General features: G+C 41.0%; 4 protein-coding genes and 3 long non-coding RNA genes across 9 annotated transcripts in view; 3 read left to right on the forward strand and 4 right to left on the reverse strand.

The window, feature by feature from the left end:
* Window positions 1-5053, reverse strand: part of LOC117805441 (thioredoxin reductase 1, cytoplasmic-like) — a 17948-nt gene extending 12895 nt beyond the window's left edge. Inside the window, 5 exon segments of the mRNA XM_034674173.1 lie at window positions 1081-1213; window positions 1386-1512; window positions 2562-2634; window positions 4070-4223; window positions 4947-5053. Of these exon segments, the coding sequence (XP_034530064.1) occupies window positions 1081-1213; window positions 1386-1512; window positions 2562-2634; window positions 4070-4159 (423 nt within the window). The 5' untranslated portion in view covers window positions 4160-4223; window positions 4947-5053.
* A 236-nt stretch (window positions 5054-5289) lies between these two features.
* Window positions 5290-11080, forward strand: nfyba (nuclear transcription factor Y, beta a). Of its 3 annotated transcripts, none has more exons than XM_034673558.1 (7): window positions 5290-5417; window positions 6950-7043; window positions 7136-7266; window positions 9277-9474; window positions 9844-9922; window positions 10007-10086; window positions 10545-11080. In XM_034673558.1, exons 2-7 carry the CDS (start codon window positions 6950-6952, stop codon window positions 10575-10577), a joined length of 615 nt encoding a protein of 204 aa, XP_034529449.1. In that variant the 5' UTR covers window positions 5290-5417; the 3' UTR covers window positions 10578-11080. The 3 variants fall into 3 exon arrangements, with proteins under 3 accessions (XP_034529449.1, XP_034529448.1, XP_034529450.1); XM_034673557.1 differs by lacking the exon at window positions 5290-5417 and adding an exon at window positions 5420-5477; XM_034673559.1 differs by lacking the exon at window positions 5290-5417 and adding an exon at window positions 5558-5717.
* Window positions 11081-24880: 13800 nt separating this feature from the next.
* On the forward strand, window positions 24881-52921 carry podxl (podocalyxin-like). The gene is made up of 8 exons (XM_034673396.1): window positions 24881-25322; window positions 44103-44771; window positions 45035-45246; window positions 45329-45352; window positions 47850-47982; window positions 48074-48117; window positions 49866-49985; window positions 50070-52921. Exons 1-8 carry the CDS (start codon window positions 25280-25282, stop codon window positions 50262-50264), a joined length of 1440 nt encoding a protein of 479 aa, XP_034529287.1. The 5' UTR covers window positions 24881-25279; the 3' UTR covers window positions 50265-52921.
* A 75-nt stretch (window positions 52922-52996) lies between these two features.
* Window positions 52997-92225, reverse strand: mkln1 (muskelin 1, intracellular mediator containing kelch motifs). Its single transcript, XM_034673395.1, has 18 exons — window positions 92115-92225; window positions 90089-90158; window positions 83998-84140; window positions 81828-81916; window positions 81628-81737; window positions 79337-79529; window positions 79129-79245; window positions 78877-78942; window positions 73415-73527; window positions 72772-72984; window positions 70845-71066; window positions 70608-70737; window positions 65129-65276; window positions 64417-64531; window positions 61050-61189; window positions 60283-60385; window positions 59946-60000; window positions 52997-58195 (listed from the first exon to the last, which is right to left on the reverse strand). Exons 1-18 carry the CDS (start codon window positions 92192-92194, stop codon window positions 58074-58076), a joined length of 2229 nt encoding a protein of 742 aa, XP_034529286.1. The 5' UTR covers window positions 92195-92225; the 3' UTR covers window positions 52997-58073.
* Window positions 91953-109519, forward strand: LOC117804937. The gene is made up of 4 exons (XR_004629300.1): window positions 91953-92118; window positions 94674-94744; window positions 108081-108392; window positions 108495-109519. It is a non-coding gene; the product is annotated as an uncharacterized LOC117804937 (long non-coding RNA).
* Window positions 100952-103498, reverse strand: LOC117804938. The gene is made up of 2 exons (XR_004629301.1): window positions 102703-103498; window positions 100952-101107 (listed from the first exon to the last, which is right to left on the reverse strand). It is a non-coding gene; the product is annotated as an uncharacterized LOC117804938 (long non-coding RNA).
* A 10146-nt stretch (window positions 109520-119665) lies between the features above and the next one.
* LOC117804939 lies at window positions 119666-120706 on the reverse strand. The gene is made up of 3 exons (XR_004629302.1): window positions 120512-120706; window positions 120112-120230; window positions 119666-119906 (listed from the first exon to the last, which is right to left on the reverse strand). It is a non-coding gene; the product is annotated as an uncharacterized LOC117804939 (long non-coding RNA).
* Window positions 120707-140258: the final 19552 nt, after the last annotated feature.

Here is a 140258-nt window from a genome sequence, read left to right on the forward strand (position 1 = left end):
AAGTCAAAGTCAAAGTCAAAGTCTTCTTTATTGTCAAAAACTGCAGTATGGACCTGACATACAGAGGATTGAAAAAAGCGTTTCTCTCTCAGACCCTAGCAACGACAACAACAGATAAACACAGAAAATACACACAAGACAAAGAAAATGGATAAAAAAAGACCTAGATAAGCTAAAGTTAAAAGAAGTAAGCTAATAAATATAATAAAATACGTTTAAAGCAGTGCAAAAACTTAACTGTAGTGCAATTTAAAATCAGCCTTATTTGTCTGGCAAAGTGAGTGTGTGCGTGTTCAGCCCTGAGGATGACAGACCTCAGTGTTGATTGGGGGGTTAGGTCTGTGAAGGGGGCACTATGGGAAAGGGGTGCAGAACAGGGAGAGAGTTCAGCATCCTGACTGCCTGGTGGAAAACTGTCTGGAGGAAAACTGTCCCTCAGTCTGCTGGTTCTGGCCTGGACACTGTGTAGTCTCCTTCTGATGGCAGCAGGCTGAAGAGGCTGTGAAACGGTAGGGAGGGGTCGCCTGCAATACACAGGGCTTTTCGGGTGAGGTGGGAAGAGTAAATGCCATTGAGGGAGGGGAGAGAGGCACCGACCATGTTCTCAGCTCATGATGCGCTGGAGGGTCATTTCGGCAGGACGCAGTGCATTCCAGGGGAATGTAAGGAGCAAAGGCAAAGGGATTATATAAAGTCTATTCATTAATTGTATGTGATCTGGAGAAAAAACATGCATTAAATAAATCAGACTGTCAGCTCTTATTCCCCTTAAAACCCTGCTGTGTCTGCATAAGTGCACTGCCAAAATAGAGTCTTTTTACTGCACTGCATGCCTGCATGAAAAACAGCTGCGTGACTTAATTGATTACTTTAGTATCCAGACACAACATTAATAATAATTATTGACATGTGATGTAGGCTGAAAATGTCACACTTAAGATAAGTTAGTCTGCATTAATTTATTATATATACATTCAATATTTGTGGACAGGAGGTTGGTAGCACGTGATCATATTTGAGGCCCATGAGAATCGACCTTGGAGTAGTGAGGATGTAAGACATGACTGTGTACATTTTTACCTCCACAGTGTGAGGCGCTACGATCTCACCGCGGTCGTTGAGGTAAAAGACTCCACCCCTTTTCAGCTCCCTCTTCAGCTCCTCGCTGCGAGTCTTCAGCTGCTCCCTCACGGCCTCCATCAGCTCCACCCAGCTGTGAGACGCTGCGGAGGCAGAGATCTGATGTTTGTGACTAATAAACCATAATCATGCTCACCATGATGCGGCGGTAATTCAGGGCGTCACTCTTACTTCAGCTTCAGCTCGTTTTGTGCGATTTAAACGATTTGAATCATTAACGGAGATGATAGAGATGATGTAATGACTTTTTAATTACCATGCTCTTAAACTTCCAGCCGAACTTTTCAGAGTCTCCAACAGCTTCTCCCAGGAGAGACGACTGCTGTAAGAGTTTCCTAATCTGGTCTGTGTTCAGACTGGAACCTCCGAGACCTGCAGGACAGAGAGGGAGAGAGAGGGAGGGGGGAGGACAGGTGAGGTTAGGAAATCATTTAGTAGAGAAAGGGAGAGGAAGGCAAAGAAAGGACAGGGAGAAAAGAAAAGGAAAAAAGAAAGAAAAAAGAAAAGGAGGGAAGGGAAAGAGGTAAAAGGAAAGTCTAAAAGAGGGAAAGAAGGAGCAGAAAAAAAGGGAGAGGAAAGATGGACAAGAAAAAAGGAAATGATGGACAGAGAGAAGGAAAGAAGGAAAAGAAAGAGGGAAAGGACAGAGGCGAGAGAAAAGGACAGAAGGAACAAAGGAAAGACGGAAAGGACAGAAGGAACAAAGGTAGGCGGAAAGGAAAGAAGGAAGAGGAACGAGGAAAGGAAAGAGGGAACAAAGTAAAGAGGGAGAGAAAAAAGTAAAGAAGGAGCAAGAGAAAGAGGGAAAGGACAGAAGGAGCAAGAGAAAGAGGGGAAAGGACAGAAGGGACAAAGAAAGAGGGAAAGAAGAAGAACAAGGGAAAGAGGGAAAGGACTGAAGGAAAGAAAAAGACAAAAGGAAAGAAGGAAAGGATAAAGTAAAAACAAAATAGGGGAGGAGGAAAACAGGGTAAGTTAGAGAAGAGATGGAAATGAAAGCAGAAAATGCTGAAAGTAAAGGAAAGAAGCAGAAACGAAAATAAACTAAATGAAAGGATGTATAGGAAAAGGATGAAGTTATTTTTTAGAAACAAGTCAATTTCAGAGACGAAGAACAGAGCAGATTAAAAGTACCAAGACAAGAGACACAAAACAAGAAGACATTTTAACATTTTAAAACAAGCCATCAGAAAACTGAGAGAAAGAATAAAACAGGTCGAACAGAAGCCAAAGAAAATAAGACAGGTTTAAAATATAACACAAAAGGGGAAGGTAGAGTAAGGAAATGTGGGGAAAAACAGGGACAAAGGAGACAGCAGAAAGAAATCAATCTGCTCAGCCTGCAACAAAGGAGAAGAGGAAGAGGAGAGATGATTTCTAATCGTCCAGCCAGCTCTTCAGACTGAGTATTAAACTCTCACCCCTCTCGGTGCCTCTCGGAGAGGGAGCGACGAGGTCAAGGATCAGCACCTTCTTCCTCAACCCAGCAGCTTCCTGAAGGAGCGAGAGGAGAGGAAAACAGAATAAATGAGAGAGCGACAGAGTCAGACAGCACAAAAGGAGGGAGATTAAATATTGAAACGGGTTAAGCATCTGTCCTCCTCAAGCATTAAATCTCAGCTCCTGCCCCTTCATCTGGTTTCCACTCCAACTCCAGAGCTGCTCGCAGATCAGCGTATTAGCATAAAGCCCATTAATATGATAACGATCTGAGCGGCGCTTTGGTGGAGTGTGCGTTTGTTGACCAGATTAGCAGTAATTATGAAAGGGGGTTGTTGGATTGTCCTCCGACACCTGGGAGAGAAGCAGGAGTCACAGCTGGAAGCACAAACAAGAACGTCATCCTTCATCCTGCTGAACTTCTGCACCCAACGTCCTCGTTTGTGGAAAGTTTGTGGTTAGAAGTCAAATCAACAAAATCATACAAAACCAAGACGGCAGACATCTTTGAGGAGTCATTTTCAGCATATTTGTGACAAAACAAACAGGATACCACTCAGAATTAATGATGATTAAAAATGGAATACTTAGCCATGCATTCATCCATTTTCATCCTCTTATTATGGGTTAGATTGCAGAAGCAGCAGACCAAGCAATGCAGTCAGTGTGGCTCTATGAGTTTCATACTGGCTTAAAGCCTGAGATACTGAATGTAGCTGCTCGCACAATGAAAAATTGTGCACATGTTGCAGCATCTCTCATGTTTCTGCACATTTACCTGCTGCAACTGATGCTTTCATTCTGATGTCTGACTTATATTTATTCAACTATTTTACTCCATTGATTTTATTTATTTATCTTTTTTTTTCATTCTTTTTTTAAAATCATTTTTACTATTTCCGTCCTTATTTCTTCTTTACTTTCCAAACACTAGGGCTGTGAAGGGCAATCATTTTTTTCTTAATTATTCATTTGGCAATTATTCTCCATGAATTGATTGTTTACGTCTATGAAATGTCACATGCTAAATTAAACCGCCTATCAGGATGACATATTCAACTAATCTGTGAATCGTCTAATTGTTTGAGCTCTAATGAACACGTGTGGCTCATGCTGAGTGAGCTGAAGCTGAACACTCCGCTGTCAGATTGAAAGTGTGTATTTTATGTTACTGGTTGTGATGTTTGCTGGTGTTACTTTGAGCCAGATGGAGATCTGATCAATCTAAATGTTGCACAGCATAAGCAGAGAATAAAGAAATCCCTGTATCCTGATTCTACATGAGTTTGTTTCTATTGTTTGAGGTCAGATTACATGTGAAGTGTTTAATAAAACATGGACTCGTGCATTTTTTAGATTCTGTGTTCTGACATGATTGTTGCTCTGTAGTTCAAAGCTTCAATCTAAGACTGAACAAAGGAAGCTAAAATATCTGCACTACTGCTAAACTCTGTGACTGAACATACTGTGGGGTAATACTTCAGCTGACCTTTGCCACTGCCAGGCCTCCTGACCCTCCTCCAATAACAAGCAGGTCGTAGTCAAAAGGTCCCGATGAGGGCCCTGCTGGTGGCTCCATGTTTCACTTCTACAGATCCAGTCACAGAGACGTGTACTCTGCTGTCAGTCCTGGAAGCACAAGCCTGCAAAATAAAAGCCACAAACACTTTCAGTGAGGAGGGACTTTGACCCCTGAGCTTCTGACTGCAGGATGACAGCACTGAATGACGTCAAGAGAACGACAGGAACAGGACTCAAACTTTAAGATACAGACTGTAAAATAAAGGTGATCATAGATGTTGTACAGGGGAATGCAATGCAATAAAACAACTACATGTTAATAAAAAACGTACATCTTGAAGCTGCAAAAAATGCATTATTTATCACCCTGAAAAACAGATATTCAGTTTTCAAATATGCAAGATCGTGTGTAACAAGCAGCAGAAGCAGTATAAAAAACATGTCCACACGTTTTGCATATGATACCTGACATTTGGAGAGCATTATCAGAAACGTTAGTGTTATGGTAAAAGGGTGACATCTTGTGGTGACACTGTAAATATCAAGCATATTTCAAACAGCTGCTGCCTTCAGAGGGTTTTGAAAACATGTTGGAAACACACTTACAATCATAACTAGAGAATTTAATAATATAAGTTCAATAAAATACATAACTTAAGTTGATTGCAAATAAATCCTGACTCTTGCAAACAGGACAGAGTGTGCAGGATAACACTGCCTGTCTAGTTTTGTGCTCAGGTTAAATGTTGGCACTTCATTGAAAAAAACACCTGAACACAACTCGCCTCTTTAACTTTAACCGGCTTCAGATTTATATAAGTTATTCGGTGTAATAGAAGCCTTACGGGGTTTATGTTTCCAAAGAAGGAACGAAATGAGGAGTTTTTTCCAAAGCAAACATTTGCAGGAAAATGTGGACTAGAAGAGATGCGTTCTCGTGATACCATTAATGTAGGAATTCTGATAATCAGTTACGGGTGCGAGTGTGTTCGAATAATGTGAATCTTTAATTTGACTGTATATTAGAAGAAATTCACTAAATGGATGAAAAATAAAAATATCTAACTATGTTTGATTTAGAACACAACCGGGGTATTTCATGCATAAGTCTTTTGTCATTATGATGAAACCGATTTATTTACAGCGAAGTTGTGATGTCTGAGCTTGTAAGTAGTCCCTGAACGCCTTGCAGCCCTCTATCGGTCCTTGGTGGTACGGCAGCCGCGGCTCCGCGCTGGGACTGGTCCTTTCGCAGCCATTTTCTGTCCAACCAAACAGCCGTCTCAGGAAGGTAACCAACCAGGGCTTCATTGCAGGTTTGTGCCTGGCTCCGGCCAATGATTGCTAACCGATTCCTCGTTAGCTCGAATGGAAATGTCCGTCTCTGTCTGATTTTTTATTTGTTGTCTGAGTGAATGAGGGCTGCTCATCAGGAAGTATCCAGCGGGTGAAACTTTAAAGATTGCTGTTTAACATTTCGGCCCCGGCCACGTCCTGCTTCTCTCGACACGACAAAGAACAGGCCGACGCTGTGTCTGTGGGCGCGAGTTACACCGGGTTGACAATGAAAATGTGTTCAAGGGACACTGTGTGCCTGAATAGTTTAACTCCAGCAGGTAAAACCCCGCTGGACAGCTTCTATTCATCACTAGTTTCATTTATACAAGCGGCGGGTTAACCTGAGCTAGCTAAGCAACTAACTGAGATCTGCACGTTAGCTCATGCTAGCTTAACACATCAGTGTGTTTGGCTTGTGGCTTCAGCAAACTGACCTCTCTAAGGGTTCACAGCTCCATAACTAACTATGTGCTCACTTATTATGTTAACCGAGCTAACACAACAAGCTAGCTCTCAATCGTGGTATCTTGAGACTGAAATTAGTCACATTTCTGCTCCAAAAACACGAATAATGTGAAGGAGAAAGGGTCACAGCTTGACTACTTTTGTTTTTAACCTCCTAAAATGTATGAAAACAAAGATCTAACGTCACATAATACAGTTAGTGCATTTTAAGATGGTAACCTAAATGTAAGTTGGCACAATAACGTGAACAGTCGGTGAGCTTATGAATAATGAGGTCAGCTGTGGTTGCCAGTTGGCTAAAAACAAAGCAAAACACGAGTGATGTGAGGATACACTCAACCCACGATTCGATTCGAGTCCTGATTTTTGGTTCACGATACGATACACTCAAGATTCTCTAACGATTTTCAAGAAAACTGGATTGAACTCAAAATTTAAATAACTGTTCTTTTATTTCAATTCTCTCTTCAATTCAGTCCTGGAGATGATGTGCACATGTGTGTCCTGGTTTTGTTTGTGCATCAACACATCCTTGTCCTGGAAGTTGGACTAAGCAGCTACTTAAATGTGGACAAAGTGCAAAACTGCATTACTTTAATCAAAGTATAGACACTCCTGGTCGAGTATTACTCCAATAAAAGGGAAAGTTGAGTTAAAGTATGCTTAAAAATATTATTATAATATAAAGTATTCAAATTACTCTTTAAAAGCACCTCACAACATTGTATTTTCATAATGCATGTAGCCAGGACTACACGGGTGCACATTCTGCTACCTTTTGTTCATTCAGAAAACAGCAGCCTTTGCATGAAGATCAAAAATATGTTCTGTAAGATGAGCATTTAGTACTCTAACACTTCACCCAAAGTAACACATCTTGGTCAGCATTTAAGTTCAGTAAAGAGCTTGTAGTGTAATTTCAAGGGATCCTCTGTGCCTTGATGAGTGTGTATGAACTCTTAAATTCAAGATGATTGGTGCGTTCAGGCTCTGCAGGAATGTTGTTCATACTTTGTCTGAATTTGCTACTGTGTTTGTGTTACAGATGGACGGAGACAGCTCAACCACCGACGCCTCCCAGCTGGGCATCACTGGAGAGTACATGGCCTCTGGTCACTACGTCCTCCAGTCTCAAGATGGTAAGGAGCCGCCGCCACCCGCCGCAGTGATGAGCATCACATGTTAGCCATCACAGCTGCAGGAAACTGATCATATGTGTGTTTGTTTTTAGACGATGCAGATGAGAGTCTGAACGACCACGATGACGGAGGTGTGAAGGAGAACTTCAGGGAGCAGGACATCTACCTTCCTATCGCTAACGTGGCTCGCATCATGAAGAACGCCGTTCCTCAGACTGGAAAGGTTAGAAAGAGAGAAGAGAGCGGGATTATTCAAAGATTAACTTTGTGTATTAAGTTTGTAGTCTTGTATTTTCAAGCTGTAGTCCCTTTTTAAGTTTATTTTAGAACATTTAGGAAACTTATGGCCCTTTTCTACCGGCCCGTCTTAGCCCTATGCTACTCGACTTGGCTTGACTCCACTCGGTTTGTGTTCCGTTTCCACGGGCGCGGTACCTTGTGTCAGATACCAGTTTTTCGTACCTGCTCTGCTCAAGTTCCAAGCGAGCTGAGCCGATACTATAAGATGACGTCAACGGACTGCCGGCCACTGATTGGTCAGAGAATGTTCTCACCGAAGAGTCATGAGCACAACGCCCAACCCGCCATTTTTAAAAAACGGCATCAGTACTCTTTTGCTCTTCTTTTGCTTTCCTCTCTCGCTCTGCCTGCAACAAAAAGGCCACAGACCGAGCAGCAAGTACACTATTGCCGTCATGTCCTCCGTTGTTTGTGATTGTTGTGTTTGTGTAGCGTTCAAAATGACGTGGACGCATTTTTTGCGCAGCTGTGTTATGACGACCCCGCCCACCGTGAGACGGTACTCAGGCTGGTGGAGAAGGAACCCAAACCGAGTAGAGTCGAGTCGAGTCAAGTAGGGCTGGAGCTGTATAGTGGAAAAGGGCCATTAGGAATCACTTCAGTCAGCAGCTTCGAAACAGGCTGTAGAGGTTGCATCATAGCTGTTGGTTAATGTACGCCACAGACTCGCTCAGATTTTTGGCATAGTTTTTAATAATAATAATAATAACAATAATAACTTTATTTATATATCACCTTTTAAAACAAATGTTTACAAAGTGCTTTGTCAAACAAAGCCTGGTTCGAATAACAAAGTAAACCTTTTGACGGACAGGGAGGAGGAATTTTAACAAAACCGAATACAACGTTAAGGGTTAGAAAGAATACACGTTAATGAAACAGAATGAAGTGGTGTGACAAGAGACCAGTAAATCATTGTTTCAGAGGTTTTTCAAGGATGAATAAAATAAATAAATAAAAATGGATGAGTAAATAAAAGCATTAAAAGGACAATGAAAGAGGTTTTCAGAATGAGAGGACGGCATCACATCGGGAAAATTAGAAAAGTGAAAAGGATTAATGAGGAACATTAAAATCATAAATTAAAAAAAATAATTAAAATAATAAACAATCAAATAGAATAATCAAATACAATTTAAAACAATTAATTAGTTGGATAATAACTAAAAATAATAATAAAATAGAAGTAAAAACCATTTGAAGGATGAAGTCACATAGAATCAAGTCTGTAAAAATGGGTTTTAAGAAGAGATTTAAAAGATGTCACGGACTCTGCGAGCCTTATCTCCTCAGGGAGGTCGTTCCAAAGTCGAGGAGCTCTGAAGGAGAAAGCTCGATGCCCATCACAGAAAAAAACATTTTCATGAGACAAAGAATGAGAGACATTTTTAAACCATAACAGCCAGAAAACACGTCATTTAAACCCACATTTCAAGGCGTTAGCTGGTCCACTGCTAGGCTGCTTGATGTCTATTTTATGTTAATGTGTCGGATCCTAATTAATCATTTAAGCAGAGTCACAACAACACAAACAATCCCACAGATCAAGGCAGCAGCAGCGTCTATGAGAGGTTTGAAAATATTTGCCTGCAGGGATTAAGTTTCAGCCTTTACAGCCTGTTGCGTCAGCCGCAGCTGCTGACTGATGCAACCAAGAGCAGAACTTTTTCTACCTCAGAGTCTCTTAGAGTCTAATATGTTTAAGAATGAAATAAACTAGAACTGAGGATTTAAAAATATCAAATTCCACTCAGATAATATCTGGACTTTCAAAAATTAACATAATTCTGAGAGTGAGTCTCACTGGCTGCTTGTAATTTAACAGCCAGTGTATTTTTTGAGGTGCTTACTCACATTAGCTCAGTTATCCTGCAGATTTTTATAAACACACACACTCATCTCTTAACAACATCATTCCTCTCTGCATTGACAGATTGCAAAAGACGCCAAGGAATGCGTGCAGGAGTGTGTGAGCGAGTTCATCAGCTTCATCACGTCGGAGGCAAGCGAGCGCTGCCACCAGGAGAAGAGGAAGACCATTAACGGGGAGGACATCCTGTTTGCCATGTCCACGCTGGGCTTCGACATGTACGTGGAGCCGCTGAAGCTTTACCTGCAGAAGTTCAGAGAGGTGAGACGCAAACATGACTCAGCATGTCAGCAGGTCTTAGTCTGGACATTTGGGACCAAGCTTTAACTTTAACTGTACTCCTTGAAAAATGCCACATTCCTCAATCATTTTCAACACAGTTATTTGTGCAAACCAAAAATCTTGATGTCACCATAACTTCAAGTGCATCCGTTGCATCCTGAGAGTGATCATCCACCCACTAAACATTTACTATCATGTACACTGAAAGTAGCGAGACAAATATTCCACCTTCTCATCACCAGGTGGGACAGATGGATCATTTTATCTGCAAACAAAAACAGCAGATTTCCAGATGTACCTTTTGTTAATAGCATGTGTGACATTTTCTTCTTCTCTGGTGTTCTTCAGGCCATGAAGGGAGAGAAGGGGATCCCTGGGGTGTCAGTGGGAGACGGCCTGGGAGAGGAACTCACAGACGATAGCTTCCGTACGTTTGAGAAGTTAAATGTGTTTTACGTGAAATATGTTTGAAGTTCAGGGACGTTAATTTAAATTGTTTTTCTTTAAACAGCAAATCCTTTGCCAGCTGGGATTATCACTGCAGACGGTCAGCAGCAGAACGTCATGGTGTACACCACCTCATATCAACAGGTAAACTGAACACTGTTAGCTTAGATTGTTTCTTTTATGGCCAGTTAAACCCTTAAAAAAAAAAAACTCATCATATTGTTGCCTTCAAAACCCTGATTCAGTCAGCCTCAGGAAGCTGCAATCCTTGGTGTCATATGTTTGTTGTTAGAGTCATTATAGTGCTCGGTTTAACATGATGAACATGCATCTGCAGCAGAAGTGACAGATCTTGCAACAGGAGATCATAGTTTGCTTAATCATGTTTGAAATAATCTAAAATGAATACTTTAAAAGCTTGGGCTTAATTTACAAATCTATCATACGTTTTAGGTTTGACAGATTTTAAGAATATTAAGCATTCGAAGATGCTTCAAAAAAGACACTAATGAAAATAAAACAAGGTTTAAAGGGTTAAATCTCTGACGCTGAGCTGTAGGAGGGAATAAGATCCTCACCTTCTTCGTGCCTCTGTTTTGCAGATCCCTACCGTACAGCAGATCCAGTTCTCATGACGAGGCCTGAACGCAGCAGCTCCTTACCAGGCCCACGCTCTGACACTCACATGACCTCTGACCCTGCTGCAGGGCAGAGGCCATCAGACAGAGGGGGAGGAGGGGAGAAAGAGGTGTCTGCAGAAACCCTCATGTACAGAGAAATCACTACCTGTTGAGTAGAAAGTGTAGTTCCTAGATGTGAGGTACCAAATGTTCCGGAGTGACTCCGGGCAGCTGGGAAATTGAGGCTTTATTTTAAAGGCTAGTGTTATTATTACATTATTTAGTGGTTGAAATCTTCCGTGCGTGCTGTTAATGTGTTTGCTTTTATGCATCTTCTTCCAGGGTGGGCGGGGTTGAGGGAAGTGTTGAAGCTTATTTTTGAACGTCTTCTCTGTTTGAACCGAGAGAAGCCATGTTGATATTTCTCATCAGATCATGCAGCTCTTTTTGTAAGTTCACTTATGTACCATGTGCTTTAATGTTATGGAAATCCTTTGAATAAAAATTCAAAAGAGACATTTGAAATGTCTGTTTGATTCATCACATTTAATTGATCCCAGTTTGGATGACTTCATTTTTGCCTAAACATGAAATTGAGTCTGCAGCTACTTTCAAAATCAAAGTCATTAAGGTGTATTTCAACCAAGAGTTCCGGGGTCTTTAGCCCCAGGCAGGCATCATATGAGCAACACAACAGTTAGCCTGTTGGCGAGAAGAGAGAATAGAGAATGTACTTTATTCATCTCCCAAGCAAGAGACTCAGCTGACGCTGTTTTAGATGGTGTTATATTTCTTCACAGATGGATTCACTGAATCAACACTTGAGAGGAGATAAGCGCGAGTAGCAAAGACGTTTCAACACGGCTTTATAATCCTTTTTAACTCAAAAGGCCGTGGCAGAGATCGGCCGGTGTTCTGGTTTAAACTGCAACCCTTTTAACTGCCGACTTTCAGCCGGATGCGTCCCTCACAAACACCTTTAGACGATCATTAAATATCTGATGAGGATATTTTGAAATCTTAATAACAAACTAAACTAGTTTGCTTTCCCAGGAACTCCCTCTATGTTTCAACAGCTGTGTAAACTCCACAAACGCTGACACGTTCAGCTGAAGGTCTCTAGTTTACAGGGTCACTTTTAAAACCGTAACACCGGGAGAGACTCATTCACGATGGGCTGAGAGAAAACTACTGTTACAAGCTGCTAAATCAAGAGAATCAAAGCTTCTTCTTTTGAAAAGTACACACACACACAAAAAAGATAGAACAAATATAAAGAAATGAAAGAAAGAGAAATCAAGTGAATCACAGATGTGTGTGATGTTATTGTGGACAGTGGGTGGATAAAAAACACGGCGGTTAATTTACCAATCAGACACGTTCAGCATTGCAGGCCCTGTCCCCTGAAAGTCCCGGGAATTTGAAAAGTACTACCCTCCTAGCAGGGGCTTTTAGGGGGGGAGATTATCTACCCCTGAACTAAATTTAGACCCTGGGTCCACCAATTGGAACACAGTTCCAGGGTCGAAAAACGCTGTTAAGGTGCCTTAAACCTGCATTTTCTCTCGTGACCAGCAGAGGGTGATACATTTGTTGTAAAATACATATATCTCAAGGTGTAATCAGGATAAGAAGGAACCAGATTTCCTATCCTGGATTGAACCAACCTGATTCAAACACAAGCCTCCTTCACATTCCCAGAGAGCCCACCACCAGCCTCTCTAATTTATTCAGATTACACTTGGTGTCCTGCCAAAGCTGCCAGCAGAGTATGAAACATGATGAGTGTTTGCTGCTGCACTCCTACATGTGTCCGCTCATCTCCTCAAACTGTCTGCCAACCCAAACATCTGAAACGTGACAGAAAAAACGGAAAGAAGATGATTAATAAAGCAGGCTTTGTTAGTCAGTTCAGACTGAGATCATCTGGACAAAAACCCTCCATGTATAGTCCCACTAAATGGCTTACACAGCACACTTTAACTTTGAGAAACACTGCCCCCCTGTGGCCAAAAATATACATCACATGTGCAGAAGGGAAATTCCCCAATGTGATTTAATGTTCAGTCAGTCTCAGCACTAGAAGCTGAAACAGACAACACCATGAACTCTCCGGATGTTTGCTATTTTAACACACAACATTATTATACCTATGGGATCCAGAGAGGGCGTCGGCATCCTGTTAATGACTAATGATTTATGACTCTACAGGAAGAACGACGAGGAAATCAGAGGAGGAAACTGCAAAGTTACATAATTATATGTTTTTGTTTGAGAAATAAAAATAAAGAGAGCCTGTAGAAGAAGAAGAACACGGCTGTATGTTCAGTCAGTGTGAGGGGGGGCGAAAGTAACAGCTTTAGATACTGAGAGGTTAATAACGATGCTCCTGGTGAGCTGATGTGACCTGAGATCTGAGACGTCAGATTTAAGTTGCTGCACTGAACTGCTTTCTCCTTTATGCTCTCCAGTAGCTATAACCTTTGGTCTCATGGATGCATCATGAATGTCATTTCTCAAACTCACTCTGTCTTTGGTTAAAGTGATTTAAATGCTTTCACTCCCTCATCTCTGCCTGAGCTACAGACTCACCCTAATCTGGATTATTTTATTAGTTTGGTAGATTTAAAAGGATTAAGATAGTTAGATCAGTGTATGCATCTTTTACTGATGCATATTGATTGATGTAATGTTTGCTTGTTGCTGTTATTGTTGGTTGTTCTTTCTTCCCAGCTGTCTTGACGAGGAATTCCTCATAAAAAATATCTTGTACCTAAATTGGAATATTCTTGTTAAAATAAAGGTTCGATGAAAAATAACTCCAGAGAAATATCATTATGTTAATTTGCAAGTTACTGTTTTGGCTATGCTCTAATACTTGTTCTTCCATAGTGTCATTAGGCAACAGAAAAGGATTGAATTCAATCCCCTTACATACGAGGTAAGTGCATTAAATCAAAATCTACAGCCTGTTCTACGGTGGCCCTAAAGGTCAACTGCACTAACATTTCTAGAAATGCAAAAACATTTCACAAAAAATAATAAAATAAATTAAAAATGAAAAATATTTAATGAAACCTTAACAAAAGATGAAAAGAAAAATTTAAAACATGAAATTATTTCTTGTTTTTTAAAAATTCCTTAAACACAAAAATGTTTAATAAAAATGTAAAAAAAAATCCATACAAAATAAAACAGTTAGCATTTTTAGATTATGTAAAATACATTTGTGTTTCATGAATTATTTATGAGTTGGACTAAATAATTTTGTGTTAAGTGAAATGTTTTTGCAATATTTAATCATATATTAACCATAGCCTTTAACTTTATTCTCATAAGATTAGGTCTTAATTCTTGAAATTCATGACTATTTGTCTCATAATTTTAGGGCTTTTTTTGTAATTACTTTATTCTCAAAATTAAAATTTCTTCTCATCCTTAATTTTCACTCTATCGTATATTTAATTGAATACCTTAGGAACATTTAAAATCTTCATCATTTTCATATCAACTCTTCATGGGGACAAACCTCTGCTCCAGATTTCCATCTCCTGACCCGGTCTGAGTTGGTCTCTGAGTCGGATGTGACTCGTGTCCTGTCTTGTCCTCCGTTCTGCTCCAGTTCAAACATCATTTTTGGGTCACAGGAAAAGGAACCATTCCCTCCCTCCCATTCTCTCCTCTTTATCGTGTTGAATCTCTGAATTTATTGTACTTAGTCATTGTTGATAAGTTAAATACCTCAATGTACATGTAATGTAAATGTAAAATGTCACATTTCCTGTAAGTGGCCCCACCTAAAGCCTGGAAGTGGTCTCCACCAGGCCGACGCCCACCTGGCTCATTTCCTCCTATAGAACCTCAGGGATCGCCCCTCGCCTTGTTCCCGGGAAGCTCCTGTTGGCGGTTTCCTGAAACGCCTTTGACTCTGTGAATAATACACTGTGGTGTCTGCCTGCCGGCTCGTACATCCCTCTGACAGACAGACGGACAGACACAGAGTCTCTGAAAGAAACAACATGGATCTGTTTGAGGAGCTGCTCCTAACAAAGACACCTCTGCCCTTTCCTTTTCCTCCTCCTCTCTACTGTTTCCCTGTATGTCTGCTCTTCCTCCACATCCTCCCACACTTCTGTCACATTTAAAGCTCTCTATAAATAACGGCAATCAGTCTTTTTAAGACCCAATGTTCAAGTTTAAGTTCTTTGTCTTTATTCCTAAAAAGGTAAACATCTGGGAGGAAAATTTAGGTGTACATGCTCAGACATGTTTCTCATGAACTTCTGAATCTTTCTTTCTGAAGGGCTTAAAAATGTGAAGTTTGTCCTGTGTGGCACTGGAGTTAACACTAAAATATTCAACTTACAGTTTAATATTTAAGCTCTGTTCAAGAGAAACTAAGATGTTGTTTCTGCAGAGAACCTCCTTTAGTATCTCCAGTAGAGTTTTTATACTCTGGGAAGCACAAAAAGTGATAGCACATCCTTCAACAACTGACTGAGCTCCCATTTTTCTCTGGTGATACACTCTGGGTGGGAGATGCATGCTGTAATGTTGTAATACAGGTTGGAAATGGGGTCTTCAGGGTCTAAAAAAAAATCATATTTTTCAATAGAAGTGTCTCCCTCTGCAGGTATCTTTGCTTTAAGGTGATCAGACGCTCACAGAAACAACCTGAGGCTCTTAAATTTTAACACATGCTTTTATTACCAGCCGCATCGACTACTGTAACTCCCTTTTTACTGGTTTGTCCATAAAATCTCTCAGAAAACTGCAGCTTGTTCAGAAAGCTGCAGCCAGAGTTTTAACATGAAAAAAGAAAACTGATCACATAACTCCTCTTTTAAAAACTCTGCACTGGTTATCTGTTTCTTTTAGAATTGATTTTAAAGTTATTTTACTTGTTTTTAAAGCTCTTAACAGCCTTGCTCCTCCATACATCACTGATCTCCTGTCATTTTATGTTCCAGCTCAATCACTGAGGTCCTCGAATGCCATCCATCCATCCATCCATCCATCCATCCATCCATCCATCCATCCATCCATCCATCCATCCATCCATCCATCCATCCATCCAATCCTTCCATCCATTTTCTTCCACTTATCCGGGGTTGAGTCGCGGAGGTAGCAGTCCAAGCACCTCCATAGCTTTTTATGCCCTAAGCTATGGAACTCTCTGCCTCTGGACATCAGAACGACAAGCTCTCTGGGTGTTTTTAAAAGTAAAATTAGGAGTTACCGTTTAATCTAGCTTTAATTTGGAAAAAATGATGTTTAGCCCTGGACTGCATTATTACTATAATCATTGCTTTAACATTTATTTATCTTATTCATCTTATTTATCTTATTTATCTTACTTATTTATTTATTTATCTATTTATTTATTATATTCATCTGATCATGTTAACTCTACCTTATTTTTAACTTTTCTTTCTACTCTTACTTATTTCATTAATTTGTTGTATTGATTTTATTTTATTTTTCAGTATTTTATTTATAATCATGCCTTTTAGAATTTTACCATTGCTGTTGTTTTCTGTCTCTCTGTTATTTAGTGAAGCACTTGGGGCTGCATGTTTATATGTATGAAAGGTGCTATATAAATATATGAAGTTGAGTTGAGTTAAAGTGGACATACTCTGACCACAGATAGACATAATTCCTCCACATGCATTGATACAGATGTCTCCTGGTGAAGATTTGTCTTCATGAAAACATCTCTGCAGCTGACAGGGACTGTGTCTGTTGTGGATCTGGATGACAGTTTGTGGTGTCAGTCAGAGATGCAGCCATATTAGCAGCACCTGGAGATAAACCTGCGCTCTATCTGACGGAGGGATAGAGGTGTCTGTCAGCTCGACCCCTGCTGTCACTGATTCCTCCGAGGCTCCTCCACCCGATAGCTTCCTCTCAGGCAGGAGACATCCTTCCATTCCTTTCTTAGGTTATCCTACGTCACCTCCTTCCTCCCTTTGACCTCTGACCTTTACAACACACACACACACACACACACACACACACACACACACACACACACACACACACACACACACACACACACACTGTACTTATGGCTCCAGATGCAGCTCCACTTGGTACCAGGCTTCTGATAACAAGGTGTGGAGTGTTCTGCGTCCTATCATTACTCTCATGTCATGATTCCTCCCCCCCCCCCACACACACACACACACACACACACACACACACACACACACACACAAACAAACACTTTGCAGAACAGAGGAGCAAACATTGAAAACACCTGAGGACAGATTTTTTTAAATTCTCACTGCAGCCGTCACCTCGTCCCTCAAGCTGATCAGAAATGTGCACATTTTAAAAGTCAGGCGCTTCAGAGAGAGACGTGGAGGTGTAAAGAAGCTCCCAAGCTGGAGAAATGGTGTTTATACGGATTCTGACAGGCGGAGATGTTTTGCACCAGAGTGCGCCACCAGAGTCTGCCCCGATCGGTCCGGAGCAAAGGTGATGGAGAAGGAATTTAAGGATGGAATTTATACAAATAACCGTCTGAAAGTGAAGGTCAAACGCAGGACTCACAGTCAGAGTAACCCTGACTCTCTAGGAAGAGCAGCTTCTGTTAGCCCGCCATAAATGCTCTATACTCTGAAGTGTAAACACATCAGATCTAAAAATGCACATGTTTACCCATAAGTGCTGCCATCCTCCTCCAGCATCAGCTAACGAGGCTTACACAAGAAGTGAAAGACAAAAGCTGCTTCTACCAAAAGTACCAGGGACTCTCCCGCTCAGGGGTTTGTTTTCCAGGAACTAAAAGGTTCCTCCTGCTCATTGTTGAGAACATTTTCCACCAAAGATCCGTGAAGATTGAGGAATTATTCTGCTGATGTGTGAAACAGCCGAGCCTGCTTACAGAGATAACACACTTTAACTCAGACAGTCAGTAAGTAAAGTTTATTTATAGAGCACCTTTCAAAAGCAGAGGTCACAAAGTGCAAAGTGTCCATAGCTCTCAAGTTCAGTCTCCTTCAGTTCTAAGTTCAGTGAAGGAAATGATCTGCCATCAAGCTGGATGGACAACTTACAGACATTATACGGTTTAAAAGACGAGTGGTGAAAGTTACTTACCAGCAAGTTACAGCGGCAAGGACAAACTTCCTTTAATAGGCAGAAACCTCCAGCAGGACCAGACTCATGTTAGACACACATCTGCTGAGACCGTGTTGGAGAGAGGGGTAGAGGGAGATGAAGAGAGAAAGAGATGATAGTGGTGAGATGGATAGTAGTAGTTGTAGCAGCTGGAGTCTGACACATCCACAGCAGCAGAGCCAGAGGAACCTACGAGACAAGGGAGATCAGGGACTCCAGAAAGGTCTATGGTTAGTAACTTTAATGGGACAGGAAGAGTTAATGGTGACATATCATGCAAAATCGACTTTTTAATGGTTCTCTACCTGAAATATGTGTCCCTGGCATGTCTACAAACCCCCTGAAAATGAAAAAAATCCATTCTGCCCATGTTCTGATTTCTCCACCTTTCTGTAAATGTGTGCTGAAACGAGCCGTTTCAGTTTTCCGTGTTTTTGTTACGTCACAACGACATCCGGTCTGTAACGAAAGTCAGAGCTCGGAGCTTGTTCAGCCCATAGACTGTATAAAATGCAACTCAACTCCTCCTCCGTTTTTCATTACCTGCACACATGTGTGCTAACAAGGAGCTTAGGAGGGAGGCATGCTAGTTGTGTCTTAAACACAAAGGTCAGTTTACTCTCCACGTCTGCAGATTTGAAGATCTAGTGGATGATTTTTATTTTTCATGGAAAATTGCTTGCACTAGTTAGCATAGCCACATAGCTACATGTTTGTAGCTGTGTACCAAGACACATGTCGACATACTGACAAATAAAACAACAAGAAACACAAAATCTGTGACCAATCGTTCAGAAAGGTCCTGCTGCAGGCGCCTCCATCAGGATCAGATTCTGGATCAGATTCAGAGGGTTGAAGTAACGCGGGTCTGTGAGCAGCCGTGTATATTCAGCCAACATGTAAACATTAGATCAACGTGCTGCTGGACAGCCGAGGCCACATCCACTTCCTGAGGGGGCGTGGTCAGAGAGCTCATTCTCATTTAAAGGCACAGACACAGAAAACAGCCTGTTCTGAGCAGGGCTGAAAAAGAGCGGTTTACAGGCATACCAAAATCTGATTTCAAAATGTTTTTTTGAGCAATAAACTTTAAAGACATGTTTTGGGGACCTCTTAGACCAATATATTTTGATAAAAAAGAGCGTAATATGTCACCTTTAAAGTAAGAGACAGAAACCTATAGCAGCATAGCTAACAGCTTAGTTGGGAGTCAAATGTTTGTTTACTGTTGCTTTAAAAGACCAGCAGACCTGTACTGTTAAAGTGTTTCTGCTGGTACTACTGTTCTTTACTACTATCTTTAAGTTTCTCAAGCTATTTAAAGTTCAGGCAGCAACAGCTAAAGTATGGTATACATTAATCCATCACAGCTAAAGGTCAAATATATAAAACCAGAGAAGTGTTTCATTCAAGCTCAGTCGATAAATCAGCTCTGAGTTGATAGAAAATATGCAGCACATCATGGGAGGATCAGACTCTTATCTCTGTGCGATTGGTACCACGTTTCAGGAGAATTTCAGAGAGCTGTGGTGATGGACGGGGGTAAGAAGCAGCGAGGAGCTCCGAGGTGGGAGGTTTGAGCCGAGGGAAGAGGGGGAGGAGGGGGAGATCTGAGATGTGGAGGAGTCTGTGTGAGGAGAAAAGGAGGAAGGTGGGTGTGGGGGTAGGACAGTGAGTGTTTGAAGGAGACCCAGGAGGTGCTGAGGAGGTTACTGGCGGGGAGTTTGGGGGGTACGAGGAAGAATGCACTCTCACATTCCTGGCATGCCCGTCTCATTGTAGCGGGCTAATGAGGCGAGGGGGGGAGCGTGGTCTGAGCCCGGTCCAGTGAAAGACCACAAACCCACAAGCAGAGCACCGGGCGGCACGGAGTGGCCGAGATCACGGACGAGGAGTCCTGAAACTTAAGTGAAGAGAGGGCCTCGGCTCTGTGCCAGGACTACACACACACCATGTGCATCATATGAAAACCACAAGTGTCACTTCTTCACTCAACAACTACATGCCCTCTGTAGAGTTTGATCACTTTAAGACCGGTCTGGACCCAAACTAGAGATTTTAAACATTCAGGGTTTGTGCATTTTGAAATTAAAGATGAGACAAAGAAAATTTTCATGCAGGAGCTGCAGAAATCCTGACCAAGACTTTTGAAAAACATGTGCAAATGTCACCCACACAACTTGCAGACGCTACCAACTTTCAGTGAAGTCTGAGATCAGCAGTTAAAGTGTCAAACTTCAAAGAGGAAGAACATCCGTCTTCCTCAGGAGTCCCAACCAGCAACAGCAGAGACTCAGTCACATTCAGGATGCTCGGTGACACATCCTTCCCCCTCCAGCTGTCATGTTCTCACTGATCTGAGCTCACTGAAGTGCTGATGTAGCTGCTCCCTGTCAGCGATGGATCCAGCTGGCCCTGCTGAAGGAGCAGCACCCCGGCCACATGGAGGTAATGGAGGGTGAAATGTGTGAGGAGCACCAGGATCGAACCGCTCTCTGAGCAGCAAAGCTAACACCACATTCCTCCAAACAGCTGCAGGAACCAGGGAGGCTGCTGCAGTCAAGCATGCAGGCACACTCAGACATTAATCTCTGCTAATCTGACGCTGAGTGGCAAAACACAAGTGACACAACTCCCCGTGCTCACGCCAAACACATTTTCCACAGGAGAGCATCCTGACACGCTGCTCTACATCACACTCTGTCTTATTTTTTAAGACTTCACAATAAAGCACCATGAAGGGGGCATGAGAAAAAAGGGAATTGACAAACATATTACAGACTTAAATAATCTTTATACTGGCTGAATCAAGTCTTGAAAGACAAAGGTCCTACAGTTACCTGCTTCAGTTCCGACAAAACCAAATATCCTGTCTGGTTTAAGTTTGCAGAAAGTCAACGTGATTACAAAATCTCTTTGCAGCCTTCATTGGCAGATTCTCAAAGCAAAGCTAGGTGATAAATCTGTTTATAATAACTTAAAAACAGGTACAGTATGCGGGTGAGTGATCAAAAACCACAAAAATACCAAAGCCAAACTGTGGGAGGGACAAACACAGACATTGTGTTGATTCTTGCGCCCCCTTTGGATAAAGTTGGGAGTGTTTATCTCTGATTAGGACAGCATTTCCCATAAGCATGTAAAGAATGAAAACAGATCTTATATTAATTCTACTTCTCATTGTTGAAGGCGACTTTCTACAGAGTGATGAGGTCATGTAGCATAACAACGACAACATTTTGTAACCTCTGATTTATTAGCGTTAGTTTAGGTATTGGTTTAACGTTACCGGTCACAGCCCCTGTGTCATGATGTGAGGTCTTGTGTCCAACATCAAGCAGCAACCTCCTTCCCCTAGAAATGAAGCCAATGCGGAGGTGCTGAAAACTGCAGTTCATCGAGCGTCCACTAGAGCCTGGCTGCAGAAACAAAGGAAACCACATACACACCCATTCAAAGAAGACAATCTTAATAAATAAACATGTTTACTGGCTGGTTCAAAAAACAGTTTTGCACATAGCACACACTGTATCGTGTGAATTCTTTTTATAACTCATTATTTTTGAAGATATTAAACTATGAGTTTTGCCCAAATAGGGGCGTGGCTGACTTGATTGACAGGTGGGAACACTGTAGCTGTTGGCGAGGATGCTAAAGGCCTGCCTTTTTACCTCACACTAGCTCCACAGAAGTTAGGTTGTGTTCAGCATTTCCAATATAGCACTCACATATGGGTGACGTCACGGCTATTCCGTCCATTAATTATACATACTATGGTACATATGCATAATGTTTAACTCGAGTCCTCGAAGAGCAGTGAAGCATTCACACGTTAGGCTCTGCTTTTAAAGGCAGCTGCAACAACTGCTTCTTAAAGTCTTTCGTTTCATACCAAGCAGCAACCATATGAGGCCAATGCGGAAGTGCTGAAAACTGCAGTTCATCGAGTGCCCACTTGAGGCTGGCTACGGAAGTACCGGAAACCACATACACACCAATTCAAAAAAGACAATCTTTACAGCAGAAATAAACATGTTAACAGCCTGGTTCAAAAGACGAGTGTAGTCTGGATAGCAAATTTCTCGATTGGCACACACTGTACAGGGGGTGAATTTTTCAATAACGCGGCAATTTCGAAGATATTAAGATTACAAGTTTTTCATTATGAGAGGCAAAGCTGACTTGATTGACAGGCGGGAACACTGTAGCTGTTGGCTAGGAGGCTCAAAGCCCGCCTCTTTACGTCACACTCGTTCGACAGCAGATTTGTTGAGTTCGACATTTCCAATATGGCTGCCGCCAACGATTTCATAACAGATGGGTTTACCCTCTATGGTTGACTTGCAAACGGTTTAGGTCTTGAGTCCTCAAAGAGTAGAGAAGCAGCCACACGTTAGGCTCACTTATTATCAATGATTCTAAAAAAAGAACCTGTAAGGAAGAAATCTCAAACTCACATTCAACAAATGACAACACAGACATGTAATGGAACCAGTACCCATGACCAAACACTAACACACACACAGTGAGTCAGACCCCCTCTGTATGTCCACACTCACACCATGACCATGTATGATTGTAATCCTCATGTACACACACAATTACACAACAATCCTCACATCAGTTCCAGTCCATCCTGCAGCTCTGCAGTCGGAGCGTGACTCCTCATGTCGTCGTCTCGTCTTTGAAGCTCCGTCTCTAAAGTTTTTATTAATGACTCCTGACTGTTCCAGTGGAAGGAAACACCCCGGAAAACCTCCACACCCCTGATTCTTATCGCTCCTGTTTTTTTTACCCTGACTTCCTCACAACAGCCGCTGGAGCTACAAACGCACAATAGCAGAAAGATGATAACACAATCTTAAGAAGAAACTGGACGTGCTGCTTGTTTCATTCTGCATTCAGAGAAGGATCTGTCAGTCAGGGGAGATTTGGAGCAGAGTGAATGGAGGCATGGAGTAAAAGTGGCCTGAAAGCCATTCCTGGGACATTTGTGAATATGTGTCGTCATGGCTACAAGCGTCTGAGTCAACCCCGTTGGTTCCTGCAGGGCGGCAATCCGGCCAAACTCACAGCTTTAATCCAAAAGCCAAACACAACGCCAGCTGGAGCGACGAGCGTTTATAGAGTTAATTAAAGCGTCATTGTGGGCTAATGGAAAGAGGAACGACTGAATATTCATCATTCAAAACTCAGAGAGAAACAAGAGACTCAAAGAGGAGGAGGAGTTCAATGTTCTGAGACACATGAAGGAATGTTGTTTAAAATAAAGCACATATCTTTGATTGTTCGGCCTCTCTGACCTCATGTGACTTATTTGATCATAACTCAGTTCAATGTTTCAAATTTCTTATTGTTCTGAATGTTTATGCAAAGTGATACGGGAATAGGTCATACAGGGAAAGAAGGAAAGAGGGAAAGAAAGATGGAAAAAGACAAAAAGAAGTAAAAACAAGAAATGAAAAAGGAAGAAAAACGTAAAGACAATAATAAACAAAATCAACATAGAAAGAAAGAAGTGAGAAACACTGATTAAAAAGGAAATGAAAGAACAAGAAGAAAAAAATCAGAATGAAGTTAAAAAAAGAAAAAAATTGAAAAAAGGAGACTAAAAATACATAAAGATAGAATGATAAAAATTAATAAGAAGGGACAACAGAAAAAGAAAAGGGAAGGAAAAACAAAGGGAACAAGCAAAGAAATAATTTGAGATGAGACAACAAAAAGAAATAAAGAAACCAACAAACAGGAAAGACAAAAAGAAAGGAAGGGAAAAACAAACAGAACAACAAAAAAGAAACAACAGAAAAGACTAAAGTAGCAAAGAAAGAGGATCAAGAATGAGAAGAAAAAGAAAATGGAAAAATGAAGACAAAAGAAAAAATAAAAGTGAAGAAAGAACAAACGTAACAAAGAAAGAATGAAAAAAAACTACAAAAGAAACAAACAAAGGAAAGAGAAAACAAAACAAAGAGAGAACAACAAAAGTACATGAAAAAAGGAAGAAAAAGATTATTTGAAGAAAAACAAAAGCAACAGAGAAGGAAAAAGTAGAAAGATAGAATGAAGAGGAAAAGAAAGGAAGAACGATGGAAAAAGCAAACATTTTTTTTAAAAAGAAAGAAAGAAAAAAGGCCAAAAATGAAAAACAAAGACAAAAGACAAATTTAAATGGAAGAAAGAACATAAGTAAGAAATCAAAAAGGAGAAGAAAAATAACACAATTACAAAAAAATAAAGAAATCAACCAACCCTTAAGTGTTATATTTCCACCCTAAAAAAAAATACAAATTTAAGAAGATGTGTCATTATCCGCTCTGAAACACCAAAACAATAACAACAAAGTGTGTCATTTTTTATCTTATAAGTTTCATTTCATACACTTTAGAGATTTTATGAAGCTCATGAGGATTATATTCCCCTAACTCTCATTTCTCCAAAACAGAAATCTCCAGGACTGACAGAAGAGGCCGACAACAAAAACTGCAGTTCCCTAAACGGCCACTTGAGGCTGCTTCTAAAAGTGATTCAATCTCCATAGAGCCCCATGTTAAACTTCACAGCTGAAATAAACATGTTTACAGCCTCAAACCAAAACGTTTCATATTGCTGAGATGCTACATAGCCCTTTAAAAAGCTACACTAGTTATCTGTAGGTGAGATAAAATGTGTGGAGATGAACGAAGCTAGCGTAGTAACACGGCTCGATGGTAAAACTGCGAACTCTGGTAAAAGTCTTTCCGATCTGAACATGCTAACGTGACTATGAAGACAGTCACAGCAGTTAAGCTCTAAGTTTAGTGTCCTCATATTTGTTACTGACGTTACAAGTTTCAGATCCAAAGCTCAGCATGCATGTTCTACATCCTCCTGCACGTCACCCTTAGACACATTAACATGAAGACTGGCGACTCTGCGAATCCAAACAGGCCTTTCCCGACTTCAAACGCCATCAGGGTCGATGTGACTTCACCCTGCGGCCTTGAGTCATGGATCATTTTAGAAAAAGAATCAAAATGAAAAACCAGAGGAGGGAACACATTGTCTCACAGCTTCCTTTGTTATTCAAAACGTCCCGGCAGCACAGAGTCCGCAGCTCTGGGATTGGACCGGACTGGGTCTGCCCCTGGTTCCTCATGATAAGGGAGGCAGGGGCAGACCGGGGGACTGGGCAGAGCTGCTTACTCACACACTCACTCTCTAGTGAACACTGAGGAGGAGAGAGAGGACAATACAGCAGCAAGAGAGAGAGAGAGAGAGAGAGAGAGAGAGAGAGGAGGGTAGAGAGACACTGAGCAACCACAGTACACCAAGGAGACCACAAAAGCAATCTTCCCCCCAAATCCCCAACTCCGCTGCACAGAGAGACAAACAAAAGCATTCTTGGCTTTCAGTTTAAAAGAGGAAAAAAAGCGAACAATACGCGGGGCGAGATCATTTACTTCAGATACAAACTCGAGCAGAAAGGCGTGACAGGACGGCGTCAAGCTCGCGCTCTGCATCCGTAAAAACGTCTCCAAAGCCGGAGTGAGGGATCTTTGCGCAGCGCTGCATGAAGGATAAAAACATCTGGGAGAAGAAGAAACAGGATGAGAGCGACTCAGAGGATCACATGGCTGCTGCTAACAACCAGTGAGTACAGTTCAATCCAAATTACGCGCAGAAGGACGCACCTGTGGGGCTGTTTGAGAGTTTTATTCCTGCTAGTTTGGCTCGTTTTCTCTGTGAGAGGTGTAGAAAGTGCCTCTATAAGTCATCATATGAAGTTGCTAGGAGGCTGCAGGGCTTTAATGGTGATGTGCAGAGAAAATGAAACAGTGTTCGTGTGCAGAGATGCAGCAACAGGTGCGCAAAGTGCAAAACTGGATGTTATCATAGCTGTGCTGCAAAAGTTCCAAAATTTTAACCGAATGCAGGAAAATAAGACTAAAAATAACTTCTAACTGGAAGGAACTTAACTCTGTAAAGATATAAACGTGCAGCTAGTAGGATGAAGCGTTTTAACTAATAAACAATGTAGGGGTTAGTTATGCTCTGGTGAAGATCCCTGACTCTACTTTAAGTTGCTTACTGTGAGTGCATCCTAAATCTGATCTAAGGGTCCTTCCTAAACTTTATCTTGAGGTCATTTTAAAATAAAAAGTCCTTTAAAAGTTAATTTAAGTGTTCCTCAACTGTGATGTATTTTTTTTAAAGCCAATGATGCATAAGTGTGAACTAAACATATTTCAAAGTAGTTAAAACATGAAAATATTTAATTATGAGGAGGATACAAGTTATGCATTTACAATTTAAATCAGTAAAAGTACAGTATAGTAATATCAGAGTATCTGAGTGATGCAGCTTTTAAAATAATGAACAGATCCAACTTAAATTACCCGACAAAGCCCTTCCTCTCATTTCCACTTAATGCAGCTGCACGATAAAAGTTCAGAGGTTTCATCTGAGAAAATATTGTCAGAATAAAAGTGTTTATTCTACAGGAAAATATCCCTGTAGCTGATGTATGTAATATTATAGGGTTACAGTTGTAATGCTGAGAATACATGTGAAAGTTAGTTTGTCATCCATGGGTGGAAAGATATTATTTGTCCTTTTCTATACACCTTAAATCTTAATCAAGAGTAAGAAGTAAGCTGTGGAGGCAAATGTGAAATATATCTGTCTACTTGAAGTTGAGAAGCTGGATTTAGAAAATATAATCTAAGTTAAATATGAGCAGCTCAAACTTTGCTAAAGTAAAATAGCTCCTCGAGTTTATGCAGTGTTTCCTCTGCTGTCATGACTCGACTTAAAGGACCCCAGCTGTGAGGTGTGATCGTGGTGTCCTGCTCCAAAGCTTCAGGCTCCAGAGCCGTGTTGTGAGGTTTAATCTAACGGTCAGATTCTGGTGAGCAGCTTGACCTCAGGTTTAAGACTCATGGAGAGAGAAGAGTGAAACTTCAATACGATTAAATAAATTAGAAATACTATTTCAACACTTAATAATTGTTTTCCTTTAGTTTGGTTACCTCGTGAGCTCTGGATACATCTTCAAAATTATTGTATTTTATGATTTTGTGTGTTTTGTACGATCCAGATCTACCATCGCCAGCGAGGAGAAAACAAACTTCATCTTCACAAACAATACAAAATAAAAACACTTAGATTATTCTGCAGAGTTGAAACAATTTCATTAACAGAAAACATTCTGCAATGGTTATCTCCTCTCAATCTAAAGGTCAAATCTGCAGGGGAAGCATTGGTTTGCATCGTCATAATGGTTGCAAACTCTGTCAAGCTAACAGATTAATTAATGTGAAGATGGGATCAAAAACATAGGAGCGACAGGTGTCAAGTTTTTGATCTTTGTCGTGTTTTGATGGTCTTCTGTTGTATGACGACTGCAGACACACAAACAACCGCTTCCCTTTGGCTTTACAGAGAGAACTCTGAAAACCTGGTCTCTTGAAGTCAGGGCACTGCAGGTCAGAAGTGAAGACTTAAAGGAGATTAAATTGGAAATACTGAAATAAAAAGCACACTCTTACAGTCTTTTCTCAACAGACTAAACATCTTATCATTCTGACCATCTTTGTTTTCACTGAATGTCACAGAAACATTTATTCTGGACTTTAAAATTTTGGTTTTGATACTTCTGCAGATTAACTCTGTTTGGCTGCATGTTTGTTTGATGTGCTGGGAACTTTAAAAAATATACGGAAACGTGCAAAAGTAGCAGAGAAAAACTGTGAACGCTGGAGTCTTGAAATCAGAATCTTAAGAGTTTCACTTTGCTTGACGATAGAAGTTCATGCGGACAGATTCAGATATACTTGTCTGACGCACAAACTTCTATAAAGGTTTTTGACGAGTTACAATCTTTTGCGTGTTAACTGCTGCACATTTGAGGGTTATGGACTCAGATTTTAAGGAAGAAAACATAAGAAGTTACAGTTTTACAGTAAACTCAAATTTTTCCACTTTGTTTGTGTGAATCTGCAGCTCTATGAAGGAAAGAAAAGATCTCTGGATGCTGCTTTCAGAGGAGAGACAGACTTGTCTCTTGCTGTTTGCTGCCCGTCCAAGCTTTTTTTGTTTCTTCTTTCTTTTTAGAAACCTAATTTGAGCTCTAATTAAGGAGAGCGAGGTCCTCCAGAGAGAACAGATGTCTTGTTTTTTAGAAACTTGAAGATGTTTTTAGTGACGAGGAAACAGTCGCTGCATTAAATCTGAACTGAAGTGTCAGAAATGATGATGTGTGAGGAACAGTAGGACTCAGAGCTGAGACATCTGCCCCTAAACCCCCCTTCCTCTAAACACACACACACACACAGACACACACAGACACACACACACACACACACACACACACACACACACACACACACACACACACACACACAGACTCACTCACACACAGGCTGAATAATGAAGTGCACCCTGACCCCCCCTCCCCGCCTGAGAAGCAGTGAAAGTGTTTTTCTTTAATTATGCACCTGCCGCTCTCTCACACACAGTCTGAGGATTCAGACGGAGGCTTTTCTTTCGTGAGCGTGTGAAAAAAATGGTGCGACACAGCCTCAGAGCCTCGGCGAGTCTGAGGGCTGTCAGCACTTCTCTCTCTTAAAGCAGCACGTGTTTGTGCTTGTGAACGTGCATCTGTTTCTGTTTGTTAAACAGCCTGTTATCAGCGGGTCTGTTGAAATCCAGAACATGTGCAGCAGGTTTCTGAAGCTTCAGGTGTGAACTTGATTTTGATTTGATACTTTTTGAGATCCTCTTATTGTGAAGTTCATGTTTCTTTATATTTATGTATCTTGTGGTAATCTAGAAGTCCAGATTATGCACATTGCAGTTTTTTCATTATAAAATAGAGATTTTTTTCTTCAATGACCAGGAGAAATATTTCAGTGATTAAATCTTCTTAAGTATTATAAAGGAATAGTTTTACATATTGAGCATCTTTACAGTGTTTCTGAGAGTTAGAGATGCTGCTCATCTCCTTGTTAACATATAATTTGTTGCATCTATGCAGAAAGATCGAGGTCGAGGCAGACAGCTGTCTAACATGAGTCTGGTCCTGCTGGAGGTTTCTGCCTGTTAAAAGGACGTTTGTCCTCGCCGCTGTAACTTGCTAAATACTGTTAGGTGCAATGCCCATGGTGGATAAAGGTGGGGTAAGTCTTATCCTGTCTTGGTGTTGGGTCTCTGTTCACAATTTGACATAGAGTACAGTTTAAACCTGCTCTGTTTGTAAAAGCTTCTTGAGATAATGTTTGTTGTGATTTGCTATACAAATAAAGATTGATTGATTGATTGAAAGAAATTTCTGTTGCAAATGCATCTGCTGTAAAAAATGTTTTAAGTATGAAACCGTCTGAAACTCAGAGTTAAGACCTCAGACTTTGCCTTTTTTTTAACCGTCTCAGCACAGAGCAGAAAGTTTTGTCATGGCTTTGAGTTTTCCAGATAGCCAGTCAATACTTCAGGTAGTTATTGAGCCTTAAATGCGGCTAAGGCTGGACATACTCTAGGGGATTTCAGGACAGATTTAGGGCCTGATTTGCCGCCTCAATGATTAGGAGCGTGGCCTGATTTGAAGATTGTCGTATCGGATAATTTGTCTGAATAATCCTCAAACGTGTGGCATCAATATGACTATTTCACTTCTCCGACTAAGTCGAATCCCATGGACCTGGATCACACAAACATGTTTGATGTTTATGATTCCAGGTTTGACTGCCTCTGACAACATAAACCCCAATAACTAATGAGAGAGAGACGCAGACTGTGAGGTGTCACCAACGGGTGTTGAGTACTTTTATAGCGAATGTAAATACAACCATACCCAGAGCAGCTTGTTTTTGCTGCAAACATCATCTTGCATTTTTTGAACTTTCTAGACTTCTCTCTCTGGCCTGATAGTTAAATGTTTATCCTGTTATCCTTCAGAGTTCCTGCTTTTTTTTGTCTGTCGAAACACTTTGTAAGCATTTGTTTTTAAAGGTGCTACGTAAATAAAGTTATTATAATTATTATTGTTGTTGTAGTTTGATCATGTCAGGGCTGTAGCTGAAATATAATGTCCAAACATTCATGCATGCCACAAGAATACACCCGAGGAGTGTGAGGGAATAAACAGGGTTGTAGTCACATCCATCGTGCACTTGTTTTGTCCCTGCAGGAGTGGTTTCACTCTGAGATTCTGCACCTTCTTCATGTCTTTCTGATGCCGTAGTTTGCTCTGAGTTTGAGTTGCTTGCCCGCTCTGCTCCTCTGAATTCACTCACAGTAACTCTGGGTCAGTTTATCAAGCTGATAACCAGCTCTATGTGGCTGCTAGGTGAGAACTCGTCTGTCCGGGTTAGTGAAGCCAGATAACTAAAGATACCCGGGTGTGTTGAACTCCAGGTTTTATTTTCTCACTGCTGAGCATCAGGACAGCGTGTTGTTAATCTGTGTTTGTTTCCTTCAGCTTCACTGTGACATGACCTAAGGTGATGACTTGCACTCATCCTGGTCTTTATTTGATCCTGTCGTTAGTCATGCACTTTCCTTTTACAAATCCATGGCGTGAGTATGTTCCAGATTAAACGGAAGGATATCTATAAATTTTAAACAAGCCGTTTCACTTTCCTCACCTCTGTCAGCTCACTGTCTGCTCCGGTATTTGATTGATGATAGATAAGAGGAAGTGTGAGCAATGCTTTTATTAGTGTTAAAGATAAAGTGTTTGAATCATCAAATGTTTGAAGCTGATGTCAGTAGTAAAATACATTTGTTGGATCACAGACTTCAGGAAGAAGAGCTCACATCAGTTATCAGTCCTCTGCAGGACTTCCTAACCCCCACGCTGACCATCTCTCCGCTGCGTTCGTGGGTTCATGACTTGTACGTTTCCTACAAGATAACAGTCGGCATGCCGGACAGCAGCGGCCCGGCTCGGCTCACCGGTCCACTGTCTGCCGAGAGAACGGAGAACAATAGATGGGAAAAAACTTTATCAACAGCAGAGCCGAGAGTCGGGTGTGGTGGCAGCAGACGGCCGTGAGTTCTCTCCTACTCTGCTTCAGGAGGCTGCGGATCAGACGGACGGAGAGAAACAGAATATTCCAGAGCACAAACAGAGTGTCCGGTTTGATCCACAGACAGTTATCTTTAGATATCACTGTTCTCAGGAGTAAAGGACTAAGATGAGAAGTCTGCATCTGCTTATGATTGAATTTCATGAAACATAAATCAGCTTGGAGTGACGTATCTGTGGAAATAGGCTCCATGTTTCGGTATCAAGAAGAAATAAAAGAAGGGAAGATATGACATGACGTGTTTTCTACTAAAGCCTGAGTCTTTTCTGAAACTTTCAAAAGCGTCTTTCGGTTTCCTCATAATACAAAGTGTTGCCTCTCTTCGTTCTGATGCCCATGCGTCCTCGAATGCACCATCATGGAGAAGGTTTAAATCTAAATGACCTCAAACTCAACCTTCTGTTTACAGTAGAGGAAGATAACTCAGGAAAAGGTTGAAGTCTGTGTCGATCTTTAGAGCTGTAATGAAACCAACCAATCACTGAGCTTACATTTGGTTTGTTTTGGAGAATCCATGGCGCCAATTCTGACGTAAAGTTGGCTCAGTAGTTTAAGATTGAGCACAGTTATCGCCTTATTTGAAGAAGATGTTGCAGAGACCTTCAAGTCAAAAATTCTGTTTTTGATCACGTCAGATATGGAGAAATAAATGAATCTGAATTTCCTGTGATTCCTCAGAGACCCTGAAGGTCTCACGTGTCCTTATTTGGGCATGAACGTATGGAAGATGCACAGGGTCGAGTTTTTGAAGCTGCCATGCGGGCTCATGTCTGCTTCAGGGAGTGAATCTGCTCTCTGTAAAAGTGAGCGTTTCATCTCTGTCTGACACTCTCCTTCACCTCCACTGTAACCCCGCACTCCCTCTTTTTACCCAGCATGCCACGCTGCACAGCCAGGTATCCATTAATCAAGACGGAGGCTGGTACCACCAAGGACCTCTCACTTCTCCTCCTCCTCCTCCTCCTCTTCTTCTAATGCCTCCTCGTTTAGTCCTCCCCTCCCTTCTTCACATCTCCTCCTCACTTTCTCAGCGCTCTTTCCAGCTGCATCATCACTTCGTGTGAACTCCCCTCTCTGCTCGGGATTTATGAAAACACCAAAGACTGCTCCTTCAGGTTCTGCGAGCAGAGAGTGTGAAATGAAACATGCCTACACATTTAGATCATGCAGTAACAATCACACGCTTACTTTACGTGGTATTTAGACACAATGTAGCTTAATTTTTAGTACAGAAGCAGGTTCGTATCATTATCTTGTTTCCATGTCGTCTTTTATTTGTAAATTTATGGAAAACTTCCACCGATGGTCTGCAAACTTTATCCTGCATGTTCTACAGGAGAGGACACATTGTTGGTGCTTTGCAATGTTGAGAAAAATCTGCAGCACCGTGTTTTTGGAGGCATTATTTAAGAGGTGTATTTTCCACAGAGTAAGACACTGTATGTCTACTTTGGGGGATTCATAACACAACTATGTGATAGACTGGAAACCATGGGTGCACCCCGCTTCTGGCCCAGTGATTGCTATGATAGGTTCCATCCTCCGGACCCCAAACTGGATAAGCAGTGAAGATAATGGATGCATGGATGGACAACACGGATACCTCCTCTGCACACTGACTGTGATGTAGTGAGACGTAAAACCAAAATCACCCAAATGGTAGTGTCTGTCAGAGGCACACAGTCCTGGAACAAACTACCAGCTCACATTAGGGAGCTTAAGAACTACGGTACCTTTAAAAAAACACTTAAACATTAAAAACAAACCAGTCATGAACACATGAATAATCTGTTTCCTCGATTTGATGCTCGGGCTTTGACCTCATCTTCCATCTTGTTTTTATAAAGTCACAAAAGCGTACGTTTTGTATGTAAACTTTGTTTGTAAGTCAGTTCGTGTAGGGTCCTGTTAACTGTCTTGTGACATCTTGTAATTTTAATTCTCATGGTCCATGTTTTATTTAAGTACCTGCCTTAGGACTACTGTGCTAATTCAGGCATATTTATATTGAGGCATACTGTTGAAATGTTGATTAATGTGCATTGTCATAATCAAATAAACTCAAATTAAATTAAATTAAATTACAAAGAGATGCATTATGTTATAATCAAGTAGCAGCCTCCAGTGTTGAAACATAAAGCCGATGCAGAAGTGCAAAAACTTCAGTCCACAAGCTGAGCACACATCACTCATTTCTCCAACTTGTCCGAATCAAGCTTTAAAAAAGGCGTACACCAGGCGCAGACACTCAAAAAACGGATAAATAGATGTGTCTGATTTTTAATAATTACTGAAGAGGATAAATAAAACTCCTTTGTCGACTTTGCATCACTTCTTGGTCAGGTTTTGAGTTATTACGCCAGCAAAAGTGCACTTCAGATCGTGCAACAAAGACCTTTTGAAAAGAGTCTCTTGGATCTGAAATTCAAATAGAAGTAACCCAGACCAAAACTACCTGATCGAACTAAGCTACACCTTTAAAAACATGCAATGGCCTGAGAGGCCGACAACGAACAACAACACACTTAGGCCACAGCTTAAAGATGCTACCTGTCGAGCTAAATGCAACAAGAACATGTTTTGCATTCACATTTCAACTTTGATTTAATCTATCACTGTACTAGCAAGAGATGTGTGTGTGTGTGTGTGTGTGGGTGTGTGTGTGTAGCAGGGGTGCAGAGCTCTAACATTGAACTTTTACTATTAGTGCTCCCCACAGCTAGCATAAACACACATACCAGACCGGTTTCCAAGGACAGGGAGTATGTTGTTTGAAGATAATGTGTGCAAGACTGTTACTCCTTATGTGTGTGTGTCTGTGTGTGTGTGTGTGTGTGTGTGTGTGTATGAGTGTGTGTGTGTGTGTGTGTGTGTGTGTGTGTATGTGTGTGTGTGTGTGTGTGTGTGTGTGTGTGGTCACTTCCATGTGGCCGTTAGATTTACGGCGTCTCAAACCCCTCTTCACTTTCTCCCCCTCCCTCCCTCGCTCCTCCCTTTCACTTGTCTCTCTTTTATTCCTGCAGAGTGTTCTTACATTCACAGCTCCTCTCCTCCCTCACAATGTAAAGACCCCTCCCTCCATCCCTCCCTCCCTTCCCCACAGAGATTTGAATAACCCGTCTCACCGGGACCAGGATGGGGGCAGCGGAGCCCCTAAAAGGCCCGGGCTGCAGCAGGGGTCTGCAGTGAGGGAGTAGCCCGTGCTTGCATGGCTGCACGTGGGGGCTGGAGGGGCTTTGTGTGGGCTGTCAGCAAGCTAACAGGGCCGCTTTGTCCTGCAGGGGCTTTCAGGCGACAGCTACATTTATTTATTTACTCTCTGTAGTGCATGTTCACGCTCAGATGCACATCTGACTGAGTTACAGTCACAGGGTCAGGCGAGCTGGACCGATATCTGACACACACTCAGAAACTAAGCCAAGAGTCCAGCTGACATGATGATGGTTAAAAATGTGCTTCATGCGTGCACGGAGAAGTAAAACATGTTTTAAATAAAGTGACAGGATGAGAGGTCAAAATAAAAACATAAAATATCACAGAAGTACTTTGAGTTTGAGCTACTGCCTCCGAGCAAAGCATACATTCTGAAAACGCAACCAGTGGGTGTTGACGGACAAGAGCGCAAGGAGCTGGACCGCAGCAGATGGGAGATGGACCAGACATGGATCTGGTGGAAGTCCTGTGTTAGAATTACCACAGACCTGAGGATGAAACTAGTTGAAACGTATGCGGCATGCTCCGGCATAAATAAATAGATATATTATTTGATCCCTGATGTCTTCCCTGTTTCATATCTTGAAAATGCACTGTTGTAAAAATTTGTCCCCTAAATAAGCCGCCTCTTAGTTTAAAGGGGAAGAACTCGATTGCCCTGTAGAGCGTGCTGACTTTGACCCCTCTTTAATTAGTCTGGAGTTAAAGAGGAGGCCTGACGCCTAAAATCATCGCCTGACGTCCCTCATGGTCGTGTGGCTAGATTGGAACAAATGATACCAATAGTATCTGTTGAGGCAGAGAGCAATAAAACTGTCTCCTTCGTCTTCAGTGTGTGTGTGCGCGAGGCCCTGTGTGTTTGCGTGTGTGTGTGTGTGTGTCTGTGTGTGTGTTCATGGGGACATTTATTTACAACATGGCAGCCAGGAAGGGAAGACAATTTACCCCGTCTCCACCCTCCAGCTGCCCCGTCATTCCCATTTAATGTGTGCGGGTGGTGGTTCTCACACTGGACAGGATGGGGGTGACGCCCTCTGGAAGCAAACAGTGGGACCTCCTGTAGGGAGGGCAGGGAGGCAGAGAGGACCCCCTGACCTCCTCCGGACCTCCACTTAGTGTGAGGGAAATCAGGCTAAACACCGTCACACTCTGCAGGACGACTTAAGAGCAGCTTCACGATAGATCAGGGCGGAGGACGGACAAATGTGAGGACACGTTTAACTCCTCGCACTAATGATATTTACTCAAGAGGGCTTCAGACTTTCTGCTCCCTTCAGGGGATGAGTCATGCATGAAGTCGTGGATTTAAATGCTAAATCAGCCTGAAACCAGAGTGTGAATACTTTATCACAACCACAGCTTCTTAACATTATACGGTGGTTGGACAGAGAAATCTTTACTGTACTCAGTTATTTGTGTTTCCACTGAAACTGTTGGAATACCAAGCGTACTTATCTGACCTTAAAGGGAGGAGCTAGACACATTTCAACCCGTTGATGGGTTGAAAGACTCGACACTTACTGTGTAACAGAGGTATTAAAGAACGACCATGAAGAGAGCCATGTTTAAATATCCCGTGGATTCCAAGAGAGTAATTTTAAATGGGTGATGTCCTCCATTGTTGCCCTTTTTTTTATTAGGTCTCATTTGACTTCTTCATCGAAGTTATTGGCAGGCTATGCTGTATTGCACTGCTACTATGTCACGATTTTACGTATAGCTGACATGCCTATTGCTATCTAATTCACACCAAGATCTGTTACTTACCAAGTAACGCAGGACTCTCTCCAGATCCATGTCCGGTCTGTCTCTGCTCAGCTGCAGTTTGGCTCTGTGCTCTCATGTCGATCACTAGTCACGACACCGAGGATTTCCTGCGGTAATTACAGAAACAATGCTTTTATACCTCCATTATGGGCTTCCCCTCATCCGTGTATCTCAAATGGCCTCTGAAAATGATCTGTTGACTCCAGGCCTGGCTCGGCTAATTTAATGGTTTGTTGTTGCAGTTAAATGAAATATAATCTGGCATCAATGTAGTATTAGGAAAATCAACCAGACATTTTAATGTGACTTCCTGTCTTGCTCGTTAGGTTCCAACTGAATCGATGCGCGTTGCTTGGGCATCCGGTAAAAGTCTTGCGTATCTGCTGTGGAGGACTCCGGATTGTCGGAGCCGAGACGTAGCAAAAACGCAACTGAGACAGAGCCAGAGGAAGCGCACATGTTAAATAGAGTTGAATCCTATCAGATCCTATGCTGTGGCGAAACAGAGACAGGCCGACCACGGATCTGGTGTAAGTCGTCAATTATGGCACTGTAGGTCGTGGAAACGTAAGCATGACCCGGGTTTACTGGACTGCTCGGTGGAAACACACCATACTCAAACTCAAACTATGATGCTTTTTAAAAACACACTCAAGGAGGTTAGTAGCATTAATATGACCAAACTTATGTGATATGAATAAACCTGTTTAAATCTCATCATGTAGCTGTAGTGCCACTGACATGACGTGTGTCTCCTCTGAACTTTGTTCACAAACTAAACATTTGTCTTCAAACGGACGTCGACAGGCAGACGCAGTCCCTGTGTAACCTACTGTATATTAATGTATGGCTACGTAAACCGAGTCCAGAACAATAGAAGCAGCTGGCACCGCACCAACATAGGTCGATTAAGTTGAGACTTTTGACAGAATTAGAATTCACACACAGGATTAAATCAACAGAGTGTTTCCTGTCTCTGAGGAGAGCCAAGAAACAGAGAGAAGAGCCAGGGAAAGGACAGCAGGTCGGTTCTCACACCCTCATCTGTCCTACCCCCTCACAGTCTACCGGAGTGGGACACACCCCAAGACAAACAGAATAACAACAACACAATATGACACGGACTACACTCTGAAACAGTAGTACAATTCAAACGCTCAGATCAGGGTCATACAGGGAGAGAAAGAGTCATACTCAGGAGAAAGTCACTGAACCTGCTCTGTAAGAGTTAGATTTGAAGCTGGGTTCCTACCTCTAATGGTTGGGGTCCAGTAGCCCCTCAGGCTGCTGTCACATATGTGCCCGCTAACTGTCATTAATTCCCCACTCTCTTTGACCAATCAGAAGCATTCTATTCTACTGTGTTCCATTCTGCCTTGATGTGTTCCATTCTTCTTTGATGTGTTCCGTTCTTCTTTGATGTGTTCCGTTCTTCTTTGATGTGTTCCATTCCTTTTTGATGTGTTCCATTCCTTTTTGATGTGTTCCATTCCTTTTTGATGTGTTCCATTCCTTTTTGATGTGTTCCATTCATTCTGTCCCTTTCCATTCCATTCTATTCTATCCCATACAATTCCAACGTTTTTACAACAGTGTCTACTGTACGCTGATTGATTTGACATGACGTGTGTGATCAGGTTTTCCCTGGTATTGCTTTTGCTGTTGAAATTGACTCACTGTTAATTTGAGGTTTCAACCAATCAGAATCAAGTACTCAACACATCTAGGTATTAAAACAGAGGACTATAATACAGGAAATAGCATAAAAAATATATTTTTAATTTAATAATATTAAAGAATTACGATATAATCAAAACCATCAATCAGACCCAGAATAGTCTTAAAAGAGGGTAAAATTGACTCATATCTATTTGCTGTTTAGTAACACTTAACTGTACAATAAAATGAATAATAAAATGAGGACTCTTAAGGTATAAGGTGTAATGGTGAATTTATCAACTTTATTACCTCAGTTTTGTTTGTCACTTTAATGAGTGGCTATCATTTACATTTGTGTTCATATTAATAAATAATAGCAGTGCTTCAGATGACAAATACAAGCTCTGAGCAGAGCTGAAGTCCAAGAACACGAAGGTTCTTCTCATGTCTTAAAATCAGACACTCCGAAAGAGCCACATAAGTCTCTGAGTAACTTTCTCTTTAGAACAAACTGGAACTGAAAAAATCTGTGTTTTAAACCAGCTGATGATGTTCATCCCATGTTAAGTTAGTTAAGTTAGTTTTTGTTAACTTTTAGCTCACATTCAGTACTAACAAGCTGTTAGCAGACACAGAATAACACTGGAAGTCATGTTGCTAACATCATATGAGTCTTGAGTCCAGTATTTCATCTCTTTAAAGCTCTACCTCGCCCCCCCTCCTTAAATCCAGACTCTTATGAAGCTAGTTTTAACAAGGCTGATGTTCCTCTTAGTTTGCAGCTTGTAAAGTCTCTGAAAGTAAACAAACCAGGGGAAAGGTGCGTGATGTGTTGAAGTGAGAGGGAGGTAGAACTGGTGATTTGACAGAGTACAGGTGCTGATGTGTGTGTGTGTGTGTGTGTGTGTGTGTGTGTGTGTGTGTGTGTGTGTGTGTGTGTGTGTGTGTGTGTGTGTGTGTGTGTGTGTGTGTGTGTGTGTGTGTGTGCGTGTGTGTTAGTGGAGGCAGTGTGGTGAGGAATGTGTGGGTGAGGTAAAAACAGCTCTGTACTGATAGCAGTGGATCAGCCGGTGCCGTCGCCCACTGAGAAACAGATACGTCAGTGACAGCGAGGTCAGCGGGGTTCACAGGGAAGATGACGCCACACCTGAGAGAGGGAGAGAGGAAGAGGGAGAGGGGGGACGGTTGATGAATTCAGAGCTCTAACAGGAGAGATTTGGTCACTGTGTCAGCCGGCAGCCGGGCATCATCTCGGGAACAATTTGTCTCAAAGCAAGCCTGAATTCCCCTCACATGATGTCACGCTGGAAATATTTAGGGTTACATCCATGACGGAAATATCCGCTAAACATTGTGCATGAATAGATATTTTCAAAGGAAGACTTTGTAGATGATTGTTGTCTTTCATGAGTGTCTCTCCTTATCTTTGGAAAATGGAACATTTGAATGATTGCTGTTGAGTTTATCTTTTGGATGGATCCTTTTTTCCTCTCCTGTGTTTGTGTTTATTTCTCTGCTGCTGTTTGTAACATCCTGCTGCTTAACATTTTTCCAGTTTGGAATTACTAAAGTACATGTATCATTCATCAATTTTTGCGTTGAATTTCGGCGCAGATTGTTGCAGAAACACTCTTGACATTCAATGCAGCTGCAATTCTCGACTCTTTAAGTTGTGCACAGCTGCATTTCTGTAGTTTGTATTTTTTGTTTGTTCTTTATTTAATTTAGACAAAAAAAAAAAAACATTTTAAAAGTTAATATGAACTGGGGCGCCGTTTTGGCCTGGTGGTTAAGTCATGTCATGGTTAAGTCAATTTCAACTCCCGTCACTCCTCACTCTCTCTCCTGGTTTCTTTCTCTTCCAACTGTCCTGTCCTCTCCGAATGAAGACATTAAGTTAAAAAAAATAAACACATTTGTAAAAATTCAAAAAGAGGCCCAGAGAGTGCCATCATTTCTGCTTTATATCAGTTTTTATTTTAGATATCATTTAGCATTTCTGCTCTAATGTATAATTGATTGTTGGGGCAGGGTGGTGCAGTGGTTTGCGTCATAGCAAAGAGGGTCGTGCTTCAAATCCTGGCTGGGGCCTTTCTGAATGTCCGGCTTCCTCCCACAGTCAAAGGAAGAGCTTGCTGGATTAACTGGTCACTAAACTACCTGTAGGTGTGAGTTTGTCTGTCTGAGTTGCTTCAAGCCAGTTTCCCTCTGAAGAATTGGATTCAATAAGGAGACAGTTATATGAATATGAATGAATACAGATTTTATGTTTTTTATGCTCCTCCATAAAGTTTGTTAAATCTACACACAGTCTCAGAGTGTGGACGCAGTCAGCAGGACGTGTTCACTCGTTCCGTCTCCTCCTCTGAACAGAGAACCTGACAGTCTGTCTCTCTTTGTCCCTGCAGGCTGTCAGCTGATAACAAATGTGATTATGTATGTGTGTGTGTGAAGTGTGTATCGTGTGTGTTACAGAGACAACACAGGCTTGGCTCCACCAGCCTCCACTTGACCACAGCACATTCTTATCTGATCTCTTCTGACTTTAATGCTGCATTTATGTGTTGTGTGAATTATGGACATTGTTTTGCAGGAAACGTTTGTTTACATGATGTTTAGTCGGAGAAGCAGATCTTTACATTCTCACTTAAATCAACCTCGCCAAGAGGGGGAACGTTTGGTGTCTGGAGATGTTATTGGGGAGGAGTTACCTCTCTTCATCGCCTGTTTAAGAACAGCTTAATGTGTAGTCTACAGTATGTGTGCACGTTAATTAGTTTGGGCTATTTCTGACTGGCTTAAACATTCTGTCTCACTGTCACATGGCTGCTAAGTTGCACTCATTATTTCTATGATTAATTCCTCCTTTAAATATTTAGTTGCATTTCCTTCCTTTCATTCTTTACATTTCACCGGGTGATAGTGCTGTCTTATGTCAAGTGAAGAGCAGTAAGTAGACAGTTGCTACGTTCTTTAATCTAATGCACAAATATTTCAGTAAAAAATGAATTAAAAAAAGTCCATAGTCCGAAAGAGAAAAGTTAAAATTAAATTAAAAATTAATAAATAAATAGGTACAAAATAAATAAATAAAATAAAATACATACATCAAAATAAAATAAACATAAAATAGTTGAGTAAATACATAAGAATGATACAAAATAATACTAATTAGAATTATAGAAAAGCAATAGAAATAATTACAATAAACTATAAATAAATGAAAGCTAGGGTTGGTAGTCACGGAAAATGAGCATGAATTTGAATGTAGCATTTCCTCAGGACTCCGTCTAACTCTTCCCTCCCTCCCCTCGAAGCTCCTCCAAAACGACACCTCCTCTCACACGCACGAGCGCCGCTGATTCCCGACCATATGATGGTGACTGATCCAAAAACAGTCCTCAGCACATCTTTGTGTTTTGAACTACGTCAACTCATGTCTCACTTAGTGTTAAGAAAATACCAAAACATTTTCATAGTGAAAGTTAAAAATACAAACAAACATGAAATGTACGTACAGGAGGCAGGCAGAACGGCAGGACAGAATTTGATTGGTTCCATAATTTGGCTCCTGATGGCAGGGATTGGTTGTTGTTTTCCCAGGTTTACTCCGGCTGTAGATGGTGTCTTTTTTCACTCTTTTTTAAGAACACATTATGTATTGATTACCATCGGGACATAACGATCATTTTAACCAGTAAAACAAAAGTGTGTCTAAACCTGACTACCAACCCCAGCTTTAAGTATATAATAATCATAATAGTAATGTTTATCTCAGATCAGTCCATTAGAAAGTCAACTGAAAAGAGATGAAGCAACAGGTGCCCACCTCATCTGGAATGCATCAGTTTTTTAATCATACTCTTGCAGTGATATTCTCCATATAGAACATGTCCTTCAAGCTATTCAAGACCCCCACTGTCTGACTGTGGAGGGCTGTGGCCTTAACAAGGAGACTGTCATGATCCAAAAGCAGGACCCTCACAAGAAATGCTATGATATCATATTTTGCGGACTGCGGACGGGACACTGTGGCAACTCACTGGGCACAGTAAAACGTATTGATATGATGGTGCTTGCATTCAGAGAGGGAGATTCTTGCTGTTGGCCATCATGAAATGTCCTGTGAAATCTGTATCTGCCTTTGTCTATGACACTTGGGCAAAATTTGGAGCTCACTGTCTTGAATGTGCTGGAATCAAACTTCCAATTAAGAGATGACGACTGTCGCTGAGCCACGGCTCATCAAGTTTTTAGGAGTTATGTGCAGAAGCGAATCCAGATAAAGCAAACTTAATATCTGCATTATGAGTAGAACAGGAAGAACTGTGATACAACATATTTACTGGATTTTAATTGTGTATCTCAAAGGAGTTTTAGTCCATTAGAAGAAACATGCTCAGCCACTAAAACATCTCGTACTCCTTTGAGGAAGTATAACATGATGTAAATGTCGTTAAAGTGACCGAGTGTACGTGTATGTGTCTCCACACATGCATGCTGGCTGTGTGTGGATGTCATGTAGGTGGGTGGAGGTCAGAAAGCGTGGGGGTGCGGGGGATGTGTGCCATTGTTTTCTGGACTCGGAGTCAGGCGAGGATTGTTGGAGGGGCACTCCGAACGGGCCGTGGTCACGGGTGTGGTGCTTCCAAGGTTATTGTGTGCAGCATCCTGTCCTGGAGACTAAAAATAGAGGAACAGAAGAAGAAGGGGCGCTGAGGCTGAGGCTGAGGCTGAGGCTCACAGCTGTCAGACCTGCAGGAAGTTCAGGAGCAGAGGTCGACGAGATCAGACTTCACAGAGCCACTTTGACTTCAGAGACTGTTACTCTCGGTCAGAGCTTATCAATAGATTTAGATCGACTACTGATCAACGTAGCCTCTTGGTTTTTTGAAGCAAAGCCAGTAAGGAAGTGACTGAAACCTGTATTATTTCTAATGAACACCAGGGGGCGACTAAGCTTGGACCACAGTTGGATTCTTTAGAAGTCTGTGCCCACTTTTCACTGGATTTATCCCCACTGAAGAAACATGTTAATGGGTTTATGAATTTAATCTCTAGTATGATCAGTCCTTACCGAAAAAACAAGGTGGTGACTTTAAAATGCTTAGCGTAAGACTTCAAAATAAAACAATAAATTACATCACTGAGGCTACTTGGCGCTGTGAAGTGCAGTCTAAGGTTTTAGCATCTTTCATGGCATGGCTTTTCTTCCAGGCTTCATGCTCTTCTGGATTTCCTTTGCAGGGTTTCCTTTGCTTTTGAAGCCAGCCTCTAATGGACAGTCAGGGAACTGCAGCTCTGTTAAACTCCTGCTCTGGCTTCACTCTCCAACACCGTAGGTTGCTGCTTGCTGTGAATCAGAAACAGACAAAGCTTTCATGATTTCTCTTCTTTGTGAACTGTCTGTTTGGAGTCCGTCATTTCAGCCATCACCAAAGTGCTGAAGTGACCCACCCTAAATCACACTCTGCTTCGTATCATTTATTTTTTGCCAAATGGGACCTTCATGCACAATATGAACATGAAGCTGTGTTGAAGAAGACTTGAAATCTTAAACTCTGGGAGAAAAGATTAATTGAGAAAAAAAATCAAGTCAAATCAAATTTATTTATAAAGCACATTTAAAAACACAGCAGAAGCTGACCAAAGTGCTGTACAATACATTAAAAAAAATGTTAAATCAATAAATGAAAAAAAATAAAAACACAATGTGAGACCAAACCAAACAATTATTTGAAAAAGAAGCATACAAACAAACAAGGAAAGCATGTCATTGGGAATTGAAAACTATTCAGGGCTCAAGGATTCAAATAGTAAAATATAAAATTGAGTTTTGAGGAGAGTCTTAAAAGAGTCAACAGAGGGGGCAGCCCTGATTGAGCAGGGGAGGCTGTTCAAAAGATGCGGGGGCCTTCACACCAAAATCGCAGTCGCCCTTCAGTTTATTATTATTATTATATTATATTTTGACCGGGGAACTGCCAGGAGACCCATGTTAGAAGACCTCAGAGGCCTGGAGGTTTTGTAGGGGCTCAGGAGGTCAGTTATGTAGTGAGGGGCCAGACCATTCAGAGCTTTAAAAACAAAAAGCACAACCTTAAAATCAATTCTTAAGCAAATTGGAAGCCAGTGGAGGGAAGCCAAAACGGGGCTGACGTGATCCCTCTTCCTGGAACCAGTCAGAAGCCTGGCTGCAGCGTTTTGGACCAACTGCAGGCAGGACAAGGCCGACTGACTGATTCCAGTATACAGAGAGTTACAATAATCAAGGCAGGATGAAACAAAAGCATGGATGACTATTTCAAGGTCGTTTCGAGAAAGAACTGGTTTTAACTTTGAGAAGTTTCTGAGCTGGAAGAAACTATTTTTCACCCCTGATTTTACCTGTGAATCAAAAGTCAGGGCTGAATCAAAAATGAATCCGAGGTTTTTTAACAGATGGTTTAATGAAGGTTGACAGATCACATAAGTCATTGTGAGTTAGTTTGGTGGCATGCTGAGGGCCAACAAGCAGGGCTTCAGTTTTACCGTGGTTAATCAAGTGCATCCAGTGAGGTCACCACCTGCTGCTTGTTAATTCCTTTCTTCTGAAACTAAAACTACGATTTCCTCTTTATAATCTATGGTAGTGATAAGTCAGAGGGTTATGTATCTCTGCCACTGTTCGTCCTTTTTTCTGATCCCTCTGTTTCTCCCTTCTCAGGCGTCCTGCTTCACATCATCTCTGCGCAAGATGACAGTCAGAGCGCTACGTCTGTGTCAAAGGACAACACCGTCACGGCTCCTCCGACTGTGGTGACAGCTTCTACAAACAAAGTAACACCTTTGTCAACTGAAGACACTAACGCTAAGGCAAGCACTACTGCTACTGTGACTGTAGCGCCCCCTGCTGCTGAAACCACTAAACCTACTCAGCCACCAACAACTGCAGCCCCCCCACCTACTCCAACAGTAACAGTTTCAAACAAGCCAACAGAAAACACAACACCCATCAAACCAGCAGCCACTGTCCCGGCCACCGTCCCAGCCACTGCATTAGCAGCTGCCACCACCCTCATCCCAGGAGCTTCTACTACCAAAACCAGTCCTGTTACTGCAAACCTCAGCACGTCCAAGAACCTGGCCCCGGCTGCAACCACCGCCAGTAGCAGCGGAGGTGTAGCAGTCTCCTCAAGTGCTCCCATAATACAGACGACAAATCCCTCTGGTGTGGTTCTGCCTGGGTCTGATGCACCTGCAACACAGCCAGGAGGTCCAGGTAACGTGGCGACAACAAAGAGCACAAACATCTCCACTGATCCTGCTGCGACAGTGCCACCACCCACCAGTCACAGCAGCATCAGCTCTGGGACAACGCAGGACGGCAAAGGAGGTAAGAGCTCTGCATGCAGATATAATATCCTGATACTGACACTGCTAGATCCTGTGAGTCTGGATCAGCAGTGGATCCTGTTTATGAGAATGTAAATACAGTGTTTTGGGTCCAGGGTTGACTTTGGTGAGCTTTATAATCAAGATGCTTCAGATACATTGATATAAACGTAGCTTTTAAATCGATGAAAGGTCATTTCTAATTGGCTGAGATGGCCGTGCATCACCATCTCCCTGCTCACTGTTGTTATTCTGCGGTTGAAGGAACGGACAGATTGACAGTGACAGCAACAACCCACCAGCCGACAGCATCGACAGCCCCGCAGCCTCCTGGGAACACGGTGACCATCATCAGCCCCTCCACCCTCACCGATGCAGGACTAACAACTGGAGGGACCTCAGGAGCTGGAGCTGAAACCACAGCCCCCCAGACCACCATCAACACCATCACAGTCGCTCAGCTGAAGACGTTCCGGGTGTGTTTTGCAGCTTTTTCTCTCACGAGTACACAAAAAGGATTCTCATGCATGTGACTGATTTATCTTCTTGTTCCTGCAGTACTCTCTGAACACCGGACAGGAGGTAAGATTTACTTTATTTTGACTTTTCTATCTTTAAATATGCGTCAGAGCATTTCTATTCCGGAGCAGTTCATGTGATAATAAACACAGTTCCTGCTCCGCTCTCCTCAAATCTCTGCTATTGTCCCGCTCATGGGAGGCAGACCCGCACCCTTCCACTCCTTTCTTCTCTGACATTTACTCCCAAACGTTCGGTCTAATTAAAGATGTCGAATTATTGTGCAACATCCTGCAGGGAGAACAAGAACAATACCACGTGTTGTTTTTAATAATCTCACTTCATGGTCTTGTAGGATGCAGTCGCCATGCTTGGTGTTACTTACAGCCTCTGGTAACCCAAATCAACAAAAACATTCTGCCTATGATATTTCAGACCAGATGTAATACTAAAAACTATGTAAAAATATTAGGACTCAACTTCGATCCATTTTTCAAATATGTTCAATTACGTTTTTAACACGTTTCACACTGGGTTTTAAGGGGGCGGGTCTAAACTGATATTTATGAAGTAATAAATATCTAACCAATCAGAAATGAAACACTGAGTCACGTGCACACATGTTCAACAAAACTACTCAGCTCCTGCTCAGACCGTCTCCTGACGTCTCAGCCAGCTCCCCTCAGTGTTGTCTAGCGTGTTTGCTAATCACGTCCTGCCTGTAATCTGTCTGTTTAGCTGTCTCTCTGCTCTTTGCACCGCTGTGCTTGTGTGTCCCTGTCTGCACATCCACCACTGAAGATGACAGCTGGTTGTCATTCTTCTGTTTCCCTAACTGCGGTGGAATTGGGGAACATTTGGGACACGGTTGAGTTGAACCGCTAAAGCAGTCCCACATATGCTCCGCTCATTTCCCCAGGACCGGTTCACTAACTTTCCCCAGGACCAGTTCACTAACTTTCCCCAGGACCGGTTCCCTAACTTTCCCCAGGACCGGTTCACTAACTTTTCCCCAACAGCTCAGTCTGACACCCGGAGCCGAGCTCCTCTGCGTGCACATACAACGCTTCAGCCTCCACTGCTCCGGGCGTCCCATGGTCCTGATGCCCCGAAGCAGCGGAGTGATAAAACTAATAAATGATTTAAGTCCTGATTCTGAAGTATTTTGTCACTCAGCACTCAGAGACCGTTTGAAATTAATAATTTTTAGATTCTGGAGTTTTTATGTCTTTAGATTCAGAGTCAGACGGCTCAAACATGCAGGCTGTGAACTCTCTCTTGACCTGTCAATCAAAGAGTTAGGCCACGCCCACACAATCCTGAGAAATGCTCTGACCTGTAAAATAAGCTATTTTTGAACAGAGTTTTTTTCAGAGTTGTGGATGTTAATTTTCAGATTTTTGTTGAAGCTTGATGACACATTTAATTTTGATATTCTATATGAATTTTAAATATTCCATTTGCGTTTCCAGAGGCTTTATTAAAGCTTCTGCTTGTGTGGATTTAATAGAAAGTAGGAAACAGTAAAAATGCGACTCTGCGGGGAGGAGTGTTCTGCTATCAGGGAGCGACGGTCGCTCTGTTCCCCTGGAATGAATTTTAACAACGTGTGTGACCCTTTGACTCTTTTTGTGTCAAACACTGTGACTATTAAACACTTAAAGTCCCATCAGTCTCTGCAGCATCAATCAACAGATGCTTGACTCACGCCTGACATAAGGGGCGTAGAAATGTCCGCCACTACTGTCCCGGTTTACGCTACACACTGCCTTTGTTTGCAGGTTTTTATGATGCACTAAATGCAGGAAAAGGTCTTAAAAACAGAGCATTGACTGAACAACTACAGAGCTATTCAGCAAGATAAATATGTACTATTTGTTATTTAAATATAAAATGTATTATAAGATGTTGGACAGTCGCATCAGGATTTGTGGAGAGTCTGATTTGCAGACCATCTGCTCACTATCCCTCAATATCGAGCTACCAACTAAAGACATAAACAAGTTGACAAAAAGTGTTGATTTCAAGATGATTTGATTTATTTATTTATGCACCTTAATAAAAGGAGTCCAGGGAAAAAGATTCTCATCAGCCTCATAAATCTGTAGTAGTTGCACATCTGATCGAGACAATGATGTAAAAGACTTTCTGTTTGAAATGTTAATAAACAAATTCTTCCCTAAAAAACAACCTCCTTACTTCCCTCCGCTGGTTTAGTCTCGGGGTGTTCCTCGCAGCCATCCAGACTCAACGGACAGGAAGTGGTGAAGCTCGCTGTAGAAAAAAAGATTCCAGTCACAGGGTGGAAAAAGTGTCTTAGTGAGATCCCTTCCTGCCTTTCACTAGTTTCCTTCGTTCCCACACCTCTTGTTCACTCACCCTCTCCGTCTCTGTCTGACTGCAGACACAGCTGCGCTCCTCACATCAGCTCACAGGAAGATCTGACCTCAGCCGTCACCTCTCACCTTTTTAAACTCTGACAAAGAAAAAGAAACAGAGATGGTCTGTGTTCAGGTTTGTGATGCACAGACTTTTACTCATCTGTTTCCTTTTACCTCAGAAAGACGAAGAGAAGGAGCTGGTGGAGGTGTGCAGGCGGCTGATGGTGAATCTGCAGGATGGAAACTGCACCCTGACGTGGAGGCATAACGGCGGGAAGGTTCAGTTTGACTGTGTGCAGATCAACGGGAAAGGTAAAGCAGGAAACTCAGATTTAAAGAAGTGTTATAGAAGTTGTATACGATAAACCACCCGCTCACTGATATAAATACATTTCTGTTGCAGTGAAAACCAGCCTGGCAAATCAGATTTATGAAGAAATCAACAAGGTGAGAATTAAAGGGATTAAACCTGAGCATTATTTGAAGGTCTGATTGATAAAAGGTACAAAAACAAGCTATAACTGCTGCAGTGTAATCCACTTCCTCATATACACACATCAGACTCAGATTGTATTTGAAATGCTCAACATTACAGACAGGATCCCTCAGAGATAAGACGTTTGGTAAACAGCAGGTTCTTTTTGTGAAAGTAGAAATAAATCTTGCTTTGTTATCTTCAAAGTTACCGGACTGCAGTGATAAAACAGTCATTTCACCTCCCCAGACTTGAGATATGATGCACAAATTTTGTTTGAGATCCGTGCTGACCCTTTAGAATATGAAAAAGTTAATCTCAGAGGTAACCCTGCGTCTTGTGTACAGAGGCTACATAACTCTAACCACTGCACTGTCCTGTCTCTATGATAAAATGCACAAATGCCACAAAATAAACATATACATTACCAGTCAAAAGTTTGGAAACACCTTCTCATTCAATGGTTTGTAGTTATTTTAGTTATTTGAAACACTGTAGATTAATACTGAAGACATCAAAACTATGAAAGAACATATATGGAATTATTGAATGAACAAAAAAGTGTTAAACAAATCAGAATATGTTTTATATTTTAGATTCTGTAAAGTAGCCCCCTTTTTCCTTCATGACAGCTTTGCACCCTCTTGGTATTCTCTCAGTCTGCTTCATGAAGTGGTCTCCTGGAATGGTTTCTAATTAACATGAGCCTTGTCAAGAGTTCATTTGTAGAATGACTTGCCTTCTTAATGTGATTGAGACCATCAGTTCCATCAGTGTTGTTCAGAGGTAGGGTTAGTACACAATGGATAGCCCTATTTGACTACTGTTGTAATCCAGATTATGGCAAAACCAGATTATTTCATAGTTTTGATGTCTTCAGTATTAATCTACAATGTTGAAAATAATAAAAATAAATTAAAACCATTGAATGAGAAGGTGTGTCCAAACTTTTGACTGGTAGTGTACATAAAGAAAACATGACTAAAGAAAGTCACATAATAACAATGTTTGAACTGGTTTCATCAGATGTGATATATTTGTTTGAAGCACAATATTTTATTTACCTGTTCAGTGTGATTTGTCTTTCACTGCAGGTAGAAGACTCTACCAAACAGATGGTATGCAATGTACAAGTGATGCGTAAGACAGAGTTTGATAGCCTTGACTGAATAAATGAGCCTTAAATGAGGAGCTCCCGACGGGTGTTGGTAGTTAAAAAATGTCTGAAACCGAACACATTTCTCATGACTGTCTTTACATTTTTATTAAAGACATACACGATGAGTTTATTTGACCTTATAATAAAAATATAAGCTTAACTCATGAGGATTCTTTCTGCGCTTCAAAAGGTGACAACCGGATGCAAGTAACCGGATTACAGTGTCACATTTTAAACCGGAACACCGGCTTGCTGTGTCATCATATGAACACAAAACGAAGTACAAGAAATACTCACTTTTAAATCTGAATCGTAACAAAGCAACTTGTGAAAACAATGATCTTGAAATGGACATACATAGATTCCACAGCATCAGCCGTTGCAGACTGTTTTACTGCTCCAGGATGGAGTGATCCAAAAATTATTTTTCACCAGTCAGACCTCAGGATATGAGAACAGATACACGGGCGGGTTTAGAAATGACACCAACAGAAGCAGCAGTACCTTGAAAGTCTTGCAGGGTCCCCTCTGTAAACCTCTTCTTGTGTTTCCTCCTTAAAGAAACCAACAGATCATAAAACCCTGATCGCCATCCTAGCGTCCTGTGGAGCTCTGCTGATCATGATCATCATCCTCGCCGTTTGCGCCTCACACCACCGCAAACCTTACAACGAGAACCAGGTAATCAAACCTCCTGACCGCCTGACAGTTTCTCTGTCACAATAAGAACACATTAAGAAGCCTCGTCCTTTTCTCTCTCTGCAGCAACACCTGACAGAAGAGCTGCACACGGTGGAGAACGGCTACCACGACAACCCCACGCTGGAGGTGATGGAGGTGCAGCCGGAGATGATGGAGAAGAAGATGGCGCTGAATGGGGAGTTCAACGACAGCTGGATTGTGCCCATCGACAACCTGCTGAAGGAGGACATGCCTGACGAGGAGGACACTCACCTGTAGAGTGGAGGAGAGAGAATCGAAGAGAGAGGGGAAGAGAGCTGGTGGATGTTCTTGTTCATGCAGCAGGAGACTTTTTGAACAAACAAGCCCACATGTTGAAGTCTTTTTTTAATGTATGAAGCTCCAATGAATCACACACTGACCGTGGAAGCTTCAGTACATTCTTAAACAGTTCACCAAACCGATTACATTCGTGCCTACACCGTTTTTATACGAATACCTTTTATATAAATGTTCTTCAGGTGAGACTTCCTGCAGAGAAACAGTCAAATAAGTTTTCATCGACGACCAAAATTGAAACGTCCCAAAACACAATCAGTGTGCCTTTCTTTAACCTGCTCTCATAAAGAGTTGATTTGTACACAAACACCTGTAAATAAAGTGTTTTTATCTTATTTCTATGAGCGATGAAGAGTCAGGTGAAGATGATAGAAGACGATCAGAGAGGTCACTGTGACGTCAGCTGCCTCAGACTTACTAACATAGATGAGAGGACCTCAGGATCCTGCAGAGCATCCTGGTGATTTTACAGTAGAGCATGTCGGAGCTATCAGGTGCTTCACCTGGTGAAACTGAGCATTAACTTTAATCACACTGAGGGACAAACCTGTGTAGAGAAAGAACAAGTGAAGGAGTTTAATCAATATGCAGTGTATTGAGTGGAGAATGTATGGAAAGCCTGAAGGGACAAAATACAAGTGTGTTTTCTTTCTAAATGTGACTTAATTCTTTTTTATTTTCATGCGGGGACAAAATGAACTGCAGAGCATTTACAGAAAAAAGATTCCTCGTTACATTTTATTTTGTTTTACTTTTGTCCCTGTTGGCTTTCCATACATACAGAACAACACTCAGTAGGATAAAAACAAAGAAAGTTAAAAACTAAATCCACCAATTTAAAATGTAATAATTCTTGTCTGTAAGTTTTTCTTCAATATTTATATCCGGAATAAAAATAATTATTCACACATGCTTCATAAATCAATATCAATATCTCAAACTAGACAATGTCACTACAATAAAAAGCAACCTCAGGGCCCAGCTGTTAGAGAGTAATCTGATCGGATTAAGGCGATCCGATTGAATCAAATCTTAAGAACAGATTGTTTTAATAAATAATTATGAAATTAGATAAGATCAGGTCACACAATATTGTTTTAATTCTGGTTCAAATCTCCAGTTTGTACAAAAGCCGAATTGAAGCTGGATTCTAGGAACAAAGAGGACTAAAAGTCATCACAAAAACTTTTTTTAAAACATGCTGATGCTTGAATTTCTTTTAATATTTTAAATTGGACATCAGGGCTGTAAAAACAAAGGAGTTTAAAAAATATTTCACCCAATAGCATCATTATCAAGCATCACATATTTGTTCTGAAGCAACTGTCTGGATCTTCAGTTTGTGTAGATTTGGCGCCCCCTGTGGACAAAGTATGCAGACTGTAGTCACATCTGAAACATTGGTGATCCATGAAGTCTGCATGTGATCAGGTTGATCAAATCCAATCTTTAAAAAACAGGAAAAAGGAGAGATCGATGATCTAATCCTGGGTAGCAAAAAAGTGGATTTCTAAATCCCTATCATTCTTATACGGCGCTCTTTAAGGATTAAAATCGAGACAGACGTGCTTTATTTGACCAACCTTTACTCTAAGAACGGAGCCAGGCGGTCTTGTGCCTGGATGAAAACAGCTGGATTTCTTTTTGATGAAACCGGTTGATCGAGACCTTTTATTTACAAATAAAATACATTTTAAAAAGGACATAAATGTTATCTCATGTTATCTTCTATCACGTCCAACCTGCTCTCAGTCAGGCAGCCTAATGAAATATCATATTTGAGAAACATCTCAGAAATTAAGTTAAATTTAGTCGTTTTTAATCCTTTAAGCTGTTCAACAAAGCGACAGTCTGACCTTACAGCAAAGAGAAACGTCAAACGAGAGGATGTGTCTCCTTTTAGTCTTAAAGGTATTTATTGGTGATGATTCTGATAAGTAAGCTACTAAAATCTTGTAGATTTTTCCTGTAATGACTGAGACACAACAGTGTTCTCTAAAGCAAATATCCATGCAATGAGTATGAGTCACATACGCAGAAATTTTCCTGTTTCAGATCATATTTCTTTTTTTATCCTCATAAATAAAAACTTCACAAAATCTCCCACGTCAGTCAAATAATAGTGCCTGAGAATAATACTAAGCTGGTTATGCTTGTTTTTGTACCAGTGAGTGAAGAACACACTGTATATATTTGTATCTGTTCACCGTTGTTGGAGCTGAAGGGATGGAGGAGAACCTGAGCACAGTTCTGTTTGTGGTTTTGGATTTGTTGAGTAATCCTCTTCCCTTTAACCCATTAAGAAGTTAATATATATTTACTTATCTACAAGTGAATCCATCAGCTTGGGCACTCCAATCCTGCTTTGTTGTTTTTTTAAACTGTTTGTGTTTATACTTTCACTTGTATTATTCTATAACTGTGCCGTTTTCACCAAAGTACGTTACCAGTATTTTATGTATTTATGGTTTGTTTGCTGCTGAAGGCGAACAACAGGGGTCTGACACACTGGAAGCTGTAAATTGTTGATCGCCTCGGCGGTCGTGTTGTTTTACCGGATCAGATTTGCAAATAAAGGAAGCTTTTTTTCCACTTTGGCTCCGCTTCTCTCTGAGATGTATGTAATACCGACACGTGGCCACTAGGGGGAGAAACATGACAAATACAAGGAATTAAGAAAACCTGAACAAAATACAATCTTTATTCATTATATACATTACATACAATGCAATACTACAAGGCTTTCTACACATTCACTGTATCCACAGAGTAGTGCTCACTGATCGGAGAGTACAGAGTCCCACCCGGGGGTCCAGAGAGGGGCCAGATAGAAAGAAAGAGTACAAAATAATAACACATCATCCAGTTTTGTGTGGAGATTTACCCTTGAGAGCAAAAAGAAAAGTAGTATTTGGCATTGTGTTGTTTTTTTCTTTACAAAGGTGCGTTCTTAAGTCTTTTAACAGTTTTCTTCTGGCACAAAACGAAACAAAAAGAGATGCTACGGCAAGCGTGAAGAGCCCTAAATGTCAAAATATCATAAATAATCCCTCAGTTAGATATAATATTTTCTCAGCTTAACGCAACAGTTTTTGCCCTGGGTCGAAGACGCATGGAGAGGAACATACAAGGACACAACGTATGTGCCAGCCTCGACTAAAGCCGCAACAAATCAAACAAAATAAATGTTAAAGATTCCTCTATCGGGGAACGTCTGCAGGTTTTCTTTACTCGAATGATTAAAGGAAGGACTGTCACATGCAGGTTATAGAAACACACTGAGATTATTACAGTGACGGCAGGTGCTGCAGCAGAGCACCAACGATCACGGTAAACGACCTTCTGAGGGGAGTCTGTCTGATTCTACATTAGTGCACTTCATGGAAAGGACTTAGCGGTGGCGTAGATGCAAACGTTATGAAATAAAACCCTGAAAACAAACATCTCTGACATTTAAAGGACCATGCTACCATCATTTTGTTTCTTTTAAGCCCATTTCCTACAAATCATGTGCCTTAAAGGGGACATTGTGCAGAATTTAGTGGCGTCTAGCTAATAAAAATCATAGACTGCATACGAGAAGAGCACCTAGCCTCTTAAGTTTCAATGCTGCAGGGCTTTAAACCTGCGTTCTGTCAAATGGCCAGCAGGGGGCGACTCCTTGGTTGCAAAAAGTAGTCTGATAGTTTGGATTTGAATGTAATTTTCCAAATGACTTGACGGCCCCTAGTTTTAGTTTTAAGTCCTCTTCGTGATGCTTTATAACTTTTGAAACTGTGGTCCCATTTGAAGCCAAGCAGACCATAAAAGAGGGGAGGAGTCATAACATGGTGTTACTACTGCAGCAATATGTCAATCCAGGAAGAGTGTCCAAAAATGGTAACTTCCAGGTGGAAAAACATGATAGGATGGCAAAAACGCCAAATTTCAGGCTTTAAAGCGAGAGGAAATGTTTGATTTGTTTATTTTTGGGCTTCTGTAGAAATCAGGGATGTGGGCGTGTAGTCGACATAACTATCAAATGTTGTTAGCACCAGAGCTACCAGTCAGTTAAACTGGTTATTAATATTTTTACTGTAGGCACAGAATTCAGGTAAATTGTCTTGGTTGAAGTGCAGCTCTAAAGCTCTACTACCTGGATGTAAACAAGCACAGGTGACAGATGTCGTCTCGTAGCATGGTGTGGTTTGTCAGTATGTTCATCTTTAAATGGAGTAAAGTTGTATGTCTGGTTAAACTGACATATAACTACTCCACCAGAGCAATAAGGAACCTGTAAAGGCATGAGGACGCTGACATGCAAGGAAGTACTAGCTCTGATAGTGGTAGACAGTCTGCAGACTCAGTGATCCTGTGTTTAGCTGTGTTTGTGGTGAATTTCAGTTTTCTGAGTGTTTTATCACCTTAAGATTATTCAGAATTTAAGTTTTTGTTAGAACGACTAGGAAAAGTGTTGCTTCAAAACAACCTTGGTAGAAACAGCAGAATCTATATGTGAGAACCGACCATCCTGTACGTACAAAAAGAGGATTCTCAGGTAACAAAAGAACATCAATTCTTATTTTTAGGTAATTTATGTTTGAAAAAGTGTCATTGCCCTTACTCAGTCTTACGTACTGGACCTTTGTATACGTAGTGTGATAGTTTGGGGAATACTCTCCCTCACTGATGGATCACAGGAACATGTTTCTCATGCCTGCACACTTAAAGGAGGTTTATCTCACTGGGAACTTTTTAGCACTGGCTCATAATGTTTTCCTTTCACCTTTCAGTAGCATGGTCCTTTAAGTACAAAATAAGTGCATGAATGTGAATCGCTGTCTAGGAAATGCAGATACAAAGGGATTCATTCGTTCACAAGTTCATGTCTGATGACCTGAGGTAAAGCTAGAAGACGAGATCTTTAAATTTGCTATTCATCTATGACTTCAGTGTTCTTTACGCTCAAAGGAAGAAACAGAACGGATCCTGTACATTAAACACAAACAGAGTCTGGTTAACAGTCGCAGAGACAGCCACGTAGTGTTCAGATGAGAAGTGTTTGATGATCAGGTTCGTGTTTAATAACTATTTGAGTGTTACAGAGTCATGGAAGACGAAAGGTGGGACCTCAGATGGTTCTGTAGCAGCAGAAGTGAACGTTTTAACTGAAGGTGTGAGACTAGTATCACCGGTTTGTAGGCAGAGAGCTGCAACAGCTGATCAGTTATCTATCAATCAACCAATCAATCAATTACCAGCTTTTATAAAAGCTTCATTCAGATTGAGTCCAAATAGAAGCTTCTTCAGTGTGATCATTTACTGGTTTCTTCACTTCTGATTGACTGTTAATGGAATAATTTGTTTTTTGACTTTTTTGCACACGTTTGATTTTTTTTTAACATTTTTGGGCATTTTCAAAAAAAAATTTTTAACATTTTGATGCCAAAAATGTTTAATTAATTGAAAAATATTTAACAAATGCATCAACTATTTAATCATAGTCAGTTGCAGCCCTCCTCCAGGGTTACTCTCATAGTCAGTCTGACTCTTGACCTGTTTTTGGAAGATAAAACGCTGTCAGTGATTCGTTCACTTGTCTTTTAACATTTTTTTGACATTATAATTTGCTTTTATATTAGTTTTTTTATTTTTAATTGATTTTACAACAACTTTACCAAATGTGTGTTTTTCTTTTCCTTTAATCTGGAAAGACAGTCTGCAGGGGACCAAAAGGTCTCGGGTATCTCGTCTTTGTTTTAACAACAGTTGAGAGTTGAGTGTGTTTATATCGACAAGAGCATTTCGCTTATATCAGGTTCTTTTAGTAGCCTGTTTGTGTTTATGCATGCAACAACTTACCACGATTTTCAGAAACAAGAATAACTCATCTAGGAGTGAGGTGGAAACAACAGACCTGCATGGTGGTGTTGTTTAATAATGCTGAGCCTGCAAGTGGTCTCATTTTTCTCAGATTTCTAAATTGCCGTAATTTGTTTTGCAAAAAATAAACATCAAAGGCGCCCGCAAAAATAAGACGCAGTGATCAGAAACCAGGATAGAAGTCTTTATCATGTTTACAGGGGTATGAATAACCAGGTTTCTGTGTGAGTGTAAACGGCACATCCTGGATATGATCAAAACCAGGATCAGGCTCATAAAGTCCAGATAAATTCACTCAATGTTTCGAAAGGGAGCTGATAAAGATCCAATCAGTGATTTTCGATGAGTGTTCAGGCAACAGAAACTTCTATGGAAGTCAAATAACAAAAACCTGGTGTGTGTCTGTTTAATGGATGTATATCAAAGCTACTGAAAGCTCTAGATTCTGATTGGCTGGCAGAAGCTGATTAAATTCTAGCAACTGGAAAGTGTGACTATACCACGTTTGCAGGTCTTCATGAAGGAGGTATTATTCAACACGTGAATTACACCACCATGAGGTGAGCTTAGGTAGAGGGATTATAATTCATGTTGGTGCAGCTAAAGAACAAATCAGTCTGCTGAACAATCACCGGATGTCATCTCAACCTGTCGAGATATTTCAGTTGTATTTCAGAGATAAGATCTGAGGTTGTTTGTTTTCGTTGCTGTAAAGGAAGTCGTGGAGGCGAGGCAGGTCTAATCTATAAATCCTCTCTGGGCACATTCGGGATAACTGGGGCAAAAAGGAACATTTCACCAACTAATTCATCACACGTCAGAGTATCATCGTGTTCACACATTAGAACAAAAAAAAGAAGCTCTTCTCACTCCCATCATCGTCAAACTTATTACTGGCACCGGCACTTCACTCACACACCGTGTTTTAATTTATTTCCAATAAGTTATAATAATAATTAAGTTATACTGTAGAGCCAGAGAGTTACGATATGTGGACCCTGACTTTTTTTTTTAAGAAGAGGGACGAGAGAGAAGCAGATCTGAGCACATCTGATCTGAGTCTGTTCACCCCAAAGAAGTCCTATATGTGTATTTACATTTTCTGTACACGTCTATTCATCACCGAGGGAAACAAATCAAACCCATGAAACCAAACTTCACCAGGCAAATTTACAGGGAGAGCAACCAAAATCAATAATTAGATATATATTAAACTTTATCTCATAGAATCTTTGCTCCATAATTACACCTTTGACTCTTTTTGGCTGACACATTCATGAGAAGTGCTGCAGGACGAAAGTTTTAAAAGCAGACGCTGAAGTTTCATCAGGTGAATCCAAACTGACCTGTCACAACAACTGGCCTCAGCAGACAGCGGCGTGTCTTCTGTTCTGCTCCGAGCGCCTGTGAGGGTCCAAAGCTCAAATCCAACATTTTTAAACTCTACAAAAAGACTGCAAACGAATGCAAATCTTTTTTTTTTGGCCTTAACTTTTCTACCGAGGGGGAAAACAAGAGATGATGAGAAACAGAAGCGATATTTGGCAGAGTTCAGAGGGGCTTTGCGTGCTCCAAGATATCTTCATTACCAAGAAGAAGAAAAAACAAAGGGATATCTTGGGAGAAGAGAAACACACACTTCAGGTTGTTGGTGATTCAGTCACATCCGAACACCGCAGTGTTGTTCGTGTGTGTGTTTACCTCAGCGTTGGGTAACAGCAGAAGCTTCCGCACGAGGAGTTATCCCACAAGCAGGGTTCAGGAATAGAAAAATTACTGGTCTCTGTGTCCTCTGTCCCATCAGGTGCAGGGATGGGCAGGAGTTCAGTCAGTCCAGCAGGTGAGGTGAGGTGGTGAGGGAGGGGTGGGCGTTGGAAGTAGTAGGGGCTAAAGCGTGATGAGGTCTACTAGATTTCCTTTAGGCGGAGTCATGCTGTCCGGGAAGAAGTTGACCAGTGTGTCAAAGAGCTGCGTCCGCTGAGCGTACGTCTGATCCACGTCTGAGAAACCTGAGAGGGGGAAGATTATACGAATCAGGCCAGTTACAAGTGGAGGGAAAGAACAAGTTATTGCACTAGACCACCGGACCAGTAGAGGGCAGTAAGACAGAGATGAAGGCCATACAACAAAGATGACGCTATAGAATGAGACAGACAGGCTCGCATCATCATTAGTGACTAGTGGTGCAACGTTTATGGAGCAGTTCGCATGTTGGCACTTTGCCAGCTGTAGGACCCTAGAATGCACGAAAACGGTGTGTTCCAAGTTTGCAGCTCAAAGAAAAGTGGACGGTGAAAATCAGCGATTGAAAGAAGAATGGAGTGAAACTTCTGAAGTTCCTCTGCTCCTTCACTTGTCATGCCATGAAATGCAGTGAATGAGGCAGGACTGGGCCAACAGATAGGGTGCTTTGCACAAGCACAAGCAGAACATTTTGAGTTGAAACTTGTTTTTGTTTAATGGGCAAAAGTTTACAGGTGTTTTACAAAATAAATGGAGGACAAAGTTATATTTGTCTTGTCTTGTTTTTTTTTATTGATTTTTTTTTTTGCTGATCCAAAAAATGATCCGATCCGTGACTCAAATCCGCGAAACGATCCGAACCGTGAGTCTTTTGATCTGTTGCACCCCTATTAGTGACACTACAGTTAGCCTTTTAGCATGAAGGAGATTACTCTTGTGCTGTTTTTGATTGTACTTTATTGCAAATGGATTCACACCGGTGTTCCAGTTTAAAGAGCAACCCTATCAACTGAAGACTCAGCCGGATGCATCCCTCATAAACGTCTGTAGATGATCATTAAATATCTGATGAGGATATTTTGACATTTGAATAAAAACTAAATTAGGATGCAATCCCAAAAGGACTCCCTCTGTGTGTCAACAGCTGTTGTAAACTCCACCAACACTGACACATTCAGCTGAAGGTCTCCAGTTTACAGGGTCACTCTTCAGACTGTAACACCGGGAGCTGAGCAGGGGCTTCTCAGGGGGATATGAAATACTCCCGAACTAAATTTAGGCCCTTGTTCCTGCGGTCGACAAGCACCTCATATGCATTTTTCGACCGCAGGAACTTTACCCCTGAACTATGCGCGTTTCGACTGGAGGACTCGGGGTCTAAATTTAGTTCAGAGCTAGATAATCTCCCCCCTAAAATGCCCCTGCTAGGAGGGTAATAATTTTCAAAGGTCCCGAGGCTTTCAGGGGGCAGGGCCTGCAAAGCTGAACGTGTCTGATCTGTGATTCACTTGATTTCTCTTTCTTGCATTAGTTTTTATTTGTTCTACCTTTTTTGTACGTGTGTGTACTTTTCAAAAGAAGAAGCTGTGATTCACTTGATTTAAGAGCTTGTAACAGTAGTCATCTCAGCCCACCACAAATGCGTCTCTCCCGGTGTTCTGGTTTTAAAAGTGACCCTGTAAACTGGAGACCTTCACCTGAACGTGTCAGTGTTTGTGGAGTTTACACAGCTGTTGAAACACAGAGGGAGTTCCTGGGAATGCAAACTAGTTTAGTTTGTTATTAAGATTTCAAAATATCCTCATCAGATATTTAAAGATCGTCTAAAGACGTTTATAAGGGATGCATCCGGCTGAAAGTCTCCAGTTAACAGGGTCGCTCTTTAAACTGGAACACCGGCCGATTAGTTTATGTGACTCACATACACAAACTCTGCATGCACAGCGCTCAGCTCCTTGTGCAGAGAGGGTCTGCAGAATCAAACAGTCTATATTTGAATGTACTGAGACTTCTTACCTAAGGGGATGAAGTCGGAGCTGGACTTGAAGAGAGCCGAAGGCAGAAGCTGGAACTGAAGCACAACATGAACATCAGAGACAGATCACAAAACATTTACAGATGAAGCATCCGTTGCAAATCTCTGCTTACAAACACGGCAGAAGACACTTCAAGAGGCTAGAAGGATGTTATAAACCACAGATCAGGATCTTGAGACTTGTTACATCTTGCATTGTTTTCTCTTTATCTGCTTTCTTGCTGCATCACTACACTTTGATTCATCTCCTCTGCCTTTCCTGCATGTTCTTAAATATTATCTCCTTTTCTTCCTTAATCTGAGATGATCAGTCAGTACCTCTTTGGTCTCATCAGGGTCCGTGTGGTCCACTGTCAGCGAGAGGTCGTTCTGCAGGTATTTGAGTGCACTCAGTGGCTCTGACTGGGCTTTCTCCTCAAACCTGCAAAATCAAAACACAAGGGTTATAATTCACACTGTGGGGGTGTAGTTACAACTCACAAACACTAGATGGCAGCCTCACAGCAGAGATGATCTCTGAGCGGAGCAGTCATGCTTCTTAGTGGGACACGGATGGAAGATTTCATGCTAAATTTAAAGTCTTTTCTGACATACGAACTACTTTCTCCTTTTTGCTACAACAAGATAAACATCCGATCACAATAAATACTTTTTAACGTGATCCTCCTGCTGCTCAGTTGCAGGATTTGTCCACACACATGCATGACGTGGTTAAACCAACAACCTGTCAGAGGAATCAAGATTTTCATCTCCTGATCTGTAAATTCAATTTAAATTTATTTGAATTGCGCCAACATTAAAGTGTGAAACTCCGTGGGATGGCTCACAAAGACACAACGGTGCATCTTTAAATCACTTGTATAAGATAAAGAGGACACTCTCATGTCACACCCTGTTTTAAATTACACTCCTCTGGCAGCTTTATTAAAACAGTGTTAAACTTTACACGGACGGTGACTGGTCGTTTCATATTATTCAGTCACAGCTGGAAAGCATCCTTCAGTTTGATAACATCAGTATCAGTTGTGTTCAGACTGGTCTATCAGTTAAACACACAGCACGTGTCACGCAGCGGAGAGGCAGACCTGTACTTCCTGATGAGGTATCTGCAGTGGCGGAGCAGGTACTCCTTGGAGGGCCGACACAGTTTGAGGGACCAAAAGTCGTCTAGACGCATCTTAGGAGAACAAGACTTCCCGGGGTTTCCACCAAACAGGTAATGCACCTGGAGACAAGAGAAACACACAACATATATTATTACATGAACTCTCCTACAGGCTTATGAAAACTGAATCCAGGGATTATATAACACTCAACTTAAAAAAAACAACATTATATAAGAGATAATGTAAAACAAGCAGGGCACTATAGATGGAATACATCCTGACAGGAAGATGCAGGCCGGCCTCAGGGTCTCGTCATTTCTCGTCTGTTTTAAACTATGCTGACATTTTCTTTCACATTTACTTTAAACATCTGTGAGCTCTGTGTGTCTTTAATCCTTCTTGTTTTCTTTTTATTCACCTTCATACTTTACAGTGTTTCCCAAAGAGTGATGCTGGGTGTGAGGCCGAGGGATAGGTCTACTTAAAAACATTACCCTATCCATCCATCCATCCATCCATCCATCCATCCATCCATCCATCCATCCATCCATCAATCCATCCATCCATCCATCCATTATCTTGACCGCTTATCCCGTTAGGGGTCACGGGGGGCTGGAGCCTATCCAAGCTGGCCCAACATTACCCTATTCTATCTATATTATGTTGTGTCCTTTACATATTTATTATCTTATCATGTATTTTAAACGTTAATTGTGCTGAATTGTATCTTAATTATATAACCACAACTGTTGATCAACATGTGGAGGACACTTGGTAATGATGCAGCGTATTTTCACAAGGATCTCAAAGTAAGACATCAGCATCAACCAGTTCATATTTAGCATGATCACTTCAATCAATGCATTAACAGGAGGGATGTACTGCAGCATCTCTCTCTTTGATCACCTGCAGAGCGTGCATCAGGTGCTGCAGAGTGCAACAAGAGATTGAGATGGCGATTTTATTCTGATAAAAAAATGAAAGCGGTAAACTTAAGCGGCTGAAAAAGCACTCTACAGACGATACCCGAGCAGGCCGTCAGAGTAAACAGGCTAGTATTAAACATAATTTACCTATATTTATTTGACTATTGATTTTTTAATATTTCCCTTTTCATTTATTATTTTAATGTTCTTAATCCATCCTTGTCTATTTCCTCTGATGAGGTATCGCCTTCTTCTTGAAACTTTTTTAACTTCCTTTATTGCTTTTTTAAAACCTCTATAACAAATAATTGTTGCTCTACTGTTTCATCACTTTATTCTGTTTAATTTGCGTAAACATTGTGTAACCTCCTTCCACTGAAGGAATGATAAATGGAAGAAGCTACCAAACAGGCCAGACAACAACAAAACTTTTTATTTTGAATTTAGTTTTTTGCATTATTAGAATTTTTACACTTCTCTCTGTCTGTTAAAGGTTTACTCTGTCATCCACCTGAATCCTGCAAAGTTTGTTTGGCAAAAGACTTTGTAAACTTTTGTTCTTAAAGGTGCTACATAAATAAAAGTTATTATTATATCATTATTATTATATTAAGAGAGGGTAAACTGCAAAATCTGCAGGACTGAGTGTTTAAGGAAGCTGTTTTAAAGGTGACATATCATGCAAAATTGACTTTTTAATGGTTCTCTACCTGAAATATGTTTCCCTGGCATGTCTACAAACCCCCCGAGAATGAAAAAAATCCATTCTGCCACTGTTCTGATTTCTTCACCTTTCTATAAATGTGTGTGAAACGAGCCGTTTCAGACTTCCGTGTTTTTGTTACGTAACAACAATATCCGGTCTGTCACGGAGTCAGAGCTCAGAGCTTGTTCAGCCCATAGACTGTATAAAACACAACTCAACCCCTCCTCTGTTTTTCATTCCCTGCACAAATGTGTGCTAACAAGGAGCTTAGGAAGGAGGCATGCTAGTTGTAGGCTGTATTTATAAATACAAAGGTCGGTTTTACTCCCCACATATGCAGATTTGAAGATCTAGTGGATGATTTTTATTTGTCATGGATAAGTGCTAGTGCTAATTAGCATCGCCACATAGCTACATGTTCATAGCTGTAGCTGTAGCTGTGTACCAAGACACACAGACAAATAAAACAACAAGAAACACAAAATCTGTGACCAATCCTTCAGAAAGGTCCCGCTGCCTTTCTGGTAGAGGTCGGTTTTACTCCCCACGTCTGCAGATTTGAAGATCTAGTGGATGATTTTTATTTATCATGGATAAGTGTTAGTGCTAGTTAGCATAGCCACATAGCTACATGTTCGTAGCTGTGTACCAAGACACACGTCGACATACTGATAAATAACACAACAAGAAACACTAAATCTATGACCAATCGTTCAGAAAGGTCCTGCTACAGGCGCCTCTCTGTCAGGATCAGATTCTGGATCAGATTCAGAGGGTTGAAGTAACGTGATCTCTGAGCAGCCGTGTATATTCAGCCAACATGTAAACATTAGATCAACGTGCCGGAGAGCCGAGGGCACATCCACTTCCTGAGGGGGCGTGGTCAGAGAGAAAACAGAGTGTTCTGAGGAGGACTGAAGAAAGGGGCTTTTCAGGCATGCCAAAATCTGATTTCAAAGTGTTTTTTTTGAGCATAAACTTTAAAGACATGTTTTGGGGACCTCTTAGACCAATATATATTGATGAAAAAAGCGTGATATGTCACCTTTAAAAGTGCTGCATGATGTCTGATCTCTAACTTACACTATTTTTTGTTTCTGATCAAGTTTTGCTGTGATAAAAGCAGCCAATATATATATATTTTAAACTGTGTCAAACATTTTGTGACAACATGTCCAAACAGAGGTTACAGAGGTTTGTGTTTGTTAATCTGAGCCTTGCAATAGTTCAAAATCAGATTATTTAAAGTAAAAGAAAGGTCAAATTTGCAGGATTACTTGCTCTAATTGCACGTATTGTTTTATCAGTTTGAGAGAATCATTAAAGAAACAGTTATATCTCATCAGAACTGAGATTATCAGATAGATTTCTAATCTTCCAATCAACTAGATTATAATCCTCTCCATAAATTTGACTCTTTCTTCTGTCGGCTCCGTTTACTCGTCAGGACTCTGAGTGAACCGTGCTTCATCTTCTGACGTTGTTTTTGCAGCTTTAAGGAGAAAACTAAAGCTCATGTGAAGCGTTGTTGTGACAGAAAACGAACGTGAGAAAGAAGATGAGCCAGATGTGTGAGTGATAATCTGATGCAGCATGAATTAAAATCCGACAAAGGTTGGAGCTTGTTGTTGAAGTGATTGTGAGTGTTACTATTTGAGTGTTTGTCATGAAATCTGTGTGATGGTGTGTGTGTGTGTGTGAGTGTGTGTGCTACCTTGTGCAGCTCGTCGTAGACCAGCTGGTGGGCAAAGCGTGGACACGGCTCCTCCTCCTGCAGAGCTTTACTCGGGTTCTCTTTCACCGCCTGATCGTTCTTGTACACACACGACCTGAGCACACAGAGAAGAGGAGGAAGAGTGAGGAAGAAGAAAATACTTAACACTTCCTGGAGCCTTTTAAAAAAATCTGTTCAACAAATGCAGTCTGTTATGCACACACACACACACACACACACACACACACACACACACACAGGCCAACACATGCACTGGCAGAGAGAAACATGCGCGCATCATCATAACGCTGCAAGTGTCTCGCTGACTGATTTCACTGGACACTGAGTACAAGAACAGCTACTGGAGTCAATGTACCGGAACAGGGAGGGCTGCAGCCTGTTCTTTCACAATCACTCATCGAAACATGACATGTGCACACGCATGCAGACACACACTCACACACTCACACACGCACTGGGAACATGCTGTTCCTTGGTGGAGGGCTGTGAGGTCAGGAAATGCCTTGAAATGTGACAAGTGTTGAGAAGTGTGTTTTATTTGTTGTGGTTTGTTGTGAGATGTTGTTTACGAGGGTTTCCTCCTTCTCTGTCTCTCTCTCTCTCCCACCCCCCCCCCCCCCTCTCTCTCTCTATCTCTCTATCTCTCTCTTTTTCGTCGCTGTGGGAGTTTGTTTGTTGTTCGTCGTCGTACCAGTTGTTGCGTGCGATGTCGTAGATCCAGAAGGAGTTGCGGACGTTCTCCTCTCGTTTGTCCTTGTCCTTGCTGAGGCCGGACAGGACGTGGATCTCGTTGAGTTCTGGGTCGATGGTGGCTCTCTGCGTGAAGCCTGTCATGGGAACTGAGGAGGCGAAAACAACAACAAAAAAACAAGAAAAACAGAGATTATTTCAGAAGTTCTACTCTGGAAGATATGTTGGCGGTGAGCAAAAACCTTCACCAGGGTAATAAAGACATAAACACATTTCTAACAACAACAAACTACTCTGTGATACAGAAACACTCTGCCATAGCAACAAGGCCCTGCAGGCTCACAGTGAGCAGAATGCAAGCTCAGCTTGATAGGACAGAAACAGCGACACACTGTTGTTCTTCAGCGGCCTGCTGCGGGTGGAGCACGGCACCCAAAATGATAGATTCCAATCCTCTCTGTGGGTCAGTGATCCGAGCGGCTCACAGCCTCTATCAGCAGACACATCAGATGTAAACATTATGTATGACGAGGCTGCACGCACAGCTCATACCACGGGATGCATGCATTACATAACCTCATCCTATCTCTAAAAATACAGCGCCCACAGTTCAGCTGATTCTTTATGTCACGTGTTGCATCATACAGAGCTGTAGGAGCAGAAGAGCAAGCACGGCATGCATCAAACTCACGATCACCTCCAGAGATCTGACACAACGTGCTCATCTCTGCTCCGTCTCTGCTTTTTAATGTAAATCTCTTTAGACAGCTGTGTTAAATACTTCATTCTCATTTGTCAGTATCCTAAAGCAGCATCACTGCTACTCTGCAGCTGTGATCACAAACTTTGAAGGACTCTTGATGTGTAATCTTGTCAATCCGCAGAAAGCAGGTTAATTTGACGTCTTAAAATAAGAAATAAGAAAAAGACGAACAAAAAGGGGAAAAATCTAGAAACGTCACCAAAACATCCTTTTTCCGCCTCCGCAATATTGCACCCCTCAGATCCTCTCTCCTCCTCTGCTGCCGAAACCCTTGTACACGCCTTCATAACCTGCACTACTGCAACAGCATCCTTTACGGCCTTCCCTCCACTGTCCTCCAACAACTGTAACATGTCCAGAACTCAGCTGACTGGTTACTCACCCACTCCCGCTCCAGAGCCCACATCACACCCATCCTTCAGCACCTCCACTGGCTCCCTATACAGTACTGAACAGCCCTCAGTAACCTCGCCCCCTCATACCCAACCGACATCCTCAAACGCCACTCCCCGTCTCGCTGCCTCAGATCATCAGATGACAATCTCCTGTCCCCTATCACCAAGTCCAAGCCGCGCACCTTGGGGGACAGAGCCTTTGCCATCGCTGCCCCGACTGGAACTCTCTCCCTCCACACATCCGCAACTCTGACTAAGTTCAATCATTCAAAAAGACCTTCCTGTTCAAAAAAGCCTCAACACTGTTCTATTTTATTTATTTATTTATTTATTTTCTGTAAAGCGACTTTGAGTACCATGAAAAGTGCTATACAAATTTGATTAATTATTATGATTATGATTATGATTATAATCATTATTATTGTTATCTACAAACCTGAGGATGACACGCAAAGAAAACATTTAGAACAAGGTTAAGACACCAAGGTGTTTGAGATTTACTCGTTCATTCATCAGTCCTCACAAACTGACGAGGCAGAAAAACTCAATCAGATGATATTCATTCACTTATTGAAATTTGAATAGTTAATGCCAATATCAATATCACAAAGAAACAAAATCTGTGGGACTTAGATCCAGATTTACTCATCATCAAAATGAACTGAAAATATTAATGTTGGCTATTTCAGGGTGATTGAAGTTCAGACATTACTGCGATCAACAGCAGCGAACAGTCCTCTCATATAGTAAATAATTAAGTTTACTTTAATGCTTTAATCTTCAAATGATCAGAGTTAAACTACAGACTTCTTCCTTTGCTTATTCTTGATATTTTTAATACTATCTCCTCTGAAAAAGGTATTAAATACGACTAAAGCACTTTGTAGACATCTCTCAACTTCCAGGAGGTGTTTGTTTTACAACCAGCATCAAAACTTTATGACCACAAATAAAGTTTAAACACGTTTACCTCCGAGCCAAATATAATTCAGTTTAAAAACGTCTACGGAGTTAATCTGATTTACCTCCGTTTAAAATCCAGACTTGACTTCTGCTCAACAGGTTCATGCAACATGCAGACTGAACTCTTGGCAGAACTGAGAGTAGCTTTGTTCTCTTTTAAAAACATTAAAGTGAGCGGAGCTGCCACGTCAGGCCTCATCGTGTAAAACATTGTTCTGCAGGAGATTCTCAGAAACACAAAACAGAACAAGACTCTAATTTATCCAACGAGCTGCACAGAACCAGAAACAGACGACGGCTGTGATTCATCAACAATACCCTTCAGATACTAACTGTGTTTTTAATTTGGAGGTAGACCAGAGAGCAGACTTTAAATGCTGCACTGTGCTGCGACTGCAGGAGAACAACAACAACAACATGTCATTAAAAACTATGACTCACTGTGATGGAGGGAAACGCTGCACAATTAATGTAAATGTCGATGTTATGGACACTTAAGCATCCACAATAAACATATCAGTTACACATCAATATACACAAGCAATGTGTACATTTTATCGATTTAATGGAGGCCTGAGTGTAAGGGTCGTTCTTTAGCTTCATCTTGATGTTGCTAAATGAAGCCATTACTTGGTAATAATGAAGCAGAGAAAAAATACAGCTTTGTAAATTTATTTTGGATTCAGGAGGGGCAAGTTGTAAACATAGGCGGCAGGCAGATACAGACACTTTGATTTAAAGCTAATACTCTCCAGTATTTGTTTACTTCTTGCACATAGAATCTCTGTGGTCAATTAAGATGATTCAAATCAGTGAGATGAAAAATAAACTGCAATACCATTTTCTTACAGCAGAGGGCGCACTCTGCATCTGAGTTCTCTTGTTACACCTGCAACTGCACTCCTACGGCCAAATTCCACTAGATCTGCGCCACAACACCACATCTGATAGGTTTCTATTCTAGTCAATGTGTTAACTTCCACTGGATCAGCTCCGTTGCATTCCGGCTGCGTCTCTAATTTGTTAGGTCGGAGCCCGATCAGATACACAAGACCCCCCTTTTTTGCCGGATGCTGGAGTACGACTCATCAAACTCAACAGAGCAGATGGAGCGGGACAGGAAGTCAGGCACCAAAACAAATTGAAAACATCCAGTTAATTTTCAGAATAAAACCCTCTGTGTTATCACCAGATTGTATTTCACTTAACTACAACAACAAACCGTCACGATGAGCGGAGCCAGTCCTGGAGTCAACAGGTCAGAGGTTTTCAGAGGACCAGAAAGACAACATGGATGAGGAGAGGAGGAGGAGAATCCTTGATTCAGTAACTAGCGAGGGAAAACCTCGGTCACATGACCCCAGCTGTCTGGCGGTCCTTCTCCGTGCTGCGTTCTGAGCCAGACTGCAGCGCATCAGAGATGGACTGGACATGTATCTGGTGGAAGTCCCGGGTAACCCTTTGCTGCTTTAGTTTATCTGATTTTATTTATTTATTGCCTGAATGCCTCATTGGTTTTATTGTTTTTTTATACGTTTTTCTTGGTTTTATGCAGCTCTATTCTTATAAGCATCGATCCATTGAATATTTATTACCTATCACGACATGAAATACTTGGCAACGAGACCTGTGGTCTGCATTTCGTTCTCTCATGTTCGCATGGTCAGAATGTCAAATAAAATATTCCTGAACAATCCAATTTACCACTATTTTAGATTCTTGAGCATAAAATATCTATATGGACAATCTTTTTGTCTCCTGTTCTGGGTTATGTGTCACTAGTATCGTCTACATACCTGCTCTGAAGGGAACAAAGAGTAAAAGCGAGATGTGACTGACGATGTTAGGACAACATAAGAGCGTAGGTCTCTTCTGGGGGCGGTGATATATCCAACATTTTATTGTTTTATAGTTTTCATTGACTCTTGTAACTTAAAGATACAGCTTTAGTACCTTTTGCAGCCTTAAAAAACAAATAAATAGGGCAGGGATTTAGCCTGATGGCTAAATTGCGCGCCCATGAAGCGGTTGGCTCTGGTTCAATTCCAGCCTGCAGCCCCTTTACTGCATTTCACTCCCCCACTCTCTCCCTGTTTCCAGCACTATCCATTGTCCTCCCCACTCTAACAAAAGGTGCAGAAAGCCCCCCAAAATATTAAAATAAATAAATAAATAAATAAATAACTATCATCATCTCAGGGATTAAAGTATATTAGGTGTAAGTGAAGAGGATAAATAAAAGCATTACAGATGACAGTTTTATGAAGCGATCTCTCCCCTGAAGCTCAAACATAAACTGGGTAATCAGCTGCACTGTACAGTGAGTTCAGTGAATCTGTATGTCATCATAATTGTGAACTTTTCACTTCCACATTATATATTTATCTCACATTGTGCTGACCTAATGGACAGAGAGACAGCAGACTGAGCCAGGGGTTAAAGGTCCGAACATGAGCACTAACAGCATGACAGGCTGCTGCAGAGCCGAGCCGCCGCAGCACTCATTGACATGTGACATTGATTATGAGACAGAGCGAACTGTTCGAGCTTCCTGCTTCCTTCCTGCCAAAACACATTCTGTTCTTTCTTTCTGCTCTGTTTCACTTTTTCAATTTTGAGTCTCTCTCTCTCTCTCTCTCTCTCTCTCTCCCTCTCTGTCTCTCTCTCTCTCTCTCCCTCTCTCTCCCTCTCTCTCTCTCCCTCCCTCTCTCCCTCTCTCTCCCTCTCTCTCTCCCTCTCTCTCTCCCTCTCTCTCTCTCTCTCTCTCTCTCTCTCCCTCTCTCTCTCTCTCTCTCTCTCTCCCTCTCTCTCTCCATCTCTATCTCTATTTCAATCTCTCTCTGATTCTGTCCTCCCCCTGGTGCTGGCAGGACAGAGGTGAACACTCATCAGACAGGGGTTTATTTACACTGCGTTCATGCAGTCAGTCAATCCGCGTGTCGGGCAGGAAGTGTGTGACGCCTGATGGAGCTTTTAAAGAAAAGGATCTGTCACATCTCCACTGACAGAAGTGGAGGCGCCAAAAAACACAAGGAGCCCATTAGAGGAGTGTCTGTCATGTTCGCAGGTTGTTTATAGAGTCTGATGGAGCCGCAGGTTGGAGTTAAGTAATACCCATGAGGCAACAGGGAGGCTCGACTCTAAACAGTTAGCTGCAGGCCTCAGGTGGTGGCAAATTAAATGAGAGGCACTGAAACTTGTTAATTCAAGACCAAGAGATGCATTTCAGTCTAACTGCAACACAACAACTTTAAGATTTGCAAATTTAGAGATACAAAGCATTTTAAAATGCACTTAGAAAAAACAACAACAAGCAAAAACACTAATATGAGGAGATCTGTTTAAGACGTGTATCTTACCCATGCCTGAGTCCTTCTTGGTGCCGTCAGAGATGATCTCCACGTGGTCTCCATCCACGTCGTAACTGAAGAAGTCGTTGAGGTACGTCTTTGACCTCTGACCCCCGAATACGTACAGACAGCGATTTCTCTGGAAAGACAGAAATAACTTGAACTCTCTACTCCCTCTTTCTCTTCAGCTGTCCAATTAATTAACACCCTGAAGACAATATAAACACATCAGCGGTGCTGACTCACAGTGTGGAAGAGCATGCAGTGCCCGATGCGGGACTGGACGTCCTCCGGCCCGGCATTACAAGAGTCCTCCCGTAAGAGGCTCCACGTCCCGGCCTGGCAGTGGAAGGCGTAAAGGCCGCTGAACTGAGGCTCTGACGTCCGACTCTCCTCCACGCTGCCGTTACACGTCAGGATACGACCGCCAAACGTGTAGATCATGTGCTTCTCTGAGTCCATGCACATCTGCAGGAAGAGCAAAGGGAGGAAGAGGACAAAGAGGATGAGGGGAAACAGGAAGTGTGAGGGTTCATGTAGACCTCACCGAGATACTGCATGCAAAATACTCTGGTTCTCTTTACCTAACATCTGTCTGCCTTTCTACGGCACAAAAAAAACGCCTGCCACACTTAATCTAGAAACCATTGCAAACAATACTATACTATGCCTTATACACTATAAGCACTGCAGTTCTCCCTTTTGGCTGAATGCCTATAAACTTCTTATGTAACTGTGACGCTGCAAAAGTCACAGCTGTAACTTTTGAGGAAATTAAAGACAGTTTTTTGTTGATGTTTAATCAGTATTGATGCAGAAAAAGAATGAAATGACCAAATCAATTTGAAATAATGTATATAACCCAATAAAGTTGAATTATGTGACTGAAATTTGCAGAAAAATCACTTTATCTGTGAAATATATGACATTTATATCCATCTGCAGCCAAAAACAAGAATAACCTACATTATTTCTGTTCCTGAACGCCGCATACGTACCTCTGTGCTCCTCTACTTCCTCTGCTTACGTAAAGCAGAGGAAGGCGGTCTAAGAAAGCTTTTTGCCTAACCAACAATCTAAAACTCTCTCTGGTTACTATCACAGCGGGCAGAAAAGGCTCTTTACTCATGGAAGTTATTAAATAGATGACATTTATATTCTGCTATTTAAAGTGGGTGTTTTTGTCTCCGTCTGCAGCCAAAAACAAGCACAGCCTGAACTTGTTACTGGGACTCGCAGCAGCGTTTGTACACCTGTGCTCCTCTGCTCACAGAGCGGTGCTGGCTGCAGATCTACTGCGAGGAGACGGAGCGCACATCAGTCTCTTGGAAAAGCTTTTTAATTCAATTAAATATAAAAATGCAGACACACTCTGGTTTCTATCACAGGAGACAGATTTCAGAAGCTGGACCGAAGACATTGTTGGGCTTAAGCTTCAGAAATGACTCAAGTAATTATTCCTGGTCAGCTGGTCATTTTCAAACTTTCTGTTTTTCTTTTTTTGTTTTGTATCAAAGTTTTCAAACACTTAAAGCTCCTGTGAGGAGTTTTTAACTGGTTATAAAAGAGACTGAATTAATAATCCTGTCTCACTATGACTTGAAAGAGCAAACAAGACCAAATTTAAGAAGAGAGACTACTTTTATAAAGTCGTCTTTAAAGTCTGAAACCACCGATTAGGGTCGGTGTCAGACCACGGGATTCACTGCATGAAGTTCAACAGCAAAGAGTCTCGATGAATGATGCGTGCTCCAGGATAACAACTTTTATTTCATCTTATTCATATGTACGAGACAAAATCAGCAGGGGCCGCTTTGTCCACAAGGTTCGCCAAAATCAACACAAACTGAAAGCTAGCTAGGTAGCTTTCCGTTTAATTAAATTAGAGCAAGTTAAGCTGAATATCCCTAAAATAAATAAACCAGGTTAATAAATTATGATTGAGCCAAACCTGTTTCTCAGGTTGAAGGAAGCAGTTTGTGGCAGTGGAGTTTTTTGTTTCTATCATTTCCATGTTCTTTGGATAAATTATGGTAGAAGAATGAGTTTAAGATGTGATTTGTTTATCCTGCAGTCACTGATCACTTAGTGTGGTTTTCAATATTCAGCTGGTTACAGTTTCCCTGCTGGTGTAAGATATTTAGCATAATAAACATGCACAGGTTGCAGCTACCTGGTGGTCGAACACCAGCTTGGGCCCTCCGTCAGCTGACGTGTCCTCGCTGAGTAGCGTCCAGGTGTTGGCGTCGATGTCGTAGCGGTAGAAGTCACTCTTCAGGGACTTGCTGTTCCTGACACTGGAGTCCAGGTATCGACCCAGCGTGTAGATCTGCCGCCGCTGAGAGTCGATGCACATCTTGTGACAAGAGCGAGCGCTCGGGCCGCTCTGAGGGGACAAACATTTGAGCCTTTTAATGTACAGATCATCCAAGTGAGAACAAGAACACACAAGTTTCTGGTTCACAACTTTACCTGAGAGTACTATAATTCTACACAGATGCCTGCAGGGTTTATGTTGCAGCAATTAACCCTGCTTTGCAGCTAAGTTCATGTACTGTACCAAAACTTTTATAGTTTTCCTGATTTTGTTTCTGTATTTAATTAAAGCTTTCCCTGACAAAAGTTATACTTTGTTCTGCTAAACATCTAGTATGCGGTCTGGTTTTGCTAGGTGAATAACATAACTATTTCATATTTAGAACACTGGACATAGAGGAAGTTTTGAAGCCTTTAAAAATAAGCATTTCTATAACTTGAACTCTTTCATGGATTCTAAAAAGGTTTCTGTATGACACAGCGTTTTCTGACCAGCTCACCTCTTTCTCTGTGTCTCTGGAGATGCAGGCCCACTGGTTTTCCTGAACACTGTATGCCCAGAAGTCAGCCAGGTCCTGTGTGCCATCCCAGCCCCCAAACAGGTACACGGTCTCTGTGAGGAACAGACAACAGTTAGCAAGAACTACAACAAACATTAAACTTCTTATCTGTGTCTTTAGAAAGCTCTGCAATCTCCACTTCTGGTGCAAACTCTGCAACACACTTCAGATATTACAAATACATGGATTAGCACAGCACTTTCAGTTAGCATCTAAAGTTCCAAAGGGTAAGCAGGACTCACAATGACCCTTCTTTCTGTCATTGACACAGAGGTACAGTACGTGCAGATCAAGTCTGCAGCTTTTGTTAATGTGTTTGCAACGAGAACTCAGAGATGCAGGTGCTGCAGAGATTTCAATAAATCATTAGAAGCATGTTTGCACAGGTTGCTTTAAAGCAAATAGGAATTCAGGGTGTCTGAAATCCAGGCACCAATTATCACCTCTTTTATTACACAAATTATTAAAACTGCAAGGACAAGAGCACCTAAAATAGCGGCAGCAGCACAGACGTGCTCGTTCTCCAAGGTTGTGTTTGGTTTTGTTTTATCTTTTTGTCAGCTCTGATCTCTGCAGCTCTAAGCAGGATGAATCAAAGGTACACCTTTGTAATAAAATACAGTCTCTCAAATATTAAACACTCTGTACTTGTTGCCTTTGCTTCGACATTTCTACCACCAACAATAAGAGAGTCTAATCTTCCTCCACGCCCTGCGCTGGTTCATGAAGCAGGCTGCCAAATCCTGTTGGGGTCAGATACAGGCTGCCAAAGCCTGGGCAGATGGGAGTTGTGGGAAGTTGTGATTGTATCAGAGTCTTGTGTAGGAGGAAAAAATTTGTGCCATTACTGCTACAATTCCAAAAACAAGAATACAGGCCAGAAAATGAGTTGTGTATTCAATGAGTCACGGCTAGAGACAAACAAAAGGTTTGTTTTGTGCTGATGATCAGGAAAAGTTGCCTTCCATTTTAGGGTTTAAAGTTTTTCGAGGCTTGTGTGAACATATGTGTGGCTGCTGGGAGGGACGAACACAACTGGCAAGAAAAACAGACTCCAGTGGAGCCGGAGTGCATCGTCTGGACTGGGATGGGACAGGAAGTGACTCTGGAGTAGACATAATCTCGAGATCAGGAGTTAAAGTGACAGAATCCTTCAGAGAATAAAACCTGCTTCATGTAGAGACTTCAGCTCTTCAGCTGAAAGCCTCATGATTACGATAATCACAGCATGTCTCTCCTCTGCCAACAAGTCAAGCTGCAGTTTATGTTACAAGACTGCGATGAAGGATATCTTTATAATATGAAAAGAGTCACACCACAGTCATTTACAGGAGGAGCACACTGCAGGAGAGCATCTTCCTCTGTGTGAGACTGTCAGCAGAGATTTTCCTCTCGCTGATAGAGGCTGGTGTTGTTCCCTCAAACAAATAAATTAATAAATAAAACAGATGTGTTATAACTACCTCCAGATGTTCCTGAAACTTGTGTCCTTGACAACGCCAAGAACACGAGGTCGAAGTGACCTGAACACTCAATCACACTCGGCTGAGTCCAAGTTGGAAAAAAAATTGGTGCCAATTTTTAACAGCTTCCCTTCAGCGGTTCTGGAGGGATTGAGCGTGAAAGAATGGGGTGGGAATAAAAGCTGAATAAAGTTGCTTTAACCTTTGACCTTTGTGAACAAAATATCTGTCCGCCTATTTTAACTCTAAGATTTCTGATTTCTCTTGCTGATCTTGTATTGCCGTTGCTGCCCTGCACCAAAACTGTTCTCAAACTTCCAGCCTCACCACCTCTCCAGTATTCAGCTGCAGACTCTGAGTGAGGGTTTAAGACTTTATCTCATCACCTCTCAACTTTCTGTGTAAAGTAAATCTGAGGGGGACGATGAGGTCAGAGCCAAAATACCAAATATAAATAATCTTCTTCTGCTGCTACTGCGATTAACATTTCAAACCATCACAAACATGAAGTCATTTCACTGAAATACAAACAGAGAGCAGGAGTTCTTGGGTTTGGGTCAGATAACTAATTTATCATATTAAAAGGATGCTATGAAAGGGCAAGCTGCCACCGTGATGTGTTTGATCATGCACACACACAGTTCAGCAAAGTATTCAAGGTAAAGTGAGATGATGTTCTCTTCTTTGAAGCACTTAAAATGTTCATGTGGCACCTCTTAACCTCATTTGAACACATTTACAAACCTCTCTTTCAGCACTGCAGAATATCTACAGCTGCAGGCTGCACACAGGTAACGGATAGGAAGCTACTGAGAGGTTTTGTTTACTATGACTGAATTGTTTTACGTTTTGTAAACTTAAAAGAAAGGTTAAAATAACATTGTCAAACAGAGCAGTCAATTCAAGGAAGAGATGAATATTTTGATCTTTTAACGGACTCTTGATATTGATAAACCGAGGCGTCCCAAGACAGTTCCAGTGACGTACAGAGAGTACCTGAAAAAACATGAATCAGCTCACTAGCGCTGATTTTCGAAATGTGGATATAGTTGCAGAGTTCTGGACCTCTGTGTTATCAAAGCTTGTTACAGCCTTTATTACGAAGACACATGGATGAAAACTCTGATTGAAACTGAATCTGAAGCAGATATCACAAGCAAAGAGTTTTTTGCTGTCTTGTTAGTATATATGTATGTAACTAACATTTTATCGTACTTTAAAGTCCATGCACAGTGTTTAAATCAAGCAGCAACCTCCAGTCTTAAAATAGGAAACCCATGCTGAAGTATTATAAACTGCAATTCATCAAGAATCTGCTTGAGGCTGGCTGCAGAAACACCGGAAACCACATACACACCCATTCAAAGAAGACAATCTTTACAGCAGAAATAAACATGTTTACAGCCTGGTAAAAAAAAAAAACGCTTGGGTCTACGTGGCTAATTTCTCTATCTGCACACACTGTGAGGGGGGGTGAGTTTTTCTAAGGTGACAGTTCAGAAGATATTAAGATTACGAGTTTTGCCCAAATAAGGACATGACTAGGGCTGTCAACAAATATTCTAAATTCGAATATATATTCTAATATTTAAAAAAAAACAGAGATTCGATTGTGAAAATTAATATTCGACTGTGGAAAAAAACACATCAGCTGCTGTTTTGCGAGTGGGTGCACTGCATGACGGGTCAGGGACAGATCACAGGAGTTGCACATGCACAGCGTGAAGCAGACTGCAGAGAGAAATCCTTCCGTCCCCGGATCCTCAGTGCGCTCTGAACGCGTCTTTTCCTTCGCTGGGAATATATTGAATAAAAAGAGATCGGCACTGGCCTCTTCACACTGACTGTCTTGTGTTTTTGGCAAATAACCTGTCCGGCCTAAGACCCTGCATTGACAGTGGACTAAAAGAGCCCAACAATCAGTGACACTGGGATAAATGCAGTTTTTCCTCTTTTTTTTATACAAGCGCCAAGAATGTAAGTGGACTACTTTTTCGTTTTTAACTTCAATTAATGTTAATAATATTTGCTTCAATCACTGAATGAAGCCTGCCTATATTAGGGACAAGAGTCGGGACCTTTAATTGTTCGCACAAGTCTTGTTCAGCACTCACTCAGCGCACTGCGCACAGACAGAGGGGAGGGGGGCGAGCGAGCGAGAGGTCTACGGTCTTAAAAGTGTTACGGTATAGACAATTAGGTCATTTACTTGTTTTGTAATGTGTAGGTATGTTTTAGGCATGTTATATCTTAAATAAAAACACATATACAAGTAGTTATCTTTTTGTATTAGTTTGTCCACCTGTTAATGACATAATGCGCAAATATAGATATTCGAATGGTTCGAACCTATGGTTTTTTTTAGAGCGAATATTCGAACGTCATTTGGAGCAATTTTGACAGCCCTAGACATGACTGACTTGACTGACAGGCGGGAACACATAGCTGTTGGCTAGGAGGCTCAAACCCCGCCTCTTTACCTCACACTAAGTTTGGTTGAATTCAGCATTTCCAATATGGCTCCCGCCGACAATCGGCTTCAAAACAGCGCTCAGGAACAGATGGGTGACGTCACGGATACTATGTCCATTACTTATACAGTCTATGGTTGTATCGTACTTAAAAGTCCATGCACAGCGCTTAAATAAACACAAAGAGCTAACATGGCTCATTGCTTTCAAAAGAGAATAACAGAATGAGTTCAATTCAATACATGTCCAAAATAGATGTCTCTGTAGCACTGAGCAGCTTATTAACCCTTCTTTCAAAACATGTATTCACGTTAATGTTCGATTCATAGGTCACATCGCCGGGCCAGAGAAATCCAGAAGAATCAACTCCCTGGGAATCAGGAGCCAGGCGTCCCGGGTCGCTGGTTGGCCTCGCGGTTTAAGCTCCCACCCTAAATACAGAGTCCTCGCCGCAGGTCACCTGTTCAACTGCCTGATACAACCCTTTACAGCATGTCTTCCCCCACTCTTAACTCCCTACATTTTCTGTTTCTTTTCATCTATCTGTGACACAGCGACCTCAGCTCTGACTTTGACCCTCAACCCTTTGCAGCATTTCTTCCCCTTTCTTTCTTCCTATTTATCAGACTCTATCCTCTTTCCTTTACAGTAAAGCAAAAGGAAAAACACAACCTTAAAGAAACGTTTTTTAGATGAGTTAGGATTAAACAGGACTTATTTCATGAAGTCGAAATACTTCAAAGTAAGAAGCAAAGATCAGAAAAGACTCAAAAGACAAACACAGATTCTCTGGCTGCTCCATAAATATCAAAACGGAAGTAATTCAATAAAATCAAACTGAGATCAGGATCCCTGCAGCACAAAGAAATCATTCAAGATCTTCTGCATCAACTTCTCTTCACAACTACAACTCAGAAAAGACACAAGCAGAGTGTGTGTGTGTAGCCTCACACACATGCGCACACACACCAGAAGGATGCACGGCCTTCACTCTGTTCTGACAAGAGCTGCAGACACAGCATCACTCTCTATCTCTCTCACACACACACACACACACACACACACACACACACACACACTTACACAACACACAACACACAACACACACACACACACACACACACACACACACACACACACACACACACACACACACACACACACACACTCTCTCTCTCTGCAGGCTTTGTGTTCAGATATCCGGCAGGGAAGTACACCAACACGCTCGCCAGATACTGTACAAAAAAACCCAACAGCAGTTGTGTCTACGTCAAAACAAGAGTCGTGATTTATGCGCTCTCAGAGGAGAAAGGCCCCCAGGACTGTTATCGTTCGGAGGAGGTGGAGCGGATGAGTAGGGAGGGTTAATTTGATTAAACAGTAATAGAGCTTTGAGTCAGTGTAGGAGGAGATGAGTCACGCTGTCCACCAAACAGCAGAGTCATAAAACAGGCTGCGTGGGTCTCACCGGTCTGGACGTCAATGACCATTTGATGTCCTCCCCTCATCCCGGGCCTGTTGTCGTCGCCGTCACCTGCAACGAGAAGGACGAAGAGGAAGGGACAAGGATGGTGTGTGAGCGTGGGAGATGACGCAGAAGAGGATGGGTGGGACGATGGGAGGAGAAGAAGGAGAAGGAGGGAGGGAACAGATTTAGCTACAAGGCCACAACGCTTTCAGAGTGATGTCTGATTGACAGATCATAAAGAGAAGGTCTCACTGTTCATGTCGTCTCGGTTGATTTCTTGAGCGCTTGTACCTTTGTTACACTTCGGGATGATCTGACTCCACCTCGGCTTATACTCCTGCTGGCTGATGTACTGGTTAAACAAACCGTCTAAAAAAGCATCAAACAGAGAAGAATCAGCACAAACCATGCAGAGGCATCACTCTGAATGAATCTTTGAATCTGTTTCATCCTTCAGTACCTCTCACAGCTTTGTCTATGAGCTCCTCACAGGCGTCAAAGTCTCCTTGCAGCACCAGCCGGTCGTGCAGGTGAGTGAGCATCGGGTGCTCCAGCGCTATCCGCGTCTTCTTCTGCAGCGATTCGAAGGCCTCTGTGTAGTTATGCTGTCTGAAGTGCTTGAGGCAAAGGCGAATAGCTTCCTGTTCTCTGTACTGCATCAGATCCAAATCAGGTCCACAAACACAACACAGAACTGTTAGCCACACACGCGCAAAGCAGGTAACTCAGAGTTGACACAGATACTACAATAAGAGCACTAACTCACTGCTTTCCGGATTTTTTTTTTTCCTCTCTTTTTTAAAGTAAATAATTAGTTAATCTTTTCCTTTGGTCTGTTTCCTGTCGTACTTTTTCAATCTACTTTTCTCTCTCTCTCCTCTCTCTATCAAGCTTCTGATACCAACAACAATAAGACATTCATGTTAAGCACCAATAAATAAAAAAATAAAAAAAAAGTAATAAAAAATAATTCTTCAATCCTTATAATCTTATCAATCTTTACACTTTACACTTCTCAGATTTGGAATACATCGGAAGATATTCACTTACCTTCCCACACAAACATTAACCCTCACAAGACACACTTTGTTTATTTATTTTCATACATGTTTATGTATATATTATCTACTTATTTATTTATTTCTTGCATTAATATTAACGCGTTGAAATTAATAATAATGAAACCGTCTGTTTCATTATCATTATTGATATAATATATATACCTATTTTCCTATTATTATTATTATTTGTTCTTTCTCTTTCATTGCTTACTTTTTATAGGTTATTTCTGCTCTATATTTTTGACAAACACCAATTGTTTTTCTGTTTTTTTGTCATTGTTTATGCTGCTGTTGTTTTTTAACTTTTGTTTTTTACCTTGGTTTTCCTCTTATTATTATTATTATTATTATTATTATTATTATTATCACTTCTTTGTTTGTATGTTTTTTTTTTTAATGTTTTCCATATGTTTGTTTACTTGTTATTCTGTCTCCCATCACTTGGTCACCCTTTTCTTGTAAGGCACATTTCTTGCACAATAAAAAAAATAATAAAAATGCTTTCACTTTATACAAGTCATTCAGGTAAGGGCTGCTCTGACTCAGTATTGAGTCTGAATAATTGTATTTGGCTGCACAATTATTCACAATTTAATCGTCAACACATGATGAGCATTTGCAATTCAGTGATGATGTCAGCAGGGTCTGATATTTACTAAATCTGCATTATTTAAAGTATAATCAGGATGGTGCATGCTACTAAGAGTGATCTCAGTCAGCAGCACAGCCTCTCTCTCTTCAGCTGCTCTCGTCAGTGCTGTTAGCGAGTGAGTAAACATGATCATGTGACCACTCTACTGTACGTCCGTCATCACACTTTGTTCCAACCCCTCGTTTTTAGAGATATATCTCCAAACACGACTCTTAAAGCTGCAGGCTGCATGAAACTCACTGATGTCTTACAAAATAATCTGTAGCTTTGTGCTAAATTGTTTTTGTATCATGGATCTGTGCAGACATTCATGACAAGTGGTTGCATCATGACGCCCTGTGCAAAAAGTGCATGAATTTAGTGTATTACCGAGCTGACTTTCTGTTATCTTAATTACATAGACAGTGCTTACTCTATAGATTGAATAAATACTAAAGGTTCAAATCGACCCCTGTGTCCATAAAACAGATAAAACGTCTCCATCAGAGTCATTAAGCTGTTTGTTAAATTATGCCTTGTGAAAATGTCTCAGCACAAAAAAATTAGCCAAGCACTCGATTTTATGATCATGGGAAGACGGATGTTTGCAATAATCTCGCCTGGAGTTACATGAAGCATGCAAAGTGTGGAAAAACACAAACTGTGGTCAGACTGCCATTAAACATGACATGACCTGACACGCAAGAGTTCAGACTGAGTTCATCTCCATCCGCTGCGGTTAAAAGCACCAAAGCTTGCAGCGTGTGACGACAAGTTAATGAAAAACGATCACATTAATGTGCGACTGCTGCAGCTGTGGCTTTGATATGATGCTGCTTTGAATAACTGTAGGTGTGGCTGTAACCTGAGCTACTGGGGAACCTCTGAGTCGTCCTCTTGGTAGGACAGAGGTACCTGTTGTACCTCTACAGGCTGATTAATTCATTCTATTACAGATTCAAGCCTCCTAATTTAAATTAGAGTGAATGAGGCCTTCTGACTCTATAATCCAGTCCCAGGCGGCGTCTCTAACCCCCCAGGCTACCCTCAGGTGCTCACCTTGCTGTACCAGTTAAGGCAGGGCTGCACCACGTCAGGATCTTCAATACCGTGCAGCTCGATGTACCAGATGCTGAAGTTAAAACTAGGACCCCACGACATCAGAGGCACTTTGACACAGAGAAGAGAGAGGGAGTATGAAAGAAGAAAAGACACATCTTCACTTTGTACCTTTCCTTTACGACCGGGTCAGCTCTCACCTATTTTTACAAATCTGCAGGGAAACATCTGCTCATCGATCTTGTGCTTTAAGGTGAATGTTTCTTTGTTGTAGTCGTTCTTAAGGCCACTGAAAGAAAAAGAGAGAAGCTGTTTTAGAAATTGAATCGCTCGGTGGAGAAGCCAACTGTGGCCATATGCTGCTAAATTCTGGATCCTTGTCTCAATCTGGCTGATTAACAAAACCTCATTTGTGAGTTTGGCAATTTAGCAGCTATGACCAGTCGTCTTCTTTAACAAAGTGCCAGACTGCTAATGAAGTAAACCCTCTTCATTATATGTTCTAGCAGCTACAGAGATCTCTTTCAACATACTGTGTTCAGGAATAAAACAGACCCAGGAACATCATTTACTGAATCCATATGTGCACATTTAAGAGCACTATACGTTCTTAAATGACTGCAGTGTACCCCTTAAAATAAACACCATGGATATCTGCAAAAAAAAAACAGTCTGGGAGAAAAAATAAAAAATTGAATTTATTCAAGTCATTTACATTTCATAAAGTGGGGAGCAATACACAACAGCAGCAGACAGTGAAAGTTAAACATGAAGCTGACAGACCAATGGGACTGCACTGAGGTTGCTGGCATGCTAATACGTCTGCAGACCAGCAACATCAGACCCATCTGAGAGTGTTTTCTACCCCTGGACTGCATATGTTTCTGTTCAGTTCTCTAAATGGAGCAAATCCACATGTTGTAGTTTGAGCCTTCACTTTTTGTGATCATACGTCTGCTTTTTTTTTTTTTACCAGCCTGCTCCACACGTTGATTTTCAGCGTGTCAACATTTTGTACACCTTGAACCCAGCTTTTCAATGCTGTCAGTTGTATTCCACTCGGCTCTTTGATTCATCTATTTATTTATTTATTTATTTATTTATCTATTTCTATTTATTTAACTATTTATCTATCTATTTATTTAATTAACTATCTATATATGTTTCTATTCATGTATTTATCTATCTATATGTTTATCTATTTATTCATTTATTTACCTATCTATATATGTATCTATTCATTTATTTATCTATCTATATATTTATCTATTTATTTATTTATCCATATATTCATTTATTTATTTGGCTCTTATTCTTGTATTTATCTGATCTTTTTAACTTGAACCGATTTTTAATTTTGTTGTCTATCCCAACTTATTTCATTCCTTTTACTGTATTTCTTTTATTTTAATTTGAAATCTTTTTTATGATCATCTTTTTTATTATTCTACCGATTTATATGTCTTGTTTCGTTGTATAAATCTAGTGTAATCCTTCTCTTCACTGTGAGGCACTTTTGCCGCTCTTCAGGAGCCCAAACTCTGCTGCATTCAGGGACACACGAAGGCAGAGCGAAGACAGAGTCAGACAAAACAGGAGAACTGTTTGTTTCTGGTCAGATCGGCCACCTGAAGGAGCTTCTTGACATCCAATCTAAACTCTGTCGTAGGAAACAAAAAGTTCAAACAATGGCGTCTACCTTTCTCAGGGTCCTGTGCTGTCCTCTCCTAATTTACCACCAGCTCTCATCCATTAAAGTCATATCTGCTGTCTGTTTACCTGGCCTGTTCAGGAATAAAAAATATATTTTGTTTTGCATTCAACTGAGCGGCCCTACGCCTCACAGTCTGCTCCCTTTGCTCTTCTCGTTCTACCTTCAGCTGCAGGTGAGACCTCTCTGTTCATGACATAAATAACAGCTGCTCTGTTTGTTCAAAACAGACCTCCATTCACCGACCAGAGAGCTCTTAAAGCGTCTGTTTAGAGGCATAAATATCTAAAAAGGAACAACAAAGCAGGACCTAGAACCATGAGGTTACAGTACAGGCGAAATGCTTCTTTAGACCGTGTTGGCACCAATAACAATCCAGTGGATTCAGAGCTAATGCTATGAGACCGGGTCAAAGGAAATCAATTCCAGACATCAATAGTCGAGCTTCCTTGCAGATATTTTATTGCCCCTGAGACGTTCTTCCTCCTTCAGTTATCTTCTGATCAGACCTCTCTCTCCGGCTTGACTCCTCACACATGCAATCAATCCCAATCTCTCTCAAAGCACAGCATGAAATAAAGCTGGATCAATCTTTATCTTTGCAGACTGAAGGAATCACAGAATGAGCAGATGAAGAAGAATTCATAGGGGCATCTTACCTGGACAAAAGCTCTGTCATGTTCTCTTCACTCATCCCACCAAACACTTTAAACTTCTTCAGGTTGCAGACGTGAGTCTTTTCATACTTCCCAAATGTGATGCTCTGGACAACAGCCGGCCGTTCCAACTTCAAGATTAAAAACTGCAGAAAAAGAGAGAAAAGAGAGAGAGAGAGCATGAGATGAAGTGAAGATAAACAGAGAGTTATGACAACGTTATTATGCAGGAAGCAGCCGGCGTTCATGGTGGGAGCAGCCACTGTGAAAGGATTTCCTCATTACCTAAATGGCTACAGCATGGTCAATTTACTGCATCAGGTAAGAGGCATTACATACAATCTATGAGCTGCGTCCACATGTCAGCGCTGCTCTAACAAGCCGAGACATCTACTGACAAATCACCAGCAGCCATTAGGACGGAGCGAGAGGAGAGACAGGCAGGAACATTGATTAAATGAGCCATAGGAAAGAAGGCACTTAACAAACGCCGGACATCTATGTTTTCACGTTCACTCATAAAAGAGTCATATCAGTAATCCATGTCCTGGGTATCCTCGCTCAATAACTCGGAGGGTATCGAGTGAAATGACCCTGAACGAGTAGTAATCAAACTGCTCACGTTTAATGAACCCTGTACTAAGATCTATATCAAAAGAAACTGTTTGTGTGGTCTTTTTCACAACGTATCACTGCAAGCAGCTTTCACTTTCATGCATGAGGCATGCTGGGATAGAGAGCAATGTGGATCAAGCTGGCAGTGCAACTGAATCACAACTCATGAGGTCAAAATCCTGCATTTAAAGAAACAAAACAGTGGTGCACTACTAGGTGAAGAAACCTGAGGACTGCTGGTTTGATTGAAAAGACTCCACAGTGTGCAAGACTTCTCATTTTAATCTGGCTGTTACTTTGGAGTCATTTATTTTCATCCCTGTTATGCATAATTATAATCATTGTTTTATCAACATAAACTAATCCTATTTATCTATTCATTTATTTATCTATTTATTTTTATATTTATCAGATTTTTTTTTACTAAAACTGATTTTTAATTTTGCATTACTTATTTCATTAATTTTATTGTAATTTCAAGTAATTGTATTGTATTTTTTGTGTATTTTTATTTATTTTATTTTTTAATATTTGTATTATTTTATTTTATTACTTTATTTTATTTTTTAGTACTTTTTATTTTTAAGTACTTTTATCTATTTTATTTTTAGGTATTTTCATTTTTTTTATTTTAAAGTATCTTTTATTTATTTTATTTTTAGTATTTAGTATTTATTTCGTTTAAAGTATTTCTTTATTTTATTTCTTAGTGTTTTAATTTATTTTATTTGTAGTATATATATTTATTTTACTTTTTGTGTTTCTTATCTATTTTATTTATAGAATTTTATTTATTTGATTCATTTTTAGTATTTTTATTCATCTTAATGTAGTATTATTTATTTTATTTTTAGTATTATATATTTATTTTATTTTTAGTATTATATATTTATTTTATTTTTAGTATTTTTTATTTATTGTATATATAATATTTCGTATCTATTTTATTTATAGTATTTTTATGGTTATGTTTTTTATTATTATGCTCATTTCTGTTGTTTTCTGTTTCTCTGTTATTCTGTGAAGCACTTTGGGCTGCATGCTTGTATGTATGAAAGGTGCTGTATAAATAAAGTCTAGTTTAAACAACAAGTGACCAGAGAAGATCGAGGTCAGTGGGTCTGTGCCTCACAGTGATCAAAGTTGCTGTAGGATGAGCTCAACTATCGTACTCGTAGTTAGCAGGATTGCAAATTACATGGTGCTAGAAAAAGCTACTCAGCTGCACAGAAACAGCACATGGGACGAAAAATATCGATGTCATAGATTTTCCTGCCAATGAGACTCACAGCATCACGACTTGATGGTTCCTTGCTGTGGTGCTAATGACAGGAATGGCAGGTAATTAACTGAAGAAGTTGACAGCAGGGTAATAGTGGAAGAAGGAAGCGGGATGTCGAATAGGGGTGTGAAGAAGCCAAGAGACGTGCTAGTTGAAACGAAGTGCAGAGAATTTTAGGAGCATTTTGCATCCTGATTCATCGCTTTCATTAGCTGAGTATTGCATATCATATCTTTAGTCTCCAAGTGACTCCCTTCTATACTGCATGTTTTTTTTGAGGAAAGCCGAGGACAGAGAGGAAACGTGGGTTTGGAAGAGACATGCAGCAAAGGGTCGAGAGGCGGGGAGTTGAACCAGCTCACCTGCAACTGCTGCAAAGGGACCACACTTTAACCGCTAAGTCAAACTGACAGCCATTAATATGACGCTCTTAAATGAAACTTTATTGCACAGTAACGGAGGTGCAAAAAGAGGGTAAAAAAGGTGACAAATGATAACTCTTTTGATATCAGAATCAATGAAAGGATTCAACTTGTGGTTCTACCATCACAGTTAGTTTAAACAATACTCTGATGTCTGAATGTCCTCGCCCTTCATTATTAATAATCTGTTATAAAACAGTGACGTTATCATGGATGTCATTTGACATTTAGAGTTATTAAGAGTAAAAGCAGCTCTTCTGAGTCTTGACCTTCATTTCCAGTATTGATCCTTGTTTTCGCTCCGACTGGTCGTGAGTCAATGTGTGGTAAAAAGCGTGATCCTCTCATCAACCTCCTGTGATGATGACTCATACCTCCAAGGTCCTAATTTATACATCACTGCGTTGTTTGGCCTTCACTCAGTGTAATTAGTTAATGGAGGAGGAACAAACTATTAAAGCCATCTCGTTCTCATGTCTCGATTAGTGACCGTGTTTGTGTTTCTGCCTCGAAGCTCCTGGTTTCTTCAACACAGTGAGTTTCTCTTTGAAAAATGAGAAACAAAACCTGCTTTTAATCTGAATCTGAAAGTTTTAACTCCGTAAAAACATCTTCTTTATTTCTAAGTTGCTCCACCTCATAGTAATTCACATCAAAGGCCTCCAACATTGACGAATAATGCCGCAGACCCTTTGTGATCAAACTGCCCCCCCTTCATAGATGAACTGCAGTGAAATAATTTGCTTGGGACTCCATGGACGCACCTTAATCCCTGACTCCCATGTCCAGTCCATCTCCAGCCTGCTCCGTGCTCTCCCGTCCACACCAAACAGTTGTGTTTTCGGATCGCAGCACGGAGCAGGACCGCCGGACAGCTGGAGTCATGTGACCGAGGTTTTCCCGCGGTAATCACTGAATCAAGGATTCTCCTCCTCCTCTCCTCATCCATGTTGTCTTTCTGATCCTCTGAAAACCTCTGACCTGTTGACTACAGGTCTGGCTCTGCTCATCATGACGGTTTGTTGTTGTAGTTAAGTGAAATATGATCTGGTGATAACACAGAGTGTTTTATTCTGAAAATGAACCGGATGTTTTCATTTTGTTTTGGGTGCCTGACTTCCTGTCCCGCTCCATCTGCTCTATTGAGTTTGATGCGCCGTGCTCCGGCATCCGGCAAAAATAGATGTCTTGTGTATCTGATCCGGAGGGCTCCGACCTATCAGATCTGGAGCTGTGATGGATCAGAGACAGACTGGAGATTGGAAAGGGAATTGGCTTATTTTTCTCAATAAGTGCTATCACACCACGGGAATATATTTGATGATTTAGTGTTTATCAAATTACTGTCATATTATTCTTCTATATTAGTTGTGAAACAGAAACTTATTTCATAACACAGAAAAACAGCTTCAATCAGAAGAGGAAAACCTAATATATAAATCTAAGGAATCAATAAAAACACTGCAGGGACTATGAGAATATTTTTAACAGCTGGTCAGAGCAGAAGATGAAAATGTTTGTTCTTTCCATCTTTAACAAACGTTACTTTTCTGCACTGATATAAGTAATTGTCAACAGACCAGACATTCACATCCAGTGAATAACCTCTCTGTAACATCTGACTACATAATACAAACGTGCCTCAGTCTCAGGAAGTAAAACTCACAATAAACAACAAAATGAAACAACAATAATGTTGCCAAAACAATCAGTGTGTGTGTTTGATGTTTGTGTTGTTAATTCTGTTGTTCTGAGGCGCACACTACACCACACGGCTGCTTTCCTAGAAACTAGTGAGTAAGTGGTTAACCATTGTTTTGAAAAGCTTCACTTCCTCCAGCCATGTAACACAAACTTTCAGATTTAACCTCAAACACTCAGTGTCAGAGCGTAGCTGCAGCGGGTCGACGGGTTCAAGATACATGATGAGACACAGATTCTTCCCTGAGTGAAGATGAAACAACAAGAAGCTTTTTATGCTGCATGAAGACACACACACTCAGGAGGGATTAGAACAGCCAAGCTCCTAATCCACATTGAAAACCATTGACAAAGTGGTATGACATCCATCTACTCTGATACAGAATGTAAACAAACAGTGCCCATCAATCTGACCCTGATGCTCAGCTCTGAGAGGTCAGTCTGTACTGGCTGTGGTTCTATTGATCACAGAAGTACAGTACTCTGAGCTTTGATTGTTAGCTCCAGTGTCTCTGAATCCAAATCATTCCAGATAGTAGGAGTTATCAGCTTACAAATTAACAATTAAACTCTTCCTTTAGCCTTTTTTCACCACAAATAGGCCAAACACAACACACACCCCCCTGACTTTATCTGGACTTTTTCCTGCCTGCCCCACTGGTAAAATTTCATCAACAAACAGCAGTTGATGTGTGAACACAGCAGGTAGAAGTCAGGAACATTCACGGCACATGAGTGAGCAGGGCGAGCACTCACCTCAATTGTTTGTTTTATGTTTGTTGTGTTTGTATCGTGGAATCATCCCTATGCATGCTGTACTGAGATAAACAAAGAAACTATCACAATTACTCAACACTCCTCCTCATTCTGCATGCTCTATCTGCTACCTCCTCTCACATAAACCAAACTGAGTATATGGAGTTGTGAGAGCATATCCAATGGAGGAAATTTTGCGCTGCAAGATGCATGTGTGCACCAAACTAAAATTATTTAGAAGATGTCCAGGGTTTATGTGTGAGCAAACAGCAAAACTCCACCAGATCCGTGTCCGGTCCATCTCCCATGAGTCACGGCACCAGTTCTGATAGGTTTCTATTCTAGTCAATGTGTTAACTTCCACTGGATCCGCTCCGTTGCATTCCGGCTGCGTCTCTGATCCAGCAGGTCGGAGCCCTCCGGATCAGATACACAAGACTTCTATTTTTGCCGGATACCGGAGCACGACGCATCAAACTCAACAAAGCAGATGGAGCAGGACAGGAAGTCAGGCACCAAAACAAAATGAAAACATCTGGTTTATTTTCAGAATAAAACACTCTGTGTTATCACCAGATCGTATTTCACTTAACTACAACAACAAACTGTCGTGATGAGCGGAGCCAGGCCTGGAGTCAACAGGTCAGAGGTTTTCAGAGGATCAGAAAGACAACATGGATGAGGAGAGGAGGAGAAGAATCCTTGATTCAGTGATTACCGCGGGAAAACCTCAGTCACATGACTCCAGCTGTCCGGCGGTCCTGCTCCGTGCTGCGTTCTGAAAACGCAACCGCGGGGTGTAGACATACGAGAGAGCACGGAGCTGGACAACAGCGGAACAGAGCCAGACCATACACGGATCTGGTGGAAGTCCCGGTAAACAGTAACTACAGGAAATGTCGAAATAGAAAAAATCAAAGACCTCCTTAAATTTCACAATTTAATTCTAGACGCAAACCACAGTTTTTCTGCAGCATCCAATCAGAAGCCTCTTGCACAGCGCTGTATTGAAGTTCTGCCATCACCAGACCTTAGTACTCACACACTGAACTCCACAGCAGCGTAATACAGGTGTTCCAGTGTGTGCAGAAGATAGTCAACACACAACAGGAGCTCTGCATACACACACAGCGCTGTTCCATCAGCCCTGCTCCAACGCCACACATCATCACAGTCTTCCCTCCATCAGAGGCAGCACAACTTTGCCCCACTATTCCACCTCCTTCGTTGCACACTGAAGACGAGGGAGCTGAAACATCCCACCTTAAACGGGCAGATGAAGTGAAGGGACAGTTAGTGTTAACAGCAGTGAACTTACCTGTGGAGGGTAATTGCTCTCTGAAGACCATCTGGAAGACTGATCATTAGGTTTGTCCACCAAGATATTCCTGAAAGAGCACATGGAGAGAAATTTTAAATTTTCCACTACATCGATGTATCAATTTATATTCCTAGGATCCGACTACATCGATCTGTGCTCAGCATGTTGGCCTTCCGGATGACATATATATCGATCTAACATCATTTTAAAAAGGTAGTAAATCGATTGTCTCCATACTAGGAAATAACTCATTGGATTTAAGCACGGCAGAATTTATATAGATGTGTTTTTTTTGCACTTTTAATGATAAAGACGTTAAACGTTACTCAATTCAGGCTGCCTGTCTGTGACATCATCGCCACGCCCCAGCAGACAACAAAACATAGCATGGCGGATGGCAGAGAAGAAGCTGGCGAGCGAGAAATGATCAAGCCACCATTGCGGTCCAGCGTGTGGAAACACTTTGGTTTTTGCAAAGACGGAGATGTTCTAAATAAGTCGCTCGCTGTTTGTAGTATATGTAAAGGTCAAGTAAAGTACTGTGGCAACACAACAAATCTATCCAACCACCTACTAAGGCGCCATGGGATTTCACACGTTTATATCCATAATTAATTTACACCTGATTCTCTTACAAGAAACAACAGGAATCTAGGACTGTCCAGTATCAAGGGATTTATTTCACGGTCACACTGGTTGAATTTTTGGCTGAAAAGTTACTGAATCGATTTCAAGTCACTGAATCGTTTCAAACCAATATCGTCCCTTAATCTTAACGGTAATCACAAAGCAAATCGTTGTTAAAAAGAATCATTACACCCCTACTGTCAAAGCATTAAAGTCAAATAATATCACCCAAAAAGGGACTTAATATTATACATAACATTAAAATAATAATGATAATTTGAGACAACCAGATTAATTTGATAGGCAGAGATAAAAGTAGAAATTAAATGTTTTACAGTCTGTGTGTTTGTAGGTCAGTGATGTTCATGTCCTACTGTGTGTGTTTGAACTAGTGTTTGTATTTATGTGTTATCAGCCTCTGATCACATAACATCAGTTCTGACCTGGAATCACAGTTCAATGTAGGGCAGCATGAAACACACTGACCTGGGCGGTAATCAGGAGACAATACTGCGCATTAACGACCCAGCTAGACTTTTCTGGGAGGTGCAGCGAGTCAATTTAACATTGACAGCAATGTTAATTAAAGCTAATGCAGTGTTGTGGTTAGCTGACATTAAACAGCTAAATGCAGCTAAAATGGTCCCTGAAACAGCAACAAGCGAAAACTCAACATTTACGTGACTTAATTTATATCAATGAGCATTCAAGATAGTTTAAGTGTGTTCAACAATCACATTTTTGCATTTTTGTGTTATAATTTGTATTAAAAAAGGTGCCGATTAGCTTCTGTTGCTAAAGTGGAGCTACATTGTTAGATAACAGCAGCTAGCTTTGTAGCAGGTTAGCTAGCAGGTGCGTTCGATTTTTACGTAGAATAAAGCCGGACTACAAACCAGGAGATAATAAATCAAAATTACGTAATATTTTTAAGTTTATATGACCTTGGGCTAAAACAAAAAATAAACCAGTGCTTCTATGTAATATTTCTTTATTCAGAATATGAAATATAAATCAACGCACACATCTTCACTCCACCGACTGAATGGTGTTGCAAACCAAACGAACTATAAAGGGTTAACCTGTAAAAATGACACCGATATTATTTTTGAAATGTCTACTATCCTTCAAGAGACCTTTAATAATTATTTTAAACAAATTAAAGCTGAATTGGTCCGAAAAATGCCACAACAAACCACAAGTGACGTCATTATCGGGCGTCTGAGTACTCAAATCAAGCGCACCTAGGCTAGGTTAGCTGGGAGCGCAAACGAGCTAACATCAGGTCCAGTCGGGCCGGCTGGAACAAACACAGGTGCACCGAGGCGATAAAAGAGCCCCTGAAACCGCAAAAACGAATGCACACAGGAGGACAGCTCACACGCTCGTTACTTACTCGGGTAAATATGTCGAGGAGTAAGAGCTCCATTTAAAAACGCTGAAAGTGAGGACTCTGCTCTCAGGGACGACAGCCATCTTGTTGCAGAAAATAACAGGCAGCGGGAGGCTAGCTAGGAGCGAGCAGTGACAGGCCTTAAAGAGACAGTACACCCTCTTTCTGTGTTGTTTGTTTTTCTTCCAGAGCTTTTAATAATGTGATGTGACTGAGTTAAAAAGTCAGATTTCACATATATTTTGCTTTTCACATCATACCCTTCTAACATCAAGCTGAAACAACAATGATTGTGCTTTAAAACTGTAGTTCAAAGGCTGTTAAACTAAATAATAACAGTTAGTGAAGTGTTTTATGAAGTACAGATGCACTTAGTGGTCATACATCCATACATTTTCTTTGTATTTTTAAGATAACAAAACAACAAATGGGCCCACTGTAATGGCTACCTGGTCCTTCTTATAACTATGTGTCTACACTTACTTATATATATAACCCTTCTTGAGTGACGACATGACAATGTTTTCTGCGTTGAGTTGGCTTGGTGACCTCCTTGCACATGGTAAAACAACCATGATGCTCTGCCGCACTCATTTATTGTGAACAACAGAAGACTTATTTTTACACAACTTCACTTCCTGTCTTCTAGTCACATGACTACTGGAGCCGCGTAAAACTGCAAACTTACAGGTGAAAAATACAGGAAGTAAACCAGCAAATATTACAATATTCTTTCCAAAACCAAACAATATGTTTTTTCTCTGTATTCTAATAATGTATCATTAAAAATATTATAAACAAACTTATCATTGCGAAATGGCGCTTACCACAATAAGCCTGCAGATTTTGAGGACCTGGTTCCCTTCATTGAATGTACAGTATATGCATCAAAACTGCCTCAATGGGTGCTGACATATTGTGCTAACCAAGGCATGTGCAGAAGTGACCTGGCTGGCAAAGCCCTGGGACTGACGTCAGCCTCTTCCTAACCAAAACATGCATTTAACTTATAAATACAGTGCCATAGGAAAGCTCATTGACTCGTGTGTTAGTGTTTGTTTTCTTTCCTCTCACTGTGATAATCTCGTGAAAAATTCTGCAGGAGCCCGATCTTGTCAACAGAGCTGTGAATTTGAAACTAGCATGAATTTGAATGTAGCTATCCTCAGGACTCCGTCTAACGCCCCCTCAAATGATGATTTGCATTATCATTTTTATCGTGGCCGATGTATCAGGTATCACATTGTAAATTACCCTGTGATCCCTACTACTGATAACGATTCATTTCCTGTTATTTTACTGAGAACTCAGCTTCTTCTTTTCATGATCTCAGAATAACAAAGCTGAATTTCTTGTGAAAGTGAGATCATTCTCTGGTGATTTAGTGAACAAACCAATTGGCTGGCCACTGTGACCCGTCAGGGCACTACATCCCATGCTAACATTGCCCACACTAATGAGTCAAGCTAAGTTTGCTTTATGCTTTTGCGCAAGTTATGATCCTCTGACACGAAGTTGAGAAAAAGCTGAAATTAACTCATGATCACTGAAAACTGAATACTTCAAAATGTATGGATGCTTCTGTGATTAACGTTACTTACCCAAATGCATCTAAACTGGACTCACAGATTTGATCAATCGCTTTTATAATCACATCTTAAAAATAATCAGTAGAGCTGTATATTATCCAGAACCAGACAATGCAATATGATATGCTACCATCTATTGAAGCCCTGGTTTGCCCTAGTGTTGAAGTCGTGCACTCAATGTACAGAGGCTGCAGTCCTCAAGAGAGCAGCCAAGGTTCAATTCCAACTTCCAGCACCTTTCCCACATGTCACTCCCTACTTTCTCTCCTAGTTTTCTGCTCCTTCCACTGTCCTGTCCTCTCCAAATTAAAGCAAAGAAAGCTTGAAAAATATGACTAAAATATATTTATAAAATTAGTCATATGCAGGAAGGAAAACAGTCTGTGTGGAGACGAAAACGAGACAGACACCAATGCCAAAAATACAATAATGCAGCCCATCTGCTATTTTCAGACAGTTTGTTTAGCTTTAATAAATCTCAATAAACAAATAAACACTAAAAATGCTTTAAATGGATCAGACACAACAGACTGAACAATCACAGAGCATGGAAGATGAAGTCCTAGCCCAGATATCCTTTATCATTATCATTATCAGTAAACGTACATTGTATACTGTCAGTTAAAATGGGATCAAGCATTACAGGTGTCAACAAAAAAGGCCCCAACGTGAATCTTATCCAGAGTATAGATCTGACCTGTGCACTACTTTGCTCCTAGGATTCACCTTGAGGGACTAAAAAAGTTGTCCCGTCATGTCCTGACTTGCCTGTCGTATTTTCCCTGTCTGGTCATATCCTATCATAACTATCAAACAAGTCCAGTCTTGTTTGGTCTTGCATTGTCTATGAGTTAATTCATAGATCACATTACTGTACAGTCACTGGACAGTAGATCAATGACCTGTTCGGCTAACTGTGTCTCCTGTCTGAAATAGAACAGCAGAACTGATGTTGTCTTTCTTTCTAACACAGATATCTGGATGATCTCAGTGTTTCACTCCATGTCGAGTCACTGAGAGCTCACGGGGAGGATGAATCATGCGGTGAGTAATATCAAAGTAGCTTTCGGTTAACTGGAGCTCTTTTACTGAAACTTGATGTAAACAACTCTCTCCCATCCCTCCATCCCTCTAACCCTCCTCCTTCACCCCACCCTCAGCCTGGATGGATATACAACCTTTTCATCTGCAAGTAAATTAATTTTTGATTCTTGTTATGGAAATTAAATTCACAGAAATTAAATTAAAAATGTAAGCTTTCCTAGAGCTTTCCACATGATCAACGTTAGATATAGAATATTGTATTTGAAAGAAGAGCTGCAAAACTGCAAATAAATCAGCAAGGGCCTAGTATAGATTTGATTCGACCAAATCGACATTATAGGGACTAATTTTCCATCCACTATAACAACACTTTATCATCGTTGCAGCAGTCGAGAAGGGATTGAACTGATGTGATGTTGCCCCAGGTGTTTAACAGGAAGTATAACTGGGTGTCGTCTGCGTAGCAAGAATATGAAACATTGTGTTTTGGGAAAAAGGAACCTAGCGGGAGGAAGAATGGAGCAACCAACACAGGCCCCAATATGGAGCCCTGAGGTACTCCAGAGGTGATACAGAGAGGACAGTAGGAGGTTGAAGAAGCAGAGTTGACTCTGTGTTGTGACGTGCCCTGAAACCTAAATTAAGTGTGTCCATGATGTTCTCTAGGACTATCTTTCCATGTTTTTGAGAGACAAGAATATCTTGAAATGGGCCACAAAAGATTTAAAACTGTTTGATCAAAGTTTGTTGTTTTCTAATGAGGGGATGAACCCCTGCATGTTTAAAGCAGGAAGGAACAGAGACACTCGACAGGCTGCTGTTTAGGATGAGAGAAACCATGGGGCCTAGTGTCAAACACTTCCTCCAGTAGGTGTGTGGGAACAATATCCAGGGGACAGGTAGTGGGCTTAGTGCGTGAGGCTACGTCTTTAATCTCATCAAGAGACACAAGGAACCAGGAGGGAGGAGGTTGCAGGACTGATGGGCAAGCAGTGAGGAAGAAGAGCGGATATTATCCATGAAAAATTAAAAAAATCATCACAGGTGACTTCAGGGAAGAGGGCAGGCAGAGATTATATATTATCTAGGATACAACTCTAGCACTCAGTGATATTGAAACATATCATATAGTCAAACCAATATTTAGAGTTCATTTAATCCGGATTTGGTCATCCTTTTTAGACTGGATATGCAATGAAAACATCGATCGGTCTCAGCAGATGTGTGTCTAACATGAGTCTGGTCCTGTCCTTGCCACTGTAACTTGCTAAATGCTGCAAAGTGCTCTGCTCATGGTGGATTAAGATGAGATCAGACTGAGTCCTGTCTGTAAGATGGGACTGGATCTTATCCTGTCTTGATGTTGGGTCTTTGTTAATAATAGAACATAGAGTACGGTCTAGACCTGCTAGGAAAGAGTCTGAGGATAACATTTGTTGGAATTTAGCGCTATATAAATGCAACAGTATTAAAAACTGCAGTTCCTAAAGTGTCCACTTGAGGCTGGATGTAGTTGCACTTGAAACCACATACCCATTCAAAAAGACGATCTTTACAGCAGAGATAAACATGTTTACAGCCTGGTTCAAAAAAGAATGTTGGTCTGAATGGCTAATTTCTCTATTACACACACTGTGCTAGGGACTATTTCTTTTAATAACTTGTTAGTTTTGAAGATATTAAAGTTATGAGTTTGTCAGAATTAGGGGTACACTGTAGCTGTTAGCAAGGAGGCTAAAGCCCAGCCTCAATTTCACCTGTTTGTCTGTGGTTTGGTCTACAAAAAGTTATGTTGAGTCAGCATTTTAAATATGGAAACTCTGCTTCAGTAACCAAGGGGTGACATCACTGAGACCACATCCATGTTTTATGCAGACTATGATTTCACCAAACACAGAATAAAATATGTAATTTAGAGCACCTGTCTGGATCTTTCATTTTGTGTGGATTTGGCGCCCACTGTGGACATCAAATGTAAAATCAGGTCTTGTGTATATAAAAGAAATTTGGATTTAATCAGTTTTTAAATGTCTGTACCAGGATCAGGTTTTTCTTCAACAAACTGAGACAAAAGATGGATTATCTGATCATGGAAAGCATTTCTGAATCATTCTTACCTCAACAGCAGTGAGATTAATCAAATGTTTATCTTACCAGTAACCATCATGTGAATGCTGCCTGTCATATCTGACATTTATGGACATATGTGATTAATTCAAAGTTTTAAATCCACGATGTAAATATATCACCAATGCTCATAATAATCAGCCTGTTAAACATGCAGCTAATGTCTCTTTAATGCTGCTTTAATGGGTTGGCAGCACAAAAGGAGACACATTGAGTTGTGTCAGAGGAGCAGATAGCACACAGTGGTAGGCGGGGGGAGCAGAGTTGGTGTCTTTTGTTGGTGAGAGTTGTAATCCGCTCTAATTCAAACCACAGGGGGTCCGCGAGCCTCGCAGACCCCCGGACCTCTGGTATGTTCACACGGTCTGGACTGCCAACGAGACCCTCCATCAGACTGAGGAGAAACAAGTTAAAGGTGGAGTAGGACATGTTATTTTGATGCATTTTTCTCAATCACGAGCAAAAAGCGATGTATACATCGATAGGGAGTAATACACAAAGTGATCTAACACTGAGATGAGAAATCTCAGTTGTCTGTGTCAGCAGCTAGACTGCAATAAGTTCGTCCAATCATTCATTCGCCACCGAGCGCAATGATTGGCTGACCGGCCGGATGACCTGTGACCTGCCGAAAGACACACCTCCTGTTTACAGGAGTGCGCGTGACCTGACTGAGATCGTCATCAACAGGCTGTTCACTAATGCAGAACATCTGATAAACATGTCAGAGAGAGAGAAACCAACGATTTAGCTCAACTTCTGCCCTCAAGTTCTGCCGCTAAACAGAACAAGAAGAGGGAGACTGTGATGGAAAAGGAGACGACTTAAAAACACTGGATGAAGATACAAACACGAGTCAATATTCGGGCTGCATTTCTGCGACGGCTGAAGGATTTGAAGGGTCTCTAAAGCGACGCCATGGTTGCTGATTTTCTACTGGACAGGTAATCATGTCATTTCATTTGTCTTTGTGTTCATGGTTTAGTTCATCTATGAGACAGCTAGCGATAATTTCGGCTAATGCTAGCGGCCGGCTAACGGCTTGTAGCTCTGTTTATAGAGACCTGTACACAGTCTGTTAGCTTGTAGCTCTGTTTATAGAGACCAGTATACAGTCTGTTAGCTGGTAGCTCTGTGTATAGAGACATGTACACAGTCTGTTAGCTTGTAGCTCTTTATAGAGACTTGTATACAGTCTGTTAGCTTGTAGCTCTGTTTATAGAGACCTGTACACAGTCTGTTAGCTGCTAGCTCTTTATAGAGACCTGTATACAGTCTGTTAGCTGGTAGCTCTTCGGTTGCTCTTTATCAGCATGAATGGGGTGTTGTACTAAGTCTAAATGCCGTCTTGTCTGTGTTTTCATAGCTACGAGAAGGAAACATCGACGTCCACACCGTTAAAACACGGGACGCAGAGGCCTCCACCCCAGCTGTTTCATGTGTTCGGAGTCCCCCTCTGACCGGTGAGTTTCAGGCCCGATAAGAACTCCATGAACATGAACGTTGCTTTGACCACTGCTTGCGTGGAGGTAGAAATACTGCTCTCTTTTTTATTGTGAGCTATTTTTGATTTACGTACGCAGAAGGGTTTTTTTAATGTCCACACAAAATAAAATCCAAACCATTCTCTTTCACTTCACGTGATCTGCATGCTAAATCGCAATCTGAGACCACAGCAGGACAGGCAGACACCATACAGACTAAAGAGATGAGAGACAAAAAGTTTGGCTGATAAAAAATCCTGTGAACGTTAGCTGCTTCTCTAAAAGCTTGGTTTGGTGAAGGAAAGCATGAATAAAAGTGTTCAACGAGGAATCAAATACACAGAATAATTGTATTAATAATCTGTGGGCACAGTCTTCCTCTCCAAAGAGGGAGAGAGCACATTTTGACATCACTTACTCTGAAAATATTAGATAATATTCAAGATATCGATAAGAAATACAGTATATGTACCATATGTGCACAATACACACTGCAGTAGGCACTAAGCACACACTAGTGATAGTGGTGTCAACTCCTTGCATGGCTAGAAGAAATAACTGTTTACATATGGGGCTGAAGGAAGGGTTATTATGATCGAAATCAAATGCACAGTGCTGTAAGATAATGAGAACCTTTGACTAAACTTCTGATTCTTTCTTCTATGTCAGGTATTGCACAATATTTAACAAGAAGTCAAAAAAGTGGAGCCTGTACACAATGAAGGTGGGTAAGGACTACAAGTACATCACAGACCTCCAGAGCACAATCCTGCACAGAAAGCTGACAGCAACTGGGGGATGCCAAAGAAGAGAACAAGGAGGCCGGATGATCCACGCCAACATGTTTACCTTCAACAGCCATTATTTTATTTCTGTAATAAATACATTTTCTAATAAAAGTAAATGTAAAACAACTCTTTGATATTGCAATTATTTGTTTATAATGTTGTATGTTACTTGATATGGATTTAAATTATTTTGTGATTTGAAGAGAGAAGGCCAGTGTAAATTTAAAGATTTATTTAACAAATGTATACACAGCACACTCAAGTATTTTTTCACATGAAGATAAAATATATACAAAGGAACTAAAGGGTCACCATACAAGTATTGTATGTAATCATGTTATAGTTTAATTCACTTCCAACTGAAACCTTTATACTGTCCATGTGGAAGGGTCACGGATTTTCCAGATACAGCAACAAGGTATTACTCCTCTATGACCTGCACCAAGTGCTCCATGCTGCCAGACAACAACCTGTCAGTGCAGCATGGCGGAACTTTCTGTTGCTGTCCCCAGGATATGGAGCTCGTCCCCGGTCGTTGCTCTCCCTCTCGCTCGTATGGCTCTGCCTTGCACTCGACCCCGGTCTCGTCCTCTCCGACCTGAGGTGCTTGGCTCAGGATCGTAATCAGCAGTCATCATGAGAGCTCTAACAAGCACAAAAAACAGTCAATATGTTGTAGTTCCAACACGAAAATGAAGACTGTCAACAATGGTGAACGCTAATAAATATATAGGCACTGTAGCCGTCTAGTAACTAAACATCATGACATGCTAAATCAAAATAAACATGGCTAGCCGGAGTTATTAGCCCGGCAGCAACAACTTGCTCTAGCTGTATTTCAGATGATAAAAACAAACACACATAAAGCTAACATGCAGGCTATGCTGTGCATTCTAACTAATTACATTATTCTTTAATGTGGTAATATAAGCGGTTTACTTACATGGGAGATAGACGTGTTTTTCCTCCGATGAAAATAAAGTCAATCGCTCGCCGCTCCACAGCTAGCTATGGTGACGTCATCCTCCAGCTGGAGTCTGCCACAGCGCGTTCATGTGTTAGGAGGCGTGTCCCTCCCCTCTCCCTACAGGCTGCTCTGAATGGAGGGGGAGGGCTCTGTTCGGCTGTGTGCTTTCAAAATCAAGCTAACTGCTGCGGCTTTCTCAGGATCTCCTACTCCACCTTTAATTAGTGTTCATGAAAGACTGTATTGATATCATTCTGTACTTATGAGTGTGTTTTTAACCTTTATGACAGGATAATTTAAAAAGTCTGTTTTAAATAACATTCAGACTAAACTTTTTATGTTTAATAAAGCACTGACTGTCCTCAGATAAAATGCAGATCCTCCTTTTTAATGCATTTTCAAAATTATTCAGGTGGGTTGGTAATTTTCTGTTCCATTAAAAATAAAATAACACCTTTCACATTTTGTGTTGGAAGAAACTGTTAAGGAAAAATGTGAAAATTATGATTTGGGACATGATACATTAAAAGACTTGTGATTAGTTGATGAATGCATCCAGAGAATAGAGTGTGGGAAAAGGCCCATTAGCATACTGTTGGTGCAGCATGCGTAAGACTAACTTTGAATTTGATATTTTTGTAAAAATTCCAGCCAAAGTGTGAGTTTTTGATGAATCATGGACGAGTGGATTTCTTCCAGGCCTGAAGTCGTGAAGTGAATGATAAATGTGATTCTTCTAAGTGCACGTCCGATACTTGGCAGAGCCTCGCTTCCATTTACTCCAAATGGATGGACGCTGGAGGGGCTTGATTTGTATGGATGTAAACGCAGACACTGAGAATATTAGAGAAGATGGTTTTATTATTGAGTACCACTGAAAAGCACATCTTTGGCCCATTGGCTGTTTAATGGAGAGGAAGTAGCCGTCTTGACGTCATCCAGCGGTCTGTTGGACTTCCGTTGTTTGGACCAGGATCAGTAATTGCCACCATAAAATCTGAAGAAGTTAACTGAGGTCATAAATCAAGTGAAAAGTGCAATCATTTTATGATAAACTTCTTTAGAATCAGACTTCTTTTCGCAACACGTGGAGACACCCCCTTCTGGACGTTAAAAAAAAAAGTAGTTTTAAGACACTTTTTGTTGGCTTTCAGTCGGGTGAATCCAAATGTGGTTTATTGTATTTAAAGATTAGATTAAATTAAGGTTTATGGGGTATCTGGGGGAGTCTTGAGTGTCTTACAAAGGAAGACAATCTGCAATGGCACAAACAATCTTCATTAGGAGAAACATGCTCCAAATGCAGAAATGATGCAAATTCAAAAACAGATGCTGAAGTCCAAAACAAACATAATGCTGGAAACATGCTGCAAATGAAAAATCATGCTGCAAAATTTGAAAGCCACTACAACTACACAAACAGTGAAAAAAGGAAAAGTCTTCTTTTTGTCTCTTCAACAAAAAAGTGTTGCACATAGCGCCCCCTACAGAACTGGAGCACTTCCATTAAATAGTCTGTATTTATCAGCCTCTGCAGTTGCTTGCTGCAAATGTTTCGACTTTTTGCTGCATGTTTTCTCAATCGCAGCGTGTTTCCTGTATTGTGTTATTTTTTATATATTTTTGAATTTGCGTCAATTCTGAAGAAACAAGATGGTGCCGAAGATGGACAACTCAGTGTGTTGGCGCACATTGTGTTGTCTGATTCTTTCTGCATTTGCAATTCGTTTATCCTAATGAAGATTGTTCAGGCGGTTCTACATCGTCAGCCTCTGTTTGCTACTGAAGTGGAAGTCTTATATTTGGTTGGGAAAGTCATACATTTAATTCACAGACGTCCTTATTTCTATTTTTGTTAAAGATAAAATTAATACCATTAATTTAGCCTGTTGTTTGTGTTTTAGATTGCTTGAAAATTATTAAATCCTCACAAGAAAACAAGCTTTGATTCAGAGTGAATGAAAGTCCAAGTAACAAGAAACAGCTACTTGTCACAGGAAAATGGAGTTAATGTAAGGATGCATGTCCACATGGGGCTTTTGTATTTTGCACAACTATCAATACAGGGGTTAACATTCATATAACATTGTTTTATTTCTAAAGGCTCTATACCATTTGTATAGTACTTTAGCTTTTATTCAGTCACACCTCTGGCTGTGAGCAAAGTTCTTTTCTACGAGGCAGGATGTGTAACATTCACGTCTATTAGACTCCGTGGACGCACAGGGCATCTTCTGGAGGAGAAGGTGTGAATGTAAACAAGAGGAAATGGTCAACAAGGGAAACTACACTGTCATCTTAAACACAGAACAGAAACACACACACGGCGTAGGCACACACAGGAGAGTCTTGGAGCAGATTTAGATGCGGGATACTGTGGAGTTATTGCTCTCAGGGGAAAAACCCTGCTCTGTTTTTGTCTGTCTGTCTGTCTGTCTGTCTGTCTCTCATATGACATCAGCTGTTTCCCCACAATGTTAGTCACCTCATGATGATGTCACACACTGTATGACCTCATTATGAAAGCAAGAAAAAGCCAACAAAGAGACACCATCAGCATCATCTTCATCACTAAAAACAACACAAACTCACCATCAGCATCAAAAACGTCATCAACAAAACATATAGGCTTCTATCACTCAGGCCTAAATCATCAAGTTCAAATTCACTATAATTTCTTCTTCATCATAACAACCATCCTCATCATCCTCTTTCCGGTAACAGTCCGGTCAAAGCCGGTCCGAGGTGTTAACGGCCTGCTGTTTCACTTTTATTGAGGGCGCAGCATCTTGTTTCCTCGGGATGCGCGCACTACCCACCGCGAGCGCGCACGGAGCGCCATCACGTGGGAGGTCCCTTTAAGTTTCCACTGTCAGAGGCCCGAGCGTGTCACATGGACATGAGATAATGAAAAGGCAGGAACAGAGAGGCAGAGTATGCGGAGCTCCGGGCTGATGGGAAAAGGGGCTGAAATGTACACAGTCATCTCCCGACGGCCACCAGAGACACACCGACAGCTGGCCCGAGCCGAGCCGAACCCAGCCGATCCTGTCCGGGGCGGGCCGAGCCGGACTCACTGCGCCTCATCGGACGGGACCTCTCTATTCGCAGTTGCACCTGCCAGCTATGACACACTTTTTAAAAGGAGGAAAATGCGCCGCGGTCCTGGAGCGGGAGAGGAGCGCCGTTTGACGTGAGTGAAGTTATTTCTGATCGCTCAGCTGATGCGGGATCAGCTCTGCGTGTGTGAGTGTGTCGCTGCCGCAGGTGCGTTTGCGCGCTTTTGTTGTGCCCCGGTAAGAGTGCTGGTGTGTTCTGGTGTTGGAGAGTGAGGACCTGCATCTCTCAGATTTGTGGAAAAGTGTGTTTGCTGAAAAAAAAAGCGCCACATTCCTGCAGCGGAGACTCTTGATCATGAGCCATGTGCGTTTTGAAGAAGTCTGTGTGTGTTCGCCAGTGTCCGCATTCCAGGTGGTGTTGCGCACATAGAAATTGGAGTTGAAGTAAACAAGTGGGAATAATAAGGCCTCGGTCCAGAGCTTAAACAGTGTTTTGAAGGTTGAGCTCGGCGCTCCAGGCTCCCTGGAAACATCCCGCCCTTCTTTTACAAGCCCGACCCTCAGGCTCCAGATGCAAGGAGATAACTTATTGATGATTTTTTGACAATTGCTGCATGTTGAAGGATTAACCTGGTTAAGAAGTCTTAGATATTCCCTCATTGTCTTGCTCAACAACTTTAAAGATAAAGAAAGAATTAATCTGACATCTGTTCTCTGATTTATGAGCAGTGCGCCGCATAGTCAAACGCTTATGAACTGAGATTGCATTAAATTTGAGAAGGCCTGTGGGACTTTTCTGGCTCTAAACATAGTTTATGAGTGTGTGGCTTTAAAGCAGCGGCCCTATTTGTTTAATAAAGCCTTCCAATTGTGCTGCGGGATGCTTGGAAACGTGCCTGCGAGGTGCCGTCAGCGCTTCAATGTTTCAGGGAGGAAAACAAGACAACCACCTGCCTGCTGCTCCGGCGATTGCGCAAACACACACACACACACACACACACACACACACACACACACACACACACACACACACACACACACACACAGCAGTCAACATCTTTTTTTGCTGATTCACAACAGGGCAGTCACATCTGTGTGTATATGTGACAGAGAGTTCAAACAGCCTCTAAATTTGGCCTCAGTTTCGGTCTCAAGCAGAGAGGGGAAATCATTCAGCGCGTTAATGCAAGTGTTTCTTCCGGAGAAGCTTCCCAGCAGCAGAGGCTGAGTCAGACTGGGCCAACTGGAGGAAGGACCAGTTGATGAGGCAGATATTTATCAATGTGACTGATCAGCAAGAAGGGAGGGAAAAGCAGTGAACATGACTCCAGAAAAAAAAGGCATGAATATGGTGATATGAGGAAACACTTTTTCCTTGTTAATTTCCTCATATCACTGAATCACTGATGCGTAGTGATTAATGTGTCTGCAACACATTAACCATCACACAAGAAACCTCTAACTTAAACTATTATTAAATTAGCTGACTGACAGGACGGATGGGTCACTAACTTTAATGATAGCTATCTCCAAAATCTTAGTTGTTTTGACTTTGGCGCCCCCTGTTAGTAACTGCAATTGTATTTTAGGCCTTTGAGCTTATCATACGCTGATGTTGTGATTGTTCATGTCCATCTAAACTTTATATTTGGTTCATTTTCTGAACACTTGAATCTGTGTTTTCACTTTCCTTGTCCGTTGTCATATGTTTTTGTACTTATCTGTAGCCATAGTATCATCTAACCCTAACCCTCTGGTGTAACAACCACTTACGATGATGGATAACACATTTATAGTCATCAGGAAGATCCCTCAGTGCGTCTTACATACCTATAATTCAAAGTCTTCTTCCTGGAAGCCTGAATATTCACTTTGCTCTGCTTTGGTCTCCACCATTGCTGAGAAATCTGGCTCCTAAATACTTCACCAGCTAGTAGGGATGGGCATTTCAGCCAGGATACTATTCAATAATCATTGGCTTCTATTCAACGATTATTTGAATAATCCCCCCCCCCCCCCCCCCCCCCCCCGTGACTGTCACTACTGATATTTCTCCTTTTGCTATTTAATGCAGTTAGCATTCTTCTTCTTCTGTTACTTAATACGGTTAGCAAACAGCTTTAAGACGCTCTGTAGCCACCGTTGGGCAGGAATACCGCATTACAACCAGGTACCAGTGAAACAATGAAAATTTATACTTTTAAAATGAGAAAATATTTGAAATAACTCTTCGATTTTTACTAAGTGAACAAATATTAGAATATTCGATAATCATTGCCCATCCCTACCAGCTTGTTGATCACTTTCACTTCAATATAGTAAACTTTGTAACACTCAAGAAGCAACCTCCAGAGTTGAAAAATTAAGCGTGTGTCCACTTGAGGCTGGCTGCAAAGAAAAGGAGATCGTGTTATATGTCAGGTCTTATTTTAAAATGCTCATCTTCACAGCCTGGTTTTATGTATCCATACACATTGTATAGAGCGAGATCCTTCTTAGAGTTAGACATTTGCATAATCAGAGGCACAGCTGAGTTCATGGACAAGTGAGGCGCTTCGTAGCTGTTTGCCAGGATGCTTCAGGCACACCTCAGTTTCACCTCTCTGCTGGTTTCTAGGTTAATTCAAAGTCAGCATTTCCAATGTTGCACTCTCCATCCTCGTGTTTATAAAACCTCTTAAAGGTGCAGTGTGTAGACATGTGAATATGGAGTGATATCAAGCAGTCTGATTCTACACTGTAACGCTCCCCTGCTAACCCCTCCTGTCGGGGAAGTGACGGTGGCCTTAGGGGACAAAAAGATCCTGTGATGCATGATAAGTATAATCCTTCATTTGTCAGGTTTTCATCTATCAATATTTATTCTTTTGCACACTTCAAACACTTTTATCTTCTTCTTCATCTTTCAACCGGTGCATACAACGCAGCGACTTACAAAATGTGAGAAACCACAGAGACCACCTCCATGAGGTAGAGTCTGTAGAACCACTACAGTACATCTTATCTGGTGTAGTGCTTTGTTTTCCGGAGGTTCTATGCTTTCTGAAATTGTGCATGATGCTTGTTAACTCGACAGAAATGGTGATTGGAACATTTGACTGAAGCATTTCTCCTTTTTGTAGCTAGGCAAACCAGAATCACCAACATTTCACTTCACTTGAGATTGATTAAAATTAAAGGACTGTAACTTCTGTGTTCCCTGTTTCATGCAAGAAACAACACACTATACTTGTCTGATCCTTCTGAGCCAAAACAAATATGCATGCCCTCATGCTCTCAGAACAGCAGGTGTCGGTCCGTAAGAACAGGGATTAAGATGTTGCATTTGTCTGTTAACCCTTTTCTGCTTGAAGCTTGAATTTTGGGGCTTTAAAAAAAACAAAACAACAAGCTGAAAGGTGCTAAAATGCTCCTCACAGATGGTATACAGCTGCAGAGCTGGTGATCAATCTTTGTTGGGTTTTTCACCACAAGGAACAGATTTCACTTCCTGAAACTTTCGGTTTTTAGAACATAGAAGTGATTTAGAGTAGCTTTAAATTGGTTATTCAATGATTTTATAACTACATTTATTTGTTGTTGTCATCACAGAAACAACAGATAAACACAAACCGATTTAAAATGGAGATATTTACATGTTAAAAATAGAATTTTATACTTTTTGAGAGGTAAACAGTTAAGTAGTTTTCTTGTAAAGCAGTAAGAGGAATGCATGCATTAAATTGAATCCATGTCTATATGCTGGAACATGTGGTATGAGATTTATGATCCAGGACACACGTTATATAAGAATCGAACACAGACTCTGTGATGCATTATGAACCAATGATATCTCTCCTCTTCAGTATGTTTTATTAAAACATGTCGGAGAGTTCAAGGAAGTAACAACAGTGTGTCTGGAACTGAAAAGTTCATGTTGTTCCTGCTTCCGTAGAAACATTCGGGTTCGTGTCACCTGTGAATTCACACTTCCGCCTCCACTACCATGTTGTTGTTTTTTTTTTGTATTCTGTGGTAAACAAACCAATAACATCGTCCTGACAAGTACAAACAGTGTTAAACACGAGCTTTGCCGTCCTCCAGCTCTTGCATGGTAATGAAATTTGCAATAATCCTGCAGCATGAACCATTAACACGCATTAATCCGGCTGTGTTTGGCCTTATTAGCCGAGAACAAATCCATCAGGCTTTTGAAGCGAACTTTCACAGCTCTGAGCTGTTATTTCCGCCCCTGAGAGTATTACTTGGCAGACGTATATGCACAGAATTCTAGCAATGAGCCTGAACCTCAGATTAGTGACATGCTTGAAATGGCTGGAGTGTGTCAGAGGAGTCGAGCGGCGATAACACGGCCTGCCCGCATGCATACGTGTGTGTTCCTGTGGATCTGTTTTTGTGGCTGCATGCATGTTCTCACTAAAGAGACCATCTGCGTCACAGGCTAAGCATGACGTCTGTCAGATGTTTGTACTCGTTCTGTCTCAACAAACAGATCTGTTTAATTCAGAAGTCGTAGAACATGTGTTGTTTCATCATGTACTCTGCTGCCTCCTGGAAATGCTCGCCGCTGAAACCAATTTTCTTCTTCTTCTTCTTACTCATACACAGCTAAACCTTCCTCCCTTCAATTTTTTTTCACAGAATCTCTGTCCCTGACTCTTTAGTCTATTTGAAGCCTCCACATCAGAGTGTTATCTGAGAAATGAGTCCATTACTTTGTTTCTCTGGTGTGCATTTTCCTGAATAATTGAAGTAAACGGCGTGTCTTTTTAGCCATGCCTCAATGTGCTCAAACAGCCAGCTGTGAAAGTTGTGTTTCCGCTGAGTTTTATGTGGTCATAATTAGCAGCTCCCATGTGACTGGGTGTTTGTGTGTGCTTGTGTGTGTGTGTGTGTTTGCATGCGAGACAGAGAGAGATGTAGAGAGAGAGAAAGGGTGTGCTTGTGTTTACATGACAGCCGAGCCGACCAGGAGGGGAAGTGACGCAGGAGACAGCGGAGGGGTGAGAGCTGCAGATATTACATCGCTGCAGAAAGAAAGAGAGAGTGAAGAAGAAAAAGAAGAAGGAGGGACGGGGCAGGAAAACCACAGACCGATAAAAGAGAGATGCACAGGAACAAAGAAACTAAAGAACGATCACTTTCTTTCCTGGTAGACTGCAGGATCGACGCCCTGCCTCTGCTGCCGGATCCACCGTAAACAAAGCACGCAGTAAAAAATGAGTCAGTGTCCGTGTAGGTTGGGCATCTGCGCATTTGATTATGAAATGTGTTTACCCTCTCCGCTCACTATAAAACTAGTGACACAGGCTTTTGTTTGTCCAGAGCTTTGCTTGTTCCAGATCTGAGCCAACCGCCCTGGTTGCTATCCACAGTCATCATCTCTCTGGCCAGCTGCCGCTCTCTGACCGGAGCAGACTCCAACTTTCTTGGCCGTTAGAGGACTTTCATAACAGCCTCGGTAATGGACACTCCTCAAATATTTCCTCAGCAAACGCTGGGTTTCCTAAGGGATGGAAGAAAGGACATGGGAAGATGGTTCTCAGAGCAGCTCATTAAAGGCCCAACGAGGCAGGGGAGTGAGGGAAAAACCACCCAGAGTGAGATTACTTAATGATTAGATTCAGAGTGTACTCACCTTCTCTGGGTAGCATTGCTATTATTGAAACAGGACTCTTCTGTGGCTACTTAATGTTGTCCTGCAAAGCCCTGCCTGTGATACCGAGAGGCTACGAGCTCACACGGCAGCCATTTCTGATGCAAGCTAATGACAATACTGCTGCTGTCAGTGCAACAGTAAAAGTCTGAAAGTACAACACAGCTATGCATGATGCTGTCTGGTTTAGCTAAGCAGCATGCTACAAGCTGCAACCTTCAGTGATGTAAAATGATGCCAATGCCAAAAAAATGCAGTTCCTTGAGTATCGACTAGATGCCGTCTCCAAAAGCTAAGGCATCCCCATTAGGTCCAATGTTAAACTGCCATATTTTACAGCAGAAATAAACATGTTGACAGCCTGGGACAGAAACTGCTTTGGGCTGAAGTGCTCATTTCTTAATTTGTGCACACTGTTTTTTTTTAATAAGGAATCGTTTATTTATATCAAAGCTAAGAGTTTTATACTCTTGTAGGAGGGCTTCAGGCTGATTTATACTTCTGCGTCGAATCGATAGTGTATGCTCAAGGTCTGCGTAGGCCTAGGCACGTAGCTGATGTGCACCTCATCCAAAATGTAACTACCCGTAGAATCGATGCGGACCGCAAGCCCTGTGATTGGTTCGCTTGGCGGCATTGTGTTTCCCGCATTTACAGCACTTCCGGGATTGCCACTCATCGGCAGCACATTGGCAGCACATTGGCAGCACATCGGCAGCACATCGGCAGCACATCGGCAGCACATCGGCCATGTATTTAATCTCCTCCTCTCTATTCTTCATGTAATCATGTCTGTATGATAAACAGCAACATGTATCAGCTGTAGATTAACATAAAAGTAAACATAGATCTTAGCGGGGCCGGAAGCAAGCGACCGGCTATCAGAGAGACAAACTTGTGCGGACAACCATGTCCACAGAAGTTTAAATCAGCCTTAAGGCATCTCCATCAGGTTCTATGTTAAACTGTTTCATTTTACAGCAGAATCAAACATGCGTACAGCCTGGTACGGAAACAGTTTCGGTCTGAAGTGAGGATGTTTTCTAAATAATGTACCTGTTTTTATATCAAAGCTAAGAGTTTTATACTCTTTGCATATTTGGAGGAGTGGCTGAGTTAACTAACAGTTGAGCGCAATGCTTTTATTACTTCTAGGCTAAACTATTGTAATTCTTTGTACGAATGTGTAGGCATGTCATCCATTCAGCGCCTGCAGCTCGCTCAAAATGCTGCTGCTCGTCTCCTGACTTGGCTTCCAGTCCTGTTAACATACAAGACCCTTAATGGATTGGCACCATCCCACTTGGCTGATCTTCTCCATGTAAATACTCCAGCTCAAGCACCGAGGTTGACCAACCAGCTGCTCTTGGATGTGCCTAAAACTCGCCTAAAAACCAGGAGCGATTGAGCCTTTGCAGCAGCGGCTTTACCTTGTGAACAACATTGGTTGTTTTAAATGTGCTATAGAAATAAAGTGGACTTGACTAGCTGTTTGTCAGGCTGCCTCAACTCCACCTCTGTCTGTTTTTAGGTTGAGTGAAAGTTAGGTTGAGTCAGCCTTTTTTCCCCAATATGGCGACCTCCATCATTTGCCTTCAAAGCTACTCCCTATGGATTACATCATCCCTGTCTATGAGTCCATGCAACAATGTGACTAAAGGCTGCAGAGTAGAGAGGTGAAGGTCGGATGGTGGAGGCGGAGCTCTGTCATCAGAAGGAGAGGACCAATGCCAAGCTTCAATTTATAGACATTATATAACGGGAGGGGCATCAAGTTCTTATGGCTCCTAAAGGTAATGTTAGCATGTCAGGGATAATAGTGAGCGACAACAACCTGCTTCCTTAAGATATCAGAAACAGCATCAGATATTGATTTTGAAGTGACATTATTGATTTAAAAATGATCATATTTCATCTGTTTATGTCTCTCTTATGCTCTTCAATCTCATGCATGTCCCTTTATTGTCACTTTCATTCTCTATCCTGGCCTCATACATTTCGCAACAATCGTCAAATGTGTAAAAATCTTGTTTTTCTTGCATGATTCATGTTCCTTCTCTGCTCACTTTCAGCTGATTTATTCCAGGGAACAAAATAAATACCAGAGCCGATGTTATCTGGCTCCTTCCTGGCTGCTGGAGGCGTTTGGATGCAAACATTGACGCAGAGATGCCAGGAGTAAAAATAAAAGAGTATCTTAAAGATAACACAAAGATTGATCTGCTTAATTTCGCGCTGAATATTGAACCGATACCATACCTTCCTCTAAAGTACTGTTCTAGCTGGATATCATGGACTACTCTGTGAAGTCTCTGACTGCATTGCGTGCCTTGTTTGAGGCCTTGTGATAAAACTGTGAATGGAGCCGGTCCGGTCAGAGGTGAGCAGCAGATTGCATCGTTAAGCAGCCTGCAGGATGGAGGCTGAGTTGGCAGGGAGAGTCTGGTCTGGCACTGATCTGCCTGGCATACAACCGGCCTGGGGAGGACGTGAAATGAAACCTCAGCAGGGCGCGAGTCACGGAGGAGGAAACTTCCCACGTCTTTATTAGACGGGAGATGAAGGAGGAGAGAAAGAGGCAGAGACAGAGGGTGTTGTTATAATGAGATTTAGGAAGGAATAAGTTAGCATTGCAGCAATTTTCCTTAACTGTCTTCGTTATTTCCCTCTATTTGCCCTCATTTGGCAGACTTTCTCTTCCAAAGGAACATCAGGTCTGGCTTTAACAGAGATGTAACATTTCCTGGCAGCAGCTCACAGCCCATATGTCGGCTGGTCACAGCAATTAAACCATAAGATTGGGAAGGAAAATGGGCTGTGGGGGCGAGATAGAGACGCAGACATGTAAAGAAGAAGCAAGCAGAAAAGTGGCAGTCAGGGTTTGTATCCTCGGTTTAGACGAAAGAGACTACAAGGTCTTGAAAGTTGTGTGTTTTCTTCGTTTCCTGCGTCGCACACACATGAAACATACACACACTCACCTTGTTGTCTTTGATTCAGTACGAGGAGCTTGTGTTGCAGAGTGAGGCCTAGAGAGATTTGCAACCAGGAAGTATTAACAGAAAGAGAGAGAGAGGAGAGAGAAGTCCGACCTGTGTGTGGGTAGAGACGTTTCGTGGCGTAGTTTGAAAAGATGAAGCTGCAGGTGTTTGTTTTTGGACAGAAGAGATGGTGAAAAAGATTCAGTAATGTTGGAGTGAAGCCAGGAGAGGAGTTTGAGTGGGAGTCAGTCTAGTCCTTGTGGAAATATTTAGGTTTCTATTAATACACTAAACGTTTGTAATTATCCCGTAAATGTCATCTGAGGGGGAATGTTTATTTCAAAGTGCCTCACAGAGTTTATAAGAATGCACAAATAACCTTTTCAACTAGGCAGAGCTGCAACATAAATAATCAGAATTATAAAACACAAAATAGGCAAGAAGAGGAACATTTCATTTATACCATGCTTCATAACTCTGAGGCAATTTCGCTGATACAGAGTGATAAGCCATAACAGAGGACACACATATAGAGTTAAGAGAGAAGGTTGTGGTTTCCTGTTGATTCATCTCTTTTTAGTTGACTTTCTGATGGCCTGATTTGTGATATAAAAAAATATATTATTATTATATTTCATTATTATTTTTCTTATTGAGTTTATTTAATGTATTTCTATTATTATTATTATTATTATTATTATTATTATTATTATTGTTATTTATAAATTATTTTGATGTATTAATTCAACTTTATTTATTTACTTTTCTTTAAAGTTTGTTATATGTATTCATATTATTATAATTGTAATTATTATTTATAAAATGATTTCTTATTAATTTAACTATTTATTTTTCTTTAAAGTTTACTTTATGTACTCATATTATTATTGATAGAATAGTAATTATTTATGGAATTATTTCTTATTAATTTTTACTTTATTTATTTAATTGTATGAATTTATTCACTCATTTTAAATTATTTTATTTTTTGTTTATTTTGCACAATGGCCTTTTTTAAATAAAGAAATATCTGTGCATGAGATCTGCCGCAGAGTCTAATGGCTACATTGTTGTTTTGTTTTGTGTTGCCTGAGTTTAATAAAAACTTTGAAAAAATAAAAGAGAAGTAGAAAGCTTTAAAATGCATTCAAATAATTATTGAAATACATTTAAATAGAAAAGAACAGGGAACAAAAAAAAGTATTAACTTAAATATCAATATTTCAGAGGTATGCCCCTCAGAGGTAAAAGAAGAAAGTGATCCCAGGATTTTGATGTTCTGTTTAGTGGGGATGAAGAGTAAGAGCAGTCAGTGAAACAGAGTCGGGTTGGAGGAGGCGCAGGCTGCTACAGCTGGGCTAAGTAGGCCAAAGGCACAGGGGAGTGTCACATGAACCGAAGCTGCTATGTTAGCCATCCTCCAGTGTCCTGTTCAGCCACAGATGGGAAAAGAGACGGAGAGAGGGAAAGAGTGAGCGAGGGAGAGCGCTCAGCATGCGTCATGTATCCCATGCTGCCTGACGTCTGTGCATGATACCCAAAACCGCTCCTCTGCAGAGGGGAAGAGCTCATTTCCATTGGCACAGAGACCGCTCTGACCTTTCCTTTAACCACCTGAACCAGCGCTGAAGGTCGGCAAAGTCGGGGAATTTCTCTGCCCCGGGTGCCAGAACACGGCGCTCATCTGAGTTCAAGAGAGTCACAGGAAGTTCAGCCTGGTCCTCGGTGTGACAGCAGGCCGAGGCCACAAAACTCTCTGAACAAAACTGCTGGCATGCTCTTAACGTCTCCTTGTCTTCTCCCCCTCACAGCAGTAGCTGCTTTGTAATGGTGGGAGTCACAGGGAGGCTAGTTTGTTGTGAGCGGATGCTGAAGATTTTCAGCACATAATGCTGGAGGCAGATGGACAATAGGGAGGCGCTAGGGAGCTACATCTCCCCACAAGGAGGATGACAAAGAGTTTTCCAAATTAGCTAAGTACATTTTAAAAGAAGCAAAGTAGAATGGTAACCCGCATATTTAAAATGTTGTACCTGTCAGAAGTTACTGATCTGGTCATGCATTTCCATCCTGGGCTACCAACACTCACAACCTGCACATTTGCTAATCTCCAGCAAAGAGATTGGAGCTTCACACCATCACACCCAACAGGGGGCAGCAGAGACACCTCGCATGAACTAGGACATAAAGATCAGACTCATGCAGTGTGGTGGTACATCCAAGCATCAACCTCAATTGCTGACTAATGATGAGGTAGTGCCAAAGACTGCAGTTCCTCAAGTGTCCACTTGAGGCTGTCTGCAAAAGCAAATCTCCATTAGATTTAATGTTAAAATGACTAGTGTTTCAAAACAGTTAACCAGAATTAAATGTGTTTACAGCTTGCTTCAATGTATAGTTTGGATTTTGCTTGCTGTTTGAAAAATGCAATACAAACTATGCATATGACGTTAAAGCATACAGAAAGTCATCAAAAATATACGACTGAGTGTGAGGGACACATTGTAGAAGAAACACATTGAGATTTAGAGAATGAAGTTGTACATTTAGTTGTACATTTACAAGTCATGATTTTCTACGCTGGTTAGCCTGGATGCTCTTTTAAAGAGGAGGATCAGAAAAGCAGCCAGGCCTATAAGGGATGTGGGTCATCTTGTGAAGTTATTCTTGAGTATATCACTTGTGAAGTAGAGGTTTCATGGATAACCAAAATCACAATCTTTTAGCACATCAGCAGCAGAGTACCTTAACAATCAGGACTCTGAATAAACTGTGTAAGAAACTGAGTCAGTCTGAAGAAGAGCATGCTAACGGGCAGCCTGTGCATGCTCCTGCAGCCGCTGTTTGTCTTCAGATGTTGAATTTCACTTCATGATCCACGTTCCTCACACCCCCTACTTGTAACATTAGATATGGATTGATAAAAGCCTGTTACAACTTTTTTTTCATGTTAATAATAATAATAATTATTATTATTAAGACTTATATAGCACTTTTTTAAGTACTCAAAGACGCTTTACGTGAAGTGGGAAAAATAAAAATCAAGCGTCCAAAATCAGCATCCAAAACCTCACAAAAAGCATCCGTGAATCTACTTAATATTTACTATTCAAAGATTAAGAGAATAAAATGTCAAAATGTAAAAGAAATTCTCCTCATTTTTATAAATCTTTATAAAAATCATTATAATCTTTCCCCCTCACTTAAGTAACTTCTAGATGTTTTTTTATGCACATATAGATTAGACACATTTTCCTGCATAAATATTTTTCTTCATAAATGCATTAATAGAACGAGGGTATGGTGGGACTCAAGACCCTGCTCACCCCTCTCTCCTGTCCCTGCTTCCGCCTCAAACCCATCACCCTGCCACCCGTCCCCACAGCAACAGAGGGGGAAGCGACACCGCGAGGGGAGCAAGGGAGATGGAGGGGAAAAAATGTGAGAAGGCAGGGAGGGTCGCAGCAACAAGTTGTGAGGTCAGAGCGATGAAAAGAAGAGAAGACAGAAAAACAGACAAACCGGCCGCTGCTGCTGACACGGCCGTGTTTGCTGGTGGATTTATCCCTGACTGTTTGTACATCTGAGGCTGGGAGAGTTTCTGAGTCTGTCTTTGTTCAGAGGAAGAGGATGAGGGGGGTGAGAGGGGATCTCCACAGCACCAGCTTCCTCAATCTGGATCCAAATAGACCAGTCAGACCAGTTCACCCTGCAGGAGGAAGTGGCGGGTTATGCGGGGTCGATAAAACACTCCAAGCTGTCTTCATATTTACAAACATGTTACGTTAAACGCTCATGATGCTGACATTCTGTGTGTTTGTTTCTCACATGCTTGTCCGACCACAGCCCCTCTCTCAGGTCTGCGAGCGGTGCATCAGCTCGCTCACTCCGGCAGGGCTTTACGTCACAGTGACTGGCCTAGATTGTTCAAAATGGACCTGGAACACTTGCCGTTTATAGCCTTTCCTCTGCCTCTCCCTGATGTAACAGCAGAGCACGACTTTCCCACAAAAAGTTCCTCTCCTCTTTTCTTAAACACGACAGAATCAGCGGCTGCTTTTTAAGACCAGGAAGGTCGGGGCTTGACTTCATCTTTTCACCAAGATGTGAACTGATTTTCAGAAACAGACTTTTGTGTAAGTTTTAAACACTTTGTTATGAAACACTTCAAGTTTGGCTCTGCAGGCTGTAACACACTGACACAGGAACAGTCAGCACACACACACACACACACACGCACACACACACGCACACACACACAAACACACACATGCACACACACACTGTGCATCATAATAAACCCAGACATCCTCTTGATTATCACTTGATTTCTCTCTTTGAGCAACACTACTCTGAATGAGCAGGCTGTCCTTTCTGCTCAAACATGGAAATAAATCATCGACAGCTCATCCTGCTGCTCGAGTGCCGACTGAGACTGAAAAGAGAGACCACAGAGCTGTACGTGTATTCAAGAGACATATTTAAGTTACACTGATTCTTATGTTCATCACAGTCTTTAAAAATGCACATATGTTTTAAGAGTTATTTTATAATTTTCTGTATTTCGATGAAGTAATGCTGTTTTCCGTTGCCGATTTATGTCATGCAGGATGTCGTGATTATTTTTACGTTTATATTTGTATTCTCAGCCTTCCATCTATAACTCTTCTTTAATTCTACCATCTTTTTCGGCATTGTGCTCTGTTTTTAGTTGGTTGTAGTCCCTCATCGACACATCATGAAGTTAGGGATGTTGTTGCAAGAGCTCAACAAACTATCGTTCCTCCATTGCTTCACCGTTTTCTTTGTTTATGCTTGTGACTTTTCTACATGCAGAGAGCTCTGTACTCTTATTGGTCATCGTCTCAGACATGATGGAACAAATCTTAGAGGACAAAGAAAAAACTAAACTTGCCAGACTTTCTTTTCAGACATTCCTTGATTGTCGTTGGATCTAGCCAGCCAGTTTTTAAATGTTTTGGCTTCATTCTTCGGGAGCTGTCTTGTCGTCCATCAATTGTTATAAACAGAGCTGAGTGAGTGAACTCAAACATCAAAGCCCAGGGTCAGGGAACCAAAACAAGGAGCTGAAAGATGCTAAATCTCCACAGAGTTGAGGGACACGAGGAGTCGGTCCAGAGTCGTTATCACCTCATCATCAAAGATTACATAAACACAGATCAGAGCAGCTTTAAATAACTGCGTTTGAAATGCTGGATGGAGCTTTAGTCTGCTCCCCTCACTCTGAACCACCTCATCAGATGTACCCGCCCCTGTGTGTTTGTGTGTGTGTGTGTGTGTGTGTGTGTGTGTGTGTGTGTGTGTGTGTGTGTGTGTGTGTGTGTGTGTGTGTGTGTGTGTGTGTGTGTATTTTCAGAAGGTGCAGGTAGGAGTGGGTGGGCTCTTTCTGTTACCAAACCCTTGCTGTGTCATCTTATTGATTCCTCTCTCTCTCTCTCTCTCTCTCTCTCTCTCTCTCTCTCTCTCTCTCTCCCTCTCTCTCTCTCTCTGTCTGCTCTCTGTCTCTCCTCCCCTCCCCTCCCCTCCCTCTCCACCTCCTCTGTTCCCACGGCAACACGTGGTTACCGGTTACATAACGGAGGCTGCTCACGGTGCTTGTGTGTGTTTGTCTCCGTGTGTGTTTCTGCGGCTGCCCCTGGCCTCGGGAAATCAAACACCCAAAAACACGCAGCTTTCAGGCTTGTGTGAGTGCATTATTGATGGTGTTAATGATGATCGTGTGTGCGCGTGTGTGTGTGTGTGAGCGCACCTTTCTGCAGTCCGTGTGATTTCCACTAGATGGGAACAGTGTGCAGACATCACCACACCTTATAGCTTGTATGTACAGAATGATATGTCAGAGCGGTGCATGATAGGTAGGGTGCAGCTCTCTTCTTAACACAGACTCATAAAGACTCCTGGCTGTGATATGAGGGTGTTAAATACATGCTGCTTATTATCTAAGAAGTATTACAAAACTGATTTATTTAATGCAACATGTCCCTTAAGCTTCTGCCTTCTCTCCTGATACTGGGACTGAAGTGGGTGTGGGTGTATTTGTATATTGTTTAATGTATTCTGCGAGCCATTTGATAAACAACAACTTTTACAAATTACCGTCGGTATGCATTTTATAACTTAGTTTTTTTCATAGATGTTTATTTGAAATTTTACACATTATATACAAAAAGATAAATGTAAACAACTAAAGCAGGTGATGTTTTTTTGTATAAGAAACACAATAAGGGAATGAACGAAAAGCAACCAATAATAATAAATGATAATAATTCAAAATAAAAGATAAATGAATAGAAAGGAAAATAAAAAAATAGTGAAACTACAATAAGATAAATAGGTTAATATTTAAAGAATAAATAAATGCAAAAGATAAAAAAGCAATAAGGATAACTATAAATGTTTTTAAAAAATAATAATAAATGAAAAAAAAAAAGAAAAAAAAAATTGAAATACCAAAAATAAATTGAGACAAAGTAAAAAAAACACCACATGTGATAATCTACAACGAGAACAACAGAATATGTTTTTCACTGAATATAGGTGTTGTGCTATAGAAAGGATTCAATTCACTGAATATTGTTCCCTTTTTTTAAGGTTGAATCTAATATTTTTCCAAATTAATTGCAAGTTAGGTAAACCACATTAATTTTAGTAGCTTAAAGTTTCTGTGAGGAACATTAACCTGGTAATGAAACAGACTGAAGTTAATACTGATGTCTCTTTACGAGCTGCAAAAGCAATCAAAACCATCAGCAAGAAGACCCATTATGTATATATAATTATGATTATTACCATAAGCCGCTGCTACAGGATGACTGTCAGAATAACATGCTTGCTGAACCAGTCTGCTGTTCAAGTTTTGACGGCAGAGGTTCTTGCTTAGTGATCCATTTCTCCAATAAAAGAGAGCAGGATGAGATTTTCTGAGCAAGATGGCGAGCTCTTCAGTACTTAGTCTGTAACTATATTTATTGCGTATTATTATGTTTATCTGCACTCTGGCTTGGGCAGATTTATTTTTGTTTTCAAAAGTACTTTTATACTTTTTATACTTTTGTTTTTAAAAGTAGTATTTTTTTTTTTATATTTTATATTTAGGTGCTGGTACAGTTTCCTGTCCTCTCCATATTGTAGTTTCTCTTTGCGATTCATAACAGCACCAAAAATACATTACCCATGGTGCACTTGGTGATACATCCTTTCAAAGGTGTAACATGATGCCCGCTTGCTGTTTTTGCTGGAGTTTAACACCAAATTAACCTTAACCTGTTTAAAAAAGATAACACCAATGTTTGTCTTGTTCGAGACTTCCCGATACACACGCCAAGTGAATAAGATGAGTACTGGCACTCACTTTTTCTTACTTTAAGCTCTGTGTCTCACAATTTAGTGAACAGCTAAAATGAAGAACTTTACATTTGGAGTTTCTGTTATGACAAAAGACCAGAAGACTTAGTAACACATGTTATTTAAAATATATAATAATGGGAACGTATCAATTAGTAAATACATTTATAGAAGTGAAAGCAAGGAGCAGGACTTGGCAAACCCACAAATATCCTGGTGTGGAGGGAAGTCGACTGGAAGGTCAGACTGGGATACTTTAAAAAGGTGCTATATAAATAAAGTTGAGTTGAGTTGAGTTAATGCTCGTATCACTTCCAAACACAGTCATACATCCGAGCTCTGCTGGAGTTGTTGTAGATTAGTATGTATTGCAGTAGATCCAGACCGTCTGAGGTGTTTGTAGTGAAGGGAAAACAATACAGCTGCAATGTTTTGTGCAGAGCTTGTATTTTTCATATTGACAAAAATCCAGGACCAGCACCTTTACTCCTGTAGTAACGTGTGCTTCTCTTGGTCAACAGGTGTCAAACTAAGTTGTGGGAAAGTTATTGATGGTTATTTCCAACTCACAGAGTTTTGTGGATGCTTAACAAGCTTGTAAACATTATCAAAGATTCAGATTTAATGTTTTAAAGCTTTGTTTTTAGAAGCTCTAATATTTTTCAGCTTCTTCCACAAGATGAGCGTTTGTTCAGCCTGTGACCCGTTCAGTCTGTGTCCTTGCTGTTGTTGGACCTATGAATTAGGGATTAGTGTTTGATTAAATAGTGAGGTGAGTCAGATGAACCACATACACACACACACACACACACACACACACACACACACACACACACACACACACACACACACACACACACACACACACACACACACACACACACACACACACACACACACACACACACACACACAAACACACACACACACACAGACCTACCCTCAGATCCCCTCTAATGGCATTAGGCAGGCCTCTCCAGGGGAGGCCGAGCTGCTGTTCATTTCAATTACAGCCACGTCAAGGAGCGATCCCACGCAGCGTGCTCCACTCTAATTGAGCTAATTTCATATTTATAAGGAAGAAATGTTGGCAACACATAAACACAACACTCAGCTGCTCCACAGGGGGGGGGGGGGGGGGAAGTTTCCACTCAACAGTCAAAAAGCATGATTGTAGTGGGCGTGTGGGCATGTGTGGTAATGTAAGGAGGAGTGTGTGTTTGCATTTGTGAGGTAATGTTCAGGAAGAAGCAGACAAGAGGAGTGTTTGCTCTGAGAGGCAGGGTGTGGATTTGAATGAGTGGATGTGTGTGTTCTGTGTGTGTGTGAGTGTGCAGCACCTGCAGTATGTGAGCTCCTCTCCTCAGAGCTGCAGAGAGTGGGGTTTACAGTATCGGACTGTGCAGCAAAGCAATAAAAGCCGTTTCTCTGAGCTGTCTTATCTTTACGACCTGCAATGCTTCCATCGAGTCGGCAGGTTCTGCTTACACCACCAAACCGGCCTCGATAAATCCAGAGAGCTCGCTGCTGCTGATCTGCTGAGAGATTTTTCTGAGAGGTTCTGAAATTATACGTCTTCTGTGTCTGATGCATGCGTGCAGGAATCGTCGGCTCATTAGTGATCACCTGTAATCAGAGCTGATTTAAAACAGCTTTGCATGGATGGTAATGAAGCCCCGGCTGCAACAATCAGGATCAGCAAACCAAATTTTGGGGTCTCATGTTTTTTTCAGGGCCTTATTATTCTGACAAGAATTGTGTAAAAGACAGACTCATGCATTATTCTAGAAACTTACAGGAGCTTTGCCCCCAAAATTGACTAAACTTAAAGCCTGAAGGGACGTGGAGAAAACTTTTATTTTGTTTGATCCTGAGAAACTTCTGCAACATCTTGCAATCAGGGAATTCTTACTTTAGGTCACAACTAAGGGAAGAAGGTTATATTCACTAATTTGGCCTTTCCAGGTCGATAACTGATCAGCTGAACATTTTTAAAGAAGCAACACCAAGGCGTGGTTTACAGCAAGCTGCTTGAATTGATCAGGTAGTATGAGCCCTCGTCGGAGATGTGGCTGATTTAACCGAATGTTTTCATTTTGTTTTGGTGCCTGACTTCCTGTCCCGCTCCATCTGCTCTGTTGAGATTGATGCGTCGTGCTCCGGCATCTGGCAAAAATAAAAGTCTTGTGTATCTGATCCGGAGGGCTCCGACCTGCATCAGAGACAAAGCCAGAACGTAATGGAGCAAATGTTGAAAAGTTGTTTTATAAAACAAACCGTCCTCTGATTAATTTTTATAAACAGAGGGAGGACAAATCTGTGAGTATAACTCCTGCATCTTTGACCTACAGTAAGTGTTCCTCTTAGTGTTTCTTTGGATCATCCAAAACAATTCTTCCATGTCTCTTCTGGGGCTCTGATGAAAAACTGCTAAATATGGTTTAAAAAACATAACTGTGTTTTCTTTGAGGGTGAGACATAAAAAAGATTATTTGTCAAAGTGACTCAGCATTTTTCACACTATTTATTTAACGTGTCAAAAAACTCCCCTTGAAATCAGGTTTTAACATTTATCTTGCCTACAGTGCAGCAGTTTATTGAATCTTAACTTCTGTATCAAGATATGAGCCATTTATCAGCCTTGGTATTTTTTGGTCACAGATTCAAAAGTTGCAACAAAAATACCTGCAGGACTCATCACTGGAAGCCTCAGCTGTACCTTTGATCAGGTGTCACATGATAGCGTTTCATGAGTGAGCACCTAAGCATACAGGTGTTTAAAATTGAAGCATTCAGACATTTCAGAGGCCTGCAGATTGTTGTGGACGGCGGTTTAAGGATCCTGTTTACGTCTATTTGGTGAGATTTCAGAGCTTCCTGTAGTCTTTGCTCGCTCTAATCATCTTTTTTTATCTGTCTGAACATAAAGAGATGACATATTTACGGACTGTGCAGCAGCATGGTGCCTCAGAGGTAATCATAGAATCAATTACTCTTTGTTTTCATGGCTAAAAGTCAAACATGCAAAAGGAAGTTAATGTGTAAACATCAGTGATGGGACTTTCTTTTCTGAGCCTGAGCCTCCGTGCGTATGTGTGCTTTGTGTTTTTGCAGCACTTCCTCATTGCAGAGAAGCAGAGGTTGTTGTGACCTGCGAGCTCTAATAAGCTGCTGCCAGGACCCGCTAACCTGAGTCATGGTGACACGCAGTCATGAAGGCGAGATGAGAGCGGTGACACACGAGGACTCTGACTCTGAAAAGAGGAAAAGAGTGGAATGAGCGTACCCACACACACTCTGAAGGGATCAGTCAAAAGGGAAGAAAAAGTTGCGACGTGTTAATTTCTGTCTTATAATCTCGCCGTACGATTGGCTCTCTGGCTCGGCCTTCGGTCCTCCTGGCAGCCTCTGATTGGCCAGGATCCACAGGTTTACTCGGTGACTCACTCCACTCAGAGGCAAATGCACAGTGTGTTTCCATGACAACTTCTCAGGGGGGTCAGGCGCCAGCGAAGCTCGCCGGAGCCGTTTCCTAATAAAGCAGGTTTTATCGTCTCTTTGTGTTTTTTTTTCTCCTGTGCGAAATGTAAACACGGCCGAAACGGAGAAAGAGAGAAAAGAGACGGAGGAGAGGGAGCGGAGAGTGGCTGATGGCTCCACTCTCGCTTTCAAACCTGTTGCATTCACTGTCCTGTAAAAGATACCATGACCCTCTGTGCACATATATAATTCTTTGTGTTAGCTGACTCTACGCCATCAAGAACTGAACAGGTATATTTTAACAGATGTGTGGAAGCAACTTCAGATTCTGCAGAGTAAGGGATGTCAGTGGAGCACTCCAGAGTTTCAGAGTAAAGCTCTGTCACCTTGAGTCTCTAGGTGTGCATGTGGAACAGATAATAAACGTAACATGATCGACCTTGCGGAGCGAGTGTCCGGTGGGGGTGAATAAGTTCAGACAAATATTCCGAGGCCTGGCCGTGAAGGGATCTGTCAGTTAGTGTCAGGATTGTAAAGTGGATTTAAGTTCTGTGTGATATGAGACCGTTTGTTTGACCTTCTGGCAGCTTTCTGCGCTGACTGCAGGCGACCGAGGGCGGACATGCTGAGTGAAGAAAAGAGAGGATTGCTACAGTCAGAGTCTGAGAAGATGAAGGCATGAACTCTGGTTCCGGAGCTGAAACGCGATATCTCAGTTTGCTAATATTTCTTAAATAGGAATATCATGACCTGAGCTGTTTCACACGGCTGCTTGGTCAAATATATATCCTAGATTACGCACACAGCAGGAGAAAGGAACCCAGTGTTCTGCAAGATAGAGGGTACAATCTTATTCTGAGCATCTGCTGTGTCAACGTTAAGCTGCAAATAATGTGTAGTCATCCAGTTCCTTATAGCACTAATGCAGTCTAAGTGATAAGCTGCCTCTCTGGGTTTAAATGAGAGGTACAGCTGTGAGATACATCTGCATATAGATGATGTGATATATTAAAGTTGTTTGTGATCTGCATCAGAGGCCCAAGGAGAGATCCCTGTGGTACACCGAAAGACAGCGGAGAGGACTCTGACGGCCAAATACCACCAGATTCTCTGATCCGTCACAGCACCAGATCTGATAGGTTTCTATTCTAGTCAATGTGTTAAGTTCCTCTGGATCCACTCCGTTGCGTTCCGGCTGCGTCTCTGAACCGGCAGGTCGAAGTCCTCTGGATCAGATACACAAGACTTCTATTTTTGCCGGATGCCGGAGCACAATGCATCAATCTCAACAGAGCAGATGGAGCGGGACAGGAAGTCAGGCACCAAAACAAAATGAAAACATCCGGTTCCCTTTCAGAATAAAACACTCTGTGTTATCACCAGATCGTATTTCACTTAACTACAACAACAAACCGTCATGATGAGTGGAGCCAGGCCTGGAGTCAACAGGTCAGAGGTTTTCAGAGGACCAGAAAGACAACATGGATGAGGAGAGGACGAAGAGAATCCTTGATTCAGTTATTACCGCGGGAAAACCTTGGTCACATGACTCCAGCTGTCCAGCGGTCCTGCTTCGTGCTGCGTTCTGAAACTGCAACCGGTGGGTGTTGACAGACGAGAGAGCACGGAGCAAGACCACAGCGGATTAGAGTCAATAATCTAAGAGTTTCTTTCTCTTACGGTTGATAATTGCCTCATACAACCCCTTTCAAAAAACACAACCTGTCCCTTTAACTTGCTTCTAGGTAAGCATTTGCAGAAAACTCTTTTAGGGGTTAAAGCTGCTAAGCCAATATGCTACCTGGTTTGCAGACTGACATCAAACGTGGCTGTTTTCATGATTTGCTGTAGGGCGTGTGTCCTCTTTGTCTAGATTGTAGTTAAGTCTGTTTAAAGCTGTTATGAAATGTTTATTATGATGTGCGGTGGATTTAACATCACCGTCATGCATCAATGACGGATAATACATTCGCAGATATTTGAATATGTCTTAGAGTTTCTAATTTTTCAGAACCATGATAAAACTTGATGACTCATCCTGCACGTCAGAGCCGTGTTTTATATTTGCCCTCGTTTGAATCTTCATATTCTGCAGCCATGACAACAAAGCAGGTTGTCATCATGACTGTGTTTTTGTCAGAGATTCGAGGGGGGGCAGGGGGTGAGGCTGGTTATGAGACATCCAATCCTGATTCTGCAGACAAATATGGAGAATAAAGCTCCCATGAACTCTCATTCATGGGAGCTTTAAGAGCAGAGTTTGAAGCTCTTGTCTGGTCGTGTTAGAGGCTCTTGATGATTCTCTGTGTTTGTCTTATTAAGGAGCTTTTGTTAGATTTCACACAGACCCCCCCCCCCTCTTGTCAGGTTGACTCCTCTAGACCTCTGAAGGTGTGCTGGAGTGTCTGGCACCAGGACATTAGCAGCAGATCCTTTAAGCCCTAGAAGTTGTGACCACGGTCTGAACTTTGCACATCCCACTGATGCTCTACTGGACTGAGATCTGCAAGTCCTGCACACATGGCTCCCTCCCATAGTCCAGAGACCTGCTCGTTAGACTCCAAATCACCTGCAGGTGTGAGTTTGTCCATCTTCATGTCAGCACTGTGATAGGCCGGCGTCCTGCCCATGCTGTACCTTCCTCTCGCCCGGTGACAGCTGCAAGAGGCTTCAGGGCGCCGTGACTCTGACTGGGATAAGTGAGAGAACAGATGGATGATGATGGATGTCACCTGGATTATCTCAATTTGGTGTCGAGTTTACAAAAATCATGCTGTTAGGAGGAGAATCTCAGAAGGATGGAAAAACATGATGCATTATGGGACATGCAGGATTTAGCGCTTTTGTAGTTTAACATTTGCGGATCCCCTGCACATTTAAAGGACTGAATAAGCATCTTAGTCGGCTGTTTTATGGGTTATGCTTTAATTCCTTTATTTAAGAGATTTACTTTCACTTTGTCTCTCTGTCTTTTGGCGTTTTTCGACTGCAGGAACTTTATCCCAAAACTTGGGACTTCACCCCTGAACTACGTGTGTGAACCAGGGTCTAATTTTAGTTCAGGTGTAGTTCCTGGACCCTGTGGAGGTGGTGGCTGACAGGAGAATTATGGCCAAGCTGTTGTCTTTGATGAACATTTCTTTTCTATATATATTCTTGTTGAAATTCTTGTACTGTACACCTTTTTGTTTGCTGCTGTAACTCCATGAATTTCCCCGTTGTGGGACGAATAAAGGAGTATCGTATCTTATCTTATCTTATCTTATCTTAATCTCCCCCCCAGTGTTACGGTTTTAAAAGTGACCCTGTAAACTGGAGACCTTCAGCTGAACATGTCAGTGTGGAGTTTACAGAGCTGTTGAAACACAGAGGGAGTTCCTGGGAATGCAAACTAGTTTTTATTAAGATTTCAAAATATCCTCATCAGATATTTAATGATCGTCTAAAGATATTTATGAGGGATGCATCCGGCTGAAAGTCGGCAGTCAACAGGGTCGCTGTTTAAACCAAAACACTGCTCGATCTCTGGCACGGCTTTTTGAGTTAAAAGGATTTTAAAGCCGTGTTGAAACGTCTTTGCTACTCGTGCTTATCTCCTCTCACGTGTTGATTCAGTGAATCCATCTGTGATGAAATATAGCACCATCTAAAACAGCGCCAGCTGAGTCTCCTCATGCTAACAGGCTAACTGTTGTGTTGCTCATAATGATACCTGCCTGTCCGTGTGATTCTATGGTGTCATCTGTGATGAATGGCATTCGTCTTTGTTTTACTGCCCTCTACTGGTCTGGTGGTGTAGTGCATTTACTTTTTTTTCTCCATACATCACTGGCCGGATTTGCACAATCTACCCGGGACTTCAGCCCGCGGTCCAAACGCAGACAACAATGGGGGCACAGGAACCTTTTAGTTCTGGGGAAAGTAGTTCTGGGGGCTAAAAGACCCCAGAACTCGAATGCACCTTTTATTGTGCACTCGTTAAACACTTTAAGACAGATTACATTAAGTGCTATCTTTGGATGTTTGTGTGCACGTGGCCTCCGTTTTTCTAAATGAAAAGTTGCGTTCAGCACGTGTCCCTCTCTGTGATTGTGTCTTTGAAGAATCTGTAAGTTTGAAGTGTTTCTAGTTGGTTTATGTAACATTTCAACACAAACCGGTTCACACCAGAGTGGATTCATAGCTCGAGTTGTAAGAGCTGAAACACTGATTGTAAAGTTCACCACCTTTTCTTTAAGTCTGCTCATTTCTTTATTTCATGATTCAATGAGCGGTTGAATAAAAGCTGCGTCTCGGAACATTTTCACACCAGAACTCTGTCTCACCGCGACAAACCGACACTCCCTGTAAGTTCAGCTGAAAGCACTTTAATACGGATAAAGAGAGTAAAGAGGAACAGAGCACACAGAGTCAAGGCTGCGCTCGCAGTCTGAGGGAACACTCTGATACCTGTGTGGGAGTTCTTTTCACTGTTTGTCCTAACCTGGTTCACTGATACAGGTTTTCATGAATCTGGAGGTGAATGTGAACAGCTGTGTTCCCTCTTTTCAAGCTTTATAAACAATGTGCTTTTACACAAACCAATGTGCGGAGCTGCTTTCACCTTAAACACGATGATCTGAGTCCGTTCATCACAGAGTCTGCGTTTGGTTCTGACTTCTGACTGAAACATTATCCAAACGTTGGATATTTCAGGTTCTTAAATGAGCTCTTCGGTCCCTTTATTTGTGTCTCAAATTAATGGTGTGCATGAATTACTGTAATATTGAAAGGAATAATGTGCAGTGAGCAGGTGAATGGTGCAGGTCCTGAAGGGATTCTATTTTGCATGACCACCTGCTCACTTTACATCATCCTGCTTATGAAAGATATTAACAAGTTAACCAGATCATAAAGTCAAAGGTGATTTTATTGATTTAAAAATGATCAGTTTTGGGAGTTTTGACCAGCTAGAATCAAGTATTTAACTCATCCGATTATAATTTAATTCACGCACTGCCTGGAGACAATCAAATCAACAATATTTGGGATTTTTATCACATTTTTATGCATTTATATTTTGTTTTTTTTCCAATTATTTTTGTATATTAAAAAATAATTTAAAAAATAACAAATATACACCCGTATTCATCAACAAATACAGAATATTATGACTTGTGCTTATGTTTATTGCTCTGTGGCAGCCTCTAGTGGCTACAGTGATTATTACAGCAGAGTGGACGTCAAGTCAGAGTGAAACCAAAACTCCACCTTAACTTTTCTAAGTTTTCTGCTGACACACAAAATGAGACATAGTAGACTACACATTAGAGACATGACACAGTTACATAAGTTCATAGTGGCTGACGCAATAAGGGGTTTATGTACTGATGATTTACAATTAATTAATCGTCTTTGGTTTGATTCGTGAAGAAACCCCCCAAAGTTTTAAAGCACTACATTTAATCTTTGGTACAGGCTTAATCAGGCATCAGATGAGTTGCTAATTTTGGAGGACCTGCTCGAGTGGGCCAGATTAGAGGGACACAAACAAGCTGTGTGTTTGTAGTTTGAGATCTCGTTGGAATGGGTACGTTTCTTCTTCTCAGAGAAGAACGGAATGTTTTATTTTGCTTGATATCCATCTGACTAACCGTCCTCGGACTCCGCTCCTCTCTAGTTTCATTTCTCTTTTTTTAAGCCTGGGCAGACTTTTATTTTGGGCTAGGAGGCATTTGTGTGAGTTGTTGCAGTGTTTTCACAGGCTGTATGAACTTAAATGGAAAGACGAACAGGTAACACTTTAAAATAATGGAACAGTTTTCTTAGCGAAATAATGCTTAATTCATATTGAAGTAATACATGACTCATGATGAATTTATGTATGAATTTATAATTAATTTCTGTTGTTCACCATGAACTAATGATCCTGTTTAATACACCATTAGTTAAGGTATAGTAATTAACAGTTACTTCATACATCAGTTCATATATGACCAAATTTGTTGGACAAACAAGTTTTTTTTAGGATAATTGCATATGAACAGCCTCTCAGGCTGAATTTTAAAACCTCATATTTATGAGAACATAATGAATGGTGTGTGGGTATATATACATATACATATACATATACATATACATATACATATACATATATATACAGTATATAAACACACACACGCAAATATATGTATATCTGTATATGAACACACAAACACACATTATATGCTGTATATATGTATATGTATTTACATACATATGTGTTTGTTTATATACTGTAGATATATACGTATATATATGTATAAACACACACACACACACATACACACAGATATATGTATATATGTATATAGAGGCTGTTCATATGCAATTATCCTAAAAAAAACTTGTATGTGCAGCAAATTTGGACATATCTGAACCAATGTATGAAGTAACTGTTAATTACCATACCTTAACTAATGATGTATGAAATACGTTGTCATTACATGAAGTCATAGTTACAGGATCATTAGTTCAGGGTGAACAACATGAATTAATAATTAATTCATACAGAAATTCATCATGAGTCATGCATTACTTCAACATGAATGAAGCATTATTTTGCTAAGAAAACTGTTCTATTATAGTAAAGTGTGACCGATATGGAAAATCAAATATAAAATCTGTAACATGCGAAATGTGTCCAATCATTTCATCTGACACAAACGAAATGATTGGGCACTTCACCTGCCTGTCTTCATATCTACCTGCCTGCATGCATGTGTGCGCCTTCCATTCTTAGATGAGAGCAAACTGAATGTAGCAAACTGTCTGCACCAGAATGTCAGAGAAAGTCTGTTTAACACGTGGAGATAAGTCTAACACACTCATGTGGACTCAGTCCTCTTCCCGTAGTGAGGAGGATACAGACTCTTGTCTCTCCACACTCTGCTTCCCCAGCTTCGAGGTATTCATAGAGTTTCCTTCAGTTTCAGAATTAGCAAAGGGTCAGACAGATAAGAAGAACAGAAAGCTTTCATTTCACAGGAACACCATTGTAATGAATAATCAGTTTCTTTATACGCTGTCAGGAACAGCTCTGAGGGAAGAGTGGCCGAGAAACCTCTGATCAGCAGAACAGGACAATAAGACAACCGTCCAGGAAGTGAAGGGCTGGGCAGTTTGAGTAAGAGCTGTGTTTGTGCAGGGTGTTTGCTCTCTGCAGTTTAAGGTGTTGACTTTCCTGGACGGTCTGATTCCCTCCCTGAAAATCCTGAAAAATCAATTAATCGAAAAGAGAACGAGCAAATTTTATTGAAGTTCCTCAAAGACCTGATTAAAGGGAAACTTCAGGGTGATGTTTGTTTCAGTCGGTGTAGAGGCTGTCGTCCTCACAGTGGTCTTCGGATCAATTCCAAGTCCTTACTATTTTTGTTGCATTTCTCTCTCTCTCCATGATTCTTCTCTGTCTCTCTCTCTTTATTGGTCAAAATAAAAAGAGTTGGAAAGAGAAGAAAGAAAGAGAATGAAATAAAAGAAGAATGAAGTACAGAAACAATAAAAAAATGAAGAAAGAATTAATGAAATAATGAAAGAATGAAAGAAAGAATAAAAAAAGAAAGAGAGAATCAAAAAATTAAAGAAAGAATAAAAGAATAAGAGAAAGAAAGTGAAATAAGGAAATAATTTAAAAAATAATTCTAGAGAGAAAGAAAGAATAAAAGAAATAAAATAATAAAATAAAGGAAGAATGAAGGAAAGAAAGAATAAAAGAATATAAGAAAGAATTAATGAAATAACGAAAGAAAGAAAGAACTAATAAAAAAATAATTCTAGAGAGAAAGAATAAAAGAGGGTGAAAAATGAAATAGTGAATAAAAAAAAGTGAGAAATAATAAAGGAATAAGAGAAAGAAAGAGTAAAAGAAGGAAAGCATTAAATAATGAAAGAATGAAAGAGAATAAAACAAAGAAAGAAATAATTAAATGATGAAAGAAAGAAGGAATTAAAGAATGAAAGAAAGATAGAGTGAGAGAATGAAATAAAGAGAATGAAATAATTAGGGAATTAAAGGAAGAAAGAGAGAGAAAGAAAGAAAAAAGAATAAAAAAGGAAGAAAGAATTAAATAAAGAAAGAGTGAAATAGAAAAATAGAAAGAAAGAATGAATGAATGAATTAAAGAAAGAAAGAAAATTAGATAACAGATCCATCATGAATCCTGCAACAACATGAGAGATTTTCTATCTTCCAATATTAAAAATATTTGCACATTTTTGATGCTCCGAGTGAACTTACCTGTGAAAAGTCAAGGTTGTAAATCTCTATTATAATTATAAATATAAACACATATATAAATCTCTAATTACAGTTTGACTTTTCCTCTAAATGCAGAGACACGATGTCTCTGCCCACAGGAACAGGACGGACTCTATAAAATTCTGTTCTTATCATGTAAATGTAAATTAAAGCGATCAGCATCACCTGCAGGAGGGAGTGTCTGCAGAGTGTTTCTGTGTTTCTGTGAATTGCAGGCACGAGGATACGGACCCAGAACCAGGACTGTTGGCAGACTTTTCTTAAATGGGGTGGCTCGACTCGGGCAGTAACTCGTGGCATCAAATTTGTGCACACACACACCTGTGAATGAATGGCATTTTTTTTCCTTTTCTACATTGTTAACAAGCATCACTCTGAAGTTATAGTATAGTACATAAAAATTGAAAGTGTAGCTGTTCCATGAGTACAGAGGTGACTGGCTGAACAATGAGCCTTTGTCATAGTGTCACGTTGTGGTTGTAGTCAGTGTGAAACTTGTCCTCAGAACATCTCTAACGGTTGAACTCATCTCAGCACGGTGGTAATTACCGTTTCAACCACAGCGAAGCGAGAATCTGACTTTGTGTCGATAATAAACCCTCATTATCATCTTTCTCTTTTCCTTTCGTACCCTGAACGTGTCACCAGGAGGGTTTTATTCTGCACTTGTTGTTTTTCATTATGAAGAGCGGGCTCTGGTTTTGATTCTGGAGGTTTCAGAGACGTTGCCTTACCCTGGGTGGAAACTGAGATGGTTGCATTTGGGTGTAAAGTTAAACAGAGACATCATTGAGGTGTTTCACTTTGACTCCATCATGATTCATGAGTCACAACCTCTAGTGGTTCAAATAAAGGCAGGATGCTGCAGTTCCTCCAGTGTCCACTGGAGGCTGGCTCCATCACTGAGTCGTGCCCCATTTAAACCCATTACATCCTTTAAAAGCAGAACTAACATATTTCTGTTTAACAAACCTGGATTTGTTATCTAAAGCTGGTTTTCTGTCCCTTAAAGCGGTGCAGGTTCGAGGTTTTAGATAAAACACCTGCTTTAGATTCATTAAGATGTTGGTCATTTTGAGTGACAGGTGGATACTGCTGGCTTTCTGCTCCACATCAGCTCAGCTTCTGGACTCTTGGCTGTGTTTGTGTTGTTGTTGGTATCATGTCTTTCAACACATGGACACATAATGAGTGGTTTTGTGACTAACTGGCTTTTCAAGATGTCTCTGCTCTTATAATTCTAATTCAAACTGCTTTAGTGGCATGAAAGTTAAAAAACAATATTACCAAAGCAAAAAAGAATAAAATAATAACATTAATAACAAATCAAGTTAAGTCAAGTCAAGTCAAACTTTATTTATATAGCACATTTTAAAACAACCGCAGTTGACCAAAGTGCTGTACAAGCTTAGAAACACAATCAATAAAAACAAATAGTTAATAGTAAATCACATCAAACAATACACACACACACACACACACACACATATATTGATATATAGATATATAGATATATATCTATATATTTATATATCTATATATATATATAGATATATATATACAATACAATATCTTCTCACATCGCAATCAAAAAGTGTAAAACAATATATACAATATATATATAAAAAGATAAATAATTCTAATCATTAATTGATTAAAATATATATACAGTGGGGGGGAAAAGTTTTTGGACACCGGAAATATTGCATTGAGAATCACTCTTCGGTCTTTAAGTGCTATTTTATTTTAGTACAGTCACAGCCAGGTTTATCTATTTTTTGTTCAGTTTTGAACACATTCTCTGTTATTTTTTGACTTTGATACCAACATTGTTGAGATCTGACATTTTGAACCTGTCAATAATTTAGCTTTGTTAGTTTTTCTTGTAAACAATGAACAAAATATCATTTATATTTGTTTATGTCTGTCTAATGCTTGAAACACAAAAAAGATTTTCAGACAAATATTTCATGACAATATTTGAGATTGTGTACAATTTGAAGGGTGTCCGAAAACTTTTTTCCACCACCGTATATATCAAAATAAAGATAAATATAAATAAAAATAAAATGACCAAACAAAGGAAATAAATGATTTGTGTCTGTATGTATCAGGATTGTGGGCTCGGAGGAGAACATCTTATATCTATTCACATATTTGTGCTAACGGACAGATTTGGACCCTAAATACGTACAGTACACAAACTGAGGCAAGGCTGCAAACAGAATTTATTTGATAAGCCAGAACTTGTAAAATGATTTGAGTTGCTGATTCTGAGTTTCCAGAATTGCAAAAGGGTCTGATAGTCCAGAATTTTATGGAGACAGGCTGGTTATGAAGAGCAGGTATCAAGAGATCAGGACAGATGGAGAGACAGTGTTAGCTTCTTGCTGACGATTGCAAACATACTTTTAAAAAAGCCTGAATGATACTCCTTGCTTGGTTAAAGGATGATCGGGATGCAAGTGGAAGACTGGGGTAGATGGCTTGATTGCAGATGAGCAAACTTAAAGAGAAACAAGGGGACAAAGGGAGGGAAGGAGTCCAGGATCCTCACATTCTCACTAATCTTTATAAAAAAGCAGAATCTGTAGTTTTCTTGTTTCCATTTGAAGTAGCTTTGCAGTCCAAGTATTGACTGATCTGTATGGAGAGCAAAAGCAGGAGGAGCACAATCCACCGCTCCCATGGTTGGTAATCTGATATCTGCATGAAGAGCAGATAAAAATCTGTTCTAGATCAAACATTTAGCTGAGACACAAATCTGATTGATGCTGAGTCACTAAAGACAATTAGCGTTTAGATTTCCTGACTTCCTGGAATGCATCAGAAATGATGGATCCACCTGATGTCGTTGGGGCACGGCCATTGTCTATACAATGGAGTTTAAGGAAGGAAAAAATGAAAAGTGGAAACACAGAAAGGTTCTTCTCAGGATTAGAAATAAGAAGTACAGAGAATGAATTCTAGGAGAGGATTTTACTAAATAACTGGACCAGTGAACCTGATTAGGCGAGAGAGATTGCGTCCAACAGAAAGCTGAGAAACCTCAGCCCGCTTCCTGTCAGCTCATTTCTATCAACGTCTCATTTTCTGTCAGTGTAATCAATTGCACCACTGGTGACTCATAGAGAGATCCAGATATGACCCCTTGACGTCTGACTGTTTGGTCCGTTATGACTCTGAACACACACCCAGAGTCCGTTAATACTGCAGCCATGGAATCCCTGATCTCTGTAGCATCAGGCTGCACACCTGTGCTCTGTACCAAACCCTCTGTGTGCTGTGGAGTCTGCAGAAAGTGTTGTTCTGATGTTAATGAAGTGAAATGAGCAGAAATATGAAATCTCACTTCTCATGGCCGTGGGTTTTCAAATTTTTATTTCTCACAGCGGGGAATTTTATGAACTTTAAGAGCATTTCAATAATTTAATTTACTCGCTATATTTTGAGCTGTGTGTGTTTGTGGGTGTAGAAAGTCACATCTGGGGACTCCCCTTACTTTCTCAAGTACTATTTAATTCAACTATTCAATTCAAGGTTGGGCTTAGTTTAAGAGTTACCCTAAAGTTGATGTCATCTGCAGCAATGGAAGCATGGAGGTACTGTAGGGTGGAAACTTAAGGTGACCTTATCAGTAGGGATGGGTATGAATACTCGAACACTCGAGTACTCGGGTACTTCGCCATTGACCCCATTATTCCAGTAGCATTTTGTTACTCGTACACCTGGCAACATAACTTGAACTCATACAGCGTTACATGTCTGACCATGTCCTTTTTGTTTTCGCCTAACTGAATATACAAGGTAGGAAAATAATTAACAGGGATGTAAACGTATGACTTCTCTGGCCATGGCTTCAGCTTTAGAACACACCGAGCCAGATTTCAGCAAAAACAACTGTTTTACGGCAGCTACGGCAACTCTCAAGGAACATTTTATTCCACCAAAAGCAAAAGCACAACAAACACAGAACCATCTACGACACCTGCCACATGTCAGTTAAAAAAGTTAATGTCTGGAAGTACTTTGAAAAAAACAATAAAGTTAATGTACAGTGCAAGATATGTGGCGTTAGACTTGCATACCATAGAAATACTAGTTTGATGCTTAACCGTGCGCTTAAAGCACAAGGAGAAAACAGCGGAGACAGATAACAGGCAGTCTTGCATCATGTCTTTTGCTCGCCCTGTTAGCACACGTCGTTGTGACGAAACAAGAGTGGAGAAGATTAGCCTGATAATAACCAAAATTGACATTTATTTATTTATTTAGTTTTCTTTACAGTTAAAAAAGAATAATTCAGTGCTTCTGAATAATTAACCCTAAAACTACAAATTTCTTCCACTTGAATTTGTTGGTGAAGTTTTTACGTCCACGTTTTCAACGTCTGATTCATGTTATCAAAACTTAAAGTATCTCAAAGAGGAACTACTGGAGGCAGAAAAAACACTCAAACACTCTCAGGAGAATTTGGATGCAGCAAAGTTTTATTCTCTTCCAGAAGGAAAGACAGAAGACAAATCCCAGTCAGCTCTGAGGTGGACTAAAGATTTGTGCTCTTCCTGTTGTCCTTATGATTCAAGGAGACATCACACCTCATCATTTCAAGAGGACTTCTGGGAACTCAAAATATGTCCAGGGGATCTCAGACCTCCAAGTCCTAACTCAGAGGGATAAATCTGGTTTTATCTTGCTCAAACTTCTCACCCTCTCCCTTCCTCCTGTGTCTTCCTCTGTATTCTCAGGAAACTCTTTGTGCATCTGGCTTTACTGTTTAACCTTTCAAGCTTATATACAGTACGATACCTCAACACACAATATATATGGATTAACATAGTTTCAAACTCAGAGTACATAATTTAACTTGTAATGTGCGTTAATTATAACTTACGATGCACCCTTCCTATGGTTTATTTTTTTTCCATGAACTTGGCTGTTCAAGGATGAGGTTCGACATCATTCTAAGATTTTTTTATGTAACTTTTAAATGCAGAGAAAATAATTAATTTCTTAGATCTTTTCACATTTTTATTATTGTATTTATTTTTGTAGATTTCTAACCAATAAAAAGAATATCTCAGTAACATTTATCAGGGCAGACTAGAAAGTTGCCTCTTCCCATTGTCCCTCCAAGGGGATTATGAGGCATTCAGGCCAGGTGGGATTTTAAAAATCCCGCCAGCTCCTTCGAGGTCTATCTGAGGATGTCCTCCTGGTTTTAGTGCGCAGGAGGATCCTTATCAGATGCCTGAACCTGCGCAACTGAGTCCCTTTGGATGTGAATGAGTAGCGGCTCTACTCAGCTCCAGACTTAAGGCTGAGCCCAGATACCCTGCAGAGAAAACTCATTTCGACTGCTTGTATCCGTGATCTCATTCGTTCAGTCACTGATTTAATCTGTGTCTCTGGAGGAGTGATGATGTCATAGTGATGTCATCAAGTGGGCTTACAGAGAGGTTTACAGAAATGAATAACAAACATGAGGTGTGCAGTTTGACATTTCGGAGACTCTGCATGATGAAAAGTGTGGACTTAGTGATTCTGGAGCTCCACAGCTCTGCAGGTCGCCTCAGAGACGCTGCAGCTTTTATTTTTATCCCTCTCCTGCGGGTCTCCAAACTTTATGAAAGTGCGATTCTGAATCTCTGGCATTTCCTTTTGATGGGAACCGAATCAAAAATATTTATGAGATGTCATCATGAACAAAAATTAGTATCAGTTAAAGCTTTGAAAACAGTGTGCCGATAAACTGTTAAAACTTCTGCTGCATCAACGTGCCAGAGTTAGAACTGACACAGCAAACTCTGGGCCAACTTTCAAAGCAAGAAATGACCGAATAATCCATATAGTGTCAGCATCTCTAAACTCAACTCTAATCTTTAAAGTTCCTCAAATGCTCTCTGCTCAGACAAATGATGATTCGGATTCATCATAACGTGAGTAGCACACACAGCTCTCATGTGTTTCTGTCTCAGTCAGTGTTCATCTCTGGGTTTCTTGGATTCATTTGGTTTCTACCAAAGAGTCTTAAGAAGTAGCTCGGCATTCTGGTGGTCGCCACCTTGGGTTTTGTGACATAAAGTGACCACCTATGGACCCATGGGGAACAGATTGCTGCGGTCCCAGCTTGTCAGTCACAGGTAGCCACACCCCGAGCTGTGCATACCCTTCGAAGTCAAATATTTGACTTTACATTGAAGCATTTTATAGATTATGAACATCATGCTGGACTGAAGAAGACTAAAACTAGAGATTGAGACCATAACCTCACTGGGAAAATGTGGGAAAAATACTGAGGAAGCTGATCACCTGAGAGGTAGGTTTATTTTCTTGAAGACTTGCAGTGCAGCAGTGTATCAGCAGTGCAGCAGGTGAAATGCATCAGGGCTCATGATGCATGTCCACATCTTTCATCATTATAATATCCTCCTGTGGGAAGCAGTCGGCTGACTGTGACACGTACAATCTCAACTCAACTCAACTCAACTTTATTTATATAGCACTTTTCATACATAGAAACATGTAGCCCAAAGTGCTTCACAGAGTAACAGACAGTAAGAAAACAACAGCAATGGTAGAATTATAGAAGGCATGAAAAAAGAAGAAATACTTTAAAAAAGAAAAGAAACTCAACACAGTAAAATTAATAAAATAAGTAAGAGTGGAAATAAAAGTTAAAAATAAGGTAGAGTTAACGAGATCAGGTGAACACAATAAATAAATAAGATAAATAAATACATGTTAAAACAATGGTTTAGATAATAATGATGAAAATAATAAAAATGATAATAAAATAATAAAATAATAATAAAAATAATAATAATAATGATACTGATAATCGCAGCACACAAGAGTACCTCCCTTCTAACCAGCACACCAATGGTTTGGATCATTATTAAATAATTTTACTTTGATTTAAATGTTACTAAAATACATTTATTGCCCTGGTCTGGTTGTTGTCTTCTCAAACGTTTTGAAGGAAAGGCTCAATGGGAAATGGGATAACGGGAAATGCCATGTGGGTTTCAGGCAAGCTGTCTAGTTCTGCATCGTTATGGCCCTGTCACGTAAGCTGGCGTACTCACCAATTTATTTGAATTCAATGAAGTTCAAATTGTTACGTTTTTGAAAGCACTGCAGTCAATAAGTGTAGCTTCTTATAAAGAGCAGAGTCTGTGTTGCTGCTGGTTTTACTCCTCTGACACTCTCCATGGCTCATCATGTTCTTACAAAGAGAGTTTTTAATAACACACGTTTTTAAATCACCAACTAAGTGCATCTAATACATCGTCATTAACGAGCGGCAGCTTGTTTATACACTTCATCGGCATTATTACGCTGCCGCGCCCTTTGCACAAGTGGACTATAGTTGGGCATAAGTTATGAATATGATATGTATATTGTACATCGATAATTCAGCGTATGTCAGCGTTTCAGAGGCATTTTGATACGTCGGGAAATTGCTGGCTAAATCGTCAAGGTGTGACAGGGCCATTATTTGTTTTGAATGAGAATTGCAGCGTGAGCTTGTGTACGTTGACAATTGTCTGCTTTAAAAGTGTCTGGAGTGAATGTGTGTGTTTGTGCATGTACAGTATGTACAAAGGAGTGCGTGCTGCTGTTTGGACCTAAAAATGATTTGCATCCGGTCCCATCATAGATATGTTACGACACTGCTTCTTAGCAATCAGATTCTTAGCAATCAGTGGAGTCGCCCCCTGCTGGCCACTAAGAAGAAATCTGATCAATTGATAAAGTCTGTTGGTTAAACATAAAATAATAAACATGCCCAGGTCCTGCAATAGTTGAATGGGACTAAACTCAGACTCAATTTACAGAAATAAGATGCAAACCAGAACCTGCGTAGGTCCAGGATCTAGAGTCTTGGGTCCTGTCAGACTTCTTAGAACCTCCACAGGATGATCCTTTTCTACTCATGTGCACAAAGCAGGATTTTACTGTGATCCATTACGACTGTCAGGACCTCGGCTGCATGTCATTCCTCATGTCCGTCTCCCCTCAGTGTCAGCTTCTTTCTTTCACCATGCTGAACCTGCCTCTTTAGCTGCTCCTGTAATGACACCAGATTGCTCCGTCCCCCTGAAGGAACAACAAATTGAGAAATATGATTGACATCTCGCTGAGGCTCCGCCCCGCCTGCTGCTCATTGGTCCTCCAGGGCCCCAAAAAGCTAGCATGAACCAGATCAGCTCTGCTAATGAGACATGTCTGAGGATGCTTTCAGTCAGAAGTTCTTCGAGGCAGAGGAGCGATGTGTTTGGGACTTTCCACCAGCTCAGATTGTGTCAATGAGGTCGGTGGATCTTTCTGTTTTATTCACAAACTTTGTCTCCGTTAAAGGTTGTTTTCAGGTAATCTAATTTTCCTCTCCTCTGCTCCATCTGACTGTAAATCTTTAAATATGCGTGTCAGTGAGTGCATGTCTGCGTAAAAGCCCGGGTCAGACCCTGACCTCAGATCTGCATCATGCTCGTCTGCCTCGTTGCTATGATTCATGCTCACAGGTGAATGCTCTAATTCTAAGGAACACCACGCACACACTTATCTGAACATATACGTGAGCATGTTACCGAGAACTGTGTGTGTGTGTGTGTTTGTGGTCTGTGTGAGACTGCTGTCTATGACTCATGTTTCTCTTTTCATTCATGATCACACAAAGCCGATGGAGTGCGTCTGTGATCTCAGAGCAGAGAGGAGAAGACAGTGAAGGAGAGGAGAAGATTTAAGGGAAACATTGAGGAAATCTCTGCAGCCTGATGGAGGATTTCTCCCCGTGTGCAGAGGCATGTTGGGTAAAAACACCGCCGTGAGTACTGAGATCACGAAGGTTGTTTTGTCTGTCTGCAGGCTGTGGTGTAGAGATCACACTGTGTTGCTGCTGCAGGAGCGTGCTTCTCTGCCCCGAGTGGACTGGTGATGATGGGAGCAGGGCTTTGAGGTCGAAGGTCACAAATGTGTTGGGATATAGCCTCATAGATTGTGTTTTCATTCTTCTCATGTGTCTATAAATCAGGCCTGGGTTTCTAACAACAGCACTGAGGATGCCCATGGATGTGGGGTTTGAGTAGAGTAAAGCCTGGTTTATACTTCTGTCTACCCAGGTAGCTGACGTGCACCTCCTCGACGTGCACTGAAAGCCCTGAGATTGGTCCGCTCGACGGATTTGTATTTCCTGCATTAACAGCACTTTCAGAATTACTGCACATTTTATCTCCTCCTCCGTCTCCTCTCTATTCTTCCCTTTAATTGTTGATGTATATTAAACGGCAACATGTACCAGCTTTAAATCAACATAATACATTTGAGTC

This window comes from Notolabrus celidotus, chromosome 21 (genome assembly GCF_009762535.1).
Source record: "Notolabrus celidotus isolate fNotCel1 chromosome 21, fNotCel1.pri, whole genome shotgun sequence".
Taxonomy (NCBI): domain Eukaryota; kingdom Metazoa; phylum Chordata; class Actinopteri; order Labriformes; family Labridae; genus Notolabrus; species Notolabrus celidotus.

What these genes read in the sequence shown, in the direction of transcription:
- nfyba (XM_034673557.1), top strand. Translation starts at nt 5,439, where the DNA reads ATGATTGCTAACCGATTCCTCGTTAGCTCGAATGGAAAT. An exon ending in CGTCCTCCAGTCTCAAGATG is followed by an intron (nt 7,044 to 7,135) that starts GTAAGGAGCCGC and finishes GTTTGTTTTTAG; the next exon opens with ACGATGCAGATGAGAGTCTG. An exon ending in ACACCACCTCATATCAACAG is followed by an intron (nt 10,087 to 10,544) that starts GTAAACTGAACA and finishes TCTGTTTTGCAG; the next exon opens with ATCCCTACCGTACAGCAGAT.
- mkln1 (XM_034673395.1), bottom strand. Translation starts at nt 92,194, where the DNA reads ATGGCTGTCGTCCCTGAGAGCAGAGTCCTCACTTTCAGCGTTTTTAAA. An exon ending in AGAGCAATTACCCTCCACAG is followed by an intron (nt 84,141 to 90,088) that starts GTAAGTTCACTG and finishes CTTTTTCTGCAG; the next exon opens with TTTTTAATCTTGAAGTTGGA. An exon ending in AGCTGGTGTTCGACCACCAG is followed by an intron (nt 71,067 to 72,771) that starts GTAGCTGCAACC and finishes CTCTTCCTGCAG; the next exon opens with ATGTGCATGGACTCAGAGAA.
- podxl (XM_034673396.1), top strand. Translation starts at nt 25,280, where the DNA reads ATGAGAGCGACTCAGAGGATCACATGGCTGCTGCTAACAACCA. An exon ending in TGTGCAGATCAACGGGAAAG is followed by an intron (nt 47,983 to 48,073) that starts GTAAAGCAGGAA and finishes TTTCTGTTGCAG; the next exon opens with TGAAAACCAGCCTGGCAAAT. An exon ending in TTTATGAAGAAATCAACAAG is followed by an intron (nt 48,118 to 49,865) that starts GTGAGAATTAAA and finishes TCCTCCTTAAAG; the next exon opens with AAACCAACAGATCATAAAAC.